This window comes from Rhipicephalus microplus, chromosome X (genome assembly GCF_043290135.1).
Source record: "Rhipicephalus microplus isolate Deutch F79 chromosome X, USDA_Rmic, whole genome shotgun sequence".
In the NCBI taxonomy this organism is placed as follows: Eukaryota; Metazoa; Arthropoda; class Arachnida; order Ixodida; family Ixodidae; genus Rhipicephalus; species Rhipicephalus microplus.
The window spans coordinates 414,938,346-415,067,649 of NC_134710.1; the positions used below are offsets into that span (position 1 = coordinate 414,938,346).

Genomic DNA, 129,304 nt, shown 5'->3' on the forward strand with positions numbered 1-129,304 from the left:
GCAAGCTTAACACGAACGCTCTGCAGCATGTGATAAAGCAATTTATTTTACGCTAGCAACGCATAGCTTTGGGTTCTGTTGCTGAGATGTTACCCATGCATGCCTACAGGCTATGCATGCATACCGAGATATGACCTCGGAAACAGCGCTCTGCACTTCATCACCGTCATTAGTCGAATTACGCGAGGTCAAGCGTTGGAGCACTCGAGTTAATCTCAATTGCTCACGACTCTACGTCTATGTAAGTCTACCAAACCTCGTGCGAAACCTTCGCTTTTGACAGTAAGTGTTCGTGGTACCAGTTAATATTTCTTCGCGTCGAACAAAAAAACAGTCACCCATTTAATAAGGCGCGCTTAGGGGGATTCAGCTGCAGTTTCTTTCTTATTGACGTATACTTTTTTAGCCTAGATTTGTATACAAATAAGCTGGTTTGTGTACATACTCTGAACTCGTGATTCCCCACTGAAACACTATCTAAAAAAAGTACAACGAACGCTGGTCGTAACACGGACGTCGGCAGACCAGTGGTTGGAAGGGGGACACTTGTCTCGTGTTCTTTATTGTGCTTGGACATCACACAGTACATGGGTGTCTACTACTTCGCCTTCATCGAAATGCGACCGCCACGGCCGGGATCAAACGCGCGACCTTCGGGTTAGCAGCCGAGCACCTTATGTTTTGTTTCAACGAGGTGGACTCACTCAGCAAAAATATTGTTCATGAAGTCAATGCATGTAGGGGAATCAAACTCAATAATTCAACCACAGTATAGCAATGGAACATCAGCAGTAAATTTCGTAAGCGAAGGCTTCGTGTACGTGACATCAGTGCTCGTCCGATACTGATAAGGACTGCGAGATGTAAGTGGCAACGCAGTGTCAACAACATCGGTGAAAACATGCAGTGTGTTTTACCGTCAGCACACATATAGATGGCTTGAGATCAAATAAAATCATCCAGTGTTAACAGCACTCCACTCAACAAAGTGTACGCAAACTTGCAGAGAAACTGCCATAGAAGCCCCTGGTACCTATAAGTACCAGGGCGACTCGTTGCCCTGGCATTTACAGCGACTCGTTCCGATTTGTAAAGCGACTATAGCAAATTGGCGACTCGTTGGCACCGTCGATCGCCACCTATATAAGGAGCAAGCAAAAAAATGAAATATGCTTTTAATACCAAAAACAGTAGCAACGTGGTATATTTATGCTACATGGTGCGAAATGTTATAAAATTTAAAACAGTACCTTTTTGCTTGCTTTTTATAACTTCAGCGTTTTATTTTTATATTAGTTTACTCATTTATTTGATAGATTTTCATGACTCTATAGTAATCACAGGCTTGAGAAAAGACGGACAAACAAAACAATTGAAAATATACTTGTTTGATAAGCCAAATGGAGTACGCGCAGTATACAACAACGTACAATGCAAATAACAAAAAGATGATACAACACCTTGCGACCATAATATCACAACAGTTAACAAAATCACGTTGCCCACCCTATTGAAAAAACGTCTACCATAGGAATGGTGGATTCCACCATCCACCATTTTGGTGGAATATGCTGCTGGAAATGCTGGTGGCGCATGGTGTATAGTGGCGTATGGTGGAGCGGATGGTGGATGGCGCGCTCCAGCCGGCAATGTGGGAGCGCGAAGCAGCATCAGAACCACCACGACGAGCTGCCACTGAAGAAACAATAAAAATGATTGTATAAAAAACGGTGTAGAAAGCATCCGTATAAAGGGTGCGACGGGCGAAATCAAACTACCACCTCCAGATTCTCAACTGAGCACACTGACCCCTACAACACGCTGATAAAAGACGAAGCTGGTGTTAAAAAGTAGTAAACTCAAAAACTCACTGTTTGTCGTTTAGTCGAGATGGACGGAATCTGCACCTTCTACTAAAACTTTCACAATCGATAAACACAAACAACTGCTGCTCGTTACGATTGCCACTGCGATAATGGCAACAGCACTATGATTTTGTTACAATTTAGAACCAAAAGAAAAAAAATAACTCAGTGGACAGAGGAGCAGGAGTAGTTTTGCGGTGGTTATTGCCAAGTTTAGTATCTGTTTCTCGCTCCTTCCAAAGGGTAATATCTATTCAGGCTTTATGACGCTTCTATGCTCATTCGATAGATACGCCCACACAATTGATTGTGATGTTTTTTCGCGCAATGCCCAGCGCAGTCGTGCCAGCACACCGCTGTTGCTCTGCCGTTAGGAACAACTACATAACACTTTGGTCAAAACAAATGCAGTGCGCCAGAAACATTATGCTGTCATATTTGTTCAGTAGGCATATGAATTGACGAGTCTGTGTTCTCGCATAAGAGCCACTGAAGTGCCGGCGAGTGCGACCGGCGGCTATCGATGAGGGGAAGCGTACATTTGGTGGAAGTGCTGCAAGCGCGTCTCATCCATGTTTGTCGCTTCTTGTACAGACACAGTGCACAATAAAAAAAGGCTTCATTAGGAGAAATAATGCCACTGCTGTGCTGTATTGCCATTTTTACTCTCCAAATTGTTTATTTTGAAACCCAGGAGCGCCTATATCAATTGTATGGACTCGGTCAGTTGGACTAACCTTTGGTGGAAATCATGGTGGTATAACAGAAGGGTGGAAGTCAAATTCGCTGGGGCTCATCTCGACGCATGTCGAAAATGAAAGTTTGTGCATATTTGCACGCACTTTATTGCTTGAGCCGTACTTTCATAATAACAAAGTATGCAAGGATAGCCAAAGTTGCGTTCCCAGCGTGGCGACTTCAAGTGACCACAGCGTTCTGCTCTCACATGAAAAGGGGCAATTATGAACAGGAGCTCAATTATTTCTAGACAACTGCGTGCCGATAAGAAACATTTATTGTCACTGTTCAAAGGGACATCTCTAGTCTTCTAAACATCACAAGAAAGAAATGCATCGCGGATGTCAAACTAATGCAAATATGTGCGCGAAATGTAAACATATTCACGGACGCATATTCTATGCTCCAAAAACATTGAAGCGTTGTTAACACCACAGGAATATAAAAAAATAAATGTTCGAAAAAGCGTAATGAGTAGCGTTGGTTTCGTTTGACCGTAAACATGTATCTCTGCACATACAAGGATGAAACGCTACAAATAACTTATTTTACATATTGTCATGTGCTTTTTCATCATCCCACCATCATCCACCAAGCTTCTACGACGCCACAGTCATCCACCTTGCTCACCAAGCCTTCCACCAAACACGTTTTGCCTCGCCGCCATTAGACGGCAATTTCCACCGTCAGCACTATTGGCTCGCGACCACCACCACCATCTGCCACTGTTTTTTTCCACTCTAGTCATAATAAGTCGGCATTTTATACCGTCACCAGCATTGGTTTGCCACCACCACGACCTTCTGCCAACATTTTTTCTACTCTCGCCTTCGTCAGCCATTATTCTCACTACAGTTTCCACCATATCCACTAATATTTTTATGATATCAACTGTTATTTTCACCATATTCACTATCATTTCCACCATATCCACCAACAATTCCAGCATCCACCAACCCAGCATTTTCAATAGGGCATTCAAGGAAATTAAGCCACTGGAGTGAGAAAGCAGCTATGGAAGGATCGCCTAGGAAACCTTACGCAGCACAGCGTTTCTCTGTATAGCAGGGCGCCTTTTTCATCGGAAAGAACGAGAGTACCCCAACCATGCGGCAGCCAAAATAGTCTGCACTCACAGAGACGGTAATGTACAGCTTTTGCAGGCTAGTTTAGTTGGCACAAAGTAAGCAACAAGCACGCGAATCAATAACCTGTATGTAAGATACATGTAAAACAAGTGCACGAAATGGACGATAACTTGTTGAGCCTGTTTGCGTCCGACTAAAGACAAACAAGTCTAGCCCACACCTGGGAAGCTATTCTCCGAGAGTCCATATTGTGGACACGTCCACTTTGGTGGAGCGCATTCTGCTACTCGAGAAAGTGGCTAGTCATTACGTCATGGCGCTCTTCACACCATCGACGCACTGAACCTGCCAGCACATTTACATCGCAAAGAAAAAGTGCGCTAAGTGTACAATAGCAGGTCACCTAAACAAGCGTGACAAGTCTGAATGAACGAGTTGAGGTGTTTGAGAACAATGCAGGGAATGAGTTTCGGTGTTCCAGGTACGTTAGGCAGATAGCACCATTAGCCCGTCAATTCAGCTCAAGAATGGCCTCCGAGATGTGCGCCCAGTAGTGGATCTCTGGAAACTGAATTCGTTACGGTAAAACGCATTCTGTTCCTACCATTTGTGCCGAGTGTTGTGAAAGGTTCGGGACGTCTAAACGACTTCATGGAAGAAACACCGGAAACGAAGCACGCTGCTCGCCGCGCTCCAGCCGATCAGTAGAGGCCGAAGTGGACAGTTCAGAAGGAGGACACATCGAGAATCGCACCCCGGCCCGCCACTGGCAGAAGGCCTAAATACCCTTTCTGTTGATCCTCACAAAGAAAGTAGCATGCGTGCCAATAAAAGATGCGAATGCAGTCTTCTCAGAACAGCTTGGGATGCGGTGGCACACTGCGCTGATTAGTTCAGGTCGGCAAAATGGGCCAGTCAGCGAGCACAAGAGGCGGCTAGAGGGTCTCTCCACCACCCCTGGCACAGCCTGAAGGCGCAGATTTCAAGTCGTTGGCTTGGATAAAGCTGGTTAGCTGTTTAGAGTAATTAAGCCTTATGTCAGATACGCCAGGTAACTGAATTAACTTTCTGATTTTTTCATAATTGAAAACATTCGTGAAAAATTCTGTTGAGCTTTTGTTTTTTATACTTCTCTCTAACTCATCTAGTGGCGCTTTAAACGTAAGGCCCTCGTTGATGTTTCTAGAAATGGGTTTTAGAGCTTTATATGTTCCAACTTGTGTGACCTCGCCTCTCATCATTACTGTCAACATACTTGCAGGTGACGTTTTTGTAACATAAGCCGAGATATTTATATTTTTCAGTAAACTACAGCTTTTATTTTTATTAGTCCAATTATCACTATTTTCACTGTTGCTAGGTGCGAAACCATGAAATCAAGTGTAATCGCAGATGCACCCAATCGACCACTTGCTACTACTGTATAAAGCGCGTGTATTTACCCTGTTAATTTCTCCATCTTCATAGAACTTCATATCCATGGGAAATGTCCAAGTTTTCTAGTGTCAATAGTTCTATGCTAACGGAGGTTGCCGGCGGTGGCGTGACAGTGGTGCTTTATTTCCACACGTTGTCTCTAAAGACGAAGAAGAAAAGAAGCACAACTTTGTCGACGGGGAAATCACCAAACTACATGACAGCATGGGCAGCAGAGTTTTTAAGGGAGAGAGAGTTTTAGTGCTTTCGAAGGGGTTGTTTTTCTAACAGATATCGGCAATACCGTGGCGTACCACAGGGGGCTGTGCTCTCACCGGTGTTGTTTAACATCTTCCTGAGTGCGATTCCAACACATAGCGATATACATTTATATGTGTATGCAGATAACCTTGCTTTCTTTTGCCCCGCCGCGGTGGTCTAGTGGCTAAGGTACTCGGCTACTGACCCGCAGGGCGTGGGTTCGAATCCCGGCTGCGGCGGCTGCATTTCCGATGGAGGCGGAAATGTTGTAGGCCCGTGTGCTCAGATTTGGGTGCACGTTAAAGAACCCCAGGTGGTCTGAATTTCCGGAGCTCTCCACTACGGCGTCTCTCATAATCATATAGTGGTTTTGGGACGTTAATCCCCACATATCAATCAATCAATCAATCAATCAATTGCTTTCTTTGCGACAGTGGTCTGCATTTACTTTATCAGACATTACAGAAATACCTAAACGTGATAGATGAATGGCTTGAAAAAAGTTGAATGGCTCTAAACGTAAACAAAAGCATGATTCTAGCGTTCTCGTTCAGGGACCTGTCAACATCTTCCTGGTGCATGGCACAGAGCAGACCCCCCAGGTGTATTCACTAAAATACTTAGGCATCATATATAACAGCTCATTAAATTGGAAATGTCACATTGATCACATTGGGTCCAAAGCAACACGAGCCATGGGGTGGTTACGCAAGCTCAGCAACAGAAAAACGGGGTTGTGAAGAAATACATTGGTAATGATCTATAAAAAGTACATTCGTCCTTGCAGGGAATTCGGCTGTGTCTTATTTTCGGGCAGTGCGACTCTGAAATGAGACCGCTAATACTAATAGAAAGGGAAGCTTTACGTTTGTGCCTTGGACTGCCCAAGTTTGTTTCTAACAATGTGCTATACATGGAAGCACGTCAACCGTCATTGTTGAATAGATTCAAAATGCCTACTATGGAAACATTTTCAAAACTATACATTTTGTCCCAGAGATAATCATTTTATGATTTTATTAAAAGGCAAGCTTATTTTTTGAAACTTGGTGGTCGCGATTCCACTGCCAACGGATCAAATTCGTTAAAGTGCTGCTAGAACCACCGATGGTCAAAATCAAACATATTTTCTCAACAAGTAACATTAATTTAGATCTTCACATAGAATTTGAGAATATTTGTCCCTCTACTGCAAAGCAAATGCCATTTCAATATTTAAATGATCGTCTTCAGGATTACTGGGCACACGGGAACATGAACAACATTATTGCGACTGATGCATCCGTACCAAATGAAAAGGCTGGGGCAGGTATCTTCTCACGTTCCCTTGACTGGTCCTTTTCAGTTAGATTTCCAGATTACACACCAATATTCATAGCCGAATTATTCGCTATTGTACTAGCACTACGGAAACTTCCTTTGGGCGAATCGGAAGCAGTCGTAATTACAGATTCTTTTTCAGTATGTGCTGCTCTGTCTTCAGGAGCAAACTTAACACTTATGCACATGTTTCGACAACTCATACCGACAAACTTGAAAACTGCAGCTCTTATGGGTACCAGGCCATCATGGCATATATCTCAATGAGATGGCGGATGCACTAGCCGCAGTATCTCTTGGCGGTCCCCTTATACCGATTTTGCCTGATACGGCTTATGCGACAGCAATAATGTTTAGAAACGTCTGTTTGGATGAATCCAACTGCTACATTGAATAAATTTCAAGATTTCGCATATTTAGGATGCTGCTGGAATAGATAGACAGTGGTGCGCAACACGGTAATTGAAAGTTACTATACAATATTGCATTTGAATTCCACAACTAAATTATTATGTGCAAAAAGTTGGTCTAAAGGCGTCACATTTATGTCAGGTTTGTGAAGAAATGGAAACAATAGATTATTTCTTTTAGTTCTGTCGCTGATATCTTTATCAGCGGAAACGATACCTGGTAGCTCCACTTAAAAAATTAGATTTAGAAATAAATGTGGCAGTAATTTTATCGTTTGGCAGCATTAAATTTGGTTATAGCCACAGGGACGTCTGCTCTGTGGTATTTGACTACATAATTGAAACAAAGCGAATGCCATGTTAAACTGTCTTTATATATATATATATATATATATATATATATATATATATATATATATATAGGCAGGCATGGTGGTTGAGTGGCCGTAGCGTTGCATATAGTCCAGTAGATCCTCCGTGAGCGGTCACAACGTGGTTTATTTCGACGTTTCGGCCTATAGTCTGGCCTTCATCAGGATTAAAGGTACAGTTTTTTGGTGCTCAGTTTTATACAATCTGAAATCGGAGGGCAAGGAAAGAAAAAAAAAAGACATCAAAGAAAAAAAGAAACAAAGAAAAACAGAAAAAAAGACAAAGGAAAGAAAAAGAAGAAAAAAGAGGCCGTCTGATCAGGAGGAATGCGTTGGTGAACGGAAACATACACAGACCGCTGACATCAGAAAGGTGAAGGGGAGAGGGAGAGAGAGATGAGGGGGGAGTGGAGGAAGAGTGGAAGGGGGGCACCCGAGGGCTGTCCAAGTATATTTTTCTCTTCTTCTCTTTTTTCTTCTTTTTCTTTCCTTTTTCTTTTTTCTTTTTTTTTCTTTTTGTCTTTAATGCCTTTTTTTTTTCTTTCTCTGCCCTCCGATTTGAGACTGTATAAAGCTGAGCACCAACAAACTGTACCTTTAATCCTGATGAAGGCCAGACACTAGGCCGAAACGTCGAAATAAACCACGTTGTGAGCGCTCACGGAGGATCTACTGGACTATATATATATATACATATATACATATATTATTCGTTTTAGACCCACCATTACCTCTGTCTCAAATCGCATGTGATAGGCTGCATCGATCCCTGCTCAGATATACTACTTTTTCAATTTTTTGCTTTTCTTTCTATATAATTTTTTTCAGCCCAAAATTATTGTGTGCTTGAAAAACCATAAGCCTATTTCTTAAGATCCTGCCGCCTAGTTCTTGGCCAATCCCCCTTTGTGGGTGTGCGCCAGAGTAACAAGGATCATAATCATCATCATTATCGAAAGCTCAGGCTGGCGCTTAATCGTTCCTGGTCCCGTTTATTTATTGACTTCGCATCCTCTCTCAACCGTCGAGTCCAGAGAGTCCTGCCATTTCAAACATGATGAACGAATGCATCACCCGCTTGCACTGTAGACTGATGGTTTTCATTCTGTGCGTCTCTCTGTGCAAGGTATCGACCGACGACGCTTACTTCATGAAGAACGCACACGCCAAGCTATAGAATAGTCGACGCAAGCGGGCACCAGTGGTGAATAGACGAACTGTGGAAGCAGTACGAACAGCTGAAGGAACGAGAAGCCAAGGTTCTCACCGACTTGGAGGACCAAGTGGAGCTCGCCGAGTGTCAAACGTCGTCGGTCGAGAACCTCCCGGTGAATTCTCAGTCAAGCGGTATCGTAACTCAAGGTTCGTTTCTTGGCGCGTGTGATAGGCCTTGTCGCCATTAGGTTACCGCTGGTTCCAAGCATGTCACAAACGTCATCGCGCACCTAAGGAAGGGGAATTCTCATGCGTGCCCGAGTACATGGAGGATCGGTTCACGCCCACCGCGATGAACAATTTTGTCGACGGTTTCAACAAGGCAATCGCATTCAAGTCAAAACTGTTAGTGCTTGGGACATTGCCACAAGATTTTATTTAATTCCGTATGAAAAAGTCAATCTAAGCCCATTCAGGAATCTAAACCCATGTCTATACAACGCCTGCGTAAATATATTTTTGAAGATTACTTACATTATTGGTATTGTGAATGAAAGTGGCACATTTATTCGATTTTGACCGGGTGAGGTAAAAATAACGGCTATATGTGCTAGTTGGACCAGACAGTGGAGTTTACCTCACCCGTGTTAATAAGGGTTCCAGCGCAAGCACGAAAGTGCTAAAAGAAAAGTGAATGAAAGGCGAGGAATGCGAGGCACAGATGACAACACGAGTGCTTGTGTTGTCATCTGTGCCTTCCGTTTCTTTCCTTCCATTCACTTTCCTTCTAGCACTTTTGCGCTTGCGCTTGGAGCCTTATTACAACGGGTGAGGTAAAGTCAACTGTCTGCTCTATCCAAAATTTCAGTCGTTGTTGTTGTTGTTTCCCTGTGCAACTGGCTCGTACCCAAAGGAGGGGATTGGCCAATTATAAGGTGAATTTGCCCTTTACTTTCAGCATTGCGTCATTCCTACAAAACTTTTGTAACCTTATTTTGATTTGAAATGCCGATATTAAGTTTGCAGAAAAGAAAACAAAGAAAAATAGTGAGACCGTAATTTAGCAAGAAAGTCATTTAGTCGCAGTGATGTATTCTTTCATGTAGTATTAGCCCTCTTCTTTTATTGCTTCATCTTCATTTTACTGTTTCTTAATTTGTTATTACTATTTATTTTATTTCTACTATTGAATATTTTGCTATATTGTTCTTTTAACAATAGGCTATTAGTGTATCTCATATAAGCTACTACAACCTTTCATGGCGAATTCCCAGAGTGGCTATGTGCCAGTACTTACAGACAACAAACAAATAATCAGCGAGCCAGCTAAAGATGTCCAAGACATAGAGTAACGTAGTTAACATAAACAGTGGTCAATGGCTGCCTGTCGCGGCCCAAGGCCGTAGGGTTCCTTCCGTCTGTTATGTGGCACACACAAAAAAACTGAACGTGAAGTGATCAATCACCACGTTGCTAATAAATAACTTACGCTATAAAAGTAATATTTTGAAATTATTTGTGGGTACAATAGTTCTCAGAAAATTAAAAAGGGTGGTTGCCGCAGGTGGTTGCCTGCTGTTGCACCTGCATCACCACGGCGCCTTTCTCTCTCACTGGCTACAGCGGTACACATGTTTTACGCATTCAACAACAAAAGATAAGCCAATCGAAGTATAATCATTCCAGTATTCTCCTAAACGTGGTTTTAAGTCCACAAATACGTTATGAAAAGCGTTTTTTCAAACGCTTTGCTGCCTGCACAATTAAGTGTTCCAGCTCATACGATAGCGTCACTGCTACACGTCGAGCAATCCAAAGAGTTAACTCCTTTCAAACCAAGGATACAGGTTTTCTTGTGCAATAACACATGAAGCATACCAAAAACTATTGTTTCGGTTAAAAACTGGTCGAAACCACTACCTATTATATAAACTAACAAGAACCAATCAAGCCACAATAACCTAAAGGCGTTCCAATGACTAGCCCTAACAGTGACTTGCCCAAATATAATATGGCAAATTAGTCAACACTTTCTTTATATAAAATAAAAGCTCCCCTTCAATTATTCAACGTTGTCCTACTCCGTGAGAGGTTTGTGCTCACTTGCAATGCATACTAACCCAGGCGTGCGTGTGAAGTCAAAACATCATCCGCATTCCACTTACAGCTGACTCCGTCACCCTTGGCTAGCATGCTTCTTTTCTAGATTATCTAATCGACCGTGAATCTAGATAACTTTCTATCTCAAAATCGTAATGTAATCTTTAGCGAAGTTAGTAACGTGTCCTTTCATTTAGGCTTATATAAACTCCCGCATTCGAAACTGGAACTTAAGAAAAATTATAATTTCACAATGAAAGTACAGTTAGAGCTGATTGATTGCAATACTAGTAAACTCGCGAACAGAATCAACGAGCAGTTTTAAAATATTGTACCCAGAAGACTAGAGCTAACATACCGTGATACACCTCTTTTTCCAACGTAAACAAAAAAAGCTGAAAGTCACTTTTCGCATCTGTCTCAATCTTGCGTAGACGCACGTAACGATAGCGAGCGACGCGCAAGTTTTTCATTACACCACGGCCACCGCAACACCACCCCAACAAGGACAACTGGTATTACAACGCCACAGTGCCAAGTCTAATTTGCCTAACACACGCGTAACATACTGTTGGGAGAACGGGACATTATTGAACTCCCAAAATTTTATTACTAAATAACTGGACTTTTTCTTCGTCTCTCTTTCTAAGCACAGGCCGCTTTCTGCAAGAACACCCCACTCCGACCCTTTCCATAAAAAATGGGAAAGTACGCTTGTAGCACGGGAGTGGTGAAATACAATCTACCGGGAACATTTTTGCCATAACGTGCGCAAAATTCAGAGAAAAATAAAAATAAAACACGCACCGTGATGAAAAAGTCTGTACTATTTCACAAAAAATGTTTGCCCCGAATCGCTTATCTGAATCTGCCCCTGTCGGTGCGATCAAGTTGGAATACTCACAAATTGTTTTCCGCGCTAGAATAATCAACGGCACAGCACAAGCATCTATGTTACAAAAAACCTATTATCCCGAGTACTGTACCCCTCTTCCTCGATTCATAGAGGAAATATAAAGTCCAAGTAGAACCATGAATGTCTTTAATGTAATCACTGCAGGCAGCATCATTTTCATTAGCGGCCAAAAGAAACGCACGAATGCAGGAACAGAACTTTCAACAAGAGCGACGCTGCAGCAGCTGTACGATAGCGCCAATGCAGTTGCAAATACACCTTGCACTCACTAAAAACGGACGCTGGCAGCTGCGCAACAGTACATGCCACATGGCTCTCTTGCAGAAGGGCCATAGTCAAGCTAGCGACACACGGCTTGACGTAGCCACCATGTTAGCCGTGTTCATTTCGTCACCTTGCGTCCACTTGAGACACAAAACACAATACCACGGTGGTCACGCTTCGCGTTAACTAACATCTCATGCCTGAAGCCGGGTGCCGGATTCTTCGTCGCTCAGACGAGTTCCCGACGAGTTCTAAACAATCACTGCATATGTTGTCATTAGCCGCAGGTGCTTGCGAGTTTGTGGCGTGATTCGTAATAGCCAATAGAGTGAAATCGTGACCTCATCCATTGATTTCTTCCTCTGCGCGCAAGTGAAGAGGGAGCAGTAGTCAAAGGCAGAGTTCATTGGCAGAGTGATACTCTCCTCGCCTCTTCTACTCCTGCAGAATACTAACTGAACGTGTCCTAAGTAAGTTGTAATGCCCTCTCTCCTCTATTATCTTTCTCCATCGGCTGTGTGCACAACAGGCACTCTCTCTTTGTCTTCCACTGACGGGTGATAGCTTTCTGCTGTAGCGTGGTAATTGTTTAGCTATCCTCGGTCAGCCTTGTGTCCTAGTGTTGTACAAAATTTTGAAAACTAGTGATATCAACGCCAAAAAAATACTGAAGGTAATTTTCCTGAGCTAAATATAAGCCATGTCTCAATAAACACGGTTCAATTGTAAAATAGACGTGCATTTTTTTCGCAAGAACTCCAAGCTGTTCAAGCCGCAAGAGGAAAGCATACATATGTAAATAACTGAGGCTCATTGATTTTTACAAAACCACAGGCACAACACCACTAAAGATAGCCTTGACATCAAGAGACAGCTCCACTACGCTCCACCATAGTGAGAAGAAATGACGTCAACGTTCGGCGAACATACATGTAAGATCTACCGATAAATATCTATCATGAATTTCCTGTCAACCGAAGAAAACAGATTAAAGGAGCTACCGCGCACCTATGGCCAAAAACTAGGAATTCATTGTGTGGACGACGGCGTCTACACCATGAAACATTGCTTTAACCTAGCTATCGTGGGCAGTGAGAGCTAGATTGTTTTTAAGAGCAATACTCTTGAAGTTTCAGTTTTGATGTTTTTTCTGTACAGCTTGTCTGATTATTCACGCTGATTGATTGATTTGTGGGATTTTAACGTCCCAAAACCACCATATAATTATGAGAGACGCCGTAGTGCAGGGCTCCGGAAATTTAAACCACCTGGTGTTTTTTAACCTGCACCCAAATCTGAGTACACGGGCCTACAACATTTCCGCCTCCATCGGAAATGCAGCCGCCACAGCCGGGATTTGATCCCGCGACCTGCGGGTCAGCAGCCGAGTACCTTAGCCACTAGACCACCGTGGCGGGGCTGATTATTCACGCTAATTGTTGCGTCAAGACCAGTAAAGTTAATAGCAATTCTAAGACCTACATTACAATATGCAATTATCATATGGGACCCTTATCAGAAAGAGCTAATCAATAAAAATGAGCAAGTCACTCAGCCTCAAGTCGCGGGATCAAATCCCCGCTGCGCGCCTTTATTTCCAATGGAGGCGGGAATGTTGTAGGCCCGTGTGCTCAGCTTTGGGTGCACGTTCATTAAAAGAACCCCAGGTGGTCAAAATTACTGGAGCCCTCACCTACGGCGTCTCTCACAATCATATCGCAATTTTGGGACGTTAATTCCTGCATATCAATCAATGAGTTGATTGAACTACAAAGACGAGTGGCCAGATAATTTTTTTTTCAAGATACTCTCGAGCTGATTCTGTGACAAAGATGCTGCAACAACTAAACTAACCCATCCTTTTGGAACACCGTCGTATATCCTGGCTGAAATTCTTGTTTTTGCGTTCTCGAAATACATTTAATGTTGATGTAGCGCAGCACCTTGTTCCGTGACTTGTCCAGAACCTACGAAGTGACTACCACAGAAAGTTTCCAATTCCCATGTCTCATGTAGACACATACGCATACTCTTCTTTTCCGAGAACTATAGAGGACTGTACAGAATTGCGAAACTTTAAAAAAGCTTGGAAGTCGAAACTACAGAATATTTTCGAAGTGAATCTTTGTGATTGCTAGCTCTTTTTCTTAATTCGATTGAATGTACGAAATAACAGAAATTTCATGTGACAGGTAAAATTTTGTACTCTGATGCTAAATGTTCTGCAGTATATCAGATATGCATAAAGTAGGTGGTAAAGTAAAATAATGTGATGCAAAATTTTTGTATTTATTTCTTCTATACATAACTTCTTCATGTTTCACATCACTGTAATGTCAGATTTTTTCCACTTCTTATTTCTTATGACACACTGGTTTTTCTTAGATTTTTTGCATAAGATGCACCTTGCTATTTCATTTATATAATGATTAAATTTATATCCGACCCCTGTAACAAACAAATCAGCAAACAGTATATATATATATATACATATATATATATATATATATATATATATATATATATATATATATATATATATATATATATATATATATATATATATATAACTCATCCCCTGATGAAGGAAGGACCCCTCCCGAAACTGTTGGGAAATAAATATATTTATCCTTGTTGACAAAGCTCCCGTTGTGCCATATCTGATACCTTATATATATATATATATATATATATATATATATATATTTTTTTTTTGACGCTATGATGAATGAGAGACGTGGCCTGGCTCATACCCCATGTTTATTCTGCTCTGCACTTCTTCCTTCTCGACCTCTACTAACCATCACTTGATACGTCACACGATTCCCCCTTCCCCCGAAAGAAGGCATGGATTATGCACAACAAAAAGTAAACAAGGAGAGGTTGAGAAGTCACAAATGTCAAAATGCACAATTGGCCCCGTGGTGTTCCGTAAAATCGCAAAACTTCAGAAAAGAGTGCAGCAGTCCGGTTAACGCAGGAGTTATGGTGGGCGAGGCTGATGGTTGCGTCCTGGATAACACAAGAATGCTTTGGACGTGGAGATAGCGGAAATCGCAGCCGGCATTCTTGTGAAGAACAAACGAGGTTCCAACACCTTGCAGAATGGACAGTTCGGATATCGTAGGTATGGAATTCTTCGTCGTGGCACAGGTCGTGCAGGCAACTTGCTTGCGCGTTGATCGAGGTTGATTGGGCGCTGCCTGTGTTTCCGCTGAGTACAACAGGTGCTTTTGTGGCTTTTGGAGATTTTTCTATGGCGATGTCGCAGATGTTTTGATTGAAGGCACATTCTTGATCTTTGGTGGATAATGTATCCACGACAATGGGCCTTTTTGAATTGTTCTTTGAGCCTTAATAGTGGTTTTGATGAGGTTTCCTTTCGTCGTAGACCATGTTGAAGTATACGTTGACGTTGTAGTTTCTTGGTTTCGTCGACTTGCTTGTGGTGTGACATTCATCGTGCTGTGTCAGGATTCTTAGCAAGTCCTTCGCAGGCTTCTACGACGTGAACCAATGCAGATGTTTCCGGCACAAAACAATGTGCGAAGTTTCGGGCATTGAATCTTCTGTATTCATAAATGGTTCATTGTTGGTGGTTGCCTGAAGATTACTTGTGTCATCAGAAGTCGCACCTGTGCTTTTGTTTTCATTGTTGGCAGTGAAGTTGTATACTGGATTCACGTCACTTCGATCTTGTAATTGATTAACACTAGATGCTTCTGCAGAAGACTTTCCTTCACAAGATGCTGATTGTGAATGCTTCTGTCTTTGTGGCACTGCTGAGCTGAATGCCAAGTCAGTTTGCAAAGTATGCATGCGGCGTGAAGTAATAAATGCATCTGGGTCATCAACAGCGGATTCAATTCTTTTATGCAGCGGTGGGTTGAGCATTGGTGATATATCCGCGGATGAGGAACCAGGTGGAAGGTTGCGAACACGACCACGTGGTCTTTCCGAGAGCATGCGGCTAACTTCACCTGACGGGAACTGTAAATTCATGCTCTTTACTCGAGTGCGTGAAGGCTGCCTATGACTGCGATGACTGAGTTTGAATGCGCTGAGAGTGCGTGTGCTAATCGAATCTTCATTATAGTCTTGAAACCAGATGATCATTCCTTCTTTTATTTTTTGCCAAGACTCGTCGTTGTCGAATATGTGGGTGAGGTAAAATTTAAATGCCTCACCGGTGACGTAGTCGCTGAAGTTCGTAACCATCTCCCGTTCCGACCAAGATGCAGCGGTAGCGTGGAACTCGAACAGGTCGAACCAGTCCTGTACAGGTCCATCGTCCGCTGCTCCGGTGTACTTGTGGATGGGAAGGTCGTCTGATGCTGCTGTCATGATGCTTGGTGGTCTTGGTGGTCCGCGTTCGGTCACTGCGTCTCGCTGAGGTCTTCGATGATGATGGCCGGGCGATGAAGTGGTTGCGAGGTCTTCATCCTGTCGACTCGTGTGACGCTATGATGAATGAGAGACATGGCCTGGCTCATACCCCATGTTTATTCTGCTCTGCACTTCTTCCTTCTCGACCTCTACTAACCATCACTTGATACGTCACACATATATATATATATATATATATATATATATATATATATATATATATATATATATATATGACGTAAGAAGGCAGGGACGGTTAGGTGAAGTAGATGAGGAAGAACTGCTTATAGAATACTCCCAATATTTTGTCTTTTGGGGCCACTTCATTGGGCACAGCGACAGCAACATCTGCGGGGCTCTCTGCGAATTCATATATAACACAAGAAGATTACCTTGCTGAGTCAGCGATCAGCTCTCGAATTTTACTAGCCACACTACCACTTATTATTTAGCTGATACACTGCAATTGTTCAACTTTCAGAAGAATTTCTTATAACGATTCCACCTCAGATATTCAACAAATTCTATTATTTCTCCCCCCCATTTTTTCTTTTTTTTACATTGCGCCAAATTAATTTCACAGTCAAAACACAGTAATCACATTCCCCTAGTCTAGAAAATCTACAGGTATTGACTTGCATTAACCACCGGCTTCTTGGCCAATCCCCCTTGGTGGGTGAGAGCCACAAAAGAAAGAAACAAGCAAGCAAAAAAACATGGCTTATGAGCCGGGCCACGCCACCCGTTCATCATAGTGTCACACCAGTCGACAGGATGGAAATCTGCCTGCTCCTTCATCAGTCGCTCATCATTGACGCAGTTCCCCACAAGACGCCCTGACCATACATCCACTACCAATTCATCTACAACCAGGACACAACGACCAGCACCATGACAGATTCATCGGCCGACCTCGACATCCCCAAGTACACCGGAGCAGCGGACGATGGACCCGTGCAGGACTGGTTCTACTTGTACGAGCTCCACGCTACCGCTGCATCATGGTCGGAACGGGAGATGATCATCAACTTTACCGACTACATCTCCGGTGAGGCTTTCAAATTCTACCTCACTCACATATTTCAAAATGATAAGTCATGGAAAAAGAATAAAGAAGAAATGACCATCCGATTTCAAGAATACAATGACGACTATGACGAAGACTCGCTTATAACCAACCATCCACAGGCAATTGCGCTCGGTTGTCAATTTCACAAGCAGTCTTCAAGCTTACGAACGCCCAGCATTAATCGACTAATGCCACAACACAAAGTGGAACATGAGAGTACACTGACAAGCGACCAAGCGTATTTCGGGAAAACCACAACCATCGCGCGGCCCTCCGTTTTACATGCAAGTAGGTACTTCCAAAATCATCACTTCAGCATATTGCACGAGACGTTGCTCAACCACTTGATGCTCTCTATTCTTCATCTCGCATACCTGGCCCGCCGCCCGGTTTTACATCGCGTGGCTCCTCAGGTGCTCGTAACACTAACCGTCTACCTCGAAAGGACACCATGTTCACAATAGGTGAACCATCGACACATCAAGAAAATACCCAACCACGCCATGACGACTTGAAAAGGTGTTTTTCATCACAAGACTTTGTTTCTATGGCTCAGCAGGCTGTGCAGTTCAAACCTAATAATGTCATATCACCCATGGTATCCCCATCCAGTGCTCACAGCTCCAAGAAACGAAACAATGCAGAAGTAATACATACATCAAACCACACACGCAGCTGTCTGCCAAAAGCGTTCATAGTGGACCACCTTACCGAAGCTTTTGAAGAGCATGCTAGCAATGATGGCGCATTACCAACTATGCCCGATATGCAAGACACCATGTCACCGTGCATCAGCTGTCTACAGGACGCATCAAACCTCGAAGGAAATCAATGCCCTATTCCAGAAGGGGCGCCACTACAGCCATCTCCTGAGCAGCACCAGTAAAGCAAGCAAAGCCATGTACACAAACTCAGGAGACAACGAAGAGACTGCAACGAGGGCATCGAAAAACGCAAAATTCAACGCAAGTGCACTCACCAATTGAAGAAATTCGGAAAATAAGATCTCGAAACCAAAAACCAATTCAAGACGTAAGACACTTCCGCACAAAGAAAAATAACCAGAGACACTCCCTGCCTGAGCTATTACACCGACTGCACCACCACAGAAAACGCCGAGAAAGACGCGGAAGCACTGCTTGCACACCGCAAGCCCTCAGGCACTTCGTCATAGTCAGTCAAAAAGCACGAAAGCAAGAAGCACTGAGATGGCACCATTCACGACGAAAAATACAACCCCGACGACATCCGAACTTCAAATGCTACAGGCACTCCCAAGCTTGTCCGCTCCTCACAAAAAAAAAATTACGGCATATTCACGGGGTGAATGATGATGAATGGGCGAAGCTCCGGAGGGATTCATCGGTAAACTGTGAATCTTCCGTGTAATTCGCCCAGTCGATCATCATGTAAAGACGTGAGAAACGCTGTGTGTGTATATACACAAATCAACTTTTATTTGTTCTTAGACGATGGATGGCTTGCGATGTCCCTCTCCTCGCGCGCTCGCACATCGGGATTCTGTCTGCGAGCGCGCGCTGCTGCCGCCTTGCGCTCTCTCCGCTGTGCAGCCTTATCCATCCGGCGACTCCGAGCGCGCGCCAACAGCGAACGGATTTTATTACAACGCTCCCCCTAGCGTACGTCGCCGCACTAAATCGAACGATTGCCTTCAACCAATGACACGCGCCATATGTGGCATCATTCCTATTTTATAAGATCTCGCGTCTTTCATCAACTACAAGTACCGCTTTCTAGTTTATAACATCTTGCATCTTTTCATCATCAGCTACAAGTACCACCATCTAGTAAACACTACAATAACTAAACGAGAGGTGGCTACATGGATGGATGGATGGATGTGGCTGTACCCTTTAGATCGGGCGGCGGCTAACGCCACCTAGCCGTAATACTTAGTGAACTAACCATTACATTTATCTTTTTTTTTCCTTTAAATAATGAAGTTGAGGATTCGTACCTCGCAGTGAAGGATTTAATTTTCACTCGTGCCTTGACTTTAGCCTCCAATCAGATAACCTCCTTCTAGTTAAGTCTACCCGCTTAAAGTCTATTTTGCCCTCGCTGTCCCTAAATCCCAGTGCTTTGAAAACCTCTGCGCCATCATCCTGAACTATAGGGTGAAGCCCTTTACAGAACATTATCAAGTGTTCGGCAGTTTCTTCTTCCTCTCCACACGCACTGCATACTGTGTCTACCCCTTCGTATTTGACCCGATATGTCTTGGTTCACAGTACTCCCGTCCTGGCCTCAAACAGTAGAGAACTACGCCGAGTATTATCATAGATCCTTTCCTTGGCGATTTCCTGCTTAAAAGTTCGATAGATCTCTAGTGCGGACTTCTCAATCATGCCAATTCTCCACATGTCAGTCTCCGTTTCCTTCACTTTCTTCTTAACCGATAGTTCTTTTTGGTTTGGCCACCTGCTGTTTTCTAAGTATTTACCAGTCAACTTCCTGGTTCGCTTCCTCCATTTTGTATCGACATTCTTCATGTGCAAGTAGCTGAAAACCTTCCTAGCCCAACGCTCTTCCCCCATTTCTCTCAATCGCTTCTCAAATTTTATCTTGCTGCTAGCATCCCTGCCCTCAAATGATGACCATCCCATATCACCTTGTACTCCCTGATTTGGTGTATTGCCGTGAGCTCCTAAAGCAAGCCTACCTATTCCACGTTGCTTAATTTCTAATCTTGCTTGAACTTCTGATCTCATGCACAAGACCGCATTGCCGAACGTCAGCCCAGGAACCATGACCCCTTTCCATATTCCTCTCACATCATACCTATTGTAATTCCACAGTGCCCTATTTTTCATGACTGCTGCATTCCTGTTACCTTTAGTCGTCACGTATATTTCGTGTTCCCTCAGATACTCGGTCCCATTGCTTATCCATACGCCCAGATATTTGTATTTATCTGTTATCTCTAGCGTGACCTTCTGTATTCTAAGCTCAATACTTTCGTTGTCATTGAAAATCATGACTGCTAATTTTTCCTTACTGAATCTAAAATCTAACCTATCTCCCTCGTTACCGCAGATGTCCATCAATCTCTGCAAATCTTCCTTGTTGTTGGCCATTAGCACTATATCATCTGCGTACATTATTGCTGGTAGTGCCTGATCAATAAGTTTTCCTTGTTTGACTAAAGAGAGGTTGAAGCCCAGTCCACTTCCCTCTAATTTTGCCTCTAATCCTTGTAGGTACATCATGAATAATAAGGGTGACAGGGGGCACCCCTGTCTAAGCCCCCGTTTTACCTCTGCAGGCTTGGATACCTGTTTTTCCCACTTTATAACTACCTTGTTACCTTTATAGATACCCTTTAAAAGATTAGTGACTACATGTTCCACGCCTAGTGTGTCCAGTATTCCCCACAATGCCTCTTGAACCACGCTATTGTACGCTCCCTTGATATCCAAAAATGCTAGCCACAGGAGCCTGTGTTCCTTTTCTGCTATTTCGATGCACTGCGTCAGTGAGAACAGATTGTCTTCCAACCTCCTGTGTTTCCGAAGCCCATTCTGCAGTTCCCCCAGCACCCCCTCATCCTCTATCCACGCCTGCAGTCTTTCCTTTATAATCTGCATCGCCAGCCTGTAGACCACTGATGTCACTGTTATAGGACGGTAGTTGTTTATGTCAGCTTTGTCCCCCTTTCCTTTATAGATCATGCTCATCCTGCTAAGTTTCCATTCATCGGAAACTTCACCATCGATTATTATTGTGCTCACTGCCTCTCTCAAAGCCTGCTTAGACTTCGGACCTAATGTCTTTATCAGCCTAATTGGAATGCCATCTGGGCCTGTTGATGTACTACTAGGAACCCTTTTCTCAACCCTTTCCCACTCTTGTTGTGAAAATGGAGCCATTGCACCACTTGATTCGTCCTTGTCTATTGCGGTGCATAAAGTACTTCTTTGTTGAAATTTTTCTGTCACCCTTGTTTTTTATATATTCAATAGATTCGTCCCCTTCTAGCCTAGCACCTTGGGCTGTGGTTATAAAACTCTGCTCTAGGCTCGTCTCATTTCTTAGGGAGTTTAGATGGTTCCAAAATTTCGCAGCTGCCTTTCTATCTTTTTTATGTACTTCTGCCAGCCACTGAGCTCCCTTCCTTCTAATCTTTTCATTGACCAGAAGGGATGCATCCCTTCTACGGCTTAGAAAGGTTGCCCATTTTCTCTTCAACATCATCTGTCGGTTCACACCGCTGCTTAGCATGTCTGTGTTCCCTAGAGGCTTCCTGACGTTTTGCTATGGCTCTCTTAACTTCCTCATCCCACCAACTTTTGGGTTTGTGTCTTCTTTTCCGGGGTGACTGGCCACGCGTCTTAGCAAGCTCTAGCTCAAAGAGTCTATTTAGATTCGTGTATGTCCACACTGTCTTATTATCCTCCGTGATTACTTTCTCAATTTGTTTAGTGGCTATTTCAATTTGCCTTTCTGGATAAAAATTTTCCTGTAGTTGCTCATCTTGTCTCCTACCCACTTTCACTGCTCTTCCAAAACTTAGCTTGATACGTTTGTGATCGCTACCCAGACTTCTGGAGCCACCTTCATCTTTGTGCATTCCCTTGAGCTTATCATACATCCTATGTGACATCAGTGCATAATCTATCGTCGACTGAAGTCTTCCTACCTCCCATGTTATTTGCCCTTTACACTTCTCGGTACTGTTGCAATTGATCAAATTAAGCCTTTCACACATATCCATGATCATTTTGCCTGTCGGGTCGGTATACCCATCTATATCTTCTATGTGCGCATTCATGTCTCCTAGTATAATTATCTCGCACTCTCTTCCTAACTCCTGAATGTCCTTTGATATACACTCTACCATTGCCTGGTTTCCTCGCTGGCCTTTGCTCCCGTCCACAAGTACACGAAACCGAGGAGTGTCATTTGACCTGCCACTTTCCCTTTTAGCCATAAATGTTCCTTGCACTCCTGCTTGACCCTTTGCCAGTCTGTACTTTTATGAATGAATGCCCCAATACCACCTCCCTTTCTGCTGCCTTCTGTTCTATTACAATATTCCCACGCGTAGTCCGGATTGTTCGGAGGTTGTTCCATGTCCCTGAGATGTGTTTCTACAAAACAGTATACCATCGGCCTCTCTTCCCTTAGCTGTTCTTCTATCTCTTCCCACTTCAGCCTGTTCCTACCACCCTGCATGTTAATATACCCTATGTCTGAATTGGCTCGGCGCCCGTGGCTACGTCTATTTATGCCCCGGACTCTACCTATCTTAGATATTGGTGCCACTTTGGAATCGTATCTGTCCATACTACCTGTCGAAGAGTCTCCCTGGTTGTTTTCCCTGTTACTAGCTATCCTGCACCCCGAAGGGCTCGCTTGCCCCCCAAAAAAGCTACTGCGCGTCCTGCAAGTCGCCAACCCACCTCATGACCTAGCCGCCCATCGAAGTGAATTCTGTCTCGTTGAAAACCCCCCCACCTATGCACCTCTCTGTTTATTTCCACCACCTCAAAGCCTTTCTCTCGACTCATCCGCCATATCTCTTGGTTTGCGTTGACCACCGCTCTTTGCAGGTTGTTATCACGCACCGGTACCTCTGGTATCGTGCATATCACTACCTGCACCTTAGGAGAAGTGGCGCGCATGTCATCGACGCCTTTCGCCAGTGTGGCTGCTAGTCCGTCTGCATCTTCATTTAGGACATCGTTTAAACCGCCTGAAATTATCACGAGGTTTCGTCTATCAGCTGTCGTTTTGAGCTGTGCGCTCGCTTGCTTCATGACTGCTTCCAGCTTGCGTCCTGGGAACGCCCCTACTGCAACCCTCTTGTCACCTCTTACCCTCTCTTTGATGGCTTCTGTGCATCGATTTAAATTTGAGTCCCCGGTGATTATCACATGCTGTGACTTTTCCGGTGGAGCGTTCTGCACCTGGGGGCTACTTGCACCTGTGACGCCGGCTGCTTTGTTCCCTCCCTGCCCCACCACTACCTCGCTGAAGCTGGGCCTTGCGACAGTTGAACCGGCTAAACCTGTTTTTTCCAAGCTTGCTTGCTTTTCCTTCTCCACCGTTCTGATTGCCGGTTCCCTACTGTTCTCTCGGTAGGTCGCTTCTTTGTTCAGCTTCACTAGCGCTTCCTCGGCGGACTTCAGTTTTTCTCCCATTGCCCTCGTTTTCTCTTGCTCTGTCGCCAACGCAGACTCGAGCTCGGCGATTTTCATCAGCAGTTCACTCTGGGCAACCATCATTTTCTCCATTTTTTCCTCGACCTCACATTGCCTACACTTCGCGTCAGCCTCTTCTCCATCCGCTTCTACGCTTGGGTCCACTTCCAAACCCACTCCACATCCTGAACACTTTATGGTCTTTTTAACCATGCTTTTCTGACACCAATTGTCCCTATACTCGATAATTACTAAACTCGAGCCCTGCACTACGAGAAAAAAAAAGAAAGTCTAAGCTCTACTACAAAAATTTGCGTGTTCAATCTACGCGCACCTCCCCCACGGGGTGGCGAAAGAAAAAAAACAGCAACAAAAAATTCAAACACACACACCCACACTAACTAATAAATACCTGGTGACTGGCCCCCGAAAAAGCCGTACCATAAAATAAGTGCTACGAAGATTTCAACCGCTGCCTTATAATTATAAAGACAAGCTCAAAACATGCAAAAACACTTATCTGCGCAGTCGATCCGGAGCGCTCAAAAAACACGTCCATCCACCTTGACAGCCCGAACTGAACCCTACATACAGGAGACGGTACCGCCATCTAGTGAACACTGCAAGAACTAAACTAGAGGTGGCTACATACAGGGGACGGTACCGCCATCTAGTGAACACTGCAAGAACTAAACTAGAGGTGGCTACATACAGGCTACAGGGGACGTACAGCCCACGCAAGAACTAAACTAGAGGTGGCTACATACAGGCTACAGGGGACGCACAGCCCACGCCCTAAGGAGCTTTGCCCCTAAAAGGCAACGGATGTCATCACCAGTTCAGATTTCCAGGGTTCGTTATGCCATCCAGGACGCAACAGTCAAACTCGTCCACCAGAGTCGTCATAGAAATCACCGGACTGCTCCCTCAGCCTTGAAGATTCAGTGAGATTGTGAAACTCCGTCGGGACGTGAAACTGTGAACTTGGCCATTGTTTTGTTTATTCTCTTCTTCAATTTGTTGTAGTTTGTAACCGGTGCCATCTTTCGGGGGGAGGGGGAATCCTGTGACGTAAGAAAGCAGGGATGGTTAGGAGAAGTAGATGAGGAAGAAGTGCTTATAGAATAAACATGGCGTATGAGCCAGGCCACGCCGCCCATTCATTAGAGCGTCATATATATATATATATATATATATATATATATATATATATATATATATATATATATATATATATATATATATATATATTTTACAATATTTCAGTGCATACTGATGTGTTCAAAAGTTGGTGTTGAAAGTGACTCTGCTTGCGAATATTGTGTACATTTCTTTTCAGCTTGCTTGATGTGATGGTGTTTTTTCTACATAGCAATGCTACTTTTGAAGAAACGGAATCCACTGCAGTTTGAGTAAATATTAAACATTACGCATTGATTTCCCACTCATCGCCTATAGGGTGGGAAGATGGTTTTCATTACTTAAAACGCTTGTTTAGCTGCTCTGTAATGGTTTTATGTACTGCTGTCTGAATAAACACGATTCAGCTGTAAAATTGACGTTCGTGTTTTTTTTCACAAGCACTGCCAACAGATCAACGTATTTGCCATAGCCGTGCCCACAGACTTTTTCACCCTAAAAAGCGGCTAACTAAAGCACTCCCAAACAACTGTAGAAGAAATCTCCAACCTTTGCCCAAGAATGCTGAAACCGAAACTGAAACCACTATGACGTGATGGCAAGGCCGAAAAAGGAACCTTGTGACCATGTAATGCCGGCCGCTTGGAGCGCTAGCAGTAATGTGGGCTGCATGGTTCAATGGGACTGTCCGCTCTTTGCGTTTACTATGTTACTCTATGTCCGAGAGAACAAACATGCAAACAATGTCTGAGGAGCCATGTCAGATCGACGCAATCGGAAGCACAGGCGGCCCCTTCTCGGAGGAAGCATTCCATGTCTTGACACACACGAAGGAGAATGGGGACCAACCCAAAACCCAGCCCTTTTATGTTCCTTGAACCTCGTCTCCTATCCCTTATTACAGACATATGTTGGTGCTCAATCAAACTGCCTGCACGTATAACGATGAATAATGTGCTGTCTAGCTTGGCTGTTAGGGGCACATTGTCTCAGAAATGGCCTGTTTCAGGGAAGACGCACACGTGACGATTGCACATGATAGTATGCGTGTTGGCAACATGCGCTTTTTCCGGTGGTGTAATTTTCGAGCTATGGCGATTCACAAAGATGTCATTTGCAGCAGAGCCGTGTGAAGGGACAAGCGCATAGACAGAAGGAAAGCACAGCATAAGTCAAGCAAAGATGCCAGTGCTTGCCTAGCATACAGGAGGTGGAAAATGCAAACGGGGTGAGTTTTACGAAGAACAGAGAGATAATGATGCACAGTAAAAAGAAGGAGTAAAGCAAAGAATGAGTAAAATGATGGGGGGGGGGCAGAAGTTAGGTTAACAGTATAGGGAAACAATGTTAAGGGTTTGGAAAGGAGGGAAAATATGATAAGGCCGTTGCAGTTCGATTAAAACACACATCGTGACCATGCTTCTATTCAGAGTTCTTGGTAAAGAAATGGTTTATCAAGGCAAACAATGGGTCGAGTGAGAAGAGGAGAGCTCAAAACGGGAAAGGGGGTGAGGGTGAATGGTAAAAAAAAGTCGCAGCGTATTCATTGAGTGAATGTTGATGAGTAGAACGAAGCTTCGGAGGGTTTTATTGGAAAAGTGTGAATCATTTGCCGGCCGCGTCAAAATGTCATCTGTCTCTGTGTTTGACGTACGGACGAATGGATGGATGCATGGACGAATGCAGGGACAGACAAATGAACGCATAGACAAACGCGGGAATGGACAGATGGATGGACGCATAGACGGATGCACGAATGGATGAATGCACGAATGATCGCACGGATTAACGAATGGACGCATGGACGGACTGATGGACGCACTGAAGAAAGCAGGGATGGAGGCACGGACGTATGGACAGACTCATGGACGTATGCCCTTATGGACGGATGCATGGACAGATGAACGGACGGACGGATGGAAGATTGAAGGGATGCACAGGTGTTCGGATGGATGCACAGACGGAGGGACGAACGTACACGTGGAAGAACGCAGGAATGAACGCATGGATGGACGGAAGGACTATGGGACGCATATATGATAGCACGAATGAACAGATGCATGACGGATGCATGGACTGACGGATGCATGGCCCTACTTCTCATATTCACTTCATGAATATGCTGCAATTTATGTTATTAACCAAAATACAAGTAACTTCCTCTAGTGTCGTACCGTTTGCATTTTTCAGCGTATATGCATTCATTAACTGTACAAGGACTGCCCTCTACAGCCGTTTCAAGAACTTAACGAGAGGTGGCTTTTTACGAATACGACAGGGCGCTGCGCCAAGCCTTAGGAGCTTCACCCCTGAAAATGATAGGAAGAGAACCAACCATCTTCGGGTACACTTGCAACGTGGCACAGAGTACGAGAAAAGGTGTACTCGAAGATAGCTGTATCCAATATCCTAATCACAGAATTAGATATGACTACCAAGACAGTGACGTGTCAAGGCAAAGAAAGGGTGAAACGAGGAGAAGAAGAGAGAACGAAATGGGAAAAAAAGTGAGGGTAAGATATCAGAAAGACAGAACAGACTAGCAATTCAATGGTGTGTCAAGACAAATAGTGAATTAAGTGATGGGAAGAGGGTGAACGAAACTCGAAAGTGCTGAGGAAGACAGATAGGAAAGAGAAAGCAAATATTAGCAAGATCAAATATTAAGGTAAAAAATATACAAGGTGAGCAGAAGATGAGAGCGGAAAACGGGAAAGGATGTGAGCGTGAGAGATAGGAAAAACAGAGCAAAAAATACTAAGGAAATGGTGTGGAAAGACAAAAAGTGAGTCAGGCGAGGGGAAGAGAGAGAGAACAAACCTTTAAATGTGTGAGGGCGACTGGTAGGAAAGAGTGAGCAAAGAATACCAAGGCAATGGTGTGTCAAGACAAATAGTGAGTCAGATGAGGGGAAATGAGAGAAGGATATTCGAAAGAATGAGGGTGACATAGGAAAGAGAGAGCAAAGAATACAAAAGCAATCGAGTGTCAAAGCAAACACAGTGTGAAGTGATGGGGAAGAGGAAAGAGTACGGTGGGCAAAGGAGGGAGAGTGAGCGGTAGGAAAGAGAGCAATGATTAAGAAGGCATTTGGAGTGTGAAGGCAAATAATGAGTGAGGCGAGGGGAGTTGAGAGCAAGAAACAAAAGAGGGGTTGGGGTGACATAGTGAAGAAAGAGCGAAGAATACAAATGCAACAGAGTATCAAGGCAAATAAGCGGTCAAGTGAAAGGGAAAAGGAGAGATCGAGCCAGGAAAGGGTGTGAGGACAAGAGAGAGGTAATGGAGAGAAGAATACCAAGACATCTGAAAATCAAGGCAAATGATGGGCGTGGCGAAGTTAAGTTGACAACACGAAAGGTGGTAAGGGGTGAGGGTGAGAGATGTAAAAGAGAAAGCAAACAATAAGGAAGCAATGGAGTGTTGAAATAAATAACGGTTGAGCGAGAGAGATTAAGAGAGAAGGAGAAAGAAAGGGGGGAGGGTTAAAGATACAAAAGAGAAAAAAGCAAGGTATTAGAATATCAAGGTAAATAATGGGCTGGCGAGGAAGTTAAGAGAATGAAACAATAAAAGATGTGAGGCTGAGAGATGAGAAATGGAGCAAAGAATAATGAAGCAATGTAGTGTCAAGTCAGACGTTGGGATAAGCGAGGAGGCAGATGAGAGCATGAAATGGAAAAGGATTTGGCGGTGAGATACATAAAAGAGGGAGCAAGGAATACCAAAGTAATGATGGTATGTCAAGGCAAATAAGGGGAGAAGCGAGGGGGAAAATGAGAGAACAAGACGGCAAAGGGGTGAGAGATAGGAAAGAGAGCAAATAATACCGAGGCATTTGAATATCACAAAAATTAATTAGTGAATCGAGGGGAAGATGAGAGCACGAAATGGGTATTGGGTGGAAGGTTAGTGATAGGAATGATTCCAAGGAATACCAAATAAATGCAGTGTAAGGCAAATATTGGGTGAAGCTAGGGAGAACAGGAGAGAACGAGACGGGAAAATAGGTGAACTTGAGAAGTAGTTAAGAGAACAAGGAATACCAAAGCATAGGAAGATCAAGACAAAAAATTGGTGATGCGAGAACAGAAAACGATTTGTGAAAGGAGGAATGTATGAAGTAGGTAAGAGAGAGCCCAAAATACCAAGTCAATAAATGGAGGTGGGAGCGAGAGATAGGAAAGAGAGCAAATATATCGTGTCAAGGCAAATAGATATGTGAGGTTTAACGTTGCAAAGCCGCCATATGATAATGAGAGACGTAATAGTGGAGCGCTCCGTAAATTTCCACCACTTGGGGTTCTTTGCCATACATCCACAACCGAGCACACAGGCCTAAATCAATTTCGCCTCAATAGGAAATGCAACCGTCGCAGCCGAGATTCGATCCCATGACCTGCGGGTCTGCATCTGAGTACCTTAGCTATTAGACCACTGCGGCGGGGCTGTGGCAAAGCTAATGATGATTCAGGTGAGCGTAAGAGGGAAAACGAAACTCGAAATGAATGAGAGGGACAGACAGGATAGGGAGAGCGAACATTACTAGGTGATGGAATGCCTAGCAAATAATAATTAGGTGACGGGAAGCTTACATCACAAAACGGGAAACGGGGTGAGGGTAGCAGAAAGATAGCAAAGGCAGAAGAAAGATAGCAAAGATAATTGCGGGGCAGAGCAAATGAGGCGATTAGGATAGATGTTAGAGTGTTGTCATGACTAATTAGTTCATTAAGATAAGTGGAGAAAAGTAAACAGTGAAGTGAGGTGGTTGTGAGAATAGGAAAGATAGCAAAATATACCAAAGCAATAGAGGATCAAGGCAATATATGACACCATGGCTGAGGAAGGAGAATAATGGGAAAAGAAGCGAAGGTGATGGTGAAGAACAAGAGAGTAAAGCATTTGAAAGCAAGGACAGTCGAGGAGAAGCAGAAGGAGCTTTCAGGCAGAAGGAAAATGGAAGTAAAAGTGGTGAATAGGAGGAGGAGAGCGATACATAGATGTGTTTTCTAGAATAAAGCGCAGCATAACAAAGCAATGAGGTGTCAAGAGAAGTAACAAGGCAGTCTAGGAAAAGAGGAAAAGTAAATGAAGAAATAAAGTGACGATGAGGGCGAGAAGAGACAGTATAAATGGTAAAGCAATAGATTGTAAAGCAAGGAACGATGGAGACGAAGAAAAGGAGGCGGGAGGTTAACAAAACTTAAAAGTGAGTGAGAGAGTGAGGTTTATAAAGGAGATAGTAGAACACAGTAAAGCAATGGGATACAAGATAAAGAATGTTTGAGGTGAGGAGGGAGGTGAATGCGAAGAGGAAGTGAGGTGCAGGAGATAGCTGAGAAGGGAGAGAGTAGCTTAAAAAATCAAATATAGTTCAAGCTGAAGAATGAGTGAAGTCACGGCGAGGATGTATGTGAATAATGAATGGGAAAGAGATGGGAGGATAAGGAGGCAAGAGTATAGCATATAAATGGAATAAATGTCAAGGCAAAGCATGAATATCTCTCAGGAGGAGGAGGAGGAGTAGGAGAATGAGTAGAAGGGAAGTGAGAAAGAGCGTGAGGAAGAGAGCAGATTGTAGGAAATAGCGGATCACTGAAGTAATAGGGCGAGATATGAGTGAGAGGGGAGGAAGAGCGAGGACGAGTACGAGAAAGAGAAGCGAGGATAAGGAAAGGGCAAGCATAAAAAAACAAAGCAGTGTCAGACAATGAATCACTGAGGCGTGGGGCAAGGAGAAGGGAGGTGATTAGCCAAGGGAAGTGAGGGTTAGGAGGAAGGTAGAGAGTAAGGCATCAGAAAACTAGCGTATCATAGCAAGGAATTGCTAACACACGTTGGCGGGCTAGTTTGTATCCATGAAGTGTGGGTAAGCACGCCATGGCGGGAACGTTGCAAGAAAATAGTCAGTGACACTGGCGAAAATGCGTGAGGCGTGAGAGGAGAATGGAGTGAACGTAAAAGAGAAACGAATGTAGTGGAGAGGGCACGGAACAAAAATAGACAGAAGGGGAAACAGCTGCTTTCCGAGCCGTGACTGTGTCAGTGCGGTGAGCTCGGGCGGACGTTGTGGCTGCACCACGTGTAGAACCACGGCCTAACTGTGACACTGGAACCATTGCCGCCGAGATGGCGGGCGTGCGGTTATGGTAGTACAGTGCGTGCGACACGTCCACAATTTCGGAGGCCATTCCGGAGCGGCAAACTCGAGAAGCGGAGAGCTCGCTGTTGTCTGCTTGCACGCCGCTGCTTGGTACTTGAACATTAGGCAACTATATCAGGCTATCACTGGCTTAAAACAAAGAAAACCTGTTTTTAGAAGAGATGGTGAGCGTTCCGACGTGTTTTTGTCAAGCCCGGGAGCGTGAACGAACGGCTCGCAGGTGACATAATTCTCGAAGCATCGATGCACACCTTACGCCTGCACAAATGTTTGTGCCTTTTAACGGATATTTACTGATGCATCAACTACGTGTTTGAGAGGGAACATTTGTGATAAAGCAACTGCATATTCTCGCGACATGAGCGCAGTGGCGCATAGTTTTGCCATCTGGCGTGCTTAGCAATCATAGCGGTGCGGCGAAGCCGAGCTCTGTTTTTGCAGAAGACTTGATTAAGCCTGTGGTAAGGAACAACTCACAAATACAAAAAATAGGTTGTCCGAGATTCAAGCAGCGCGCTACGAAGCCTTCAGCAGTTATTATTTCAAAATGTTTTTTCAAAAACAGTGCCTAATCCACGCAAATACTTTGCTGTCGATGCTTGTGGGCATGTAAATTAAGCAACTATAAGCACTAGTTCATAGCTATTGAGCTACAGAGCAAACGACGGTCAGTTGACTGATCCAGGTGACGGCGACCACTTTCCGCGGTGCGGCTGGTGCACCAGCTTCCCTGCAGTGCTTGGTTGATAGTTGCACTGAAAAAAAAAGTGCGCTACTCTACTACCTAATGGTAGTCTCCTGGCCATGCCATCTTGTAAACACTCGGAAAACCGCGGCACACCATCGCAACGCCTTGAAGAGATGGTGTAACCGCACCATGTCCTGGTCTTTCTAGGAAGCAGCGACAAGAGCTGGACCTCATATCGTAATCGGGCTGTGTTCGGTACCCATTACCACCATTATAACCGGCCTTCGCTCTTCGGTGGAGACCTAAACCGTGCCGCAAGAGAAGCAAAATACCGGATGCCTTTCAGTCTAAATAAATGAAATGTACCAGTCAAGCACACGTGTTGTAGCATTTGTGTACATAATCGTAATCCTATTAAATTGCATCCCTACAAACAACTCATCCACACTCGACTGTACCATTAGCTAGCCACAGAGACTAACGGTGCGAGTATATTTGTACCATATTTTTTAAATTACTTGATTGAAAAAAGAAACAATAATTGGTTGACAATCAAATATTCGGCAAATACATGTCTAGTCAAAAGCTCTTCGAGGACTATAGCCATGACTTCGGTGAATTTACGTTCTATCCGAGGATCATCACTCTCCTGCGGGCAGTGATGGATCCAGGCCCCACCGTACGCAATCAGGACTTGGGGTCACCTTCGACGTCAACCTCAAGGAAGCGCAACAGCCGGGATCACGACAGTACCAGTGACAGCACTGAACTGCACACGGCGAGTAGTGAAGACAGCGACGATGATTTCATCCCTGCAGGGAAGCGTAAAGCTAAAAGAAGAATGGTCGGCGCGTCTTCGCCAGCTAGCGTCTCTACCGTGAAGGCGGCGTGCAGTTCTGAACGCCATACCATACTTTTTGTTCCTGTCGACTCTTCGATCAACCTGAAGAACATGAACAGGCAAGTGATATCAGCGCGTCTCGAAGCTATCGTGCCTAATGAGATAAAGGATATTAGACTCAACCCACGGAAGAATATCCTGGCCATAGACGTTGAGCACCCGGCTGCGCTACATACCCTGCGAACTGTCACTGAGCTTGGAGGCATCTATCTCAGAACTTACATTCTGCAGGATAGTGACACGACGACAGCCGTGATTTATGACGTTGATGTTTCCATAGCGAACGCAGAGCTCCCTCTTCTGATAAAGCCAGCTACTGGGGCAACGGACATATTGCAAGTATGCCGGCTTGGCAAATCCCGTTGCATCAAGGTGACCTTCAGAGGTGATTGCATCCCATCACACGTAAAGGTTGGTCATTTTCGTCACGTTGTCCGACCATACATCCCAAGACCACCACAGTGCCACAACTGTCTAAAACTGGGTCATGTTAGTGCTGTGTGCAACAACAAACAAGCATGCCCACGTTGTGCCGGACCCCACAAAACAGAGGCTTGCCAAGCAACTCTCCTAAAATGCAGCAACTGCAACGGGAACCATGAGACCTCGTCCAAAGACTGCCCAGTACTGAAGAAAGAGAGGAGCATTCTGAGACAAATGGTTAAAGACGGATCCTCACGAAAGGAAGCGGTAACGGTTGTTCAACGACGGCGTTCCCGTCGACGGCGGTGCTCGAAGAAAAGAAAAAGCTGTCCTGTGCCGAAGGTGCCTTCACTTACGCTGCCACCGCCACCACCACCGCCGCCACGACCACAGAGACCTCGCCCGCCCTCGCCACCTGGCGGGGTACGTCCAGAGGGGCCGGAAGACACTGTGGCGCTAGAGAGAACATCCGGCTCTGACTGGCCCACTTTACCGCGGGTACACGTGTCTACAGAACCACAATATCGACAGTCAACAACGAATATGTTCCCAGCAGGCAGTCTGTCCACCCAAGAGGTACAAGTCTTTTCTGTATTGAGGTCGTTCATGAGTGTTATTCGCACTCTATTGGATAGTCTACAGATCCCTGCCGCTAAATGCGCGCTGCAAATCTTGGACACACTAGAACCAGTTCTTGCCGGACTTCAGTAACAAGATGGCTCACCTCAGACCGCATCAGCCTTTCCGAGAAAAAGTCAAGCGTGCTTCCATAATTCAGTGGAACGCAAGAGGTTTACAGTCAAGAATGCCTGAGTTCAGACAATTCATTTTCAAAAATAACTTTCGCATCATCATCATTTGTGAACCGCATTTTTCAAAAATACCTCGTGTGTCGGGCTATGAATCGTTCGTTTCTTCATCGTGCATTGAGCGAAGTCATGTTGCTGTGTACATCCGTAAAGAACTCACTTACGTTCTCCAAAGAATAGAGTCTCACAATGGAAATCACTACGTGTGCCTATATGTTAAAAAGAAGAAGTTGTCGTTTACGCTGATAGGCGCATATATAACACCGTCAGGTCGACTAGATCAACATATATTGAATGGTATATTTGCAACGACTCCAGCACCTTGGATATTGATGGGCGAATTCAACGCCCATCATCCATTGTGGAGAAGCATCAGGACCAATCAAAAAGGCACGGACCTCGATGATCTCGCATCAGAGCACGGGCTTCAGGTGCTTAACGACGGCAGCCCTACTTATCTCCGAGGAGTAATTTACAGCAGTTGCCTGGACTTGACATTAGTGTCGCATAGAATTGTCACGAAAGTCCAATGGTTCACAGATATTGAAACGCATGGCAGTGACCATATCCCCACGTACGTGACACTCAGAGGTTTGGACGATTCTCCTTCCCCTGGACATGCAAGACTCATTGACTGGGAAGAGTTTCAGATATCAGTGGAGAGCAAGTGCATGCACGAACCACAGGAATCCATTGAAGAAGTGATTAGTTGTGCAATGGAGACTTCCACGAAGATATGTTCAAAAGAATCGAGACGTACGGCACTCGACCAAGAGTTGGAACAACTTCGAGCGGTCCTCCGACGTGCCGAAAGACGATACAGACGCACGAAATCTATCTCTGCCCTCAGAGAATCCAGACGCATTCAGAAAAAAATCCAGCGTCGAATGCACAAACTTCATGAACAACGGTGGAAGAATTTTTGTGACCCGCTAGACCCTCGAAAGCCCTTTTCTCCTGTATGGAGGACTCTTCGAGGTATTCACTCGCATCCGCAACAGCGTCACCCCTTCGCCGCTCTGGCGTTACATCAACGTCGCTCACAGCTTGATGTTTCTGGGAAATTTTGTGCAAAGATCGCCGGCGACATCTCTATACCGATCGATCTAATGCCACAGCATGTTCCAGTCGCACGAGATCAGCAAATGGAGGTTGCATTCACCATGGAAGAACTTCATGCGGAATTGAACACATGCAGACGCTCATCGTCCCCAGGTCCGGATGGAGTGACCTATACTGCCCTACGTCACCTAGGCCCGAAGGCACAGCGCTGTCTCCTGGACATTTTGAATAAGTTTTGGCATGATGGAATGGTGCCTGATGAGTGGAAGTGTAGTCGCCTGGTGCCTTTGCTGAAGCCCGGAAAGTCTCCATTCGATTTGGCATTATACCGGCCAACACTAGCAAGCTGTGTTGGCAAAGTCATGAAGAGGATGCTGCTTACACGCATGGAATGGTACCTGGAACATTATAAGATCTATCCTGATGCTAGGGCTGGTTTTCGACGGGGTCGGTCCTCAGTTGATAGCGTTATTGACTTAGTGACCTCTGTTCAGCATCAGAAAGCTCACAAGCGGCTGTCGGTAGCTCTGTTCTTAGACGTGAAGGGTGCCTATGACAACGTGACCCACGAGGCTGTTCTCAATTCTCTTGAAGCAGCTGAACTTGGAGGTCGTGTCTTTCGATGGGTAAGAAGCTACCTCACAAAGAGATCCATGTTCGTTTTAACTGAAGTTGGGCCTACGAATAAGTATTTCACAAGTCGTGGGGTGCCACAAGGCGGTGTTTTGAGTCCAACACTTTTCAACCTGGTTCTCGTGGGGCTCACCAAAATGCTGCCACAGACGGCTTATATATCTCTCTACGCTGACGATATCGGCATTTGGGCGTCTGGCGTGACACGACCTCAAGGGCGCGCAACCATACAGAAAGCGGCAACAATGACATCGACATACCTTCGCCAGCAAGGTTTGACTATCGCCACAGAAAAATGCGCAGCGGTGGCGTTTACACGCAAACCGATGTCTTTCTACTCATTGTGCATCGATGACAGATCAATCCCATATAAGAGCACTCATAGATTCTTAAGCGTCATCGTAGATCGTGACCTAACCAGGAGCCCGCATGTCACATACCTGAAGAAAAAGCTCATTGGCATTGAGAATGTATTCAAGTTCATCGCCGGAAAATCATGGGGCCCATCCGTGCACTCCATCTTGCAGCTTAACGCAGCCCTCTTTCTCGGAACTCTCCGGTACAGCCTTCCTGTCCTGTCCAACACGTGCAAGACTAACATCCGTGCACTGCAAAGCGTACAAGCCCAAGCACTTCGGACATGCCTTGGCCTTCCAAGATGCTCATCGACAGTGTCAACTATTGTTATTGCACAAGAACAACCGGTCACAACGCACATCATTGTCGAGACGCTGAGAGCACGCATTCGGCATTTATCACGGCTACCGTCACATCATTTAGCGTGTTTGACAGCTCAGAGGCCCCATTATTCGTACTGCGGTATCATGACAAAACATCAGGACATACTACCGCCTGGCTTCAAACTTGCGATGCATCCAGCAACTGCGCCACGGAGTCTTCGTCAACCTGACGTGCGCTCATCAGTTCTTGGAATCTTTAAGAAGGCACGCATGTCAACGCTAGCCCTGAAGCAATTGACTTGCGTCTGTTGGACGAAAGGTACTTTGACCGCATACATGTTTACACCGATGGCTCCACTAATTCCAATAGCTCCACAAGAGCAGTGGTTGTTCCATCTGAAAATGTGTTGCTTCAGTACACGTTTTCTCACACCACGACGTCGACAGCAGCAGAGCTCGCAGCACTTCAAGGTGCAGTAAAGTACATTCTTCGCCAGCAACCTAACCAATGGGCCATCTTTTGCGACTCCAGGTCAGCCTTACAGACACTACGGTTTGTTATGCAGCACGGGCTACATGAACAATCAGTATTTCAGATAAGGCACGACTACCACGAAGCGCTCGCGGAAGGTCACGACATTGTATTTCAGTGGTTGCCGAGTCATTGCAGAATCGTCGGCAATGACCGCGCGGATGAAGCTGCTCGATCGGCTTATGACCAAGACCAGCGCACGCCCATACCACTCTTGAGAACGGACGCTGCAAGGCTACTACAATCACTTGCTCGCCGTATATCTCTCCTACAATGGAATACGAAGGATTTCTCCAACACGCACCTGTACTCGATCGACCTAAACTTGCAACTTCGTTTGCCATCCGGGTTCCCACGATCCGTTGAAACTTTACTGTGTCGCCTGAGGTTGGGCGTGGCATTTACGAGTTCGTACTCTCGTCTCCTTGGAATGGTGAACACTTCGACATGCAACATCTGCGCCTGCGAGGAAACGCTTGAGCACATTCTATGTCATTGCCCAGCATACCAGACCGAACGACGTATTATGGAAGCCAAGCTCTGTCAGCTGGATTCACGGGCGCTTACAGAAGAGAAGATCCTGGGACCTTGGCCAACGGCTTCCCATGTGCGCAAAGCCGCGAAAGCCCTCTTGTACTTTTTAAGGACCACCAAACTTCACGACCGCTTGTGAAAGAACTGTGCGAGGCCGTGCTGTGTAGTCTCGAGCTGACTATTTATGCTTCTCTTTCTTACTCCTCTTCTTTTCTGTCTCTTTCCGTTCTTATATTCCCCTTTTACCCCACCCCAAGTGTAGGGTAGCCAACCGAGCCAAGCTTGGTTAACCTCCCTGCCTTTCCTCTCTATTTATCTCTCTCTCTCTCATAGCCATGACTTGAACACGGCTGTTATAGCACAACTCTTGCGCAAAATAAAACGCACGTTAATGAGAGCAAAATGTGAATTTATGCGTTCTAGATTGGGCTTGACAACGCGACTACTTGCAGTGAGAATGAAGCTGTCGTAACAAGTCTAGTAGTAAACCAGAAGCGTGGAAGACGGTATACCATCAGTATTGGCGCTTATGCAGTCCTGCCTTATCGGGTGGTTCCGAAGGTATGAAGTAGAAGCAAAAACCGACTCCAACCTCATTCGTTATTCAATAAATCAATACAACATGCCACATAATGTGTGGTGTCTTAAAAAGTGCTGATCATATTGTTAAAGCATCCGCATTCATTATAATCCAAAACTTGCAGGACGCTTGAGCTTCACCTTCGATAGTGAAACGTGATAGCGTAGTCGGGCTCCGTGTGCAACAGTCTTAATTGCTAGAGTCGCTTTGCTTCTAAGCAGACGTGCAAGGAAAGGAACGTCAGTGTGCGTGACAGTAAGCGTCTCAAACTACCCTAGACTGATTACTGCAGGTGCAGTTGCGAAGTGCCCAATTTGCCATAACTTTTCTTTTTGGGAATCGGCGAAGGGCCCACTGCACTTCCAAACAATTTCGAATATGCGTGCCTTAATGATGATATTGTGAATAATGACGATTATTACACCTGCTCAGAGCACTTGGTAAACATTTTCGCACTCGTAGGACAGCAAACATCAGGCGTGTAGCCAGAAATTTGTGTTAGTGAACCAGGGGCACCTTCTCACTGTCGGGAGGGGCACCCTTGAAATGGTCATTTCTCGCTACGCCATGGCGTGAAAAAAAATTGGGCGGGGGGGGGGGGGGGCGTGCCCAGTGTGCCACATTATGGCATCGTCCCTGGTTCACATGAGTGAACAGCTGGAGCAATTGCTCTCTTCTGCCACGCAATATTGCATGTATGTTAGTGATTCTTCTCGCTGCATGACGGCCTTGTTTTATTATAATATGATTCGCGTTCCAAACAATGAAATGACTATGTGATAGAACCCTTCATAACACGCATAATATTCAATGAGCCACTGAAATTGAAAAGTTCGATTACTATTTTGCACTTGTCTGGTGTTTTTGGTCACCGACAATGCTGACGTTTTCCTCACATGGCTCGACACTGACACCAGAGCTTCCGCGATGCGAGCTGTTTAACACTAACGCGGTAATATACAGCCAGGCCTGGGGTACAATATATGTGCTATTTCGCTCCTATTTCTTTATGCACCCCTAATATCCGCCAAAGTTACCCCTGAGGATGAAGGAAAACTTCAATATGTGCTTTGTATGATATGCATAGCGCATTCTATATTCTTCAGGCAAACACACGCACTGTCCTCTTCGAGACATGTCATTCGCAGCAGCTGTGCCGCGATGAACTCTCCTGTGTCTTGATTTTCAGCAGAGTCTCCTCCCAAGCCATTCATTATCGCAAACCTCAGATTTGCCTCCAGTTGGCCATTGGAGATGCCGGCAGACTTGGCCGTCTACTCCGTGGACAACTTTAACCCAAGCGTCCCCCAGTGCATGTGTGCCCCTTGTGCCAAGGTGCGTTCCGTGACTCGGTGGAGTGCGCATGTCCCTGCTGGCACCTATTCTGCAGCTCGTGCGTCACCCACTCCTTGGCTGACGAGACAATAATTTACCCTATCTGTGACACTGAAGTGAACAAGTGGCAGCTGGTGCCTGTGGTCCCCACGTTGGTCGTTGGGATCACCAAGCTAAATGTGAGGTGCTCGAAATGAGCTCAAGGATGCACTGCAGCGGTTTGAGAACTTTAAAACCTTGTCTGTTCAATCGCAAAAAAACGTACTGCTTCTGTTGTAAAAATTGAATGAATAGTAAATTTAGGTTCGAGGCGAATTCGAAGCGCATTGTGATTCGGACGAAGAATTTCGAATCGCATTCTGATAAGATATATGCAGAATAAAAATCTGTGTCATTGCCATGACTAGACGCACAATATTTCTCCAAGCTACAAGGAACGTGCAATTGTCTTTTTTTTTTGTTGACAGGAAAGTGGAGGCCACCTTGAATTGTAGCAGCACTTGCCTTTCGGTAAAATGCAACTTCCAAAATACGGTAAGTATTAAAATTTTTGCTACACTTAAAGCGAGTAAGCTGGTATAATAAACTTTTTTTAAATAAAGAAAAACCAGGCCTGCACGGAAAGCACATGACACTCGAAGCGAAAGCTGAGGCTGCCATTCTTAGAAACCATTGCAAACTGTCTTGGGGCCACATAGTTTCTCACAAATACCTTACGGAATTGTGGCGCCACCGTCTATGTGAATTTAATATGGGACAATGTTGGAGCACTGGAAATGACGGTATATGTGTGTGCGAGGCTTGTGTTGGCTGGTGTTGAGCGAAGCTTCGGCTTAAAAGAAAATAAGACTGCGTAAATAATGCTTCTCTAAAACAAAACGTTCATAAGCGGATCTCATTCATCGGTATTGCATTTCGAAGAAAACGTCCACTCACCTTGACAGCACAAGCAAACTGCAAAGGAAAGAAACTGACGACAGAAACATGTCGGAAAGAAGGCTCGCTGGGTCGTCTGTCTGCCAAGCTGAGCGGCCATTGGTTACTTCTCACGCTTGGTGAAGGTTTACATCAATGTAGAAGGTTCTAGTGGTAAATACAACACGTTTGTGTTAAATGACAAAAATAAATAACTTATTTCGTGCTCTTTTAGTAAGAAATTAATCATTTTAACGTGAAGCCAGATGCATCTTCAAGGTATACAAATCCGAGTCAAGTTCGAAGCTCACGTTTCCCGTCAACGCCTTGCATGCGGCAGCTCACTAGCGCCAGATATCCCTCTAGGTATGATTGTGAGAAACTCTATGCTTGTGGCTACAATTACAAGCGCACCTGTAAGATAGCCACTACTTCATTATTCAATTCGGTATCGAACGACTAAGTATTGCTGAGCTTTGTGTAAAAGGTTGGATGCATTTAATGACGCCCTCATAATGCTATTCATATTATGTTACGCCTGGTTGTGATTTTAGATTTTAGTCAGCTGTATTGCATTTTCGAGGCGGTTTCTTTCCGACACAACGCTTGTGTACGATAGTCTTGCGCTGGAGCTTAGAGCGCCGGCATGACTCCGTCTCCCACCTAAGTACTAGAATACTGAGCGAGCTTGTAAATTCGGATACCTTTCAACTTGTCCTTTTCGGTAGTTTGGTCGTTTATTTGGTGTATATTTGTTCAATGCTGTATGTACATAGGTAATAACTATTTCAAAAAATGCATGGTTTAGTGGTAGATTACTGGGCTCGCACATAGAGCGCACAGGTTTCATCAAAGATATTCTTGTTTTCTTTTTTCGTGTGATAACGGCCACGGAGACCGGCAGCGGCTCCAGTCTACTTCGGCCCCCTATTTGTAATATCATAACAGCTCCCTCTGTAAAAACCATGAAGTGAGGTAATATGCCCGTGTAACCTTGAATTGTGTCTTCGCGACAATGCAGATTTTTTTTAAAAGGCATATTCTTGGTATAGGTTTTCTTCACTGCAGTGAAACAATGTTCACAGGTGGTTACATACGGATTACTACTCACGCATTATTTCATTACAAGTACTTCAAAATTTTCAAAGATTGAAATTCGAGTCGAAGCGAATTCCAGTACTGTAATATTCGTTTAAATATTCTAAGTGCTATTCTAATAGCTCAGTGACCCCAGTAGAGCACACCTCCTCGCTCGACAGTCCCAGTTTTCTGCGAAAATAAGGTCGGAGAAGACTGCGACGTGATAAGAGTCACTTAGGCAACCTATTATGTATGAATTTCTGAACCACACAGACCATTTTTCGCACTTATCAACACCTTTAAAGCATCCGCTGGCACGTACGAGCTGTCAAACTTATCGTGGACGGCACATATTCTGGCAAAGTTTCAGGGTGAACAACCTCTTATGTTGGCACTGGCGAACGGGTAAATGCGTCGGAATTGGCGTTTTGTTTCTCGGCGCTGTACACGATGTGGTAGCGGTATTGACTTCAGAGCAAAGTCCACATCTGGATACGTGCCGACGCCATTGGAGGTAGCGGTCGTTCTTCTCGTAGCAGACTCACAAGTGATTGGTGGTCCGTCACCAGCATTAACTCGCAGCCCAACAGGTAGTCTCGAAACTTTGAGACTCCGAACACCAGGGCCAGGGCCTTCATCTTGAGCTGCGAATAATTTTTCGGCGTACGTCTGTGTGAGTGAACGGAAAGCAGTGGACTTGTCGACGTTGCCCATCCGGTGCGAAATGACGGCACCCAAACTCGACAGTGATGCATTGCATTCCAAACGCACTGGCCTGTCTAGCTGAAAATATGTCAGCACTGATGAGCTGAGAAGCGTTCGTTTCACCTTTAGATAGAACTTTTCTTGAGTTGCACCGCACTCCCATTTATACTCTTTTTCGAGCAGAATATAAAAGGGGGCCAAGATCACCGACATGTGTGGTAGTGACCGGCGATAATACGATAGCAGACCCAAACATGAGCGCAGTTCGCTTATGTTTGTAGGCTGCGGTGAATTGCGTATTGCTGCGTGGTTCTCTTTCCGACGAGTGCAAGCCGTCTTTGTCAATCCGGTGCCCCAAGCAGATGACTGAGTCTTTGCGGAAGTGACATTTTTCTGCCTTCAGCTTGATACCGTTTTTGTGCATCTGGTGCAATACATCCCGGAGAACAGAGTCGTTACCGCCTTGACGCTCAGCTATTAGTGCATCGTCGAAGTACGCCTGCACGGCTGGAAGGCCAGCCAGGAAAAATCCATGTGCCACTGAAAAATCGCGGGAGCAGAGGCAACTCCAAACGGAAGACGGTTATAGCAGAAGAGCCCCTTATGCGTGTTAACGACGGCCAGCTTCGCTTCCTTATCCAACGGGAGCTGGTTATACGTGTGCTTCAGATCTAATCTAGTGAAAGGATATCCCTCGCGAAGTGACGCGAAAATGTCCTCGATCTTACGTAGTAAAACCTGCTCAGTTACGCACGCAGCATTAATCGTGGTTTTAAAATCACCGCAGATGCGAAGGGACTCGTCTTTTTTTAGTACCGGCAGTACTGGTGCCGCCCACTCTGATTATGTCATAGGCGATAATATGCCTTCGCTCACTAAGCGTTACAGCTCCGTTTCCATTTTCTCACGAAGAGCGTTCGGGATAGGCCGTCCCTTGGGGAACTTAGGGTGGGCGATTTCTTGAAGGTGTAATTACACCAGAGGCCCCCTGAATTCTTCCGAAAGAGATTTTAAAAAAGCCACTGGCATCTTGCCACAGAGGGGGTGGGGGGAACTAGAGTAAATGCGCCGCAAAGTGGTGGGGGGGTATCTCGTGAATATTGCGTAATTGGCTATGGTTTGAGACTCACCGGGTAGCGTTCATGTCGGGTAGGTGTGCAGGTCGAGGCGGGTAACTGTAGGTCACGCTCATCGACAGTACGTGGGCACGTACCAATGAGTTCTTACGTGATGCGCACACCAAGTACGACTGTAATGGCTTAAGCAGTCTCTCGTCGTCATCGTTATAGCTGTTAGCGTTGTCGTTCACACTGCCGCCCTTAAAGTCGACGTTGCGAAACATGTTCCAAAGAACCCGCAGCGCGTTGGTCTGCTTCGCTTTGTTCTTGTTGTTCCCGACCAGCGTAAAGTCGTTGTCGAGGTGCAGTCTGTTGCACACCCTACAGCTGTGTCCTAAGCTGTGGTATTCAAAGTCGCGTTTGCAGCGAGCGGCTGGCTCCGGAAACTGCTTGGCTCGCCCCTCCCCTTTCGCGGCACGCTCGCGTTCACAGGCAGCTTCCGGAGCCGCCTTTCGTTGACGACGTTTGCACGCCGCTTCTCGCTCACGTGCTTCTGGCCTTAAAGCTCACTGCTCACGTTTCGCAGCTGCTTCTCATGCACATAGTTCGGAATCCGCAGCTCGCTTTAAACGCTTGCGTTCAGTGTCTTATACTCGTCGCTTCACACCATTGTCTTCTGCGTTGCTTGCTGTTAACGTTGAAGACAGTGAGGGTGGAACAACGTTGCCTTGAATGAGTGGTGGGACGATGTGCCCCGGTACTAGTTGAAAGTACTGTTGCCATCTGTTGCTTCTCTCGCATCTACTTGAATCAAGCAAGCCGTGAAATTAAGCGAAAAAGAGGATGAAAGGTGAGAGAGGGAGGGGGAGGAGAGAGAAGCGGAGCATTTGCAGTGAGGATGTGGACGCCGACGACAAGTGATATGGTGCGACTAAAAAAAGTTCCGCATTTAAAAAGTGCTTGAAACTCTGTGCAGAGGCTGTCACGAGCAACTGACATCGATTGCGCCATTTCGAGGAACTCACTCAGAATTGTTGACAATGCTTGCGAAAATTTCTTCCGCAAAGGCTAGGACCTGAACACCGTATAACTATCAGGGTGGCAAGGACAGCTTTGCCTGAAAATCGGGCTTGAAGCTGCAGTTCACCGGCGATGGGCAGCTTGCCCAGGTAGCAGCTGAGAGAGTCTGTGCATTTTGATAAGCACGGCCAGTTTAGGTGATGCTTGAGACGCACTTCATGCGGAATTATTGAAAATGGTGAACTTGCATCAATGATGATACTCACAGGCACGCTACTCCCCCCCCCCCCCCCAACAGATAACTGCGATATGCCTGTAGCAAAGATTGCTTCTCTCGTGTCTCTAGTGCAGTGAACACTAGAATTACCCCCTTCATCTGTTTCACACGCAGTTCTCTCATTCGGAACGGCGTAAATAGTGAAGCCCGCCTGCTATAAACCTTGAGCCTCGACTTGGAGTGGCTGCCCCGCCGCGGTGGTCTAGTGGCTAAGGTACTCGGCTGCTGACCCGCAGGGCGCGGGTTTGAATCCCGGCTGCGGCGGCTGCATTTCCGATGGAGGCGCAAATGTTGTAGGCCCGTGTGCTGAGATTTGGGTGCACGTCAAAGTACCCCAGGTGGTCTAAATTTCCGGAGCCTCCACTACGGCGTCTCTCATACCCATATAGTGGTTTTGGGACAGTAAACCCCGCATATCAATCAAATTAATCGACTTGGAGTGGCATTTTCGTGCGAAATGACCCATCTTCCCACAGCAAAAACATCTTTTCTTTGCGTGCAATCATTTGCTTGATGATCATATCCTCCGCAACGTGGGCAATCGCCTACTCGTTGCTTCTTATCTCTAACGGTGGTTTCGCACAGGCGAGATTTTTTCAGTTTAACTGCGTACCGCTGCCACATCAGCATTGTTTATAGCGCTAACTTTGTTCGCAGCGGTTTCGGCAGTCTCACCAATGTTTTTCGCTTCGGCCTGCGTGAGCTTACTTCTTTCGAGAAGCATGTGCTGCACAGCACAATTCCGGACGCCACAAACGATGCGGTCACGTAACATACGGTCAAAGCCGGTGCCGAAATAACGCTTATCTGTCGATTTGCGGAGTTCAACGACCTAGTCTCGGACAGATTCAGTGACAGGTTGGTCCCTAGTGAAGAACCTATAGGTTGCGGCAACATCATTACTCTTCGGCACATAGTGGGCATTTAGGAAGGCGAGGGCTTCTTCGTAACTCAGCTCATTTAATTTACGTGCTGCGCAGTGCCCTGAAATTACGCCTACCAACTTTGCTGATAGCATCGAAAATAAAAACACCCTTTTCTTTTCCGCTTCGTATTATCATTTGCTTCAAATAACGCTGAGCCGCGAAAATCTCCCACCTATCTTCATTTTAGTCGAAACTTTGAGTGTCGGGACTCGTAGCCATGGCCATGACCGCCGCTGTTCCATGGTGTTGGGTGGTCACATTAACCGGTCAGAAATCGTGAATCCCATCTTCGTCGCCATTGTAAAAACTAACCCACACTGACTGGCTAGGCCAGGAACCAACGCAGAACAACTTTATTTTGCAGACGAACAACTTTACTTTGTTACGCCATAGGCAACACAAGATAGTGGAGTGTATAACGTTCGATACGTATTGGCACTGCACTTCTTATCACTCTCAAACAGCGCGTGCGCGACGTTCTCGTTTGTATAATCAGAACTGTACGACACGTCACATTTCGAACACTTAACTTCAAACCAGTGCTACCAGTTCTATATGCAGTGGTTTTTGAAGTGCAGAAAGGATCGGTTGCAAACACTTCTAACGAGCATTTCTGTGACCATAATGGAGGAGTGTGGCTGCGATTTTGTTGAAGGCGAAAACACAGAAGTCATAGCATCATCAAGACCTCAGGTGAGTGCGAACAATCACTTGTATTGCTACAGCGTTCGCGAGCATGGCAGACAAATAGAAAGTGCGTCCTGTTGGGCGTTTGTTTCATCTAGCGTGCCAATTAAGTTTGCTTTAGTTATTTCCTTTGCCTTCGTAGTGTAATGGCTTATGTTTGTCGTTAGCATTTAACCGCTTAATCAGCAAGAATAACATTTGTATGAAAGGTATAACGCCAGCATGAATACTTAGGACGATGGCAACGCATTTTGTCTAATTACAGAGATTTGAGCACCGCCCACTAAGTGAAAATTTTGAAGTATGATGTGCGTGTTCTACATTTAATTGAATGACACTGACTAGCTGTTTTTGTTCAAATGTTAAAAGTTTTCAAGAAGCTTTCTTTATTGTTGCTCGCAGGATATGCAGCGTGATGGTATGTTCAAGCGAATCGAGCATTCCGTCAATTGCCTTCAATTCATCCTGTATTTATGTACCTCTGTATGTTAATTGAACATGTGTGCATTGAACTACATATTACTTCTATTGTGAAGCTCCATTCCTGTATTGACCCATCCTGGTGCTCTAGTGGCTAAGGGTACGCGGCTGCTGACTTGCTGTTCGTGGGATCCAATCCCGGCTGCGGCGTCTGTATTTTCGATGGAGGCCAAAATTTTGTAGGCCCGTGTGCTCAGATGTGGGTGCACGTTAAAGAACCCCAGGTAGTCGAAATTTCCGAAGCCCTCCACTACGGCGTCTCTCATAATCATATGGTGGTTTTGGAACGTTAAACCCCACATATCAATCAATACGATCTGCTGAGATACGGCAGAAAAGGTTTCAGCCAAGTCAGAAGCCGTCAGTACCAGAATAAATAGATGATGATTGATACATTGGGTTTACCGTCCCAAAACCATCATAAGATTATGACAGACGCCGTAGTGGAGGGCTCCAAAAGTTTTGACCAACTGGGGTTCTTTAACGTGCACCAAAATCTGAGCACATGGGCCTACAACATTAATGCCTCAATCAGAAATGCAGCCAACACAGCCGGGATTTGATCACACGACCTGCGGGTCAGCAGCAGAGTACCTTATCAACTATACCACCGCGGCAGAGCCTCAGCAGATAAAAATTTTTGATATATTACTACTAGTGTCTCAAATTGCCGGAGTAACTTTAGAACGGTAAACAACAAATACCGACGTAGTCTCACCGTAGCCCTTCAACCTTCGACTTTGATACCATCCTTGAGGTTGTGCTTACTGTGATGTTGCAGATGCAGCGACGCATCGAATGTGCAAAGCATTGACTTGTGTGGAATGGCGACATAGTGGCGAAAAGCGTAAGCGGAATATCAAAGCTCTCATAGAAGCGCACACGTTCAAACATTGATAGTAAGCTAATTGATAAACATTGATAATAAGTCAAGTGTAGTATCAGTGACAGATCACTTCCGGAGGTCGGTAGAATAAAGGGGAGTGGCAGCACGTATGGCTAGAAATGATGTCGCCTTGTTGATTGCGAATGACACGAAAGATCTTTGCACGCATGCGTGTGTGTTTCCAGTCATTCGTTTCGGCCAGCAAGTTTAACCGTACCGCCATTTCATGTGAGCCTAGTACAATAGGTATAATGTGCACGTGTTTTCATGTAAAAACACGGCGAAGAAATTACCGAAAGCAGTGGCTCAGCATTAACTGTTTCCAAACATAGGATTGTCTGGCTCTCTTGTTGCTGTAGTGCAGTGTAGTCGTCTGTGCATGAGCACGGGAGTATAGGTTACCTAAGAGTAACCACCGTGTAAAGTTGGACCAGTTGGTAAGTGATCATTGTATTCAAATTTCGTGTTGAGAAGATAATAAAAGAAGCTTATACAAACATGCGAGCATAGGTTACCCTATTACCTAAAAGCGCGCACCATGCCATTTGTCTGCTAAATCAACAAATATTGTAAGTGCGTACACTTCTTCAAATCTCTGTGCTTTGGCAGAGTTTGTCGTGCGCCAGGGTTTTTATCTAGGTCACCCTTTTGTGGTATTCACCATGCGCTGTGTCCAGGTATATGCTAAAAACCATAGCTACCACAACAATGAAACCAAGATCATGGGTCTAGTGGCTAAGGTACTCGGCTGCTGACCCGCCGGTCGCGGGATCGAATCCCGGCTGCGGCGGCTGCATTTCCGTTGTAGGCGGAAATGTAGTAGGCCCATTTGCTCAGATTTGGGTGCACTTTAAGGAACCCCAGGTGGTTGAAATTTTCGGAGCCCTCCACTACGGCGTCTCTCATAATGATATGGTGGTTTTCCGACGTTAAACCCCACATATTATTCAAACCAAGATCATGGGCGTTGGTCCTCCTGATAAGGATATGCCACTTCGCGTCAACGTAGGTCCACCATTGTCAAATGGTGTTATAGGAGCGAAACATCAGTAAGCATTGCTCGAGCACTGATATATTACTTCACAATAAGCACTGTATCAGACATTGTGACTGACACAGTTATGGACACAAGCTTGTGCCGAGAAAAAAGGAACCCAAGATTGCTTTATTGCATCATGCTTAGAGGCCCACTTAATGAGGAGTCAGTTCCAAAAGAAAGAGAAGCAAGGTGTTGGAAGATAAAACACTGGCATGTGTGCTCAAAACGAAACGTAAATGAGCACAAGCATATATGATACATTTCTCTCGTTTTCATATTTTTGGAAACACTTCCTAGTGACTTTAGGATTTGTTGAAGGATTCTTGTGTCACCCAAGCGTTCGGTTGGCCTATAGCATGAAGCTGCAATTTTTGTGATACTGGTGAAGGTCACCACGATGATACGGCTCGCGGTGTATGTTCGCTGATGATGGGTGTGCTCACGAGATGTACTTGTTTCGTCATCAGAGCTCTCGCTCGTTTCACTTTCTGATAGTTCGTGGTGCAGATATTACTTGGCCTTCAGCAAAAGTTGGCGGTTTCACGGTATAATCCGATCGTTTTTCATCTTGACCAAATGGGACCTCAGCATTGCTTTTGCTGCCCCTTTGCTTTTCGAGCACAATGAACGCTTCTTCATGCTCACCACATCACACTATTGAAGAAGCGATGGAAATGAACAATTGACGCTTGTCTGATTGGGCTTTTTCACGTCCATTGTTGACTGGGCCGAAAGTCAGGCAGTGGGGTCCACAGGCAGCATTCTCGAAGCACCCCTTAGGAGGACTGAATATCCTCCAGACGTTGTGCCCTGTAGTGCAGAATCCAGACAGTTCTCGGTAACCTCAGTAGTTTTCTTTAGTATCCATTTGACGATTTGAAGTCCTTTTTCTGTTGGACCGTTCAACCTTGCAAATGGCGGACTTCACGTGATGTGAAGGTCATATAATTTCGGGAACTGAGCAAATTCGTGACTGGAAAACTTGAACTATGATCCGTGCGTTTTTACGAGAAATCCATATATTGAAAACATTGAATGAGCTTATCGATGGCTGCAGTGGCCATGGTTCAGTACGACCGCTCTACTTTGAAACATCGCATCGTATGCACCCAGGTAGTGAGTTTCTGCGTGCTGGAATATTTGGATTCCCATTCGAAACCATGCGCTAGTCAGCTTTGGACGCATTATTAGCGACTCGGATGGTTCAGATGGTTCTGAAGTTGCAGAAAGTTCCAATAAACGCAAGCCCGCTTGTGTACGTATTCAGAACAAATGCATTAAACTACTTTGCTTCCAGTACAAAATGGTGGCCTAAAATTGCGTGGTTCATAAGCCAGTACAGCCCAAGTATGATTTCCAAAGGGGCAGAAAGGTGTTGTGCACCCGCTCGGACAAAAATTCACATAAACTGCTGCTGGTCATCACGTGTATTTCTGCTCTCTTGGGAAACGAAGCATTGCTGGTGAACTTTGAAATTTTTGACCTCTTCAAGGCCAAATGGGAAAATGTCTTTATGATTTGTGTCCGCTCGTTGAGAGTCACTTCTGGAGCGTTCATCAGAGTGGCGTGATTTACAGCCCCGAGAAAAGCAAATCCCCAATAATAAGTAGCCCAAATGTAGCCACATAGCCAACTCGTCCAGGACGACGCGAATTTTTTAAAGACAATCGATAATCTTGTTTAGGGACCTTCGACGAAAAAATTTTGGTCTGTCGGTCTGTACGTTTGCCTGTTCGTCCTCTCTAACGATACCTCAAACAGCACCAAACGGCCAACCCCATCCGCAGCGCCCACCAATATTGCTCAGGATTTAGCGTTCATAGTTGTGCAATTATCAAATAAAAAGCAATTATTGCGCATATCTGAGGCGCCACAACAATGCTTCGACGTTTTGTATGTCTGCCTTTTTTTCTATAGCCAAATTTGGCTATCTATAGCCAAACCTAGCAACACCGTTATACATATTCTGTAGAAGACACGCATGCAACACCGCAGCGCTGAGCCGCTCACCTTTTCACGCACACATTTAATTCAAATTACTATCCACTTGAAGGATGTTTACGATGAACTTGACTTTAGGCCGAAATGATACCTGATCTCGTTGAAATGCTTATCCTCGCCACTTTTCTTGTGCACTACATTATAAGTAACTCGGCCACACAGCTTACGTTTTACAAAAAGGTAACAACAAGCTATTTACAAACGCCGTTTACCGCTGGCGGTACCTAGAGCTTGGGAGGATTTCTTTTTGTTACTACCAGTGAGATGGTGTGATTGATTGATATGTGGGGTTTAACGTCCCAAAACCACCAAGTGAGATGGTGTGAAAGGCGCAGAGCGCGTACTCTGAAGGTCCGGCTCATTGCGACGTGTGCGAGCCAACTTCTGCAGTTTGTCAGACTGGGCTCGATCACCCGTGTGCGAGCGTTTAGCTTACGTTTCTGGCTTTCACCGCAGACTGACTTTAAGGTTAGAGTGCACGAAGGTCACAGGTCACTTCCCTCACTGCAGTGACCATGTTTGCTAGAGAAGCGCACTGTTCAAATACGAGCAACTGTGACAGATGTTATTTCACGCTCGTCCTGTGTGTGCCCTTGTCACTTAAACAGCGCGCTGAAAGTTTCGAGTTGCTTACCGTTCTTCGCGTGACATTCCAATTTCTTGTATGATTCATCGCTTCGCCTTCGTGGTGAAACAATGTGCAATGAATTCTCAATAATTTTGTGAAGGCTCATTTGACGTTTGTGTTATACCGATTCCTATACCCTTGGAGTCAGCCATGCTTTCTCTTCTTTTTCTACGCATGGTTCATATAGCAGATTTCTTTGATTGTAGCAGCGGAAGACTTTGTATATCGATTCCTACGATGGAAGGATGAACTATGTCGTTTTTTTTTCTCTTCTCATGGTTCTCGCAGTGGATCGATTTTATTGTAAAAGCACAAGACGCCCACTGAACAGCAAAAGTGCTGGAATTTTTATTGCGATGAAAATGCGTGGGCACTGAAAGCAGATTATTGCGTTCATCACCATCGTGAGGTTCTGTATAAAGTCCAAAGGCGACAACACGACCACAGGCATCGTATGCTTTGGGTGCGAACGAAAGCATGAAAAAGACCGATAACAATCATAGCTCTTGCGGCATGAGCTGCGGGCTTTTCGTGGCTGGATGCAGTGTTGCGTGTCTTAACTTGTGTCGAGCCAATGAGCCCTTATCTGCAGCACGCACGGTGGAAGGAGAGCGAGTAGAGCACATGCGCATTGCACATGTGCGAGACGAGCGTCTGCATCCAAAAAAGCCTGATGGGGGCGAAAAAGCAGCAGGAGATAAGAAAGGTCTGGAGACGAGCCGCGGTGTTTTTCGGTGGCAGGCAAGCGATCGAATTCGGCGCTGGTCCCGCTAGGTACGATGGGTTTGACCACCGTGCGTGGTACAGAGCTGAAGCCACGAGGGTTTGGGCATCCGCTGAGGCGGTTCTATGGCTCGTATTCTACGGCATGTCCCGTGTGAGTTTGCTTTCCCTCCGTTATGTTTCGCACTGGCTTTTCTGCAATTATGTTCCGTGCCGTATGTTCTATTGGCCACCTGTCTGTTGGGCTTGTTCATTCAAGGTTTTGTGGTACTCCTGTGTACTCTAGTGCTAGGTTATGCTGGTCTGGAATACCGATTGCGAATAAGTTGAGCTGTATATAAAGGCGATTCTTGTTCTGAACGTTGCTGGCTCGTGTCCTGCGAATTTCGGCTGATGGACCCCCCTTAGCGGAGTTGGGGCTCTCATTTGGCTGTGCTCAGCATACAGCTCGTACCATCAAGCGTGCTGTGTGCTCACCGCTTAGTCTGGGATGAAACAACATGCAGAACGACGATCACGTCGCTTGCTACAGTGGCTACCTCTCCTTGAAACATCGTTTGGATGGGTGTCCCTAGTTCGGAGGCTGAAGGAGTTGGCTGATTGTCTTAGTTCGTAAAATATTGCAAGTTAGGGTAGCTTGTAATGCTAGCCATCCGGTTCTGTGTATAAATCTCTACAAATTTAAAGTGTAAATATACTATGTCTGTACAGAATAGTTTTATTTTTTAGGTATGTGGGAGTTCTGGTATAAAAATATATCCGTCTATTGATTCCTAGTTTCGAAGTATTATTCAATCTGAAAAATATATAATGATTGTAAAAAAATAATACATACCATGTTAGCGCGCGGCATCACGCACCGCTGCCTCTTCTGAATGCTGTTTCAGAAGATCGAGAGCATGCACTGCGCACGTAGGTTAGTTTTCCCTGCCAGCCTGCTAGTTCGCTCACTTCAAGTGCGAGAAAACGCACGGTGCCATTTATGCAGTCAGTGTCCAAGATCTAAGTAATTTGGCTGACCGAAAAGTTTATTACTTGACAAAAACAAGGTGCATGGCGAATTTCTCGTCAGCTTCGTTTCTTACAAAGCATGTGTATTTTCTTGTAACCTTGCACCCTAAAAGAGGCATGACATGTTCTTTCTTTCACTGCACCGATCATTAGGCGCAAGATACTTGCTTGCTTGTTTACGAGGTGCCTCCTGATGGGAAGGGTACCAGAGTCGTGGAAGAATGCTAACATCATCTTAACACATAAGAAAGGAAATGACAAGGACTTGAAGACCCCGCCGCGGTGGTCTAGTGGCTAAGGTACTCGGCTGCTGACCCGCAGGTCGCGGGTTCGATTCCCGGCTGCGGCGGCTGCATTTCCGATGGAGGCGGAAATGTTGTAGGCCCGTGTACTCAGATTTGGGTGCACGTTAAAGAACCCCAGGTGGTCAAAATTTCCGGAGCCCTCTACTATGGCGTCTCTCATGATCAAATGGTGGTATTGGGACGTTAAACCCCACAAATCAATCAATCAACAAGGACTTGAAGAATTACACGGCGATCAGATTGCTCTCCGTAGTATGCAAGCTATTTACAAAGGTAATTGCTAACAGAGTAAAGAAAACATTAGAATTCAATCAACCAAAGGAACAAGCAGGATTTCGAACAGGCTACTCAACAACTGACCACATTCATACTATCAATCAGGTAATAGAGAAATGCTCCGAGTATAACCAACCACTATACATAGCCTTCATATATTACAAGAAGGCGTTTGATTATGTAGCCATATCGGCAGTCACGCAGACACTGCGGAATTAGGGCGTCGATGAAGTATATATAAACATCCCGGAAGAAATGTACAGGGGATGAACTGCTACAATATTGCTTCATAAAGAAAGCGACAGAATACCAATCAAGAAGGGTGTAAGACAGGGGGATACAATTTCCCCATTGCTATTTACCGCGTTCTCACAGGAGGTTTTCAGAGGCCTAGAATGGGAACAGTTAGAGATAAGAGTTAACGAAGACTATCTTAGTAACATATGCTTCGCCGTTGACATTGCATTGCCGAGTAAGTAAGGGGACGAACTGCAACTCATGATTACGGAGTTAGACAAGGAGAGTAGGAAGGTGCGTCTTAAAATGAATCTGCAGAAAATGAAAGTAATGTACAACTTCAGAAGAGAGCAGCGCTTTGAGATAGGTAGTAGTGCACTTCAAGTTGTAAAAGGCTGTCTACTTAGGGCAGGTAGTAACCGCGGTGCCGAACCACGAGATGGAAGTAACTACAAGAATAAGAATAGAGTGGAGCACATTTGGCGAACACTCTCAAATCATGACATGTATATTGCCACTATACCTCAAGAGGAAGGTACATAACAGCTGCATTCTGCCGGTACTTAGCTACGGAGCAGAAACCTGGAGACTTACAAAAAGGGTTCAGCTTCAATTACGGACGACGCAGTGAGCAATGAAAAGCAAAATGGTAGGTGTAACCTTGAGAGACAAGAAGAGAACTGAATGGATTAGGGAAGAAACGGGGGTTAAAGATATCATATTTGAAATCAAGAAGAGAAAATGGACATGGTCCGGGCATGTAGACAGGATAACCGCTCGTCCGTAAGGGTAACTAACTGAATTCCCAGAGAAGGCAAGCGGGTTAGGGGAGTGAGAGGGTTAGTTGGGGAAATGAGATTAAAAAGTGTGTGGGTATAAATTGGCAGCACCAAGCACGGGACCGAGTTGACTGGCAGAACATTGGAGAGGCCTTTGTCGTGCAGTGGACGTCGTCAGGCTGATGATGATGATGATGATTATGACGATGATGATGATGATGGCTTGCTTGGAGCACCACAGAAAATTCCAGCATGCATATTCAAATTCTGCGAAATACCCGCCACGTTGGTCTTGTGGGTGAGGCACTCGGCTGCTGGTCCGCAGGTCGCGGGATCGAATCTAAGCCATGGCAGCTGTAGTTTCAATGGAGGTAACACTGTTTGAGGCTCTTGTGCTTAGATTTAGGTGCAGGTCAAAGAAGTGGCTTGAAATTTCTGGAGTCCTCAACTACGGCGTCTCTCGTAATCATATGGTGGTTTCTGAGCATTAAACCCAAACACCATTATCATAACCGAGTTCCGTCAATGAATATGCTGAATAAACTTCTCACATATATCATCATGACCACTCTTTCATCTTTTTTCGTAGCGCTATGTTTATTTTGTCATTGCGCTATTAAAACCTACATGTCGCTACCAAACTTCTCACATAAATTTATTTCCGAAATACTAACGCAAAGCATTTTTAGCGCACCGCGAAGTGTCTCGGAACAAGGCACAGACTTTGGCCCCGTGCCGAGCATTGTCAGTAGAAGTTTTTGAATATCTCTTAGGGTAACATCACTTGGTGTGCCTGCGACTAAAGAAAAGCGGCCCCTTGTGCATACTCCAGCGTTCCACAGCGTCAGCATTTGCCGTGAGTAAACGAGCAAGCTGGCAGGTAAAAATGGCAAGCGTGCGCAGTGCACGCTGTGGAGCTTCGTGAGCTGTCATCAGATTGTGCCATTTTTCCACAAACTTCCATAGTCTCTAGTATTTTGACCGCCGATTTACGATGAACGGTACCGGTATAAAAGTCAAATTTTCGGCAGTGATACCAACCACACAGAAAAAAATTCTTCCGCAAACTCCTTCTTTTCTTCTTTCGGGACACTGGTGGCATTTGGTCTCACGCTATATATGCAGAGTTGTATCTAAGGAAGAGACTGTGTGAGCCACAGTCATAACGCACATAGTTGTTTTGTTATGAGATCTTGGGATTTTCGTGCTTTGGGGTTTAGCATAATTCATGTTTTTTTTTTTTGGCATCACGCAGACTCTTCAAAGCGGCAACCTTCAACAGCGACTGGGTTCGTCAACACTGTCCGAAACGCAGCCATTTTCTAGAAATGGGAACCATTGCCAGGAAATTGGTGTTATGGCACAGGGTCAACAGGAAAATTCGCCAAGTGAGCATTTTTTGTTTTCATATCCAGTTTTACGCTGTTGGAAGACAGAAAGAGCACACGTCAAGTTTTTCTAACCATCTCCCACGAAATGACAGAAAATATGCGTGTGTATACAGCCAGGTACATGTCAGGAAACTCGAAGTATTCAAAACGAACCCTCCACCTTCCACTTTTCTAGAGTGTTGCCTACATTATTGTTGACTTCCCTCGTGGTGCAGTCTAAATTTGTCGCTCGCGTTAGTGAATATTAACTAAGCCACTCAGCGGACCTTGCAGGCGAGTGGGGAGGGGGGTAACAGAGCACAAAAAGAAAGAAAAAAAACTAATAGCCGAGAAATGACTCGCTTGTTTCAGCGAAGCACATTGATGTGCCACCTGTTCAACAAAGCTGAACTTAACTGTCAGTCGAGTAAAGGCTTTGGTTGAAATACGCTCGTACTTAACTAGCGTGTTCTCAACACTTTCTTTCTCATGTTTTCGCACACAAAAGTTTCTTTTTGATGAACATTTGCAGTACCATCTTCGCATCGTCAGTTTTACGCATCGTTCTGCTACGCAACTTAGTTCAGGAGAGAAAATTGGTGCGCGAGCGGCCTGCTTCGTAAAAAGATGACCATGTCAGCATGTTGCGCGTAAGCGCAGTTGTCGTCTGCACTCATCGGCTGGGCCAGCCTGCCCGCTGAGAAGATTAGCCCTAAATCTGTAATGTCAATACCTCTCGAGGGTGGTTCCGCACTGATTTCGCCGTGGGAATTTTCAAGTTGGCTACACGTTTTTTTTTTCGCAGACGGAAGTCTCTTTCTCAATGAAAATGATGCAGTACCGTCTGCGCAACGCGCTTCCTTTGTGGTCTCGCCCAAAAGAACGGACCTGCCTTCTCAGGATCGTGATTATCAAGAAAAAGCTCACGGCGCGGCAAGAGCAGCTCTCTGCCCTTCCAACTTCCGGCCTATCCTGGTGCTTAGGCCCATATGGTACATCATTCTTCGTTGTTTGCTTTCAATATGGTAAAAACAAAGCAATTCAACACACCGCAAACAGCTGTCTTTTTAGTCTAATTAGACCGAACTGGATCACGCTGAGAAAGTGTGAATTATAGAAAAAAGCTTCTGCGGTTGCTTCATTTATGCGCCTAAAATGTGAAGTGCGTGTTCGTGTGGGATAAAAATGAGCGAAAGTAAGATTGGTATTAGGCGATTTTTTAATGTTTGTTTCTCTACGACCAAATAACGACCAACAAAAACATAGCTAGAAACCAGCTTATCGCCTTGTGCACATACGAAAAGAGAAGAAAGTTCACAGTTTGCAATGACCGTTTTAGTTCTTTTTTTCTTTAACTAAGGCTGTTGATATTTTCCCTTCCATAATAATAAAACAATGCGCACTCACTGTTACGGTATTTTTCTAATCGTAACATCATTGAAAAAAACACGCTGAACAGCAACGAAAAAAAGTTCTTGTTTTAGAGCTTTTCTTTATAATTTCACTGGCTTCATTAAGGCACAGTTATATGAATCTAATATTCACATAAATGTTTATCTTTGTATACAATGTCAGAAAAACGTTTAATGAACTAGTCTGTAGGTTACAATGTACTAGAAAAAAATGGTCATACGTAGATGTAGTGTGTGCTCTTGATCACACGCACAAAAGAAAACAATTCGCCAAACCCTCCGTAAATTCATATTATGATTTAATTCAAAATAATTTTACTGGTGTTTTTTTATTTTTTTCATTATTGGGATTTCAGTTTGTAAACTCACAATATATTTCTAAGGCACACTGTAGTGAAGGCCTCTGAATATATCGACCAACTGCAGCTCTTGATTTCCTGGTACATAGAATGCCCTAAAGTAAGCTATAAGAAATCAGCGCACTTTGTTAATTACAGATTCTGACATCATTCTAGCTGAGGCAAAATATTCTCGTTTCGTCCAGCGCAGTGGTGTAGCGGTTGCGCTGGTCGGCCATGCTTCCGGATGTCGTGAATTCAGGCCCGTATTCAGAAACAAATTTTATTCTTAACGCACAATCTTAATCAGGTGTCGGATAAGAAACGGCATATAGTCGGCGCGCTCCTGCGTACTGACTTGACTAAAATCGTGTCTATAGGGAGATCAGCAATGAAAAAATTACCCGTGACAGCCACGCGCCACAAAGCATACAGCCGGTAAGAGCAGGCGCAAGAACGAAAAAAAGAAAACAAAGGAAGAGCTGCCGTTTCTGATGTGCCAGCCTACGCCATGAGCCGGCACCAAATTATGCAGAACCATTCAGCCACAAGCGCGAGCGCGGAAACGAATAAAAAAAACGCCCCCCCCCCCTCACCCCCGCCGCCACCGCGCCAGCTGGGCGCCCGGCGCTGGCGTCACGTTCACCGCCGCCTGCATGCCGTAGCATTTGTGCGTCGACGTTTCGTCCCGCTCACTTGTGATGGTCGTTTTTCTACAAGATGGTCTGGGACGGAAACATTTTCCAGTGCTATACGGCACACTTTATTCAAGATATCACACATCTCTCTGCATTTGGACAAAGACTAAGATGTGCAGTCTCATTGTTACTCTTTTGACTGCAATAAAAGAGTACAAACAACTTTTCGTTCATCAGTTGTCGAGCTATGACAATGTGTCATGCACTAAATCAAAGAGTACTAGTGCATGCGCAACAGCTTACAGAAACACTGGCCTATGTATGTTGATGCTCATGTTCTGCGAAAAAAGTTGGACTGATAACTTTAGGAAAACATGGCAAAAAAAAAACCGAAAGCAGCGAGACAGAGAAAGATCAAAATGGGAAATCGATTGGTCGAAGTTTGCTTAGTGGTTGCGTAATTTCATGATGAACATCAAGTACAGAAGTCAGCAGGAGAGCGTATGTCACCGGCATTTGCTCACTCTTTTGAATATTAGGTACAGTTCCGGCATTTCAGCATAGATTTGCAACAGGGAACCACGACCAAGACAACCAGAGTACTGCTGGAGAGATATTGTACCAGCTATAAAAATCCACATTTTCATTTGAGCAACTGCATACAGTAACAAAGATTTTGAGGTTTGTTCTGCACCATTTCTTGACCCCAACTGCACCCAGAAGTTTGCGGAAGAGATGTGCAGAAGTATCATTTATTTTGACGGAGACCGACGCCCCGCCACGGTGGTCTAGTGGCTAAGGTACTCGGCTGCTGACCCGCAGGTCGCGGGTTCGAATACGGGCTGCGGCGGATGCATTTCCGATGGAGGCGGAAATGTTGTAGGCCCGTGTACTCAGGTTTGGGTGCACGTTAAAGAACCCCAGGTGGTCGAAATTTCCGGAGCCCTTCACTACGGCGTCTCTCATAATCAAATAGTGGTTTTGGGACGTTCAACCCAGCAAATCAATCAAATTGAGGGAGACCGACTTGTCCGTTGCTAATTTGTGTACGCCATACTTGACCTTGCCGTGCGTTTCGGCATTCACTTGAACAGTGGTGTGTTGCTGAATAATCCTAAGAGTAGCCACTCTCCATAAATACGATCAGTTAAAGACTGAAAATGAGTAAAAACCACTTTATATAGCGAAATAATGCGAATGAATTCTAATTGCACAAATAAGTAATCGTCCAAAAGCTAAAAAGGCGCTGCTGCCCCAGCGTGCAGCTCGCGGCAGTTCGCGCGTGAAAAATGCAAATGTTAGAGCAGGTACGCTAAAATACCCATGCAACGTTTACGTGTGAAAGCGCATTGTCTTCAAACAGCTGAGAATAGGCTGCTGTCACTCAAACGCATGTACTTCCCGACACAAATTATGCGCCTTTTCTGACAGCGCACGCACGTGCGAAAAACATACGCAGGTTTTGACAGCCGAACACAGCCTCGTCCGCCAATATCGATGAGCGTAACACCCGAAGTTTACGGGGAAGAACTAAAACGACACACAAACACATGTTAATCGTTCTTGTGGAACGGTGCACCGTGAATCGAAGTCGAAGCCAAAAGCGCTCATCGTGGTTGTCTCGAGTTCATGAAGCCCTGCAAAATATTCGCTGATCGAATGCATGCACATGGCACAAAAGCAGTTAAAGGTTCCGCGGACGGTGTGCAAGAAGCCACTCGGTAGATATATACTCCGCAAAAATACTCGCCTTCATGCTGTGGCGCTGTGGTGCAATTGGTAGACATCTGATTCACGTGCATGCAGTCCCGAGTTCCATTCCAGGGCTGTGAATTGCATGACTCGCATAACCAATTGGTACTTGACGTGTTTAACAAATCAATCTTATACTTTGGGGAAGCTTACGTCGGCACTTGAGTACTAGAAAGTAGGGCTAATGACCACCTTAAGTGCAACTTTTGCTGTTTTTTGTGAAACATTATGGACGACCACTACGGCGGTGTCACCGGCTTCACCAGCCGTGTGGAATAAATATTATACAAGAGGAAGCGTATCATTACGTGCTACCCTTACGTCCAAAACACCATGAGATGCCGGTTGCGGTACCAGATTTCCAAGCGAGTAGTGCTACGCTTGTGTCGATTGCTGCCACCTTCCGCCACAGCATGCCGATGACGTGCGTGAACTATACAATAGAGTTTACGTTTCTTCACTTTCTTCAATGAACGGTTTTAGTCGGGTGTCCGCAGCTCCTCGGCACATGCAGGCTTTCCTTGAATTGGCTGGGAGCGCGTGTTCGTAGACCTCATGGAGGCTGCGGGCGCTCAACCACATTTACTGTCAGCTTGCGCCTGCAAAACAGCTGTAACGGCCGAATAAACAGTGTAACGGAAAAACCGGAGTAACGGAGTAAGTGAAACAGGCTGACCTGTTTATTTTTTGAAATATTGATTCTTTTCATATGGAAACACCCATTATGAAGAAGGGAACGCAAACGGGTGCTCTGAAAACAAAAGAAGTTGGAAAAAATCTTCCGCCCTCTCCCCGAAGGGAGCGTTGATAGGATGCGTAGCAGCAGTGGTGCGCACGGGGTTGACTCGGTTAAAACGGGCTTCGACGTGGGTTCTGGAACAATGATTTGAAGCAGAATTTGGTGTAGCAATTACTTGAGTAAACGTTCATATGAAATAAAAACACGAGAGAGGCGGGTTGGATTTTCTATAGGTTGCATCGCAGATAAACCAGCTGTGAGAGTAAACAAATTTATTTGCGTGTCTGCAGCTGCCTTACGGACGGAGGCTCACATTGCTAATGGCTGGCAGACTGCGCCTGTATGGCTGTTGCGGACGAGCCACTAATACCCATATTTGCAAACTTAGATAGAGGGAAGAAAAGAGACAGAGAAAGAGTAAACTAAAAGATAGAGAGAAAATAAACCAGAAATTGAGGATATCCAGTTGACCTTGCACTAAGAACTTGCACTAAGAAAAGGGGGAATGTAGAATAAATACGGAAACTAGAGCGAAGAGCAATATAGACAGACGAAAAAAAAGAAGAGTGGGGGTTGCTATAGCCTATTCCATCGGCCACTACCATGCAAGAAATTGTATAACGCTTTCACTGAATTTCTGTGTGAAGACTGATCATGTCGGCTTTCGAGCACTCACTGTTCTGACAAGGGTATTTCGTGAAGGTGGGCTAACGCAGCATCTAGCGGCTGTCCTTGCACGCTATAGCCAGGGCAGTGAGAGAGAACGTGCTCTATTGTTTCATCACTGCCGCAATGATCGCAAGAAGAACTAGTCATAAAGCTAACTTAACCTTATGCGTATCACTGAAGACAACCTCAGCCATAAGTCAACCCTTAACGCGTTTCAAAGACCTACCTTGTTGCTAACGCGGAACATTTCTCGTACTTATGTGAGGTTTGGTTGGGGTAGCCTATGACCTACATTAAGGATTTTTCAAACAGCATAGTGGAGGACGACAACTTTACGTGTTCCGTTTAATAAGTGGACCACGAAGAAGTAATATTGAACAGCACAGCGTACGCCTAATGTTATCGCTATTGCGAATCCTCAACGACCAATGAAACCTGGTTGAGCCCTACGACAACCAAGAATTTTCGTGTCACCCCCGCTTCACTAGCAGTGCCTTGAAGAATCGGCTAGCTGTGCTGTTTTTGCAGAAAAATATTCCTAGTCTTGGATTTATTGTGCCACGTCTCGTGCAGCTGCTCATCACACCAACCTTTATGAAGTTGGCGTGTTTCAAATTGAAGTGACGGCCTTGTCAATTTTTCGTACCCTGCCGTGTCACGAATATACGGTCGAGCGGATACATGCAATGGTTGAAAAACAGTTTTTCCCGTACTGGTAAGGCTTCCACAAGAGGTGCAAACACGTTTCCAATTGTTTGGTTTGTCGTTCACAGATGCACTGTGTGTTGATTGTTGAATTCTACTGCGAGCTGCTTCCACGTTTCTCGTTTTCTTTGAAGGCACGCGGCGCCCGTCTTGGTAATTGTTCGAAAAACCCGTCAAGACATAGCCAATTCGTCGTGGAAGTTCACTTCGTTGCACCATTCCACAAGAAGTGCAACTTTGCAAAAAAATGCTTTCAAACGGCTAAATCTAGCAAATAGGTGTATTGAAATTTCAAAAAAAAAGGAAAGTAAGAAGCATGCACTGAAGCAATCACTATAGCTCCACCGAAGACAACAAAAACATAGAAGACTTCTAAATGACAAAAAAAAATGCCTGCGTCGACGGGAGTTCAAGTGGCCAGACGTGAAACGCGTATTTTACCGGTAGAGACCGGTGCCTAAACAAACATTGCTACTGTTAACGTTTGGCTGCTTCTGTGCATACTGTAATTGGTATCTCACAGTAAATCAAATTTGTGCTCGAGATGATGACTTTGTAGCAAAAATTTACTTACCCTCGCACCCAAAAGCTATGCTTGACGAGTTAAGGACGCCTTTCTTAAGGCGCCTTTATGACAGCATACAGGAGGTTTCTGATACGCACCTGGTACTTTTTTACATATACTTTTCTCGTCCTTTCGTAAGTAGCCTCTCCGCCATAAGTTAAGATCGGTTCACGAATACGACGGTAAATCTGTTTAGTGTTTACCCTCGACGTGTGGTCGAGCTTTGCGCGAGGTAGGGAGGGTAAAGCGAGAGCGAAGTGTGTTGCGAGTGGACGGAGGGGCCGGCAGCTGCTGCCGGTGAGAAAGAGCGATATCAACACGCAGCTGCGAGTTGACCTACTCGGCATCGTTCCAACACCTGCGGCGTGACGTGAGCATGCACAGTGGGTGTACGGAGGGATAACGTTACACAGGCTAGTCGAAGAGCTGCTTCGCATCTAAAAAAGTCACCTAACGCTGAAACGCACAGAAGAAATCTCATGGAGCAAAATGAACGCGTTGTGACAAAAGAAACTCTCATTGCATGCGATGTCTCTCCGCACAAACAAACTCTTACAGATGACAAAATAGTCGTGAGTTCGGACAACCACTTTTAGCGACAGCCATTGATTAGTGGCTGCATTGTGTGGCCAGCCGAAGGGTTAAAACTGACCAAAGAAAGAATTCCTAAATCTGTCTCTAAGCAAATGGACCTTTAAAAAGGCTAGAACATTTACGGCAGAGTTTCGTGAAAGTTGGCAATTATCAGTGCTTTATTTATTGAAACATGTGTGAGAACTTGTATAACCTTGTTTTCTGGAGTCATACTTATCTAGAAAAGTGACACTTTCCTAGGTGAGCCTTAAGTGGAGTATCTGAACCTAACCCAAACTTATGCTTTCTTTATACTTTCATATGCGTAACTCATCACGCAACTTAAGTTTTACTATCAAATACGGGCCTCAAATTGAGTTGTGGTAGTCAAAATTAAATGCAGTCTAAATTCTGAATGCTTGTGCACTGTGCGATGCCAGTGAGTGTTAAAGAACACCAGATAGCCAAATTTCAAGATTTTTTCAGTGCTGCATGCTCCGTAATCTTATCATAGTTCTGGTACGTAGCGCCCAATATAATAATATTCTATTCTAGATGTTATGCAATGTCTGTCTGGAAAACCAGAGAAGCCTGCCTGCCACATGATTTCTAATAAATATCTGCGTTATTTGAAATTAATATCCTGGATGATAAAATCGAGTTGGTTTCAGCATTAGAAATTAGCATAGCTTGCTTGGCTACTTACATATTGCAGAATCGTAGAATTTAGGGTAGATAATTCAGAAGCAAACTCAGTTCATCTTTGTATTAATTTCCTCGAACATGTTTCCACCTAAAACAAATAAGCGTTTGTAGAATATGGTAGAATATAGGTCTAAATATAACTGTCGAAGTTAGAAGTAATCTAAACCTTTGCTCACCATGCATTACTAAACGCAACGAACTCCTTCGACCAATAAATTTGAAATTCGGAACATCCTATTTCAGGAATCTCCTTCGCCACATATACACATACCTGGCTGAAAACTTGGCCCACATGACATCAGCAGAAGAGATTCTTTTTTGCGCAAGACCATCTCGGTCGTCCAAAAAAATGGTTACGCGTGACGAAAGTCCGGAAGGACTTCTGGCGACGATTGGAACTGCCTACTCCGCGCGCTCTACATCTGTGGAACAACCGGAGTCTTCAAGTGACAGCTTCGATTCATCATCCAGTGGAGCAGAGGTATGCGGACAAACTCAATTCAGCATTGCAGTCAACAGAAGCAGAGAGCTGTCGCTGGAAGGAAAGGAAGCATTGTTTTTACAGCTTTCAAAATTGTGACATTAAGTTGACTATGGTATGAATTTGGCTAGTTGATATATCATCTCTGTAGGTGTGAGTGGTCTGTAGCTATTACCTAAGGATGCCGGACAAAATCAGCAATGCGAGTGGTGGGGTTTATCACTCACCATCTTTCCCCTGAATCTACCCTGATAGAAGAAAGTGCAAAGCACAAAGTGAAGAGGCAGAGACTTTTTATAAAGAACTGACTTTTGCCGGCGCCTATATACTACTGGCATGATACTTTTCATGGGAATAGGAAAGGGGACTAAATGATTCCACAAGAAAGAGAACAGTGCTGAGAGAGAATATAAAGAAAAAGGAAATGTGCTAATGATATGATAAATATTGTTGGTCAGGTAAGTTAAAATTTACTGATGTGTATAGTAATAATAAACACGTGCTTGAACGACAACTGAACATGCTTTGCCACTGGTAGGTAACATTGCGAAACATATTACGCCCCGTGCCCGGATCTTCAAAACAGCGTAAAGTTGTAGAGGCATTAATCAATAACTTGTGCGAAGTTGGCCTTTTCATAAGGCTCTAATTGCACAAGGCTGAGCTCATGTCACAATATTTATCATAACCATGCGATGAAACGACAACCACTCAAATCCGAGTGAACTGTTGTTTACTTTCACCTAAAACAATCACGGATTTTCCCGTCTGCTCTTACTCCGCCACAACACCGGGGCATTATCCACTGCCCTAACACAAAAAAGCCAAGTTTTTATGCCGTGTTTTCGAATGGCAGTAAAAGCTTATCCACACATGTATTTTATCCTTATGAATAAAAGTGCCGTTCTGGACAGAGCACTGGCTAACAGCATGAGTGGTTATTTATGTAAACAAATATATACGCCTTGAAAAAGGGACGTTAAAAAAAAGTGACCGAAATGGAGGCACTGTGCATGTGTCCTGTTGCCTTTCTTCTTCCTGGAAAACCCACGCCCTTTTTTTTTGCGATGAGTTACCCACAAATGTCTCACTCTTGAGCAGCAGAAGTAGGAAAGACTTTGATATGTGGGGTTTAACGTCCTAAAGCCACCATATGATTGAGAGACGCCGTAGTGAAGGGCTCCGGAAAATTCAACCACCTGGGGTTCTTTAACGTGCACCCAAATCTGAGCACACGGGCCTACAACATTTCCACCTCCATCGGAAATGCAGCCGCCGCCGCCGGGATTCGAACCCGCGACCTGCGGGTCAGCAGCCGAGTACCTTAGCCACTAGACCACCACGGCGGGGCAGAAGTAGGAAAGACAACAAGAAGAAATAAATGGACAATCGTCTCGAAGGCAGCCTTTGCACCACAGCACTTCTGATTTTCTATCAGAGCCAATAGTGTGGCTTCATCCCGGAGACGGGGACAACATCATATGGGCGTGCTCTATGGGAGTGGTGTGAATTACTAACCTGGTATGGTTGACTCCGCCGAGGCGACGAACTCTGCAGAGTCCTAGATGCTGGCTTAAGAGTTTCTCTGCCCGCATTCATCAATATATAAGGTTTCAAACCCAGACGAGGCCCCCTGATCGTATGCTACAACTGTGCGTTATTGCACCAGTTAGCATCTCCATTTTACCTCGACAAATGGGCAAGTGCGAAAGCCCCCTAGATTCTTCAGCACGCTGAACAAAGACGCATGTATGTGGGCTACTCGAGTACGGTATAGTTAATTCAAACATCACGTCCAGCATAGCGGTTCATGTTTACACCGAGCACGTATCCGCAATAATGGGAGGCGGATCCTTGCTCGGCGTGAAGATGTGGCCACAGCAAGCGGCCGTACACTTTTCTTAAAGCGAAAGTTTTGTGACCCCTTGCGCGTATCGCGCCTTGGCTGGTTGTCTTCGCGTCCCACCGTGATGGTCTAGTGGCTAAGGTACTCGGCTGCTGACCCGAAGGTCGCGGGGTCGAATCCCGGCTGTGGCGGCTGCGTTTCCGATGGAGGCGGAAATGTTATAGGCCCGTGTGCTCAGATTTGGGTGCACGTTAAAGAACACCAGGTGGTCAAAATTTCCAAAGCCCTCCACTACGGCGTCTCTCACAATCATACGGTGGTTTTCAGACGTTAAACCTCACATATCAATGATTTTCTCCGCGCGGAAAACTGCTGTTTTGACCTCGGGGAATAACGACCCCGGTATGGCCTAGTGCTGCAAGATGGGGGAAATTCCATCGGTTGGTGGATTGCTCCACTACCGTGGTGGAGCTTTCAGAAGAAACTGTGGTCGAACAGAAGAGGCTCTCACTCTCCCTTCCTATCCAATCCTAAAGTCTGATGTGAGCTTGGGTGCCCCGTCTTTTGCGTGAACGTGCCTTGAAAGGTGCAAAGCCAGTGGTTTCCTAAAAAGCAGTTTTGTAACTACACTCTAAGTCAAAAGGGTGTGGAAAAGGTGTGTGGTTCGTCCTTTTGGGTACTAATGGGGTTGCCACAACCATTAATCCTTTTTAAGACTAACGGCACCGGGTCTAACAGTAATTGCCACCGACTAGCTCACGGGACTAATATTTAGTCCTCACATTTACACCTTAGCGGGTGACCGTTAGCTCTACAAGTCATCTTAAAGACTAACAATCATTCCTCACATTTGCACCTTATCGGGCAGCCGTTAGTCTCCACTTTCTGACCTTACCGGGCAACCGTTACTCCTCACAGTTGCACCTTGCCAGACGAAAGATTGATCCACTGAAAAACTCCAATGTGGTGAACTTTTTATTCCCACTTCAAATATGTTTTTTTCCTATTTGCCCTCCGCCAAGCCTAACAGTATTTTCACCTATTTTACTACACAGTGAGCAATAAATCATGCGGAAAAGAACCCGCGAAAAATGTATTTTGCCATCTGTGTGTCACTGCTTTCACAGTCACTGCAACAACGAAAGAAAAAAGTCAGACATTGAAATTTTTTTATATATATATACACACGAAGTGTTTCTATTCTTTAAGAGAAATCATGGTGAAATGTACAAGTTTAGCCTCGTTTTCACATTTTGTACAGTCCTTGTGAAGCTCCTTCGACGGAAGCGATAGATGACAGGCCTTGTAGACGCCAGCGCACACAGCCTTTTGCATTCTATGTGCCCATGGCTGTACAATAAAATCGTAAAACTAATTAGTCACACGTGACAGAAGATCATGATGCACACGTATGACAAGTACGTAAAAGTTTATATAAAACATAGGTGTGAAATACGACGTGCAAATAGTTTCACCATGATGTCCCACATTGTTGTGATCCAGGTTTACGGTTGAGTAAATTGTCGCTCGGAGAGAAAGCCTCGGAGCTAAGAAATGAAGAAGCCGTTTAAAGTTATAAAAGAAAAGTAGAAAATTTAAGCATAATTAAGAGAAAAAAAAGATGAAGTTGCAATGAACAGACACCGAGTCTAAGCAGACAAACTAAAACATGTCCTCTAAGTTGTCCAGCTATGATGTTTATGAAAATCAAGTCACCGGTGGCGTTGATGGTGGTGGTGGCTTGGTGGGTTGAGGCGGCGGACGCTGGCGATGTCTCGGCAGCTGGAGTCACGCGCTGACCAGCACGGCGACGCTTGGTGGAAGACGAGGTAGCCCTTGCCTTAAAAAGAACTGCGGCTGCTTACCGATGCTGGCTCGTTTTGAGGAGGTGATAACCACCCGGAAGGTTCCGCCCTCTACGGATGGTTCGGGACCGGAGTCGAAGCCCGGACACCTGGGACGTGACCTTGAACAGTCACGGCCGGAACTCTGGGAGGCCGCGTACCTCCGAGTACACCATGGGCAGCTGGAGCGTCCTGGCCTTGCCTGACTTCACGCGTTCGCGTCCGGAACCCGACACTCAAGTCGAGCGACACCCAGGATCTTCACTCCAGCCAGCTAGATCTCGTTCTGCCCCCGACTCGCCTTCTTCTTCTTCCCGCTCGTGCCTTGACAGCGCAACCATTCGCGTAAACTTTCTCTTCCTTTTTGCGGGCCGCAGTTTTATGCGTGACGTGTCGCGCCAACGTTATCATCGTCTTTCCGCCGCCCAATCGAGAAGCACCGCTGCCGTCACCTCCGAGCACACTGTGCAAAACACCAAGGTGCCACCACACTTCACAGACACCACGACGTCACTATTCTACAGCACAACAGGCCCCTTTTGGAAAAGTTTTTGTGCACGAAAAACTGCTGCTCAGTTCTTAGATGAAGTCACTAAAAACACACGCATACAGAGTAGGCCGAGAACCAAAATTGTCCAGTTGCCTTAGGTTGGCAGTTTACTGCAATGAGATGTAACGTCACCATGCTGAAATAATTGTACTAGTGTATAGTCACTGAATTCGGCTCATGTATTTCGCCCCGACATTTTCAGACCCCTTGATGTTGTCTACATAAAATTCATATTCCTGCAAGGCCAAACTCCATCTCAAGACTCTGCTGTTAAGGTGTTTTGCCCTCTACAAATATTGCAAGGGTTGATGATTGGTCAGAACTACAAAAGAGATTGCGTGTAAATATATATGAAAATTTTCTATATCCCACACAAGAGCTAAACACTGACGCTCTATAGCCGAGTACTTCTGTTCTCGAGGTAATAACTGTCGGCTAGCGTATGAGACTGGGTGTAACACTGAGTCATGGTCTTTCATAAGGACGGCGCCTATGCACGTATCGCAAGCATCACTGCGTAGTATGAAGGGTCGTTTGACATCCGGAGCCTTTACTATCGGTGCTTGGGTGAGCGTCTTCTAGAGGATTTTGAAGACGGCTTCCCTCTCGCTGTTCCAGCTGACCTTGTTGCTTTCTCTTTTCTTGGTCATTTCGGTTAGGGGCTGACCCTTCACGTAATGGGGTATCAAATCACGGTAATACCCTGTCAGACCAAGGAAACAGCAAAGTTGTTTGTTGATCTCAGGCTGTAGAAGTTTTTCTATCCTCGAAATAGTGTCTTTCGCCGGTTGAACTAATCCACCTCCAAGTCAATGGCCAAGGAAAACTACAGACGACACGCCAACTTCACGCTTCTGGGTCTTGATCGTCAGTCAAGCCTCGTGGATCCTCCTCAACAGGTGCCACAGGGTTTCCGTGTGTTCTTGTCATGTCATAGTGGCGATGACCGCGTCATCGATGTAGTGTACGACATTTGGTATGTCCTGTAGAAAGCGTCTCATTAATCGAGTAAAAACAGCAGACACCGTTTCGATCCCAAACGGCATGTACAATAAATTATAATGTTCTGATTCAGTGTAAAATGCTGTTTTTAGTTTGGAACTCTTGTCCAGAGGCACTTGCCAGTACCCTTTAGTGAGGTCGAACTTTGAAAAGAACTTTCTAGTTCCAATCTCCGCAAACATGACATCTGTCCCTGGGATTGGTTCCGCATCGGAAATTAAGACATCGTTAATCCCACGGAAATCGACGCAAGCTCGGTAGCTCTTGTCTGGTTTCTTAACCAGCTCCAACGGTGAATTGTATGGAGAGTCGGACCATTTAATCACTACAAGCTTGAGCATACCTTGCACCTCTTTCTCAATGACTCCTTTCATGGAAAAAGGCAGCGGATATTCTTGCGTGTGCATGGGCTCAGAGGTGAAGGCGGTATTCCAATAAATTTGTTTTTCCTGGTATTTTGGAAAAGACGTCTTCGTGGCTTGCCAAGATCTCGAGAAGTTCGTTACGCTGGCTTTCTTGGAGGTCTCAGCCAAGCATAACCGCTTCTATACCAGAGCTCGCAGTAGCCTTGAAGTTAGGTATTGGCGTATCAGTCTCTTCCTCCTTCACTACAGTAAAGGCTGCCGACTGTGATGCGTTTTCAGGTTGACGCTCTTCATAACTCTTCAACATATTGATATGGAAGAGCGTAGTATTTTGGCCCATGTCCAACCACTAATCAGTTTCCTTTTTTTCTTGTGACCAGAAAAGGTCCCTTCCACTGCATCAGTAGCTTGTTCTTCGTACTTGGAAGCAGTATGAGGGCTCGATCACTATGTTCAGGTGATGGGTTTTACTTCAGTCGATGGGTCACTTTGGCGCGTGACAAGTTCTCTGGTGCCAACAGTATGGTCTTTCCTAAAGGATCTCTGAGGTATAAGACATACGCATACGTGGTCTTCACTTCTTCAGGTATATGATCTCTCGTCCATAATTCTTTTAGTATGCTTAGCGGTCCTCGAACATGTCTGCCATAAAACAACTCGAATGGCGAGAAGCCCGTACTGGGGTGCAGCACTTCGTGGTACGCACAGAGAAGAGCTGCCAACAATCCATCCCATGACTTGGGTTCTTCTTGGCTCAATTTCCGCAGCATTTGATTCAACGTACCATTAAATCGCTCCGCCCAACCATTACACATGGGATGGTAAGGCGTCGATCTAATATGCATAATGGCTAACAAATCATTCACTTCTTTCATCAGCTCAGATGTAAAGCATGACGCCTGATTGCGCAGTATTTTGTTTGGAAACCCAATGCGAGAAAACATTCAGAATAATCCCTCCGCGACAGTAGCGGAATCTATCGATGGCGAAGCTACCGCGTCTGGTATTGAGTGGCGAAGTCTACCAGAGTAAGTATGTAGCGGTTCGCCCTATGCGATGTGGGCTTTAAAGGTCCTATGATGTCCACCACCACTCTTTCAAAAGTAGTGTTAATGAACGGCATGCAACCAAGTGGGGCCTTTCCTACCTCGCGCTGATGATAGACACGTTGGCATAAGTCGCAAGAGCATACATATCTTTTCACTGCCTCCTGAATGCCTGGCCAGTAGAATGCGCCTAAAACTCAGTCGATAGTCTTTTTCACACCCTGAGGCCCCGACATCAATGTTTCGAAAGCAAAGGCCAAAACTTGACCACGCAGTTTTTGGGATAGCACCACTCGTTGAATGATCTTGTCCGAGGGTCCCAGGTAATAACGGCATAGAATTCCCTTTTCTACCTTGAACGATTGAGTCGCACAAGTTCCTCAAAACACTTGACCCACTGTCTTTCTACAAGAATGTAAAGTTTTGTCTTCTTTTTGAGCTTTGCTCACATCCTCTCTGGTCAAATTCAATGTCTTAATGTCAACCTTAGATGATGTCGACCGTTCCCTGCCCTTGACACCAACCACCACAAAATCTGGCAAATATTCTCCCTTTGTTCCTCTTCCACATGAGTGTTCCAATTTTGACTTACTGCCGGAAATTCTCTCTTTCCACTTTTCGTTGGGATTTTGGACTTCCCTTGCTCCTAGAACATTGCCAAAGATGATATCGTACAAAGGTCTTGTCATGCATTTGACCACTGAAATACCTGAAAAATAGGGTGACTGGATTTCAACCTTTGCCTCCGGAACGATAGTACTAGTGCCCTCGGCGAGGAACAACGTATCAGTAGTACCTGTTAGAGCTTCATCTGGCACCAGAGCTCGACGGACTACTAGCGTATTGCTTCCCGTGTCTCGCAGCACTGAAACTGTCTGGGTTCATATAACCAGTGCCGTTCAAAAAACCGTCCGTCTTCATTTTTGAATGCCAACATTGGTTTCACAAACAACAGAAGTGTTCCCAAAAGACATCAGCTACATGGTTTCATCACAGACATTGATGCGGACGTATTTCTTCTGAGATTTGGTTAACAAACGACATCAAAGACTGCGAAGTTTTGGCTTGTAACCCGAATTTCACGCTATACCGCAATGACCGAATGGATAGAGGAGGAGGTGTTTTTGTGGCAGTCAACAGCAACCTCTCGTCCTCGCTGATATATCATGATGCTAACCTAGAACTAACGTGGGTCAGCATGCACAACTGCTCTGTAAAATCAGTGTTTAGGATTTGTTACAGACCGCCAGACAGTCATCCACTTTTTTACGATTACCTGCGCCGTTCTCTTACAAACATGAAATATATATTTTCTGAGCATCTATTTTTCTTTTTGGCGACTTCAACTATCCTGATATCAATTGGCCTCTTCTTTCAGCACCCAATCAATCGTCTTTAACCGGATCCAAACAATTCCTGGAATTGGTACTTGACTTTAACCTACATCAAGCAATAACCACACCTTCTCGAGGTGATAACACTCTTGATCTGCTGCTCACCAGTTCCCCTGATGACGTATTGAGCATCACAGTCCTTCCTGGAATTAGCAATCATAATCTTCTTCACGTTTCCTTCTCAATTCCACTGAAAGAAAGAGCACCTACAACCAAGTTCATAACTGATTACAACAGAGGAAATTTCGAGTTAATTAACGAGGAACTTGCTCGCTTTAACAAAAACTTTGAAAAATCCTAGAGAACGCGCTCTGTAAATTCTAATTGAGAACTTTATAAAAACTCATTACTGAACCTAAACTCTAAACATATCCTTACAATAATTGTGAAGTGCGACTCCAATAAACCATCGTTCAATAAAAGTTTAAAATCATTGCTCATGCGAAAAAAAAAACGTCTATATAAAACAGCAAAGTGCAAAAATAGCCTTGAAGCATCGAATCGCCACTGCCTGTGTGAAGTTCAATACAAAAAGGCAATTATTGTGGCCAAAAATAATTTTTTTCTGCTGACCTGTTCAAAATTCTCCGTTCAAACCCAAATAAATTCTGGCGTGTAATGTCTGCGAAGCCGCAAACTAACCATATAAACTTGTTAACTCTGATGATGAACCGATAAGCTCCGAGAAAACCGCTGCTGCTCTAAATACCGTTTTCATGTCCGTATTTCACACACCCAATACCTGCCCTGTCGAACCTATACCAGTCTTCTCTTCCCAGACCATGCCTGAAATACAAGTAAACCTGGATGGCGTATGCAACCTAATCCACTCTCTTAAAGTATCATCCTCGGCTGGCTGCGACGACATCCATTCTAAATTAATAATAAACCCTATAGCACACTCTAGCAAATTTTTGTACCTTACATTTAAGCAATATTTAAACACAGGAACCTTGCCAGAAGATTGGAAGAAAGCTAAAATAGTCCCCATTTCTAAAGCAGGCCGGCGCAAAAGCCCCGCTTACTACCGCCCGATTAGATTAACTAGTGTCCCATCTAAAATCCTTGAGCATATTATAGCATCAACTCTTATGTCTTAACTAGAATCAGTTTTTTTCTACCCTTTTCAACATGGTTTCTGAATGTATCTTTCCTGCGAAACACAACTGGCTGAATTTACTAATGACATACTATTGCGAATGGATGATCACGTACAAATAGATGCAATTTTTTTAGATTTCTTCAAGGCCTTCGATCGCGTACCTTACACGCACCTGCTCATATCCGCTCTTGATATCCCCCCAAACCTTATAAAATGGCTCGAGCATTTCTTAACAGGACGCGTTCAGTTTACCGTTGCTAACAATTTCCAATCAGCCCCTACCAGCGTCACGTCCGGTGTTCTTCAGGGCACCGGCTTATCATCTCTATTATTTCTTATATACGTGAATGACCTTCCTAGTATCATTAAATCGCAGCCTCGCCTATTTGCAGACGACTGCGTTCTTCATGGTGCTAAAAATGGCATATGCCCCTAAACCTCGCTAAATGTAAGGTCATGTCCTTCACACGTAAACGCAACACCTCACATAAAACCTACTGCATTAATTCGGTTCCCATTGATCACACGCGTACTTACAAGTATCTAGGAGTTCATCTGACATCATCACAATCATGGGTGACACACAATGAAACCATTCGTTCTGAAGCTTCCCGCACATTAAGCTACTTACGACGTAACCTGCGATCTGCATCTCCTGACATAAAAAACTCGCATATCTGACATGCGTGCAACCAAAGCTCGAGTATGCGTCATCTATCTGGCATCCTTCACAAGCTTATCTCACCGATGATTATCTCACCGACAATCGCGCAGCTTGTTTCATCACGCCACAATATTAAAAGCATATCAGCGTAACCGCACTAAAACAAACTTTGTCACTCGCATCGCTCGCTTCACGTCGCATAACCTCTCGTATCTGCCTCCTTCACACATTCTTTTACTTTAGCAGGTCGGGACACCCTCTCCTAAAGTGCCCATTAAGAACGTCTTCTCGCCTGTCCCATACGCACCCTCTGATGACCATAAAATTCCGAACGACGGCGATGAGCAGCTCAATTTTCCCCCATGATGTAACACTCTGGAATACACTGCCAGGTAACATTTTCTTGCGGGGACCGCTCAACATTTTGTGAAAAACCAACTCTTTTCCAAAACCAAATACGATGTCCTAACAGCACATTAACTCTTGCGTTTGTAGTTGTTTTACCCTACTCCCAGAATTACTTTATTGCCTATTATATTTTTTATGTTTTGTTATGCGTGTTATTTCCGCTTGTGTTCTTTATTTGCTCATTCATTGTAATCATTGTGTACCCTCATATTGTTGAATTGCTTAGGAACTTACAACCTAGATGTACGACCCCCCCCCGCCCTTATGAAATGCCTTCGGGCCCTTAAGGATGAATAAATGAAATAAAATGAAACACTAGGCCCTACGAAACCGGCATCTGGCGAGTCACAGCTTTTGGGTGAGTTCTCAGGTGAGTTCTCACTGCGCTAGCAACAGTTCCCTCAAGTTCTTTGAATGGTGGATCAGTACGTTGAGTGGGGTCTTCTTCAGGAGACAGCAAACAAGATGTTATCTTCATAGCGCCATCTATTTTGGTGCATACCTTAGTATCGTGCCCTGGCTTAAGGCAAAATACACAGTAAGGTTGTTTAGGCTTGTTTCGGCAATCCGAGGCCCTGTGACCAGCGTTTACACATACAAAACACTTTATGGTCGCTTTCACAGATAAGCCTCCACTCGTCTTCATGATACTACTATTCTCCGTTCTCTCGCGAAACAGCAGCAAGCTAGGCTGTCGTTGGGCCTCTAAAAAGTCATCACTGGCTTCTGCTATGTCTTCAAGCTTGCTGTACTTCTGTTCACGAAGAAAGAGCGTTAGCCGTTGATGGCAGTTGTTCGAAAATCGCTACGACACAATTAGATTACGGAGTGCCAAGTACTCTTTGTTTGTCTGTGACATTTCTACCCATCGATCAAAGAAACTTGAATGCCTAGCTGCGTATTTTGTTCCGGTCTCACCATCTTGGGGCTTGCTCTGGCGGAACTTCTTCCAGTAGCCCTCCGCCATAAACCGAAATTGTTTATGCAAAGCTACTTTCGCCTTAATATAGTCGAGTGAATCTTCGGGAGACAACCGTCCAAGACTTTCAAGGCGCCCCCACTCAAACACATACTTAAGGCTGTGGCCAATTTTTCTTTCGGCCACTTTTGTCTAGTGTCGTCGTTCTCGAACTTCTTTAGGTATGCATCCAAGTCGTCACGGTTTTCATTAAATCCTAGAATTAGGCTGTGAGGGTTCACGTTGCAAAAAGCGTTCCCTCCAGATCCATGTTCAGCCATTCTCGTCTCGCTACGTTTGTCTTCGCATCTGGCTACTTTCAGTTGCAACTGCAAATTTCTCTCCCTTCTTTCTTCCAGTTCAAGCAGCTCCTTTCTTGCCTCGCGTTCTGCAGCTCATTTATCTGGTGACCGTGCCTCCTGCTCATCTAACCAAGCCCTCAGCTCTTCACCTTCGAGCCCCGTGCGTTCAGCCAAAGCCACTAGCTCTTGTGCGCTTGCCATTCTTAATATGCTTACCGCTACTTCTAACGGCTTCGTCCTGTCGCGGTCGCCAATTTGCGATGCAAGTTTACGGTTGAGTAAATTGTCGCTCGGAGAGAAAGCCTCGGAGCTAAGAAATGACGAGGCCGTTTAAAGTAATAAAAGAAAAGTAGAAAATTTAGGCATGATTAGGAGAAAAAAAAGAGATGAAGTTGCAATGTACAGACACTGAGGCTAAGCTGACAAACTAAAACATGTCCTGTAAGTTGTCCAGCTATAATGTTTGTGAAAATCAAGTCACCGGTGGCGTTTGATGGTGGCGGTGGCTTGGTGGGTTGAGGCGGCAGACGCTGGTGATGTCTCAGCCACTGGAGTCACGCGCTGACTAGCACGGCGACGCTTGGCGGAAGACGAGGTAGCCCTTGCCTTAGCAAGAACTGCGGCTGCTTACCGATGCTGGCTCGTTTCAAGGAGGTGATCACCACCCAGAAGGTTCAAACCTCCACGGGTGGTTCGAGACCGGAGTCAAAGCCCGGACACCTGGGACGGGACTTTGAGCATTCACGGCCAGAATGGACACCTGGGACGTGACTTTGAACAGTCACGGCCGGAACTCTGGGAGGCCGCGTACCTCCGAGTACACCATGAGCAGCTGGAGCGTCCTGGCCTTGCCTGACTTCACGCGTTCGGGTGCGGTACCCGACACCGCAGTCGCGCGACACCCAGGATCTTCACTCCAGCCAGCTTGATTTCGTTCTGCCCCCGACTCGTCTTCCTCTTCTTCCCTCTTGTGCCTTGGCAGCTCAACCTCTCGCGCAAACTGTATCTTCGTTTTTGCGGGCCGCAATTTCATACGTGATGTTTTGCGCCAACGTTATCATCGTCTTTCCGCTGCTCAATCGAGAATCACCGCTGCCGTCAGCTCCAAGCGCGTTGTACATAACTTTAAGTTGCCACCACACATTAGACACCACCACGTCAGTATAAAATGCGTCTTGGACAATTGTCGTGTAGTAGTCACCGTAGCGCAACAGGTTAAGTGCAGTGGCCGCAGCCAGAACTTTGAGGTGGTGTTTGTATAAAACAATTTATTACAAAGAAATGTACCAAACAGTTGCGGCATATTGCATGCTTGAGTGGCAAGAACCTATTCCGGGATCGCAATAAAGTTGACCACTGCCCGAGCGCGCCTCACTAAGGAGCGCTAAGAATCCAAGGTGGAGCAGCCCAGTATGTACTCCTCCCAAGCCACTCAAGATGGGAGGGGGAAATGAGATGAAAGAAGTGGGTTGTTGGGGCACGAAGCGACCACGTGGTAGGTATCGACCATGACCTGGCAGGTCGAGCAGGTGCTACTGATTTGGGGCAAAAATGCCTGGGTAACGCCGCACTGAGATAAGTGTTCGTCTGGAGGCAGCGTTGTATTGCTCGTCCTCTTTCTCCAGAACACGTGTGGGGCCTTGGTAGAGGCAGAGGGAAGTCCGATAATAGGCCAGAATTTCGCGGGAGGCCCAAATAAAAGGACGAGCAGCTGCGTTCACCGCCGCAACTCTGGGCAGGCCTGATTGGCCTGGCGTCAATACTATACAAATGGGATGAGTGTCAAAGCGCCAAGAAGCTGCGTGCGTGCGATATACAACACGACCGAGCCCGTTGCCGGCAAGCGTGATCCGTATCGCACACGCAGGTACGGCAGAATGAAGAATGATCACCTAGTTGTGAAAAATCTAGCGGTGATTTCTGCCCTTAGTCAGACTGAAATAATGTTTGATAGGCGTGCTGTCTTCTCGGCCGCCATGTTAACTCTTATTGCCAACCCGAAGTTTCGTGAGTTGGCCGTGACCATCTTGTCTAAGCAAGAGACGTACAGCGTGGCGTGGCGACTTGTCGAGACCTGCTCCAAACTTCATGTGTGCGGTGAAACGCAAAAGCAGCAGCGCATGGCCATTCAAGCGTACATATAAAGCACCGCGGCGTAATTCTTAGATCATCGAGCTCTCCATGCGCGACACAATGCCAACCGTCACCAGCAAAATAAGGGAGAAAACTGAGTTGGGAGAGAGGCCGACAGCTAGTGTCCGTCAGAACGGTATGCGCATGGCCCGCATCTCCCACATGGTTCATCCCTTTGGTGACTGTGGTTTGCACGCAACACGCTTTCCTCAGTGGTTCCTCTTCAATGGTCTATTCGTTGAAGTCGCGGGCCTATTGGGCTCCGTTGCTCTTTTTTGGGGTAATGTTGCCTCGGACAGTAAGTGTCATATGGGAGGATTTCGTCTCAATACTTGTGATCTTTCTTAACATACATCGAAAGCAGACCTGCAATCGCTTTGTTAAGGTGTTCGGTTTACCCATTGGTCTGTGGGATGTTCGCAACTGCGCTGTGGTGTGGCGCCCAGCTCTAGTGGCACCGGAAGTGAAATGCGAAGATGTTCACAGCAACATCCAGTGCGATCGCACTGGTTTACATTTCTCGCCCTTACGTTGTGAAATAATAAAGGTGAAGTTTAAGCATCCTCTAAAAGCGTAGCGTGATAGCGTCACGGCTAAGAGTCTAAGGCAGTATGCGCAACTGCGTAGCGGTAAGCCATACGTTGCCAAATAATTATGGCGAAGTTTAAGCATCCCCTAAAAGCGTTGCGTGATAGCGTCACGACTATGGGTCTAAGGCAGTTTGTGCGACTGCGTAGCGGTGAGTTTAGTTCATTATGTACCTGACGATAATTATTACAACTTATAGCTTAACACGTAACAGGTGGCCTAGTTTAAACCACCCTCTCGTTATGCCACTCACGTGGTGCCATGTCTTGTTTACTTATACACTTTTGTCACTTAATATTATATACGTGAACATGATTCAGCACTGGAGATGACCCATGAGTTCCCGGGTGTTTGGAACTCCGGTGTTTTTCCAAAGCAACTTCAAGCATTAACGTGGCCATGTGATCATTGCCTGACCACCTCACAGAGCGCTTCAGTTCGATTTCTGCGCGAATCCTGGATTTTCAGTTCTATGCATCCATCTTGATTTTTGATTGATTAATTGATATTAGGGTTTAGCGTCCCAAAAAACACCATATGATTACGAGAGACGCTGTAGTGGGGGGCTCAGAAAATTTCGACCACCTGCGCTTGTTCGCCGTGCGCCAAAGTATGAGCACACGGGCTTACAGCATTTTTGCCTCCATCAAAAATGCAGCCAACGCTGCAGGGATTCGATACCGCGACCTGTGGGTAAGCCGCCAAGTGCCCTTGCCACTATCATCGGGATTTTTGACTCGCTGGTAGAGGCCACACATATTAAGCGACAAGGGTTACTTATACTTAACTCTATCTAATTGAAAACGAAGTGGTAGAGAAGTTGTTGCTAGCGTGATGCAATGCGAAACGTCTCGCTTAGTCCTAAGAAAAGCACATGCAGCATTTCTGAATTGCTCAGGCATAAAAGCGAAGCATCAGTTCACAGAAGCGGCAGCGAAAACACCTAGAAGCTGTTCTTTTACTGCGTTTTCACAAAGAAAATCAAACGCCAGTATGCTAACATTATAGGCAACGCAGGAAAATATGTGCACGTATGCTAATGCACAATGCACGACTGCATACCCAATGCATTTCACCGGCGATATGCCGAAATATTGGCCAAGTACGTTGTTGTGATCTTCCGAGCCTCAATAAGTTCAGCAACTTTACCCATCGATTGGAAATCGGCACGTGTTCTGCCCTTTGTGATAAAGGGGGACCCATAGTGCATATCAAACTACCGTCCAATTTCTATGACTTCCGCATGTTGCAAAATGCTAGAACATATAATTGCCACTCGTATAAACAGCTTCTTAGATGATAACCACATTTTATCTCCCTTTCAGCATGGATTTAGAAAACGGTTTTCCACAGTCACCCAGTTGGCCTCAGTTATTCATCACATTGCTTCTATTTTAGACAAAGCTGGTCAGGTCGATGTACTGTTTTTAGATTTCAGTAAAGCCTTCGACCGTGTTCCTCATAAAAAGCTCATCGAGAAATTGCAGACTATAGGGCTTCCAAACTACCTAGTATCCTGGGTGTCTGCTTACCTGAACGGCCGGAAACAGTATGTCGACGTTTGTGGACAGACATCACCTCATCTCCCAGAAGATTCCGGCGTACCGCAGGGTAGTGTTCTAGGTCCGCTCCTGTTTATAATTTATTGCAATAATATTGTTAATGCTATTACTGATCCGGTTAAAATAAGACTTTTTGCAGACGACTGCATTATTTTCACAAATGTACCCTCGCCAGATGATCAGGTCGCTCTCGACACTGCCCTTAACAATATTCTTTCGTGGTGTAACAAATGGGGCATGGTGCTCAATTTCGATAAATCTGTTTGCCTTCGAATTTCTAACAAGAAAAATCCCCTTCAGTTTTCCTATTCCTGCAAAAGCCAACCCTTAAAAGAAGTCAGTCAATACAAATACCTAGGTATAACAACAACGAATAAGTTGTCCCGGAGTGCACACATTGCCGATGTTTCGTCATCGGCTTTCCGTAAACTGTGTCTTTTAAGGCACAAACTCAGACGCCACGTCACAAGTGAAACTATAAACTTATAACACTTTAATACGCCCAAAGCTTCAATACGCTTGTATTGTGTGGGATCCGCATATTAAGTCTAACATATATTCCCTCGAAAAGATTCAAAGACGAGCAGTGCGTTTTATTTACTCGAAGTATGGTCGTGGTACATCAGTTAGTGAACTAATGCGAGATAACGAATTCCAGACGCTACAATCGCGGCGCCAGCTTCTCCGTCTAAAATTCTTAGACTCACTAATTAACAATAAACTTGGGCTAGACCCATCACATTACGTTACCCCAGTTTCGACCAGGCAAACTTCGTCATTCTCATGTCCGATCTTTAACTCCGTATTTTGCGCGGACAGATTTATTTAGGTTTTTCTTTTTTCCGAGAACTGTAACACAATGGAATAACTTGCCTTCTAATTTCCTCCAAACCTTCGATCTTGATGAACCCAATGTTTAATTCTGTGAATCTTGACCCCCCCCCCCCCGCTTCTCTTACACAGATGTATTTTAGTCAAGCTGTGTTACTCATGTACTGATCACGTGCTTTCTTTGTTTTGATGTTTCTCTTCTACTCGCTCTCCTCTTACACAGATGTATTTTAGTGAAGCTGTGTCACTCATGTACTGATCTTGTGTTTGTGTTTGTGCCCCTCCTGCTTGGGCCTTTTTGGCCTGCAGTATTAAACAAATAAAAATAAAATATATTGTTTCGTGTACGATATGTTTTTGATCTTGTCTGCCATAGGTAGCCTCACTCTTTCTGCTAACTTCGCAGTGTGAGCATCGGTTACAACGGCTGCCGGAATCGGCAAGTGCAATGACACTTGAACTAAAAGTTCAAGTGTCATCTTGCACTGCTTGAAGAAACCGAGAAACTGCATTTTGCGATGCCCGAAAGGACCCGGTGGTCGCAATGGCTCCGCACGTTTTTCTCCTTGTCACACCTTTGCTTCAGAATATATACTTAGGTTTAGTTTCACTTAACCCGTGGGTAGCGTTCCCAATCACACTTCTCCATTTTCTATTCCCAGCCTTAGATTGCCAAATTTAGTTTACTGTGTGTACCGAAAAAGTAATGTCATGTTCAATTTTGTATCTCAGGGCTGAAAACTATTTCTTTCCCGGTGATGGTTTGGGCAGCTATTTTGTCGTTAATGAGAAGCCTTTATTTTGCCAGGAGGAAGAAAGAGGAACGGAAAGAAATGTTGGTGGCAGCTACAGAGTGCTGCGCCATACGCGGCGAGAAGCGCAAGGCCCTTCCGAAACCACTGGACCCATGGCCACCGTAATCGAGACCGCGGTGCACTTGACTGCTGTTGAGCGAAGGATAAGACTCGTGCAGAGGGAAGAAGCCCCAATACGAGTGCACGCTCCCCGATATCTCAATGTGTCGACGCAGGAGCCCTGCTATCTCGAGGTCTCTCCTGCTGACCAAGGAGCTGTTGGAAGCGCTGCTGGTGCCACAGAAGACCCACGTAAGAAATTTATTTTGTTTACTGACAGCAAACTGTGGTCGACCCACCAAGTATGAGAAAAACCGATAAAGTTCATTTTGTGAACAAATCATTACCAAAACAAGCAATATAAACCTCAAGAAATGGAACGCGGCAAAATAAATATTGTTGAGTTGCATTAATAGAATAAAATGCACAAGTGGTAATCAGGTGCCACAATAACTCGTTCTGTATAGTTGTGAAGAAAAAGGTATGCCGTCATTGAAGTCATAGCTACCATCAGAAATTGATTCGAGAGGTAAGACGCTTCATTCGCTGATGGCCTGAGGAAAGAAAGCGTTCATGAAAAAAAAATGCGCGAAGTCAAGTTCAAAAGTGACCTTGATAGGCAGTGATCTGAAATTGAGTCAAAATTCTTGCCCTGGCAGTGACTACTATACAGAATGCGAGCGACAATCGCCAGCTGGCACATTTAGGCGCGAAGCAGCGGCCGGGCTGTGGTATGCTGCCATCATATGCTGTCGTGGCCGCTTGGCGTAATGCAGGCAAATCGACGAACAACAAAGCCATCTGAGCGCGCGTTCACACCGAGAGGTCTTCTTCATCTTGTCCTTTGAGCACCGTCATAAGTGAGCATGCACTCGACCCAAGGAGAAGTTCTCTCCCACTTGTTCTTTGAATGCCTTGTAGGTGAGAATGGCGGAGCACTATAGGGGTTCTTGCATGCTGTCCTCACTGGACGTAATTCAGGCCACGTACAAAAATAGAAAATAAGTAAGCAGAGAGAAAGAGAAACTTCGAAAGACAAATTGAAGAAGAAATGCAGAGAAAATAGGAAGAAAGCAAGAGTACAGGTAAATAGAAAGAGTGTTGATGAAAAAGAGAACAAAAGAAAGATGCAGCTAAAGATAAGTAAAGATGCCCGGCTCCGCACTTCCCTCAGATGTGGCTCCCCAAGTGCGAAGGTGCGTTAATTTTTGTTGATCGATTGAATCAAGTGCGATTAAATGCCGAAAAATGTTGTTAGAACAGTGAGATTGATGCGCCATATTTAAGGAACATATCATTAGAAGTATACTCAACCTAAACAGTCATATAAAATTAATCTGTGACAAATAGGCCTACGTAAACTATCGCAGCCTTCCCTACGCTCCTAATTCAATGGCCTCCAAATACACGCAAAACTACTGTTTCGAAGATTCGATCATAATAGAGCACTTTTCTACGTGGCTTCCTAAATTTCACACAAGTTTTCTTGAATGACACCTTTCTTTGTCTCAGCCGAGGTGCCTTCGTAAAAGATTGCCCGTAATTTTTATGCTTACGAATATGGTTTGGCAAGTTCTTGCATATTTTCAGCTTTACATCACTGTCCACTTACGTAGTGTGGCTCTAACAAGTTTCTAAATCATCGCACCTGGTAGAGTATGTCATAGCAGCACTTTTGTCCAAATCAGTGTTTCATATGATTCCAAGTTTTTTTAGCTGTTAAATAAAACAGCTCGAATTCTCTTTCGAAATTGCGGAGACTGCTTTTAGCGTTTGTCGGAATGTTGGATAGCATTGCAGAAAAAACCAACTTCGTTATTCCAGGAGAAGAGAGAGCACGAGCACTGATAGCCCGTGCGTTACGCTAGAACAAAACATCGAGGAGCCACGAAACGAGTAGCCGTACTGATGCACACTTACGCTATTCAGTTGTTCAACACCCCTCGAATATTGGCTGTATCTTTATTCCACTGAAAACGCTAGAATTTTAAACTTCAGCGCTCGATTGGTGCCATCATCCAATAAGTAGTGAAGAAGGACGCACGCCCACCGCAGCAAAGATGACTTTCTTGGCCGGCTCACGAATGGAATTGTTTTTTATCAATCGATATCAGGAATGACTCGTGAAAGACCGATGTCTATAAGAGCAATACAAGCATCGTTTGTCTTGACGCACCTCATGGACTAGTGTAAAGCCATAGGATTTGGATTTCGTTGGGAACCGTGAAAATTCAAGCGGGGCTTGCAGAAACTATCCACGGTGGTCATGGTGCTCAAGTGCTGACCCGTAGGTCACCCGATCTAACTCTGATAGTGGCCGCCGCAACTTTGATGGAGGCGAAATTGTATTCAGATTAAAGTGCTCAATAAATAACCCGGTCAGTAGAAATTTCCGCAAAATCTCCCCGGCGGCAACGTTCTAAATTATTTCCTGGTTTCTGGATGTCAAACACCAATAATTGTGTGGTATTTGCAGGCTTAAAGTGAAACACTCGGCTCTTCTACCTAGATGGCGTATGGATCATTGCCGCATACTTCAACGACCCCCTCTGGAGTCAGTGAGGGATGCAAATTGGGCTAGTTTACTTTGTCTGGTTATGATCATATATGCAGCGAGAGCAAGACACGGATGAGTAGGCTCACATAGACACTCGCTGTAGTAGCGAGTGTCTTCTGTGCATCTTCCTTTCATCCTGTCATGTCGTCCTCGATGGTGAAATGCATTCCGATTAGTTCTTTAGGGTGCTCTTTATTTCAGTTCTTATTTAAGGACTGAAAGGGCTCTTGCGCTTAGACCGCATATTTTGCAGATGCGGTTTTCATCCTTATGCAGAACTGTCACTATCGCCGCAAAGGTGAAGCAGTGAGTGCGATGGAAAAGACTGCAGTGATATGCTAGTACGAAGTAAGACAAGCAGCTAACTGCTGCAGTGTTATTACGATAAAACGCTAGTCAGGCTGTTTTACCACCGGCTAAGTTGTTTTCTGTACGATACGTCTCGCGCTGTTATTTTTCTCACGTTGCAAAGAAAGCCCGTGAAATGTGAAAATAAGCCGTGTGACGGACCGCGAGCGCACTGCTTTAGTGCTGATGTATGCTTTCTTTACAACGCGGAAAAAATAACAGCGCTAGACGTATCGTACAGGAAACAATTTAATTGGTGATTTCTAAAAGTGCTGCACATTTCAGTGTTCATTATTTAGGTTTCCACCAGCCAATAAATAAAAATATGCAATTAGGAACCATTAAATAATTAGTATAGGCAGAAAGACAAATAGCCTGAGCACCTACAGGCTAGAGCTAGTACGCGTTTGGTTCAATTCACGACGGAAGTGTCTGTAATTTCCAATTCTTGCCAGACGTTGTGTGGGGCACGCCGTACATGTGTAAACTATATATATATATATATATATATATATATATATATATACAGGTTGTTTTAGGTATATTTAGCCAGTGTTTAAAAACATGCCAGCACACGCAATTACGACGCGACCAAGTGCATGTTGCTCTCCGTTGCCTGAAGTTAATCGACCTATTTTTGTGTTCTCAAATATTGTTGAATTAGGTCTGTTTAATTACTAACTTTTCAAGAAACAACAATGAATAAAAAACGGGTTCAATGCTCTACCACTGAGCTACGACGGCGGCTATCCCCCCAGCCACTTTATTGGGTTTATATGTGAATATAAATGTGGGAGTGTCGGTCAGCGCCACCTGTAGCCATGGCGGCGAGTGTGGCACACCCTTTATGAGCCTCTTTGGCGTCATGTAGCACGTGAACCAATTAGAAGCTGGCCGCTGACCAATAGTCCATCGTATACAACCTAACGGCACCAAGTCTGCCAGTACGAGACCCTCGTAAATAAGGGAAAGAAGTATATACTTAAGGGCTCTTTTTTCCGTGTTTTGACACAATAATAATGAGGTCTCACTGAGAATAATGCCAAGCAATGTATAGGGGAAGTTATTAGACCAATTGTAATGTAAAATGTGAAGAAAGAAAAGTGGGTGAAAAATCACTTGCCGTGAGCAGGAACCGACCCTGCGACCTTGAAATCACGCGTTCGATGCCCTACCACTAAGCTACCACGGCTGCTATCCCCCCAGCCACTTTAGTGGATTTATATGTGAATTTAAACGTGGGAGTGTCAGTCAACGCCACCTGTAGCCATGACACTGATTTATTCGCGTTATTCGAAGGTCGCAGGTACGGTTCCTGCTCTTGCCTATGTTTTCACTCACTTTCCTTTCTTCACATTTTACACTACGATTGGTCTAATAACTTCTTCTATACAGTCCTTGGCATTGTTGTCTGTTAGATGTCATTATTATTGTGTCAAAACACGGAAAAACGTGCCCTTAAGTATACACTTCTTTCTCTTATTCATTAGCGAGTGTCTTGTACGTGCAGACTTGGTGCCGTTAGGTGGTATACAAGGCACTATTGGTCAGGTGCCAGCTCGTAATAAGTTCACGTGCTACGTGACGCCACACAGGCTCATGAAGATTGTGCCCCACTCGCCGCCGTGGCTGCAGATGGCACTGACTGGCACTCCCACGTTTAAATTCACATATAAATCCACTAAAGTGGCTGGGGGGATAGCCGCTGTGATAGCTCAGTGGTAGAGCATCAAACGCGTTATTCGAAGGGCGCAGGTTCGGTTGCTGCTCACGGCAAGTTATCTCTTGAACCGCTTTGCTTTCTTCAAGTTTTGCATTACAATTTGTTTAATAACTTCCCATATACATTGTCTGTAAGAGATCATATATATATATATATATATATATATATATATATATATATATATATATATATATATATATATATATATATATATATATATTCAGCCGGTATAAGGAAGTGAGTACTTCAGATGTTTTACAAAAGTTATGTTTTATTGTTCATGTCACCATGTGAAATCTCAAACTGCACCTTTATATTTATTTAAGTCCAGGTGCAGGTTTTTTCGGCTTCATTTACCGATGGCCTCACCAATTATGCCACGGTACATTTTAACTAGGTGTTCCGAAGTAGACATTTCATGTATGCAGTGGCACCACAACTAATAGAGCTGAGCCGGACGACAAAGTGTGAGCGTCGCATCTAATGCTCCAGTAATTAAAACTTGCGCAACCGAGGCGTAATTGGCTTGGTCGCGGACACAGCAGTAGCCACACTAGAGAGTAAAAGCTGAGTTCTTGAGCGGGCTCAGCGGAGGAGCAGAGGGGTCAGCGTAGTAAAGCTGTAGTAGTGGTTCTTGAAGAAAGAAAAAGGCACCTAATTTCTGCCTGTCTCTTGGGCGATACTGCTTAGTGCCTTGTTGTGGATGGGATAAGGGAAGAAAAGAATAGCAGAAAAAAAAAACAGTTGGATAAAATTGGCTCCGTATCTGCATGTAATCTGCAAATGTCGTCGAAAGACAATTGTCTTGCGGGTGGAGAGAGTGGACAAGACATTTATTTGGTGTTCTGCGCAAGAAAATCGGTGAATGGTATTCTGGAGGCGCTGCGTTAGTGTGCCTCGAGCGTGCAGCGGTGGCAAATGAGTGCATCAAGTCACGTCACACGTGAGACTTAAGCGCCATGTGGCAGTTTTGTTTTTACAAAACAAAGCGCATGGGTCTGAGACGGTTGTGGGCGCCCATCTCAGAGGTGATAAGGTGTAGAACGCAAGGCGACGGGTAGGTGCCACCATCGTCTCGTTTTAGCAAAACGTTGGAAACACTCGTCTTTACGTGCAAGCGTTGCATAGTCAGCTCACCATGATAAGCGCTACGGTCCTTAAAATTACTTATGTATGCCTTTTCTAGTAAAAGGCTCGCATACAGAATGTATACGTGTAGTTATGGTGCCCCAGATATGCGCAATAATTGCTTTTCAATCGACAATCGCACAAGCATGAACGCTCAACCTTGAGCAACATAGGTGGACTGTTTCAAGTACGCGATGCCGTTAAGATGGGACAAACAGACAATTGTACAGACAGACAGACCAAAATTTTTGCGTCAAATGTCCCCAAGAAAGACTATCGTCTTTAAAAGTATATAGAAGACAGAGCCCTCATCGTCGGATGCCAGTGAGAGATAGGAGAGATGGGGGAGACACTGGTGAGTCCGAAGACGGCGCATCACACGGCGATAGCTACACGGCGTTAGGAGATCGTGGAGGATTAACGAGTCCCCGAGAGTTGCGCTGGTGTCGGGTATGGCGGGTGGCCCTACTATTCTGCACGGAATCCAGCAAGCGAGTCTAGTAAAACCAAGGAGGTTTAAAATAAAATTCTGGAGTGGAGGTCCCCTATTCACGCCTACGCAAGCGGGTGAAGCCGGGGAAACCGGTTGGCGGCCATCTTGCTCCAGGCAAGAGAGAGCGCAGACAACGTATCCAGCGCGCTTCCGTGGCGGCTTTTTCGAATGAAACGGGGCACTTAGTGTAATTAATTTCACTCGCATTTTTTTCTTCGTGTTAGATAAACAAGATCTGTACAAAGCCGTCAGTTACGATATTATACGTGAGCCGTACGCGATTACGTATTAGCGAATATGCATTACAACGGTTAGCTGCTGTAAGTGCGGATTCGCTTGCAATTCTCGAAATGAGGCTCACGATGGAAGCAACACAGGGGTATATGAGTTTTTATTGATTCAAGGCTTTATACAATTTCCAAAAGCACATACAATAAAACAGAAACAATTCACACGAAAACGGCCTGATTCCCAAAACGCAGGTTATATCAGGCAACTCTATTACAACACGCTAAAATTGCAAAAAATATAGAATATACCAGCTGCTCCGCTTTGTTCAACGCTGGTTCTCATCTGTACCTTACAGATTTTTAAATATAATAGTCCTTGTCAGCTGGGTTCGTACCCCACTGCGCGAGTTCTTGTGGTTGATTTCTTTGGAAATGTGGTGAAGCCTGATTGTTATATACAGGTTGGCAATCTTTTTCGCCAAAACGTAGATGTGGTTGTCGAGTGGATCACAGCCCAACAGATGAGGCTCTAACTCAGAAAATAATGCTTGTTCAAACACCTCCGTTAACACCTCTACCATGAGGCGATCACTGTTTGCATGCAACGATTTTAGGTCCTTACATTGAACCTGTAGGGCACGAAGCCCTTTCTCCACAGTGTGGCAGATCTTCAAGACGTCTTTCGATGGCGCCACCAGACCACCGTTTGTTTTCGCAGCTGTTAGTGGTGGCAGCTCACTAGAGAGCAGTGCAGAGCAGCATTCATCGCAAGATGTGCCACCATAGACTTTCCGTGCCACAAATCCTGCTATATATGGCTCTACTGCGCCGACAACAGGCGAAAGGCTTGTGGGGAAGTCCACTCGCTGGGTGCAATCGTTATCATCGTCGGGTGGCTGCAACAGTGATGATCGTCTTAATGACGCCAGAGACGTTGGTGACTCAACAAGGCTTACGTCGCTTGAGGGACAGAGAAAAGTCACAATATCCCGAGAACAGTTTCCAGCCTCTGATGATGCGACCTCTGTTCTAATAAGAAGACGCTTGTAGGCAGCTGTAAACTGGCAGGCAGTGGGGTTGTTGTTATAGCCGCCCTTTCCTCTTACGCAACCAAAAAATGTTTCCAGGTGGTCTTGAGACATTTTGTGGGTGAGCAAGTACTGCAGCTTCCCTGTTGCCACAAGCCTATCGAAGAGTGCTGTGACACTGCGCATACAGATCAGGAGTCCCACAAATCCGGTTTTCTTGAGGCTCTCGATCACTGGTTTTTCTTTTGCGTCCTTGAGTTTTGTTATAGACAATTCAGCCTTCTCAAAAAAGATCCTCATGGACGTCTCATTGGCCTTTCGCAGAGCTGCCTTGTACGACCTGCCAAACGGGTTTCTTGAGTTGAGGACATCAAAAAGACGGTCAAAAATTTGTATGAATTCAGCCGTAGCATGTGCGCCTTTGAATTGCGGAAGCTTTAACGTGGACTCGCAAAAGTCGAGTGCGTCTGCCACAGATGAACTGAGCGTTTGCACGGCAAGGCGAACTTTCATCTTTTGTTTTGCCCACTCAATATGAGCTCTTGTCAGCCTGTTCTCTAAGTGTAGTCCCTCATCCCGTTGCAACTTCTCGAGTTCTTTAATAAAGGACCACCTGACTTCTGATCCATTCAGGTCAACACGGTGGTCTACAGACCCTAGGCAGTTTCAGATAAGCATTAGCATGTGACATGCATCAAGAATTACAGACACCTTGTTTGGAGAATCTGTTTGTTCTGTTGAACTGTTAAAGCTTGTGTCAAATTTAGGGGAGCTGTACTTGAGATCAGCCCCTAGGCAGCAAGCCATAGTGAAGTTCGAGGCGGCACCATCAAATGTTAATGATGCTACTTCAACATCTATTGATGAGAGTCTCGACAGACATTCTTGTGTTAGTGCAGCTCTTTCAGATCCAGAAAGAGACTCGATGAAGAAATACCCCAGAGGTATTTTTAGTCGCATATTCATGCCCACCAGCATAAAAACGCAGGCATTTGTCGCTTCGGGCAGGCTATGATCGGAGATACCATTTCCAAGATCGATGTAGCCTACCACTTTCTTCCCAACAAGCTGAACATGTTTTTTGATGGCCATGTCATCCATCATGAGTGCTGCGATCAGGGGCTTGTCCTGGCTTTTGGCTAAATTTTTAATAAAATGAAAAGCCTCAGAGGTAAAACCTGGATCGCCATTTACAGATTTGTACCACTCACGCAACGTACGTTGCGAAGGCAAAGCGTTGTTAAATTTCGACCGCACATACTCATACGCTGCCGCAGAGTAGTAGTGCAGAGTGAGTGCGAATGCACGTAGCTCTGGGGGGTACATCTTGTTTGTTTTTTCATGGGCTCGGACAAGAAGCTGTTGAATTTCAGGCGAGAAAGTTGCTTCAAAGACCTTAAGGCCTTTTTCTGACAAAAGTTTCCTCTCTTTTAGCTCCTGGATCAAATTTTCTGACGCATATCACCGCTTGCTTAGCCTTCTTTTGGATTGCTGCAGTGTCTTAACTTTCTTCTTTAGTTGGAGAACCTCTTGTGCAGACTCCTCTGCCTTGGAACGGTACCAATCCTTCACCAGCGAAGAAGGCTCAGATGACTTAAACGTAAACATTTTGACAGCAATCTGTCTGGCTGGGTAGAAAAGTTTTTTCTAAACTTTTCTACCCAGCCAGACAGATTGCTGTCAAAATGTTTACGTTTAAGTCATTACGCATTGACTTCGGTCAGGAAGCAGCGCTCCTCGCAAAGCGGTACGTGAACGTAGCACGCGGCGTCACGACCTACCGCAACCATCTCGACTTCACGAGGACCTGTCGAGAGAGGAACGTGATACCACGAAGCCTTCAGCTCAAGCGCCTGTTGCACACGGCGGAGGGCAACAAGATCATCGCACAAGCTGAACGGCGGCTACTAAACGCCCGAATCCATGAGTGCCACAGCGTCATCAAGAAGAAGGAATTAGACCTGTTCTTTCTACGACGGCAACTTCAACATCGACTGCCCGACATCTTTCCGTCACTGGAGGAGTTCGCACGAAATGTGGCTGCAACAACTGCGCGGAAACAACAAGCGACCCACAATAGTAAGCTTGCGACGCTTCAAGGAGAAAAACACCACTACAGTCCTGACAACGAGAATTTCGTCGTCAATCTGTCCTCCAAACAACTCTCCCTGACAGAGCACAGCGTGCTGGCAAAGGGACACAACTTCAACACGACCACGACACGTCCGTCACTGCCGAAGATCATCGCGGCTACGGAGGAAGGCATAAGGCGACTCGACAGCGGCATTCGGGAGAACGTGCGTCTCAAGGCTATCGGCGTACTATCAAAAATAGAAAAGCGCCGTGAGCACAACCTGTCGAGAGAGGAGTGTAAGGCGATCCATGCGCTCCGAAATGATGATAAGGTTGTCATCCTCCCGGCCGACAAAGGGAACGCAATGGTCCTGCTCGACAGGGAGGCATACAACGACAAGGTGCGAGACCTGCTGGACAGTCCGGCCTACGAAAAGCTGACGAAGGACCCCACACCAAGTGTCCAAAGGGAAATGAACAAGCTCCTGGCGGATATCTTTAAAGCGCACCCGAAGGCGAGAAACACATACCTCCAGCTCATCTGCCGGAACGGCTCTGCACCAGGATTTTACGGGCTTCCCAAGACCCACAAGCCCACAGTTCCGCTCCGTCCTATCGTGGATTTTACAACATCTCCACTCCGGGCGCTATCCAAGTATCTCCACCGGACTCTCGCGCCGCTCGTGGGGCAAACACCGACCCACATACGCGACGCCAGCCACTTCTTGGAGCGCGTGAGAGGTGTGACCGTGAGCAGCGATGAGTGCTTCGTCTCGTTCGACGTCGTGTCCCTGTTCACCAGTGTGCCCGTAGCGCTAGCGGTATCTAGCGCACGAGCAGCGTTGAACCAAGACGAGCTCTTGGATGAAAGAACCTGCCTGGGCGTCGACGAACTGTGTCGCCTACTGGAATACTGCCTCAAGGGGACGTATTTCAGCGTCAACGGGAGCTTCTACAGACAAGCCAGCAGGACCGCGATGGGAGCGGCGATCTCCATTACGGCTGCGAACCTCACAATGGAACACATAGAAGAGACGGCACTTGGCTCCTTTATTGACAGGCCGAAAGTATTTGTGAGGTACGTGGATGACTGTTTTTGCGTAATAAAGAAGGCAGCAGTAGACAGCTTCCTCGAACATCTAAACTCCATCGACCAAGCGATACAGTTCACGGTGGAACGAGAGCGAGACGGGGCGCTTCCGTTTCTCGATGTTTTAGTCAGACGACAAGGCGAGCACATGACCTTTTTGGTGTATAGAAAGCCAACTCACACCGGCAGGTATTTGCATTTTGCGTCCTGTCATCCAACTGCCCACAAAGCTTCAGTGGTTTCGGCACTCCTTTCACGTGCACGAGTAATCTGCACGTCGGAGGGTGAGAGGAAGAATGAAGAAAAGAGGATTGTCGCCGAGCTACGAAGGAATGGCTACACAGAAGCGTTCATCCGCCGGGCGTCACGCCGTTTGTCGAGACGACAACCACCGCACCGCGGAAAGACACCTGCAAGCGACACACCGCCCGACCCCCTTTCCGCCCTAGCCACACCACCGCACACGAGAAAAACGAAGGCGCCAAACAACCGCGTCGCCATTCCATATGTGCCGGGCATAAGTGAACAGCTCTCGAGAGTCCTAGGAAAAGCCGGGATCACGGTAATCCATAAACCTGTTTCGACGCTCGCTCGCTTGCTACCGCGGCCGAATGACCGACCTCCGAGGGAGCTACACCCGGGTGTTGTCTACAAAGTGTCGTGTTCTGGGTGTCCAGCCTGCTACATAGGCGAGAGCAAGTGTTTCCCGGAAAGAATGCGCCAACACAAGAACGACGTCAGGAAGATGGAAGTGCAACGTAGCGCTCTGGCGGAGCACTGCGAGAAGCACGACCATAAAATTGACTTAGACGGCGCTTCTGTTATTGAAACAGAACGTAATTTGGGAAAGAGGCTCTTGCTCGAGTCTTGGCACATTCAGCATACGCCTGCCAACGTGAACCGCTCGCTGGGAACAATGCCTTCGGTGTACGTTCACGGTCTCCGAAACGTGGTGGAAAGGGAAAGCCGGAGCCGTGGTGAGAGAACACGACGCGACGACGCTTCCATGACCGAGACAGTCACCCCCTGAGGAAGGGACCGAGTCGGTCTCGAAACGTCGGACTCTATTTGAACTGTGGCTGGAGCAATTTTCAATTTTCTAAGGCTCAGATGGCATTTCAACCGCTGCCTCAGCACTGACGACAGGTGACAGCGCAGTCCGACACTTAGGGGCCTCTCGCTTTCTTTTCGCCTGCAAGAGAAAAAAATCAGTTATGCTCCAAAGTTCAGAAGCCGGGTATAATGGTCCCACCCACTGCTTAGACTGACTAGAAACGGGATTACTACCTCGGGGATCTTTTTATAGTTTCGGTGCGGAAGTTTAGCGAGCCCGTATTTATGCACGCACAGTGAAAAAAAAGTTGGACAAGTAAGTGTACGTGACGTGCGCTTTGTCAGAGAGTGGTGTGATTTTGAACAGCACGTAGGAAACGAGAAACTGTGCCTACACATTCGGAAATCTATAGCCTATTTACCGTAACGAAAATGTACATTCGTGATGGTACTCACTGGTTTCTGGAGATGCGCAGGGAACGCAGGAAAAATGGTAGGAATGCTCCCTGGTCGCAGTCTGGTCGTTTGGCCCGTCCTGTCAAAGCAGTTGGCTTCAAAGTGCTCCGAGCAGATAACGTCCGCATTCTTAGGCTCCCAGCCATCCCTCCGAACAGCACGCTGCCATGCGTCACGAAGCGTCTTGTCTTTCAGAAACCTGCGGTACCACACGCACAAAATAGGTTATTCAACTTCTACTCGCCAGCTGAAAAATGCTAATGAAAGTAAGTTTTCAGCTGAAACCGCGCTTCTCGAATGAGGTAGCGCGCCGAAGGAGACAAGCGATTGAAAGCGCTTTTTCCCGCGTACTTACACGTGAAAAGTGATTCCTGGCTTCTGCTTCGCACGATTAGTGCAGCCTAAGGCGACACACGAGCTCACCATAACGTCCGGAATCGTGTCAACTTCCTTTAGAACTGCACAAAATCCGCACAGAACAAAAGAACGAGGGACAAACGCGACAACTGTTGTTCAGTGGCGCGAACGGCGGGGGCCCAAACGACCGACGGCACGTTTTTTGCCTGGAGCAACATGGCGGCCATCGGCGTCACCAGAGGGCAGGCGCTTCCACTCCAGAAGTTTTTTTTAAACCTCCTTGAGTAAAACCATACAACTTCGCAAAAGAGTGACATTTTCTTCCTTCGATTTCCATTCTCCTCGGTGTCCTCTCCTTCGCACTCTTTTTTCGAACGTGCGCCGCCTGTTTGCTCCTGCGTAGCAGATGCTCTTACGCAGAAAAAGCATAGAGTAAAATATTTAAAACGACGAGAGGACATTTCCATAGGCCCCTGCAGCTGATTTGGGTTCGCAGTGCTCCAATAGGTCGCTGGGAGACTTCACAGCGTCAGAGAGTGAAAACCGCAGAAACCGCATATCTTGAAGGCTATTTTCTAGGGATCAGGAATATTATACAGCTTCTGAGACCACCTCTATGTGCGTGTTCGTCTCTGAGGTCATAATTTACTTGTGAACGCGTGGTTTGCATGCATCAATTAGCTTCGTGTAAGCAGCACCACTAAGGCAGTAAGCACACGATGCCACTGTGTCTAGGCACACATTATAAATAAAGCATGAGAATTTTCGGAGGAGCGAAACCTTTTATTTTCAATTGATTTTATTGGTGAACGCATGCCCACTTTGGTAATGTTAGATGAACGTGGGCACGAAGATATATGTTCACTTCAATGCAAGATGCGGAAATACAGCTGCCATAATATGAGTATAGATTACACACACGAAATAATCAATAGGGAATGTTACAAGAAGGCCTACATAACAGTAATACTACAGTAAATGAACGCAACTACAGATAAAGTGCACAACCCAATACGACCGTAGTTGCTGCAGCACTTTGACTCCGGCATGAACCAAACAACAAAAAGAAAATGTTGACTACTTTTTTTCCCGCCTTCGCAAAAACTTCTTCCTACGCAGTTTGCAGCGCTCTTTCACAAAAAAAAACAGTGACAAGCAGTTGCCGCTTGTAACTGTTAGTTGTTGTCAAAAAATAAGAGACATGGAGGTTAACTTAGAAGAACTGGTTTAATACCCTGCACAGGGGAGAGGCAACAAGGGTTGAAAATAGGATAGAAATAGATAGCTAAAAATAAATTACCAAAAATACACATGTACCCACACACATGCAGGGTGCTCCGATCACAGTCGTTTGGAGAGGCCGGTGGAACGCAAGAAGCGCAGGAGCACGTTCGCAGCCTTTTTCTGCGACATGAAGTCCTGTCGTAGCGCAGGATTCTTTCTTCCGAAAGAGTCTGTTGGTCCAGCTTGTCTAGTGCATTGCAGAGTGACCTTCTCTGCGAGCAGTATTCTGGGCATTCACTCAAATATGCCAAGTTTTGTCGCTACCACAAAGGTCACAAGCAGCAGTGTCGTCCATTCCTATGCGCAACATGTACGCATTGGTAAATGCGACACCCAATCATAAGCTGCACAGCATAGTATCGTCTCGTCAGCGGAGTTGGGGGGGGGGGGGGTTTCAAAGACTGAGAGTTGGGTCTAAGGTACATAATCGTGTGTGGTTGAAATGTGACTCATTCTGATGTTACGTGGTGGGCTAGCGAGCAGGCATGTGGATTTTCCATGCATCGTCAGTTTCTGAGAGCGGAAACATTATTTTAGAGCAAAAGCATTGCTATAAAACCAAAGCAATGTAAAACGCTATGATTCTGATGTTTCGTAACCACGAAAGATCTTTCACGAGGGGGGATTTTGGCCATACTTCAACCACATCTTGGTCGTTTGCGCATAGGTCACTGTCTCAACGCTCTTTCAGGGAGCGTAATACGTATCTATACACAGTGAATATTATTTTGGGGAAATGTTTAGGTTTTTGCTGTTGTATAAATTCGCCACAACTCGCGAAGCAATTTTTTCATCTAGTTTCCCTCGCTTTGAAAAATTATAATTTTCTTGAAGTTCACGTCGTGGCGTATGCTTCGCAGAGCTTCGCGACAACGGAAGTTGCGCTCAGTGTCTTGTTCCCGATCGTCATTGATGGGCTGCCTTATTCATTCTGATAGTTTGCTTTTTTTTTCCTCTGGCCTATGTATGACTATAAGGCCTCTCTGCAACGTGGCAATAGTCTACGCTGATGAAATATCCGGGCTAGTTTTTAAACGACGAGTTTTCAAGTGTTCCACTTTACTTTAAAGTAGATTGGAGTTAGGAAAAAGGTTATTTTTACTCATCTCACTTTAATTCATTTCCTTTATATTAATTTCATACCTCTAAGGTCACACGAAAATATTGCATGGTGGGTTAAGAAAAAAAACAACGCTGCACGGTGAGTATGCTAAATAATGGCTTTTTGTGGCTGCTTTAAACTGAATGACATCAGTTACCATGCCAGTGCGGACAAGGTCATTCCAGTTATGTGCTACTGAAACTTTCTGAGGGGTTTTTGTATGACTGTGGTTGGGATATACGTCTTTGGAAGGACAATGGCGTGATGTTCAATGAGGTAATCAAATTCATTTTCTGGTGTCGAAATCTAGCGGTGTTAATGAAGCAGGGAATGAAATTTTACGGCGATAAGCAAGACGGCATATTATCAGCGAAGGCGGCCACCTTATGAAAACCACAACATAAAAATGAAAATTCTGTAATGCGCGCTGAATCGCTCGCCACTTGTTTCCGCAATCATACTGACGCCTCATTGAGCTTTGATAAATTATTATGTGGGGTTTAACGTCCCAGAATCGCCATGTAATTATGAGAAACGCCGTAGTGGAGGGCCTCAGAAATTTTTACCACCGTGGGTTCTTTAACATGCACCCAAATCTGAGCACACAGGCCTACAGCATTTTCGCCTCCTTTGAAAATGCAGCCGCTGCAGCCGAGAATCGATAACGCGACCTGCGGGTCAACAGCCGAGTGCCTTAGCCACTAGACCACCGCGGCATGGCTACTTGAGTGATTCAAGATAACGACTGTTGTTGCACGGTTCTGGTTGTCTTAGTTTGACGAGCATAAAAAGAACGTTAGAAAACTCAAGTTGAAGCTTTATAAGATTTTTTACTGTTTTTTGTTTCGCTTCATCAGTACAGCAGAGCAAATATTACTTGCGTCTTGTTAGCTTCACTGCTCTTGCTCTGTCTCTCTCATTGTAAGAAGGTTATTCTGTACACATTTTTGATTGATATGTGGGGTTTAATGTCCCAAAACCACCATATGATTATGAGAGACGCCGTAGTGGAGGGCTCAGGAAATTTCGGCCACCTGGGGTTCCTTAACGTGCACCCAAATCTGAGCACACGGGCCTACAACATTTCCGCTTCCATCGGAAATGCAGCCGCCGCAGCCGGGATTCGAACCCCCGACCTGCGGGTCAGGAGCCAAGTACTTTAGCCACTAGACCACCACGGCGGGGCTCTGTACACATTTTTAGTCATCTCGAACGATGAAAACTTTCCTTGTAGCTTTTTGATGCTAGTTTTCCAAGGGTACGCTTGCGTTTGAAAGTACCGCAGTGTTGCTGGATCAAAATACCGTTTGTCATTTGCAGGTCATTTCGCCGAGTGGGAAACGTTCACGAGGGCCCTGCTGACCTTGCACCGTTGTATTCATCACTTGCAACTGCACATCTCGGCTGTCACCCGACTTCCTGGACATTTCTACCAGACTTTGAGTTTGCAAGAAGGGACTGCACTTATCAAAATTGAAGTCTCTGCATTTGAAGATCCTTGCATGGACTTCATGCTGCCCTATTTGCAGTACTTGTGCCGAGTAAGGAACGCCCACATGACTTCAATATACGTTCAACGCAAACGTGCCCCACATCCTGACGATGTACCCAATGAAGTGTATGCTTCAGTGATAGTAGGGGAAGGACTTCCAGAACTCGGTGACATCAGGTAATTCTTCATCCTTACTTTTTCATTGTAGGTATAGGCAAAAAAAATTAAATTATGTTGCATAAAGAAACAACACCTAAATTATTCTGCAAGCACGAGAGCTCTAATTTTCTTTCTTACATGATATTTCATTTGCTAAGCAAGCAGTATTAATAGGCATAGCCATAAAGACCCCAACCATTTCTATAAAAGATGTTGAAAAAATCGTAGATGCGTTTATTGCATTCAAAATATAAACATCCAACAATATTCTTAAAACTGGAGTCATTTCTGAAAAAAAGCATACGCGCTTATTTAGTTGAGCCTTCATGTTTAAAATACGAGCTTGTTCTCTCTCGAGTTTTTAGAATTCAAGGTATTCGCTGCCACATTGGTATTCGTATAAAGGGCAGTATATTTTAATAGATAAGTTTGAATTTCAAAGGCAGATCTAGATGAAATTTTTCTGCGCTGAGTCAAGCAGTCATATTCCATTGTTAGATCGAGAGCACAAAATGTTTGTTCAAAAAGCAGGTTGAGAGCAACTGCAGATACCGGATTGCTCCTTAGAGCAAGAATTCTTGTTCCGCCGGAAACCGTGGGCCTTACACTGGAAGTTCGCGTGTAGTAGTATGTGCGCCCGCCTTTCATCCCTTCACCTCCATATGTTTAAAGTAGCGGGCAGCCATTGATGAGCAGGAAGACGCTACGCCCTACAGTGTATTAGAATGGGGCAGTAGGCTCATTGAACGGTAGAGAGTGACGCACTTTATGTCGTCGCTGACTGGCGGCGCGGTTTGCAGCGTCACTTGAAGCTTTTCGGTGGGTTGAAAGGTGCGGTTCTTGAGCGTGGCTGCTTTGCGCGTAAGAAAAGTTATGCTGCAAGTGTAACTGTTGAGCAATAAATTACTTCCATTGTGACTAATTTCCGAATGGTAGGAGATGTTTTTCAGCGAATACTGAATGGATGAATGCTCCTCCACACATCCAATGCAGTAACAGGGTGGGAAGCATTCAAGTTCTTTTTTTTATCTGGTAATCAATACGACGTGGAATAATAATTCGCCACTGGAGCGAAAACAGTTACTTCACTCCCGTCGTTCGAGCCCCGCTCTGCAAATAGTAACGCCTCATTTCCCTATTCTTTTTTTGCATATATAGCGGAGCTAATTGGAACTAACTGAATGTTTTTCTAAATCACCCATAAGTAGAATCACTTGGCTTTGTTGAATGTATCCGAGTCGTAATCTTAAGCTTTTTATTACACATGTAGATCATACGAGATTATCAAGACCGGTTGGACTCGTAGACAGTCATGGTACTAACGATGGCAACAAGAAATATCTATGCACATAGTTATAATGAGTACATAACAAGTAAAATAGACATCACGTGCGTCCACATAATTTCATTACACCATAGAAATGATTTCCACCGGTTTTTTAGCAGCGCGAATAGAACAGGACACAAAGAAACTCGCGAAAACATCTCGTGCTGACAATTTGAGTATTTTGCACAATTTCGTGTCTATGTACGCGCAAATGCTTGTTATATCACAATATAAATGAACAATGCAGGAAAATTCTCCCTCGTGGTTAAAGAATAAACAGAAGCTACAATCGTAAATATGCATTTGCTACTCAACCACAAAATGAAAAAAAATTCAAAGAATATTTATTGTGATTCCAAAACCTACCAGTACAGCCAAAGGCCGAAGATAGAAATGTCGTTACTGTGACCCCAATAAAAAATTATTAATGCGCGCGCAATAATTAATCCACGCATATGTGGTTGAAAGCGAGTGAAAAAAAATAGGGCGAAACAGTGAGACAACTCTCACAAAACCACCCAGAAAAGCGAATTTTGCACCATTTATTATGACTGCTTGGCGTAGATATCAGCCAAAAGTTGAAACACAAGAAGGCCAATCTCTAAATGTTCTACTGACCGATTTGTTTAGCTAAACTGAAGCATAATTTTGGCTTTCCGGTCACTGCCCTTGTGCTTTCTTGTTTTTCTTTGCTTTTTTATCAAACTTGACACAGCGGTCACTCACAGATGGGTTCAGCTCTTTTTGTCTCGAAAGACTGCCCTGAATATTTCTCTACATGAACATGGCGTGCTTTATGCTTGCAACTACCGGAGGCTGTAGATAGCGTACCCTTCCCATCAAGCTGCAGCAGCAGACCATTTTTGAGAGAGTCGCGATTTTCAGATAGACAGGGAGGCCGATTCTTCGGAGAAACATACACAAATCGGCACGTGTGGTACCGACAAAGGTTCTTCAAACGAATGAATGGCGTGAACATGCACTGAAGCTGGGCACACCCTAATAAAAACAGCTGCTTAAACTACTTGGGACAGTTAAATTATAAAATCAATTAGGTTAAAGACTCTTGACCCCTTCTATATATGTGTACATATAATTTTCAGTTCTTGCGCCATTGTGGAAGCCCTCCACCCACCTCCGACCCCGCGTGTAATACCACCCGAACTACAGCATAACCGCGACACCCCAAGGACGCGCGAACGCATTTCACACATCACCACAGAATGTTTCACGATGGATGGATGGATATGGCTGTACCCTTTAGATCGGGCGGTGGCTGGCACCACCAAGCCGTAATAATTAATGAACCAAAACTTAGATTTATTTTTTTCCTCTAAATGATGAGGTTGAGGATTCGTACTTTGTAGGGAAGGTTTTAATTTTCACTCGTGCCTTAACATTAGCCACCAATCAGATATCCTCCTTCTAGTTTATTTTACCCACTTAGCCTATTTTACCTTCCCTGGCCTTAAATCCCAGTGCTTTGAAAAACTCTGCGCCATCATCCTCAATTATAGTTGAAGCCCTTTACAGAATTATTATCAAGCAAATATTATCAGAGTTATATATATATATAATATCTAACACTAAATAATGCCCCTCGCAGGGGCATCTGTGCAAGCAGGTGTTTGGTGTGTAGCGACACCAAGGACTCGAGCTAACGGGGGGGTTTCAACTCCCTGCCACGCCCAGCCGTGCGTGGCTTTGCCGTGTCCGGAAAAAAGGGGATCCTGGGGGTTGAGCTCACGCTAAGTGCTTGGACCTATGGCCCCCCCGGCAGAGGCAACACACCCCTTTGGCCCAGGCTTCACGTAGACGGCACCCCTGGGCTGACCCACCCAGCTGAAATCGGCACACCGTTTCCTATCCCTCTCTACCTACAATTTTGTCTTTATCTCTCACATTTTATCTGTCCTGTCATCTTCTCTTTTCCGTTTACTGCCAAATTTTCTGGCGGCGAGGGTTAACCTTGTGTAGTTACCCAACCTTGCGTAGTTATATTTGGTTATAGCGGCTATGCATGGCTGGCGTTTCCAAGTGTTCACTATTCAACCTTGTAGCGTCCCATTGTTGAGCTCGGTGGTAGGTGGCCACCATCGCCATCGAATTTAAAATGCTCCTTATGGAAAACCCTTTTCCCGCACTCCCTGATCGCCGCCTGTAAAAGTGGCGCACCGATGACAGCTTCTTTTCTGCACAACAAAAACAGACCTTCCCTGAGTACCATGTAATTAACAGCCAAAATGAAAAGAAAACAGTTCGATCCATTTCACCATTTATAGTCTCAAAAACGCTCACAGATGCCATTGGCCGTGGGTATAAAGTAACTAAGATGGGGAATGGCGATGCCCTTCTAGAAGTTTGCGACATGACTCAGTACGACAAGCTCACAAAACTCTTATCATTTGATAACATCCCAGTATCAGTGGACCCTCTTAGATCGATGAACACAGAGTGCGGTGTCATATTTGATGATTACCTCCTCGAGCTGTCTGAAAGTAAATGACTCGATGGCTGGCAGGAACAAAATGTAGTGAAAGTACAAAGAATAACAATCAGCGAGACAATAAACAGACCCATTAAAGCACATCATAGTTAACTTCGGTACAAGCAACCTTTCTGACTCCGTGGAAACTGGTTACTGCAAGCTTCGTGTCAGACCTTATATACCAAATCCTCGCTGATGTTTCAAGTGTGAGCGCTTTGAATACGGATTCGAAATGTGCAGAGGGCGCGCTAGGTGCGCGAAGTGCGCATCTTATGAACATGTATCCGAAAAGTGCACTTCAGAAGCCTGTTGCGCAAACTGTGAAGGACATCATAATGCCTACTCCCGATCATGCCCTGCATGAAAAAAAGAGAAACAAATATTAAAACTTAAGGTCAAGTTCAACCTGTCATTTCAAGAGGCACGTCAGCGTTTTTCTACACAAAATCATTCCGAACCTTCCTTCGCCGACGTGGTGCATCGAAGCGCCGTGCCACGTTTTTCGTCAACCGCGAGATTCACACCAAGTGTGACTGCGGTTGTGCCGGAAGCGCTCCAGCTGGAGCAGCCCATATTGCTCCGCCTCCTGTTCAAAAGAACCAGCAGACTTCAGAGTCTGCTGGACCCCGGACCACTGCAAGTGCAGTCAGGTCCGAAACTGCCATGAACGTGCCTGCCAAGCAGGCACCATCCGCCACCTCAGAAGAGGTGATGGACACAAGCCATACTCCTCCAGCGCCCCAGACGCCAAAGGAAAGGCGCAGCTCTTGGAGCGAAACATTAAAAGAAACACGTATAAAAGGGCCCCAAACAGGCCATGTAATCTAAGGCAACGTTTCTGTACACACATCACTTAACTACATTAAAAATCGAGACGCAACTTTTACAGTGGAACGTCAGAAGACTCCTGAGAAACCTTGATGATGTTCAAGAACTTTTGCATAAACAGTCGCCAAGTGTGCTGTGTATACAAGAAACACACCTAAAACCCAAGATCACTAGTTTTCTACGCCAGTATATCATTTTTTGAAAGGACGGGAATAAAGCCGTCACGTCATCTAGTGTGGCCATTATAGTCAGTTAACCACTCATCTACCACTCGAAACATCTCTTGAAGCAGTGGCTATTTGTGCAGTTCTTCTGAACAAACTCGTCACCATCTGCTCTGTCTACATACCTCCACACTACCATCTTGAAAAACGTGAATTCCAGTCCTTGAAAGATAAACTCGCAGAACCTTATAGTCTCCTTGGAGACTTCAATGCACATAGCAATCTATGGGGTGACTCTCGCTGCGATGCTCGAGGTCTCCTGATTGAACAGTTTTTTACTTCTGGTGCGTGTCTTCTAAATTGAAAAGAGCCCACATACTACTGCCTCGCCAACAATACCTATTCTTCAATATACCTCAATATTGTCTCACCATCCCTTCTTCTTTACTGACATGGGACATGATCAATAATCTTTATGGAAGTTACCACTTTTTCGTAACGCTATGCACACCCATATCAAATGACTATCGCCCACAGGCCCCCAGATGGATCACTGACAAAGCTCATTGGCAAAACTTCTCGCAGATTACTCACTTAAGTTGGACTGACCTATCTGGTTTAAACATAGATGCAGCTGTACAATACTTTTCAGCTTTTCTGATCGACGCTGCGATGAAATGCATTCCACAAACTTCTGGACTGCCTAGCAAGCTTCGTGTTCCATGGTGAAACACTGAATTTCGAAATGCATGCAAACAACAAAACAAAGAGTGGAGGTTGCTACGGGACTTGCCGACAATAGAGAATCTTGAAGGCTTTAGGAAAATTAAGTCCCAAGGCAGGAGAACGCGCCGGCAGGCTAGGAGAGAAAGCTGGCATAAATTTTTATCAGGCATCACTTCATATACACAAGAAACTAAAGTCTGGAACATGGTTCGCAAGGTAGCAGGACGACACGCATCTTCACTACCTCTCGTGGACACAAGGGGACACCTTGGAATACCAGGAGAACTTTCTCGGTGCTCACTTCAAAGAGGTGTCAAGCTCGTCGCATTATACTGCAGTTTTTCATCGACACAAAAGAAAATTCGAAAAAGAGAAACTACAGCGAAAAGCCTCCAAACATGAGTCGTACAACAACCCTTTCAGTTTGACTGAGTTACAAGCATCGCTATATGTTTGCAATAAATCAGCTCCAGGTTCGGACCGTGTAGTATACGGAATATCAAAACAACTACCTTCTGAAACACAAAGAACCCTGCTTTCCCTGTATAACTCTATCTGGTTTTCCGGTGTAATCCCCCCTACCTGGAAACAGGCCATTATTATTCTGATTTCAAAGTTAAGCAATGATCCATCTTCTGTTGGTAGTTACAGGGCAATCGCACTTACAAGTTGCATCTGTAAACCTTTTGAAAAGATGATAAATCGCCATCTTCTACATTACCTTGAAATAAAAAATCTGCTCGACCCATTCCAATGCGGGTTTCAAGAGGGTAGATCTACCACCAACCAACTGGTACGTATCGAGGCACAGATCCGAGACGCCTTCGTCCCCAAACAATACTTTCTTTCTGTGTTCCTCGACATCAAAAAAAGCCTAGAATACGACATGGAGATTCATAATATTAGGAGACCTATGCAATCTTCGTGTGCGTGGCAGGATGTTTACTATTATCGAAAGCTACTTGTCCAGTCATACATTCCGTGTCAGAGTGGGCATCGTTCTTTCCCGAACATTTGTCCAAGAAACAGGAGTGCCACGAGGTTGTGTACTTAGTTTTTCTCTTTTTATTGTCAAAATGAATTCTTTGCGTCATTCCATCCCACAAAATATGTTTTACTCTACATATGTCGATGACGTCCAGCTTCGATTTGAGTCTTGCAACCTAGGAATTTGTGAACGGCAGGTTAAGCTTGGCTTGAACAAGGTCTCCCAATGGGCAATAGAAAACGGATTCTGATTAAACCCCCAAAAAGCACGTGTGTCTTGTTCTCTAGAAAAAGGGGCCATCACCCCGTCCCTGACATTCAATTGCATGGTTAACGCCCGTCTGTTAATCCCGAATACAAATTCTTAGGCTTATTTATGGACACCAAGCTAACCTCCGTATCACACATTATCTAAAAAACAAGTGCATCAGAACCATGAATGTTCTAAAAGTGCTGTCACGCACTACTTGGTGGAGTGACAAGAAGTGTCTCATGGATTTGTACAGGAGCCTCGAACGCACTCGCTTGGATTATGGAGAAATAACCTATCAGTCTGCGATACCTACTGCCCTAAAAATGCTTGACCCCATTCACCACCTAGGCATTCGCCTCTCTACGGGTGCATTTCGCACCAGCCCCGTTGAAAGCCTGTACGTGGAATCAAACGAATGTTCACTCCACCTACAGAGATGTTACATGTGTTTTCTATATTATCTCAAAGCGAAGGCAGACAAGGACCTCCCTTCACACTTCACAATTCAGGACATGGCTACTCCTGTTCTGTTTGAAAACCGCACATCCTTGAGACAGCCATATTCACTTCGTGTGAGGGGCCTTTCTGAGGAAACCGGTGTGTCACTAGAATATCGTTTAATATCTCATTGCCACTGCCATGCCACCATGGCGGTGGCAATGAGATAGATTATGATGTGTCCTTTTTAGAGATTATAAAGTACGCACCCATTGTACATATCCCCACATACTTCCTCGAACTAAAACAAAAGTACACATGCCCCGAGTTCTTCACAGATGCCTCAAAGTCCAACACTCCTGTTTCATACGCAGCCATTGGCCCTTCCTTCTCAGATACTGGCGTCCTGCATGCTGATGCAAGCATTTTCACAGAAAAAGTCCACGCAGTACTTGCAGGCAATAAACACATTCCACTTATAAAACTACAAAAAGCTGTAATGCACACGGATTCTCTGAGTGTTGTGAAAGTCTTGAAAACAAACGCAAAAGCCCAGTTCTTGAGTCCCTTTATTCACTCTTATGCACAGTCCACTCATCCAAACAGCATGTTGTAGTCTGCTGGGTGCCGGGGCACCGTGAGATACAGGGAAATGTTTTGGCAGATCAGCTGGCTGCATCCGCCAGCAACGATGCTGCTAATGCATCAATACCAATTCCTGAACTTGACATGAAACCTTTCCTGAAACGAAAGCTCGCAGATTATTGGCAAAACATGTGGGATAGACACACAAGTATAAACTACATGTTGTTAAGCCACAACTTGGTCATTTGCCGCCTCTATCAAAATCGCGACACACAGAAGTAACACTTACAAGGCTGAGAACAGGACATACATACTCTACACATTCATATACTCTGTCTGCCGGTGATCCACCAGTGTGTGCGAGATGTGGAGAACCACTTATGATTCTCCACATGCTCGTACAGTGTAATGAGTTGGACGCCCTAAGAAAAAAGGTACTTTTTGCTGCCATACCCACAGCAGCTCCCACTACACCCTGGGATCCTTATTGGTAGGGACCTGATTTTTAAATTCACTCATTGTTTATGTTTTTAATAATGTACATAGTTTTCACCGCATATTTCAAGGTGATCTGTAGCAGGACCTGTGGTGACTACATCTCCGCCATAGTCTTATTATCATGACCTTTCGACATTCACTCTCGCTGCACATATTTCACGCCACTATCATGATTTTAATACTTACGTTTTTACCCACGTTAGCGCGAGGAATTTTAAGACCCCCTTTACATCCACGTATCACTTCATTGTTCATATCTCTAGTCTATTGAAATGAAGCTCTTTAGCCATCAATTGGCCCTTTCACCATTAAAACCACTCATTATCATCATCAGACAATACAACCAAGGAACGTATAGAAGACGTTATTAGAACTAATGTAGTGTAAATAAGAAGAAATAAAAGTGGAAGAAAAAATAACTTGCCCTGAGCAGGACCTGCTCATGGCAAGTTATTTTTTCACCCACTTTTCTCTCTTCTTATTTACACAATATTTCTAATACCTTCCCCTATATATTCCTTGACAGTATTGTATGTTAGATTTATATATATATATATATATATATATATATATATATATATATATATGGCAGTGAACGTTGTAGTCCTTGGTTATCGATCGTGGTCAAGCCGCACATTTCATTTGCGAGACGCTGCTTAATTGAATTGAAAGAGCGAGAGGTCACAGTATACAATATGTGCAATCCCATCTTCTGGGATCAGTAGCTGGAGCCCTGTTCATTTATTTCCTGTATTGGGTGCACAATTAAATTTTACGACCGAAATAGCAGTCAAACACAAGCAATATGCAAACGACTAGTGCGACTGCTTCTTTCAACATTTGCAACTACAGAAAACGTAAGCGCCAGTAACCAAAGATATTTTGGGAACTAAGCAGGTGTGATCATCAAAAAAAAAGAACTCTAAGGACAGCCAATGAAAAAGGCGTCCGTGCACAAACCGCGTTGTCACGAATTCCGGCTTGCATGGCAAAGTAAGTTCGTGGCAGTAACATTTCAATAAACGTAGTATAGCTTATTCCATTTTTATTACATCTCAACCCCCAGCCACTTTGTGCACCAGTCAACACATGCAAGAATATTGCTGACCTGTACACCACACGATACCACGGAAATGACTAAACTATGACATGATTATTGCGGGATTACCACCATCGTGTGCCCCACGACCATGTGGGAAAAAATGTATTGTAATGAAGATGAGCACTGTTCTGAAGGGCAGAATGTACCACTCTCAGGCAGGAAGACGACAACGTTCATTGTTGGTGCATCGCAACACTTGCACCTGCTCGGCTATTTCTCCCCGACCTTTTGCAACAAACCATATGGTCTATAAAGACGTGCTGCGTCAAAACGCCTCCAATTTAATTAGTGGAGGTGCTGGGTACGCTACCGTCGTCCTGGAACTTTGCAACTGTACGTTGCCCCCCATTGATTTTATGGTGCCAGACCATGACGTACAGCCTGACCCCCAAGCTACAACACCTCCAACTGTTTGCATTGGCACTCTTCAGCAGCGAGACCCCCTCTCTTCAGTGGCACTGAGGAAAAAGACGCGGAAGATTGGCTCGCCGTGTACGACCTAGAAAGCAAACACAACAAATAGGATGATGCACACAAGCTTACCAACAACCTCTTCTACTTGACTGACGTTGCCAAACTGTGGTTCCGTAACCACAGCACTGGCCTTCCTACCTGATCTGCCTTTCAGGTGGCCTTAGGTAAACGTCTCAGCCGTCCGGAATTTCGAAAGCTGCCTGCTGAACAGCGCCTGCAAAGATGAGCTCAACAAGCCGGTGAAAGTTCCACCAGTTATATTGAAGATGCGGTCGTCTTTTGCAGGCACATCAACTACTTCGTAACAAAGGCGGAGATTCAAACTTTAAAACTTTATTTATTTACCAGAAAAAACTGGAAGGTCGCCAAGGCTGAAAGTCGTGAGAACGGCTTGAAAAAGGCCCTGGTGACAAAAAGTGACAAAGGCCCTGGTGACATTTGGCCTTTCGCTGCGTGCACTCAACGCAGTGTTATCGAAAATGTTTTATACGGTCAAATTTATCGTGCTTTCGCAACTGTTCCCACGATATCATTCTAGAATGGGACTTCCTACGCACTCACAATGCTGTTATAGACTGTGCTCGCTCCGAGGTTGAGTTCTCGCCACTGTGTGATTCGATTTTAGTTGACTAAAATTACCACACTGTCCCCTTTCTCGTCTGCTTTAGTCCCGCTTTACTGCGACCCCTCTGTTGACTCGTCTGTTCTTCTTACACCAGCTGAAACCACTTTTCGCCGCAAGTGCTGCTTGCTATCCTTCAATTTCCTCTCGATTCAAGACTCTTCTAATGAAATTTACGTTTTAAACCCGTTTTCCTGCCCTTCCATCCTACCGAAGGGAGAGGGCTTTGGCAGCATTGATGACCTCGATTTCTTTCCCACAAGTGTCGTCACTGAGCAGTGACTTCTTTTTAGATTAACAGCATTAATTGTCCCGTTCCAGCTTCATTACCATCATTCACCGATGCTTTTTCCCGGTGCATTGACAGTCACCTGACGTCCCGGCAGCGCTCTGATATCACATCCTTCCTTGAACGCTTTCGTGCCAGCTTCTATTACCATCTTCAACCGTAGCTCATCACGTCGACACCGGCACCCACGCCCCTTTACGTCAGCGCCCATATCGTGTGTGAGCAGCTGAACGTAAGACCATCGCCGCACAAGTGGACGATATGCTTAAGCATGGCGTTATTGAGCCCTGTAACAGCCCGTGGGCGCCGTCGGTATTTCTCTTCAAGAAGAAAGACAGCTGAATACGCTTTTGCGTTGACTACCGATGGCTGAACAAGATAACGCGCAAGGAAGGATACCTGCTACCTCGCATAGAACATGCCCTCGACTGCCTCCAAGGAGCCCAGCGCTCGTCATGAGACCTGCGCTCCGGCTACTGGTAGGTACCAATGGTGGAGGCTGACCACCCCATACCAACTTTCGTTACTTCCGATGGCTTGTATGAATTCAATGTCATGCCATTCGGGCTTGGGCTCTGCGACGCGCCTGCCATGTTTGAGCGCATGATTGATAACATCCTCCATGGCCTCAAATGGCAAGCATGTCTGTGCAACCTGGATGAAATTGTAATATTTTCGCGTGAATTTTTGACACGCCTTCAAGGCTTGGAAGCAGTTCTCACTTAACTCAATTCTGCTGTGCTGTAGCTGAATTTAAAGAAGTGTTCCTTTGGTGCTCGAAAGCTCCTTGTTAGGAGCCACGTCGTCTTCAGAGAGGGTATTCTTCCTGATAGGACAAAACTTCATGCGGTTGCCGAGTTCCCTAAAGTGACGACATTTAAAGAAGCTCGAAGTTTTATCGGCCTTTGTTCAAACTTTCGTCGTTTTATCAACAGCTTTGCATCCATCATATCCCCTTTAACTGAACTTCTGCGCGGCGGCAGTGACCTAGCGAGGTGGTCATTGGCATGCGACGATGCATTCACCCCACTTCGACGCCTTCTAACTTCACCTTCAATACTGCGAAATTTTGACCCACTCGTACCGACTGAACTTCGCACGGACGCTAGCGGTATTGGTCTCGGGCCTCGGCGCTGTGCTTGCACAGCGTAAACCTGAATTTCACGAGTACGTTGTCTTTTATGCCAGCTGTGCGCCCACCAAAGCTGATAGCAAGTACTGCGTGACAGAAAAGGAATGCTTAGCCATCATGTGGGCCATAGACAAGTTTCAACCCTCTTTTTATGGACGCCCATTGTGGGACCGTGGTTAGAATTAGTTGCGTGGTAGTTAGTTTACTTTCATTTGTGCTATAATCTTGGGGAAGCATATCAGCTCTGCAGGCAGCATTGCTTTAGTTGAATGGGTCGAAGCGTGTCCTACCGGATTTGCCGTGAACGCAGACAGCACGGCGCCAGCATGGTACCGATGGATGGATAGATAGATTGAAATGGCTGCACCCTTTAGATCAGGTGGTGGCTAACACCACCAAGCCGTAATACTTAATGAAGCAAAAACAAGACCTTTTTTCCTTTAAATAGTGAGGTTGATGACTCGTACTTTGCAGTGAAGGGTTTGATTTTCACTTGTGCCTTGACTTTAGCCACCAATCAGATAACCTCCTTCTAGTTAATTATACCCGCTTAAAGTCTATTTTCCCCTCCCTGTCCTTAAACCCCAGTGCCTTGAAAAATTCTTCTTAACCGGTAATTCTTTTTGGTTTGGCCCCATGCTGTTTTCTAAGTATTTACCAGTCAATTTTCATTTTTGCTTCCTCGAATTTGTATCGACATTCTTCATGTACAAGTAGCTGAATACCTTCCTAGCCCAACGCTCTTCCCCCATTTTCCTCAATCGCTTTTCAAACTTTATCTTGCTGCTAGCTTCCCTCCCCTCAAATGATGTCCATTTCATATCACCTTGTACTCCCTGAGTTGGTGTATTTCCATGAGCTCCTAACGCAAGCCTACCTATTCCACGTTGCTTAATTTCTACCTTGCTTGAACTTCTGATGTTATGCTCAAGACCGCTGATGTCATGCTCAAGACCGCAATGCCGAACGTCAGACCAGGAACCATGACCATTTTCCATATTCCTCTCACAACATGATACCTATTGTGTTTCCACAGTGCCCTGTTTTTCATCACCGCTGCATTCCTGTTATATTCAGTCGTCACGTATATGTTGTGTTCTCTTAGGTACTCGGCCCCATTGCTTATCTATACGCCCAGGTATTTGTATTTATCTGTTATCTCTAGCGTGACTTCCTGTATTCTAAGCTCACTACCTTCAATTTCATTGAAAATGCAGAACTACTCTACGTAGTTTTGCAGCACCAGAGACGGCCGAGCATTTAGAGTTCCTGGTAACTCATTAAAAAGAAACCAACCCCCACGTGGCCAACATGGATAAGAAACGTCATTGGGACGATGCTCTTATAGCCTCGCGGCGCTGGCAGTCGGCGCATCAATGGGCCTCTTCCGAGAGCCAGAGCAGTGCGTTGACTCCTCAATTTGGTACAGCTGAAGCCCAGCCGCATGCCGTGTTCACGTAGGTAGTTTCGAGGCCGCGAGCGTTATGAAAACTCGGAGGTCAGCGACAACTTTTTGTCCCGGTCCGGCTTAGCTCCGGTTGCTATCGGAAGCAGGTGGGCTGGCGACACGTGAGAACGTGGCTGATGTCATGATTATCGGACGCCAAGTCGGTGAGTTGGTGCGTATTGCCGCAGTGGCACGTCTCCGACTGCTCCCGCGCAATTGAGCTCGTAAGTGGAACGATGGATGGTCGGCGAGTGGTTCCTTTTACCGCGCACAGGGGACAAACAGATTATCTCGCCATCGTCAAGAAGTTGACGTGTTACAGGAAAGTGGTCCTATGGCCGCAATACCCAGAACGTGTAGCTCTGTTTAGATAATTGTGCGCCCCAGAGCAGGTGCTTGCCTCTATGCCTTTCCTAGTTGTGTTTTATTTACATCTGGGTTGTGTTATTTTGGAGGAGGGCATAGGCTCCACGTGCAAGAAGGTGGCGTCCTAGTGGCGGGGATTTTGATCGACCATTTGCTGTCCTATCATAGGGCAAGCAGGCGATGATTCGCCGAGAGTTGTGTAAAGGCGGATCACCAAGCATGGCCACCGAGATTGCGGGCACGCGGCGGTTTTCTCTCCGGCCATCCACGCAGAGCGCGTCTTTCCAGAGGGGGGCGTGGCCCAACTTTTCTCCGCGCTGCGGTGCTCTTTCTTTCGGTCGATAATGCTGCCGCACTGTTGGCCTAGTTGGGCGAAAAAAATCTGTTTGCGCTTTTAGAAAACTGTGATCGTTTGGGAATGTCGAGTCAAGGAACACGAGAGGCAAAGTATATGCTGGGGCGTTTTATTTTACAAAAGACTTTTTATTTTGCTGTATATTTGCACCACCAATATTAGATGAGTTGCTATTGCGATGCCTCTGCAATAGATCTGCATGTGCTCGATACTGTACTTCAAAGTTTGCGGGCTGTATAGAAGGGGGGTGGGCACCGGTGAAGAAGAAAGACAAATGGCAGCCCGATCCGCAAGCGAGGTCAGACGACTGCAGCGTTCTACGCCCATGGATTACTTTATACACTCGATTTAATGGAGTCTTCTTGCTTTTACTGAACTTGCACTGCTTTGCATTGTAACGCTGTTTCGAGAAATATTACAGCCGCCCTAATGTGATCGCAGTTGTGCCTTGATGTGATTTTATTGCTTCTTAGAAGCGTTCTTCACTGCTTAGGCTGGCACGCTGGCCATCTAGCCGTGCTCGCCATAACTGGTCCTCCCTGTATATGAGGCACGTTCACTGGGACTTGTCAACGACAAGCAAGACGCTCTTCGGCGCACAAACAACAAGTAAACAAAAGAGCAGAATATGCATGAAGTGAATGATTAGTCGGGTGAAGCGTCCTTCTATCCACGCGTCCGTGCATTCATTTGTCCATGTGTCTGTCGACTTAGTAGTAGTATTAGTTGACCAGTTTGTAACGTCAAACATTGAATAAAAGTCGACAGCACGCATCGGACGGACAGACACTTTCCCCACTCATCATATCATTCACTCCGGGGATATGCTGGCTACGCTAGATAGAAGGACGACCGACCAAGTGATGCTATAAATAGCTTCGTTCCTATAAAAGCCACAACAACACATCACGCTACGCGTCATAGCTGTGATTACGTCAGCGTGCCTGCAATTATTCTCTAAATACCGTTCGATACTAATAACGGATAGTTACATGAAAAGAACAAGAAAGTGACCCATTTATTGGCGTGTAACAAGGGAGCGCAGAATGTGGCATTCTGATTTCACTTGTGGATCGGGCTGTTTCTTTTCATTGAATATGGAGCATTTTATTATCACACCAACTCGCAAATATGGCGCTGCCGACGCCATTTACACCGCCACTGCGCATGCTTGCATCTCGTGTTTAATTTTTTTCTTTCTAATGTGCAAATGTGCACGCATCAGTATGGCATATTTTTGAAATGAAATGGAAGAAACAAGACCAGACGTCACTTTGTCTATCAGGAAAAAACTACAGCAATCGCATAACATCAATTCTATAAACCGTAACCAGTCTGCAACCTCATTGAAAATCGCTACTAATAAATCAAATACTCATTTTGACTTCCACTACAACATTTTCTCTCCTCTATGCAAAATGCCAGCGGCGCATTCACGCAAGGTATCCACACGAACGCCGCAGCATGAGTGCGTTACGAAAAAATAACACCCGCTGGAGAGGAACGGTCGCTGAGCCGACCAAACTCGGCGCTCAGCATCAGTAACCGTCTTGCTCTCTCCTCGCAATGTGCCTACGCCATCAAGTCTGGCGCGAAAGCCGCGCTCTCAAAGCGTACAACGCTTCGCACTCACCTGCGAGGCTTCCCCAGATTTTCTTCCCAACTACCTCCTGTCGCGCCGCAGAAGCAGGAGACAGGGAGGAGTTCTAGACTACGTCTAGACTGAACGTCACCAGCCCTGTCACGACCACGGGCTGGTTACCGGTGCGCTTTGGTCACTTATGTTCACCCATTACCACTTTGAGTTCTACGGTGTACAGTGATTTTGTTGGGGAATGTCAGAACGAACATCGAGATGTTTTTATTGTTGGAGAAAAACGCTGCACACGTTCAGGGTTTTGTGTAACTGGTATGAAACACTGCGCGTTTTCTCCAGTAGTCTACATACACGAATACTTGGTTTTCTGAAAGACGCCGTTCGGCCGATTGTGCGACCCTTTGATTTGGATGAGGTCGATATTACTGTAAATGAACGCGATACTGATATTGCAATTCTGCTACCAATACATAACCAAAAGACAGAAAACGATTAAGGGGACAATGCTAACTCAAGCACTTTCACTGTGAAAGAAGTGGGGAGTAAAGGTAGATCACCTAATTGCAGCTTTTAGCTTATATTCTGGCAAAATTACTTATCCCATTCATAAGGGGCATGATCACGGCACTTGATTTTCTAGAGCGTGAGTGGAACTCGGTTGACCACCTTATAATGATCGGTACACTATAAAATAGTAATATAATATCTATTGATTAGAAGGCAATGTAATTCAGCGAAGACAGTTAGCCCAGTTTTTGACTATGTACACGTCTCCAAAAAGGGGGGATGCTAGAATCTTCTGTCACAGACGCAATAATACCTCCTTGCAATGATCTATACAAAAAATTCAGCTGTTATAATTTTATTCGGAAATTGGCCCAAAATAAAAGCAGTAATGGAAAACATACTCGCCTTCAGTAGAGCCAGAAGATTTGTCGGCGATTTTTGCTCACACACGAGAAAAAAAATACACACAGTGAAATCCTGTGCGCTCTGCCTTCTGCCGTGATCTCCGCTGCTTGAAGTACCCACATTAAACGTGCCCTCTAGTGGTGGGTGGGCGCGTGAGGCAAAAATCGCTGGTTTTGCTGGGTAGCGCGGCGTTTGGTACGGCCGGAGAGAACAACGCCGCACGCCCGCAATCTCGAAGGCCATGCACCGAGGTCATAAGAAGAGGTGCTGGAGCTCTGCCAAGCGTTCGCAACCTGGCTTGCGGCGTTAGGCACCATCGGCTCTGCCGAATCGCATAGGATCGTCCTACAGAAGACGGTTCAAATTCAAAGAGTTTTTTCTTATCTTTCTTTGCAACTTTGATCTTTGTACTTTTGTAACTTTTGTACAGTGTGTAAATGAAGTTTATCTCAGCCTAATAGAACTTTTTCAGCGTATTTGCTTCATCTTCAAGCTACCAGCAAGTTAATCGCCGCGATTAGAATAGCAGTAGCACGTTTCTGCTCCCACTTTGCTATACCACTTTGGGTGGTGCGTCTCGGGCGCCAAGTGGTGAAGGTTGGTTTCTTCAACACCGTAAAGTACCTGAATTCAACTCCCATATAGCGTAGTCACAGATCAGCACGCATTAAAGTGGCTTTCCTCCTTAAAAGATCCATCTGGCTGACCCGCCCGTTCAGCACTACGTCTGCAGGAGTACTACATTTGCGCCGTTTGCAAGTGTGAACGTAAACAATGTCATGCTGACGCGCTGACCCCCGTCACCCCTTCCATCTGACGATTCCTGCCAGTGTACATTGTTCTTGAACGTGTCCTCACTCTCTGTAACAGACAGAGGTCACCAGAAAGCAACACAAAAACCCTAACGTTGCTTCTCCTATAGATTTATTATGTCAACCTTCATTACACCCCGCCTCGCTGCGGTGGTCTAGTGGCTAAGGTACTCGGCTGCTGACCCGCAGGTCGCGGGTTCAAATCCCGGCTGCGGCGGCTGCATTTCCGATGGAGGCGGAAATGTTGAGGCCCGTGTGCTCAGATTTGGATGTACGTTAAAGAACCCCAGGTGGTCAAAATTTCCGGAGCCCTCCACTACGGCGTCTCTCATAATCATATGGTGGTTTTGGGACGTTAAACCCCACAAATCAATCAATCATTACACCCCATCCCTCAAAAACTGCGGGGGTAAACCCATCACTTTTGCATTCGAGATAGTTCGCTATATTGTCGGAATTACATTTCCGAAGCGCGCAGATAGCTCTTCGTTATTCCCCTACAACTTAGGTCAGGTATATGCACATCTTTTTATCCTGAACCACACTGTGGACATGCGGGAGTACGGAAAACCTATACACGCCTGCACCAACGCTACTATTCGCGTGGAATGTACCACTTCGCCCGCCGCTACACATGCTGCTGCGTCGTATGTCAACGGCGCAAACATACTCCTCCCCAATCACTAGCTCTTCTGCAGCCTCTACCATCCCTGCTAGACCCGCTGAACGTGTGGGCACCAATCTTCTTCTCATCAAAACTTCTCTCAAAGTACCATGGCCCCTACTGCGTAGTCTCGCAATCATCATCATCATCATCATCATCATCATCATCAGCCTGACTACGTCCACTGCAGGACAAAGGTCTAGCAATCATCAGCAGTCAATTATATTGTTGAGCCACTTGCGGCGTCTCCTGATCAATGGCGGCTCGGACGTGAGACTCTGCACCTATAGACCGGCTGAAGCCTTACTGCGACCGTATACTGTAGTTTTCTGTCCCTAAGTCACCAGGGTGGCTTTTTTCCGGAGGGGAGATAAATGTAATCAAGGAGATCAGCGTTGTTCTGAAGGGCAGAGGGTACCACTCTCAGGCAGGAAGACGATGACATTCGTGGTTGGTACACCAGGGCGCTTGTACCTGCTCGGTTATTGCTCCCCGACCTTCTGCAACGAATCATATGGTCTAGTGAAGATGTGCTGCGCCAAAATGCCTCACTTTAGTATATAAAAACTGGGTGTGTGTCTGTCAACACGTTTCAGCCACTAGAGACATCTACGGCGATATAACTTGCAACAAAAATACTTCGAATATGCAGTTGCAGCAGCAGCTGGGTACGTCTACTTTTTCTAATATAAAAAATGTATGCGCCAAAGTTATGCGGGGGCATGAAGTCGTGTGTGCACAGTGGTGAACACAGCCCCGATTTGCAACTTTCTGCACGAACCGTGGTGGTCTTGTGGTTGTGCTCCTGCACTGCTGACACGAGGACGCCGAATCAAATTCTTGCCACGACAACATTTCGATGGAGCCAGAACACTAGATGTTCGTAAGCACACAGGCATTCAGGCACACATTAAAAAATACCGGATGGTCGCAAGCTCTGAAGCCCTCCAATAAGGTGTTTTCGATAACGGTATCGTTGTTTCGGAATAACAAAACCTAACAATTCATGGAGATGTCTGTGTTTTACCTAGCGGTTAACACCAACTGCGGTGTTGGTTACTTTCGGTTGAAGCTCTCTAAGCCTCACCAGGTATTCATTGCTTCCTGGATCAGGCCTATCTTCTTTCTTCGAGGAAATTTGGGAATGCGAAGCAACATTAGAGTCTACTAGAACAGCAGAGCGCCCGGAATGGCCGCCGCACCAATGCACAAAAAGTGAAGCCAAAACAGGGTCCACCCGCTAGTGGCACTGCGGTGTGAGTCATAGGAGTTGCTCCCGACTCCACTAAAGTGGTTCACGGGCAAAAGAATTGTCTTCGAATCGCAGCTGCAGATGGCGGGTTTTCATTATCTTTCCTTATAGTTGAATTCTTTGGTAATTCTAGGTTTACTTGTTACGCAATGCTGCCAAATTTAACGCTAAATTTGAAGTAAAAAATTGACAGCGGGCGTATTTATAATGAGCGTGAGTACTCGTTTTAATTTTTTTACTTAGTTTATCTATGCACGCAGCTTAATTTTTGCTCAATATTTGTTAGGGTATAGGATCGCAGAATTACTTGTACAAGAATACTACACTTGCATCCACAATGTCAACACGTCAACTTGTTTACGTGCACATTGTGATCGTTTCTTAAAGATTCCAGCCAAAAAAAGTTTTTCTTTAGGGTCAGGAGAAACACTTAAAAACCCGACAGAACATCGATTGCTTTAGAGTATTTACACCCTTGCGGTTTCCCGCTGACTGAAGGTCGTAAACTTGCATTTCTTTATTTATTTGAAGTGAGCCAGCAGCTGGAGATAGCAAGCAGCTTATCAAGAACACACAGGACGAGTGTCATACTTGCGAGACTCTCGGAGGCCATACTTCGAGTTTCTACTGTATGCCATGCAGTAGCGCTGCAAATAAACATGCTAGCTGTCACATTTATTCTCCTTCAGATTGTGCGTAACATTTTGTAGCAATACATAGCAATTCAACCCAGATTTGTGAAAAAGCCAAGCACCCGAAGGAACTGTCTCATATTTGCTGAAATATCGAAGGCCATACTTTACGTTTTTACTGAATGCCCTGTGGTGGCGCTAAATATAAATATGCTTGCGATCACGTTTCTTTTTCTTGATATTTGCGTAACATTTTGTAGCAATACATATCAACGGAAGCTAAATTTAGGAAACGAAGACAAACCACGACAGCTGTACAAGTGACACTAAGAATAGAAATGCGCCATATACAGCTGCAATTTGAGCTCAGGCCTTTAAATTGGGAAGTAAGCATTCAACCCTGCACCTTTTCGGCGCAGCCGTGAGCAACTCTTGAAATAACGACACCATGCAGATGAGTGAGTGTAGCGCCAAAAGCGGATTGACCCTTTTGGGCTTCACTTTTCGAAGCTCGAGGTCTGGGCACTCACATGTTCTAGTACACTCTAGCCAGAAAAACAAGTACTTTGTTCCGAACCTTAACGGGTACGAAAACATCACACAGTCCTATGGCACTCATGGGCAATATTTTTTTTCTATGAAGATTGACGGTGTTATCTTCCAACCATTGTTGCGAAGGTGGCGGTTGTCTGACGTCCTTTGTTGTGGTAGTATTGTGCATCACTATGGTTTTGTCGCACGTTTAATTGCACTGGATTGAATAGAAGTAGACATTGCACTTGATGATTGATCGAAACTCGGCGGTATTGTGCAATTTTTTTTGCTATTGCGTGTCTGTTAATGCACTACTGTTTCAGTTCACATTGAACAAACTTTTACACTAAAGTAGTTAGAATAATTGGTGCGGGTGCTTTCTTACGGTGTTGTTTTCTTCTAGATGGTGTATCTTTCAGTATCACAAAATATTTCTCCTAATTGACGCAAGTCGTCACAAGGGGCTGGATTGAAAGTTTTCTTTCAACACTGCATGCAGGTTTTCCCGACTACTCGATTGGACAATGGATATGGCGTTTCTGCGGCGCATTTCAATTTGCGTTCACAACACTGGTACAAGGCCATCTTCACCTCATGAGATCTCGTTAAACCTGACCCACGTGGGCCACTGCGAACCTTGGAGCTTGACTTACGAGGTTGATGAAAGCCTGCAAACTCTTCTGCACTGCAATAGTGACAACATTCACGGCGTCAGCACAACGGTTACTATGGGTAGTGCTGTGCTACTTCCTGGACAACACACACTTCGCGAGTTGAGAGGTTCAGCAGACCACCTGTTGTGCCACTTAATTACACTTGCGCACGATTCATCGCCGTATCACTACATCATCAACGTTGCTTCATACGTGCGGATGCGCGATGACGAAGGAGTTAATTTACCACTCCAATGATATTGTACGTACTTGTGGAAAACCTTCCTAAACGTTAACATGTTATGTCGCCTCACTATCGGCTCTACCAGGTTTCTCGATCGAGCAAGTCTGCGAGTAAGTATAGGCGGAGGCAAAGTGATCGAAAACATCATTCCAGTTGCAGCTGAGGTTTTTTTGTTTTTTTTTTTTGTAGGCAGCGATATAGGATTCTGAGCTTCATGAAAATTTTAAAGCATCGCCTAATTCCAAGTATTCAATTTTTCCCGGTTTTTCTTTGTCGCGCTGAACTACAAAAGTCAGAAAAAATTAACGGAGTGCAGGTGGGTAAAAACTGTGCAAAGCACACAATAGTAGATCAAGAGACTCCTAAATTTGGGTCTTTAACAGTATATGGATGTGTTTATTCAAGAAAAATAACTATGCTCCACCTCACATAAAAGTGTGAGTTTGGCCAGTCCCAAAACTAAAGAAATACTAAAAAAAATTGTGGACCAATTTTGAAAAGTTTTATTGCGAACGTGATTGCTTTTTGGGGAACTTCAAGTGTAAATTTAGAGTAATAGAGCGCGCCCGCTTTTTTATGGATATTTGCGTCTCAGTAGACCTTCACCCAATTAGTTTCAGGTTACTCTCTCAACATTTTAAATTTGCATTGTACGGATTCACCACTGACGATGGATCAATCATCTTATCATGCGAGTGGGAAAATGACTAGCGTACCTCGCACGAAGGTCAACATCCCGAATCTGAATAGGGCATAAGACAAAAACAGTGATGACAGTCCGATAATTACTCCTCGGTAATCGGCATTCAACATTTTAAAACATAACGGTGTGGCGTTGTGAATGACTTTGCAATATTCTACAATTTTAACAAGAAAGTGTTTTATGCCAGGGTTGACCAAGAGTTCAGTTAGGTATTTCCATCACAGAAATGATGTTCAAAATATACGCACAATCAGGAAACAAGAAAAAATGTTCCGTCATCGGGAGCCAAACCCATGAGCTCCGGGTCCGCGAACACATACACCAGGCATGCTATCCATTGCGCCATGGTCACTTTTTTAATTGCCTCCGTGACCACAGATGAAAATAGTCTCACAATCATACATTATACACGATTCATACGCGTTAATAAAATAACCATAACACATCTTCATCACAGTCACTAGTCTTGTACACATCAAGCGCTTTGACTACAATTTCTGCAAAACAGTCATGAACAGATGATATTCCATCATCACAGTCTCTATAAGCTATGGATCTGTATCATAACAAGTGTAAACAAAATAAAAATACATCCAATTGCTGAGCAGAGTTTTCAAAAGGAAAACAGCGTATTTGGTGTGGCTTAATAGGCTAATATATCTTTCAAGACCTCTTCAAAATGTCCCAGAAGAATATGGCAGTCTCACAGTCACTGAATACCTCTAGATTTCTGCTCCTTAGCTAAGTAAGAGCAAGATGAAGCTGTTATTAAACAGTATTGCCAAAGAAACTTGAACATGAGCTTGTAGGGTTCATCCTTAATAACAATGTCAATTTTCTTTATCGCATGATAATTCAAATGTTCAAAACGAATAAGTTGCTAAATGGCCTCAATGCTCTTTCTCTCAAGCGCTTTCTTCTATGTATGTTTACTCTGTATTTAGTGCTCTTTGGTGGGCATACACTGGACTGCGGCAGTACAACGTACACTATACCCGCAACACTCGTACGTAAAGCAGCTTGATCGCTTGCATATGCAAGTGATCAGACCAGTGCGCCAGAACCAAAATTGCTGCCGGCAGCGTGCCAGTGTTTCTATTTTTGATGGGGGTGCGTCAACGGTGTGGTCTTTATTTAATCGGCGGCAGCGTGGCGCGTGTGGTTTGGGGGTGGGGAGCATATTCTAGAGTTGGTCAGAATGTAAATTTGGCCCTGGAAAAACATCTGTTTTTCGAATAGGCTAAGCAGCTAACGTGATAGCAACATGTTTTATTGTTATTTATTGATAAAAACGGCTCTCTGTTTCTTGAGACAAATGAGGAGTAAATACGGATGTTGAGCACCTTGAAGAAATGCAGTTTGGCAAAATAGATGTTTACGCAGTTGTTGTACCAGCTGCTGAGCATCAAGTTTGCGCACAGATTCATTAAGCACAAACCATAAATCCTCATTCTGCGGGAAAAAACGAAAACGATTCAGAATATATCTAAGGGGCACAATATTCAGGTTATCATATCGCCGAGCATGGTGCGCAGAAGATGCGATGAAGGATGTGGGTGTTAGAACTCTCAGACCAGTGTGAACTGTATTATGCAAGATGATGACATGATTGTAAGTGCGCCGGTGTTCGAGAAGGGGTGCAGTGAGAAAACATGCACATGTGAAGCAGGTGCGAAATGCTGGTCATAATCGCAAAATATTGTTAGGAGAAGAACACTGACTCTGAATAGTACACACAGATGTATTTAGAGCTAGTTAAGCAAACAGTGCCAGTCACACAGATTAGCTAGCGCCAGTCAATCTGATTTGTTCTCTTCATCTCAATGCCACTGGCACGTAGCATGACCCCCGGCGGCGGAGGCACAGTCTCGGTGCTTTAAAGGTCGTTATCTCACGTACTGTTGCAGGGATTGTTCCGCGAGACGTGTACAATATCACTGGACTACACAGCAGATGATGGATAAATGGGTCTGATCTCATAAGTGACCGGTTATACTTGACGCAAAACACGGTAAGGTCCCGTGTAATGAGACGAATGTTTTTTGATAGGCACACCCGCCGATGAGGAGATCAGAGTAAGACGAGGGTACCGTGAGCGAAATGTACTGTACGTCTCGATGATCCGCATCATACTGACGGCGTTGATTGGTCTGCGACGCCATCAGCCGAGCGCGGGCGAGCTGACGGGCACGATCGGCTCGCGCAGTCGCGTCGCGGGCATACTCGCTGGTGGACGAGGCGTGAGCTGAGATGACTGTGGCCAGTAGTAAAGTCGACTCTCTTCCGTACAGTAAGTAGAACGCCAAAAAGTCCACTGCGTCGTGACGGCATGAATTATATGCGAAAGTTGCGCAGGGTAAGGCAAGGTCCCAGTCTCGGTGATCGGGCAACACGTACATAGCGAGCATATTTGTGAGAGTATGATTAAAGCGTTTCGCGAGGCTGTTTGAGGGTGGTAAGCCGTGGTCAGTGTGTGTTGCGTGGAACAAGAACGCAGGAAGTCGGTGATGACTTGGGATAGAAATATACCGCCATGATCTGTGAATAGTTATCTCGAAGCAATGTGAACCTATATAACATCCCGTAACACGAAGCCAGCGACGTCGGTTGCATAGCTTGTCGGTAGAGCTACATGTCATTTTTGGAATACACTTCCTTTTTTTAGTAATTTTGTTTACGTGTCGATAACCGATGCAGAAACGTCATGCGCCGTCTTTTGGGGGAGCTAGCGCGACAGAAGATACCCAAGGGCTGCAGGATTGCTCAAGGATCTCCTTGGCGAGCATTTCGTCGAGAGCACTTTGAGTAATGTCACGCTGGGCCGCCGAAACCGGATATGAACACCTATGAATAGGACGCTCATTACTAGAGTTCATGCGGTGGGTCTTACCACTAGCTTTCTCTAATGGACGGCCACTGAGGTCGAAAACCTCGATGTAGGACAGCAGAACCAGGTGGAGCTTGTCAGTCTGCTGTGGCGTGAAGTTGGAAGCAATCATCGACCTAATAGCGCTGTCGGAGCAATTGTCACATTGATGTTAAGCGTGTGGGTCAGAAGGAGCCGCCATCGTGAAAACATCTACGGCGTTGACTTCTGAGGTGTAGAGCAACACCAATGAGATCTAATGTGGCAGCACTTGAGGTGTCAAACTAAAGTTGACAACTGAAAGACATGTGGAATCCCCTGCGTTGGACAAAACAATGTGCGGTAATGTAATACCGCTGTTGATGAGGACATTGGTTATAGGGGTCAGAACATAGTCACCATTTGGAACTGGTGGTATCGAGACGAGCTCTACGTAGGACAGTGTTTGTGGAGGGAGGCGCGCATGTCCCGTTGTGCAGAGGCGACTCGACCGTTGTGCAAGAGGTTCTGTTGCGGGCAAGTGTAGAAAAAGCGTGCTGGTCACAGTCTATGAGTGCAGAACGCGCGGACAGGAAGGCGAGGCCCAGGATGACGTTGTGAGCGTATTTGTCAAGGACAGTGAAGAAAACAACTGTGTCAATCCATGATGCTTACACGAGCGGAACACATGCCAACGATAGATGCTATTCCGCCATCCGCAACACGGGCGAACTGAGTGGTTGCAGGTGTGAGAACCCTCTTAGGCTGGCTGTAAAAATCACTCGTTATCACGCAAAGTTGAGCGCACGTATCGACAAGAGCAATCACATGCGCGTCATCTATTTGAACATCTATAAGGTTCCGTTTTGTCTGTATGGTGAAGAGAGGATTTTCTGTCAGTCCGAGTGATACAGCGCCACTTGCGGGGGCTGCACATCTTATTTTATTGTCGGGAAACTTCGTGGGAATGCGGGGAAAGATGGTCAGCGGGGTAGTGTAGAACGAAACTGGTGACGTTGGGGCCAATGAAGAGCGGGAGTAGGCGTGTTAAGTAGCGGGTTCCTGGGCATAAATGTCGGGGCTGATCTCGCGGCAATAGGCTGGACGTGCATGGAAGGTACGAGACGAAGCTTGTGCAGGAGGGCCCCAGCGACTTCTACAATGGCAGGAAATGTACCCGATTTGTTGACACGAGAAGCAGATCGGCTTGTCATCGTGTGTTCGCCATGCGGACGGATTCAATCAATCATCAGTCGATCAATCAGTTTATTTTCTTGTCATAAAAGGATGTTACAGGAAGTAAAGTATACAGACGAGGGTCCCAAAGTACAAGAATGCAACGGGACCCTCAGTGATGATTACAAATAATAAAAGCACAAGCAGCTGTTAGAATTGTAGAAAAAAATATATAAAGCAGAATGAAAACAAAAAGGCATGGAACCAAAACACAAATAATACAGCATAAAACAACACAAAGAAGATAGATCAACTATTGTGTTTTTAAATGAAAATAAAGAAACTTTGAATTTTAGCGAAGTGGGCAAATTATTCCATATGGTGATGGTACAGAAGAGAGAAGATGATTTACCATAGTTAGTATGAACCTTAGGAAGTAAAAAGTTATTATTAGCCGCAAATCTGGTTGCGTTAGTATTAACTAACATCGTAGGATCAATGAAATTTGCAGAAAGTTGATTTCTTATTTGTTTATGCAGAAACAGAATTAGATTAAACCTGAACAGATAGCTAACAGTTAAGATTTTATTGCATAGAAAAAAGGGAGTGGTGCTACTGTCGCGAGAACAGTTAAAAATAGCGCGAATAGCTCAATTTTGTAGATGTTGTACGGATGAAAGATGACTCTGGTAAGTACTCCTCCATGATGCGATGTTATAAGTGATATAAGAATGAATGAATGCGAGGGAAAGTGAAAGGAGTGCTTCATGAGAAAAATATGAGCGAGCTTTGAGTAATGCGCGAATGCCGAATGCTGTCGTTTTTCTAATGTGAGCAATCTGGAGAGCGAAGTTAAGGTTAGCGTTGAGGTGAACGCCAAAAAAAGACACACTGTCGCTGATATTAATCAAATGAGAGTCAACTGTGAACTGTGGTGAGGAAGTTAACTTGCGTTGAGCTGATCTAAAAACCATTAACTTAGATTTATTTGGATTAGTAATTAAGAAATTTTCCTGGCACCATCTTGGCACGCTACAAAGTACAGCATTTAATTATTTAGTGACGTTGTCAATAAATCTATCAGCAATAGAAATGGTAGTATTATCAGCATATAAAACGCAGTGAGCCATGTGTATAATGTCAGGAAGGTCTTTAATGTAAAGTATAAAAAGTAACGGACCCAGTAATGACACTTGAGGAACCGCTTGATTTATTGTTTTAGTAGAAGAAAATGAGCCCGATATGTAAACAGTATGCTTTCTGTTAAGAAGGTAACTGTTTAAAAATTTGAGGGATGGACCTGTAATACCGTATGATTCGAGTTTTTTGGATAAAATGAGATGAATAATGGTATCGAATGCCTTTAAGAAGTCTAAGAAAACTTACCTTACTACAAATCCTGCGTCTATGGAGTGTTTGATGAAATCTGATAGGGAAAGGATAGCAAGGTTAGTAGAACTTCCAGCGCGAAAGCCAAATTGACACGGCTTCAGTATATTAAATTCATTAAGGTACTTGTTTAGCCGAGTTATTAACAGTTTTTCGATGACTTTGCTTAGGTAAGAACGAATACAGATGGGGCGATAGCTAGAAATAGATTGCTTGTCACCCTTTTTAAAGATCGGAAGGACTTTAGCTATTTTTAAAAAAGTAGAGAAACTGCCATGCTTGAATGCAAGGTTTATAATTATAGAAAGTGGTTCAGCAACAATGTCTACTGCAAGTTTTAGGTGTCGTGCTGAGATTTTATCTATACCAGGGCCGGTTTCTTTGAGACTTTTGATTGCTGTAGAAACATCATCAGGGCTCACGGGGAAAAGAAAAAAAGAATGATTAGAACGTTGCAGATTACAGCAAGAACTGTTATGTTTTTCACGAAAACTTTCAAAAAAATAATTACTAAAAGCATCAGCAACTCTTTCAGGGTTATCATGTGTAACGCATTTATGTATGACTTTCTGCAAAGGTGAACTATGTATTGATCGATTTAGAAAATTGTTTAAGAGTTGCCATTGTCTTTTAGAGTTGTTTTTTTCACTAGATATTTGGTCATCATAACATTTTTCTTGGCATTTTCCAAGAGACATGAAAGAACATTCGAGTATTTTTTATAGCGTGAAGCTAAAGCAGGGTTAAATGGTTGTTTTTTTTTTACTTTTCTGTACAGGTTATCTTTTTTAAGCATACTTTTTAGCAGTTCCTCAGATAACCATGGGTTCTTAGGATAATTGTACCTTTTTTTTCATTTGACTGTGTTAGTACATTCTTCTACGGCTTTAAGAGAAAGGGAAGAAAACTTGTTGAATGCCTGGTCTACATTGCATAAGGACGTAACACTGGACCAATCAGTTTTAATAATGGCATTGAAAAACAATTCCTGGTCAAGTACGGAAGTAACACGCGTGGGTGGATCTAATGGCTTCATGACGTTGAAAGCAAGAAATATGGGATAATGATCAGTGATGTTCACATCAATTACTCCTGCAGAGAGAGAGGGCGAGAAATTACAGATGACATGATCAAGCAATGCAGCAGCTCCAGAAATACGACATCTAGTAGGAGATGAAATGAGAGACTCAAAACCGTATCCACTGAAGCAGTCATTATATTCTGTGCATGCGCAATTGTCTGTGTTAAGCAAGTTGATGTTGATGTCTCCAACTAGGACAACGCGATTGACTTCAGATGATAACTGATGCAGAATGGTATCCAGGCGAGAAATGAAATTCGTCATATTCGAAGAAGGGGAACGGCAAATACACCCCAGAATAACGTTGTTATTATCGTTTAAAAAAGAATTATCTAATTCAATCCACACGGATTCGCAATGCGAGATGCCTAAGGAAAGATCCTGTCGGCGGGTGTAGGACAGATCTGGAGCTATGAATATTGCTGAGCCGCCATAGCTGTCTGAACAACGGTGATAGTACTCAGCTTCGTACGATGACGGGCCGAACAGATTGACGTCATAAGCTCAGAGCCATGTTTCAAAGATGCAAATGATGAAAAAAAATGCGCGAGTGAAGCTATAAAGTTATAAATATTATCCGAATTTTCGCGGAAGCTACGAGCATTGAAATGAACCAAGGAGCGATTACTATCATCTAGCATATGTTTAACCTCGTCAGGGGATAGCAAAGCCATGATGATAAGATGAAAACGAACGAGTGTTCAGCACGAAAATGGGCGTAGGACTCAGTGGCTATGAAAAGATGCTAAGATCACTGTCTTTGATAATGCGATATACTCTGCCATCACCAGACTTTCGTGCCTTAATCTGGCAATTGTCTGTCTACAGAAATTGCTATTTGTGCGCTTTTTTTAGAGTTAGGGCCTTAGCAAACAATCTTTTGTTCTCTGGAGACAGGTGATCATTGGCATAGATTGATTTACTTGAGCTACCGGTGAAGCCAATATCAGAAGTGTTCGGACGGGTCTTACGCTCTTTACGAACAAAGTCGTTATTCTTTTCACGGCAGCAGAACCGTGCAACAATGTTTTTTTCATCTGATTTCGTTGAAACGCGATGAACTGTTTCAAAGTCGCTGGGCGTGACAGGACACTGAATAGCTTCGCCAATCTGCATCACAATGGCCGCACAGTCTTCACCCTCAGTGAAGACGAAACGGAACGATGAGGGAGAGCCGCTGAGGAAGGGACGTGCAGGCATGTGAAAAGGCTGGAAGTCGATACGGGGAGGCAGTGAAATATAGCGAATTCCCAAGCTGGCAATTTCCTGCCACATGACTGCTTGAATGAGAGCAACGTAATTGAACGAGAGGGGTCAGAAACGTTTGTCGTACCGTGGCTGGAGCAGCCGCTTCAAGTTCCCGCCTGACGAGTCGCGTCAAGTTGTCACAAGTGTCTGGTTGACGATATGTGGCGAGACACGAGGACGTCATGGCGGTATTCGGAAGGCGCTTGTACTGATCAGAGATGCGCCTGCTTTGTGCTTGTTGGAGCCGGTGGCGTTCTTGAATATTGGCAGCAAAAGATGGCACATTGTTGAATACCAATAAGTTGAACACATCGTCGGCGATACCTTTCAGTATATGCGCAAGGTTCTCAGTCTCTGACATGCATGTTCCTGTCGGCCGTGCAACATAGAGCTAGGACATCTTCAATATAGCTTATGTAGAGCTCGATGGAAGTTTGTGCACGAGTTGATAACACTTTCTTCGCAGCTTGTCGGCAACCGAACTGGTTTCGAGAAAAATTACGGCATATTCACGGGGTGAATGATGATGAATGGGCGAAGCTCCGGAGGGATTCATCGGTAAACTGTGAATCTTCCGTGTAATTCGCCCAGTCGATCATCATGTAAAGACGTGAGAAACGCTGTGTGTGTATATACACAAATCAACTTTTATTTGTTCTTAGACAATAGATCGCTTGCGATGTCCCTTGCCTCGCGCGCTCGCACATCGGGATTCTGTCTGCGAGCGCGCGCTGCTGCCGCCTTGCGCTCTCTCCGCTGTGCAGCCTTATCCATCCGGCGACTCCGAGCGCGCGCCAACAGCGAACGGATTTTATTACAACGCTCCCCCTAGCGTACGTCGCCGCACTAAATCGAACGATTGCCTTCAACCAATGACACGTGCCATATGTGACATCATTCCTATTTTATAAGATCTCGCGTCTTTCATCAACTACAAGTACCGCTTTCTAGTTTATAACATCTTGCATCTTTTCATCATCAGCTACAAGTACCACCATCTAGTAAACACTACAAGAACTAAACGATAGGTGGCTACATACAGGAGACGGTACCGCCATCTAGTGAACACTGCAAGAACTAAACTAGAGGTGGCTACATACAGGCTACAGGGGACGCACAGCCCACGCCCTAAGGAGCTTCGCCCCTAAAAGCTCACGGATCTGTTCAATGAAGCTCTCCAGCTGGTAATGTTTGCTCATGAGTATCGAACCAGACACGAGGCGTTCCGTAAAAGTAAAAGATCACTTCGCGAGCATGAGCGTGGGGCCCCACCTGTAAGTGGCGCTGACTCGTTCGTAGAGGCCTAGCCATTGGTCGACGCCTGAACCCTCGCGGCCCGAGAACAGGCTAGGGCCTTTGAGGGCGGGTAGCGTCACGAAAATTGTTGCAGCCGCTGGTTTGGCAGGCATGGCAGGAGGCTGGGTGACCAGAGAGGATCTAGGCCAGTCTAGAGTGGTCATGTTGAAAGCCGCC

At 45.2% G+C, this 129,304-nt stretch overlaps 1 protein-coding gene across 2 annotated transcripts; it reads left to right on the forward strand.

The window, feature by feature from the left end:
• Window positions 1-45,501: 45,501 nt before the first annotated feature.
• On the forward strand, window positions 45,502-120,717 carry LOC119160988 (uncharacterized). 2 transcript variants are annotated; one of them, XM_037413288.2, is made up of 7 exons: window positions 45,502-45,680; window positions 55,295-55,427; window positions 56,215-56,401; window positions 63,749-63,986; window positions 81,390-81,687; window positions 97,678-98,026; window positions 118,992-120,717. In XM_037413288.2, exons 1-7 carry the CDS (start codon window positions 45,543-45,545, stop codon window positions 119,401-119,403), a joined length of 1,755 nt encoding a protein of 584 aa, XP_037269185.2. In that variant the 5' UTR covers window positions 45,502-45,542; the 3' UTR covers window positions 119,404-120,717. The 2 variants fall into 2 exon arrangements, with proteins under 2 accessions (XP_037269185.2, XP_075736399.1); XM_075880284.1 differs by lacking the exon at window positions 45,502-45,680 and adding an exon at window positions 51,434-51,585.
• Window positions 120,718-129,304: the final 8,587 nt, after the last annotated feature.

Coding starts and splice junctions, on each gene's coding strand:
- LOC119160988 (XM_037413288.2), top strand. CDS start 45,543: ATGCAGTGGTTTTTGAAGTGCAGAAAGGATCGGTTGCAAACACTTCTA. Junction 55,428..56,214: donor TCAACAGGAAAATTCGCCAA/GTGAGCATTTTT, acceptor TTTTTTTCGCAG/ACGGAAGTCTCTTTCTCAAT. Junction 63,987..81,389: donor CATCATCCAGTGGAGCAGAG/GTATGCGGACAA, acceptor TTATTTTGCCAG/GAGGAAGAAAGAGGAACGGA.